Raw genomic sequence first — 144,179 nt, forward strand, 5'->3', positions numbered from 1 at the left:
CGCAAAAGGTATGTAGTCTTATTTTTTGACATGACCGTATGTTTGGATGATTCAGCTTCTTTCCATCATTTTAATATTCCAATGATACGTAGACTTAAGGTGATTCGATGAATGCCATATTTTGTGTCAGAACGGCATGCGATATACCGCGTCAATTGGTTCCATTTTTTTCAGCTACTCGTCATTTTTCTCCAATTTTGAGATCGCAATTCTGTTGTCAGGAGACTAAAGCACTCACTTACCAATTTTAACAAAGAAATTCAACGTAATAAAGGCATGGTTTTTTTAGAGATAAAACATCGCATTTGGTACCGATATCGAAACCGCACTCAAATGCGATATTTCCTCTCTAAAAAAACCACGCCTTTATTACGTTGAATTTCTTTGTTAAAATTGGTAAGTGAGTGCTTTAGTCTCCTGATAACAGAATTGCGATCTCAAAATTGGAGAAAAATGACGAGTAGCTGAGAAAATGGTACCAATTGATGCGGTATATCGCATGCCGTTCTGACACAAAATATGGCGTCCATCGAATCACCTTAACTTTTTTCTTCCACATTACTTTCCGTCGGCAGGGATACCATTATTAACCTCATTCAAATTCATTCCTTTTATATTCCATTTTATTCACCCATTTTCCTTGATTTACACGGTGTTTCCTGACATTTTTTAATTTTTCTTCTTTTTTTTCAATTTCCCCTGACAAATAATTTTCTCTCCCTGCTTCATTTTTCATGAGGCATTTTCGACGAATCTAAATCCTTGTATTTACTGTCCGTTGACTTTCCTCTTCTCTGTCAACTTAACCCCCCCCCCCCCCCCCACGAACGGACGTAACTCCATTTCAACGTTGCCAAATTTCTCCTCGCAAATCGCATATTAACAAGGAAAATTTTGGGCAGTTCTAACCGAAAATTTCACCGATTATTCCTCGGATTCAATGCGAAATTCAGACAAATTTGGACTGAAAATTGCTCAGGTACATTCTAGTAAAATAAATTAATTGTTTGAAACGATTTGGCAACCTTGGAATGGAGTTACTTTCCTTCGTCCGAACGACGACGAATTGGACCTGCCTCTCATGAAGGAGAAAATCACGGATGTTTTTAAGCATTTATTTTATGTAGCATTTCAGCCAAAAAATTAAGTATGACAGAAAATCTGCAACGTCACCAGCCGAGCCACGCGGTTTGGGTGTTTGTCGCCGTCGGCATGAGGTCAATACTCCATCAATTGAAATGTTTGCCCTTGCCCTCTCGCCCCTTCATAAACCGGTGCGGAATGAAGCATGCGACATATTGAGCTTCTGTGTGTGCTGTGGTATCACTCAAAATTGAAGGCACTTTTTCATTCGTGGAGCCTATCGTCGTGGCGTTGCGCTGAATGTCTGTCAGTCGTCATACCGGACTTTAACTTTACATGGATTTTCTCCCGCAAATTTTACGCGGTCATTGGAGAAAAGGTTTAGCTTAAGGCAGTTTTGCGCCCGTTTCCTACAAGGGGAGAGGAATAAATACGCCTGCCAAAATGCCTTCCGTAATATTCCAACGGCCTCTTGTTTTCTGAGTTGAATTTTCCAATTTGTTGAAACTTTCTTTCATGGTCGGTGCCACGATAAGGATCAGCAACTATTTCTCTCATTCAGCGAAAAACTAATTGCCTTTGGACATGTCAATAGACTGATTTAGTGGCTACGTCATTGTTCAATTGTAAACATACACGCAACCTTCACTGGAAAAAAATTCTCTTGGATCTAGTGTCCAGAGTCACGAAAAATTTGACAAGAAAATATACCGTTGATTCAATCGGATTTTTGCTTGAATCAAAAGGAAATCCGCTTAAATGAAGAGGCTGGCCCTTAATCAAGAGTAGTTCTTCTTGTCGAAAATTTTAAGAGTCTGCACTGAAAAAAATGATATAACGCGCTATACGAAACTGGTGTGGTAGGTACCCGTTTGAGGTGCTGTACGGAGCTGCCTAGTGGCGGCCACCAATTCGAATGGCGCGCGCCACGAAACTCGTTTGGTACAGCGCTGCGCGGTGCTGCGCCTCGCGGAATGTTTATGAATCTCAATCAGCCAGGCGGAACAAATACTAACATTCTCGGATCTCATTTAATAATGGAGATACGTGATTTTACACTTTGGCTAATAGAATATATGTCACATTTTTGAAGAAAAGATACAGTTTAAGATGCTTAATAGCAGATACTCACCTTCAGGCTTCACAATTTGAAAAATCCAGTAGTAAGATCTGACAGCAGTTGGGTACAAAGAATTTCAATGTAGGTAGATCCATAACGATGATAATTTCTGTGAACTGATTTTTTAGTAAAATGTCCAGTAGACTGACACATTTACTTTAAGAATCAGATTTCAAGAAAGGTAATGGTTTAAAAAAACCTATGTTCATGAGCACGGTGGATATGAAGGATGAATAAGGAAAACATAAGAAACACTGATTTTGAGTAATGCTAACTCTAACTCACAAGAGAAAAGCTGTCAACCTGATGTTTTACACTAGCCATTTAGCAATCATTGATCAAGAACTTTCGAGTAATAGGAAATCACAAAAATCACAGGGTACAGAATAGAAGCTGGTTGTAAGCGATTACTTGGAGCGTTAAAGTAGGTAATGAATATTGGTAAGGTAACCATGTAAAATGTTACTCAGGGGCACAAGATGGTGAGTAAGGGTGGTATTTTTCATCATTCAATCTAAAGCCAAGACCGACAGTTTCTATTTACAAATTAACGATTAATAGAGAGAGGAATAAGTATCCTTATTAGCCTTGAAACTGTTTAGCGCAGTCGCTCAGGAAATCCCAAATCATAGAAGAAAAGCGTTTAAAGAATTTCTCCGGTTGAGCACATATTTTGGTGCATTGATGTATCTCTCTGTAGTTCTAAGCACAAAACATTGAATTTTCATGGGTATAAGAGAGTTTTAGATGAAATAGGAAAATTATCAAGTAAATCATGGTACCCAGGCAATCTAGCGTATCATGCATCCATCAACATCTTGCCCTGGTATTTAACATTCTCAGAGGTGGACAAGGGAAAAAGCGAAGTAAAATTTCGTTTGAAAAGATTATAAAATGAAAACTTCTAGACAACTAGGAAATGGAAAAAGCACAAAGTAATCTTACTTTGAAAACAAACAATCAAAGAGATTAAGGTCTCGGTCGACATTGTGGGCAAGTGCACTTAGGAGCTAGAGTAGCTTCAAAACTTCACGGCATCACAAAACCAATTAGGTTCGAACATGTTCAAGATAAATATATCCTTGATTGTAATTATATTTAACGAATAAACATGCTAAAAACTACCGATATTATGTATTGTGAGGGATCTGAGTGATATGAACTTGGTAATGGCCGGAACTTCGGTTTGGTACGATCGCGGTTTTCCACACATAAGACACGATGTTAGGAAAAGTAATGTAACAAACTGTTGAATACTAGAGTAAACATGAGATAGGGTGAAATTAGAATTAAATGTTTAAAGTCAAAGAGATACAAGAAAGAATATTGGCATGTTTTGATGACGAGACAATCATCCAGACCAACAACAACCTGCCTTACTTACTGTTCATAGCAAAAACATCAATTATTAAAGATAGCAGCACTATCAACCCAAGAAGCGGGAAAATAGAATAATCATTTAAATTAAAGCGGGGACTTTTAAATTGACGCACCCGAAAAAGGGTCCGAAACCTTTGTAGTTGATACCTCAACGCAACGGCCATTTTTGTAACAGCTCGGAATGATTTGCCGTGGATGATGGTGTAAACGAGATGAATCGTGCCGCTTACCAAACTTGTTTGGTGCGCGGCATAAACCAGTACGTGACGTCAGTTTATAACTAAAAAATTCTGGTACGCCGCACTAGATTCTCGTTCTGCGCATCAAACTCTTTTTTCAGTGTGGATTCAAGATCCAAGAGACTTTTTTTTCCAGTGTTGCCTTTGATTCGCGTCGTTCGCGTCATGGTGGTCAAATGCACTTATGCGTTTCTTACGATCTAAATTTTGCCCTAAATGAGTCCTTAATTGATTTAGGGCCTAACAATGGCTAAATTGTAATGAATTAACGCAATTAACTCACGAAGAATTTGCACGTGGGGCTACATTAGGTCACATTCTTTCTGGTTTGAACCAATACTTTGATATTATCTATATCAAATGACGTAATAAAAAAATCAGTCATTCTGGCCATTCTAAGAAAGACTATTTTTAAGAAAATTCTCCCCATAAATATCATACAGGGGAGGGCCGGGAGGCATTCGGTTTATTTTATGGTGTCAAATATCACGCTCATAATCAGTTAGAACTCATGGCGCTTGTGATATTTCGAAATTTTGATCTATAGATTATGCAATGCAAACCTCAAAAGATCTAGATTTTGAGCAAATTCCGGCATTGATGGAAACAATTCTCCTCAAGATCCCTCCACGGGTGCAGAATGTTCACTAACTAACGACCAATCTGTCGTTCGCGAACTGCGTAGGCAGTGTGAAAATTGCGTAGGCTACAACCTTGGATAGTGGATTATATAAAATGTATTACTTTTTGATTAAAATGCGCTCCATTTTTGTGTGCACCTTCCAAACTTGTGTAGGCGCGCTGCCCTACGGATTTCCAAGTAGCGTGCGCATTTCGGAACTTACAATGGGCCAGTTGCGCTGGTGACAGAATCGTGTTTTAATGCTTGATTCTTGTAGATCAGCTAAAATTAAGATGATCTGCCCAAACAGCATCTTTCTACGTTGAATACTAACCGAGATAACTTCCTTTGAAAAGTCGGATTTTTGACGTCATCCACCGCGGTAGTGCATAACCATAGAGTGCTTAGAGTCGTAACGTAAGTAGGAAAGGTGGCGCCATGTTCTGCTCGACGAGTTCCGAGCCCGGTGTGCGGGGTCACTTTTTCGATACAAATTCGATCCAATATGGCGGTGTAGAATATGGCCGGGTCCCCGTGTATCGCAAACAATCGATTATGTATCGAAAAAGGGACCCAGCGCCGCACAGCGAATCTCGGAATTCGGGACCCGGAAAATGCTTAAAAGTGGCGCCAGCTCTCCCACTTGCATTACGACTCTATGCACTCTATGTGCATAACATGGTATGTACTAACGCAGTGGATGACGTTATCAGTCGAGTTTGCCAAGGCGCAATATTTAGTTAATATACAACGTAGAGAGTTGCTGTTTGGACAGATCTTATTATTTTTAGTTGATCTGCAAGGATAAAGCATAAAACAAGATTTTGTGACCAGCGCAACTGACCCATTCTGCCATGCTAAGGAAGAACGCCGTATGAACCTTCAGGCGTTGCCAAATTGTGTTTGAAAAACACGAATTCCCTGGTAAATAACTTGTGAATATTTTTCTTCCAATTTTTCAGAGAATTTTGTTCGAAGTTTGATCTTAAGTTCCTAAAAATTTCAAGGAAATCATAACTTTCCTCAAAAATGAACATTTTATCGACGGAAATTTGGCAACTCTCGAATGTTCATGAAAAACACGAATTCCCTGCACTGGAAAAAAAAACACATTGGATCTAGAGTCCAGACTCTTAAAAACATCGACAAGAAAAAATACTGTTGATTCAATCGGATTTTTGCTTAAATCAAGAACCAAGCCTCTTAATTTGAGCGGATTTCCTTTTGATTTAAGCAAATATCTGATTGAATCAAGAGTATTTTTTCTTGTCAATGTTTTCAAGAGTCTGGACTCTAGATCCAATGTGTTTTTTTTTCCAGTGTGGTAAATAACTTATGAATATTTTTCTTCCAATTTTTCAGAGAATTTTGTTCGCAATTTCACCTAAAGATTCTGAAAATTTGAAATAAAAATGTTCATAACTCTCCTCAAAAATAGACATTTTGTCGAAGGAAAGGCAACTCTCGAATGTTCATACGGCGTATTTCCTTAGCACGGCAGCATTGGTGCGAATCGCGAGTCAAGCAAGAGTCGAGACCTTTACTGGAGATCGGGTAGAGATCAAGAGATGTTTGAAGTATCCCATCAGTTTTGCAGGCACTTCCGGTGATCGTTTTTGGCGCAAACTCCAAAGTTTCCCAGAATTTTTTCAGGTTGATGAGATCCCTTTTCACAGATCCGGTCACAATAATGAAGCAACAAATCTTTCTAGCATATTAACAACAATGAAAAAAAAGTTTGGTCTCTTTTCCGCTGACTTAGACTTTTAACACAGAGTAGAAAAATCGGATTGGGCTATACGCGTGACGCAACTATTTCAGTGCCGTGGCGTGCTTTGCGATAAATCGAATTTTATGCCATTTAAACATATGGAAAAGGATCGATAAACAGGGTGTTCGCAGCGAACACCTTTATAATCGATTCTTTATCATAGGTTTAAAAAGCAAAACAATCCATACATCGCAATTCACGCCACGCCACTGAACCATTTCGATTTCCAAGTAGGTGTAATTGCGTGTCCACGCAATGAAGGAGAATTTTTTTTCCGCTGACTTAGAAACTTTAAGGCTGTGTCCGCACCGAAGATCGCCACAAAAATATCGAGGCAAAGAAGTTGGATGGGGCGAAACGCTTAACACGACTATTTCGACTTCCAAAGCGATAAAATTGCAAATCGACAAAATGAAGAACTCTTTCCGGCTGACTTACAATTAGAGACATCAACGCAGGAGCAGAAAATTTTGATAGGGCATTAGGGTAAAACGTGTGATACAACTATTTCGACTTCAAGAATGATAAAATTCCATATCGACAAAATGAAGAACTCTTTCCGGCCATATACGTAGGGGCAGAAAAGTTTGATAGGGCAGAACGCATGATATAAATATTTCGACTTCCAAGATGATTAAATTGCATATCGACAAAAGCAAGGAGAATTTGTTCTCGGCTGACGCCAAGACTTTAACGCAGGAGTAGAAAAGTTGGATGGGTCAAGAGCCAAGCCAAGAGCCAGACTCCGCCGCGCCGCACAGTGGATCGAGTCAATTAGAGAGGTCGGACATGAAATTTTTGACCAAAACTGCAATTTTTGGTGTTTATTTCGACACATTATACATTTCAAGGGGCATTTTCAGAAGCGAATTTCTCGAGGAAACCAATGGAGCCACTTTTTAGACCTGAAAGTTTTGTATAAACGGAGTTATACGCGGTTAAAGTTTCCAAATTTTGTCCGACCACTCCTATTGACTCGATCCACTGTGCGCCGTGCGTAGGTGAGATGACGCGATGCGTGTAGTATACCTACAGTTTTGCAGGCTCTCTCCGCGATCGTTTCTCGCGCAAATTTCAAAGTTTCAGAGTCAGAATTACGTACCGACCATACATAGAAACTTTTGTGTTTATTTTCCGCGATGCGTTTTAAACCTCAGGGACTTATCAGCCCTTCTAAGGCAGAGCTTACAGTCTCCATGAGGAACAGGCTTTTAGAGGAAATTATCTTTTAATTTTGGCCTGATCTCACGGCGGCGTCTTATACCCCGGCCCCATTTTCATTGTTCATCCCTATTTTTCACACGTTCATATTTTCAATTTTTCTTAGGTATGACTAGGGCATGTGAGAGACATATAAAGTTCCGCGTGGAGTAAGAATTCTAATTAAAATGGCGCCCGGTAAAAGCCTTTTTCCTCCTACAGGCTGTGATCAGTCTTATAACAGGTCCATTATTCATACCTCGTAAATGTCCGTGCATTTCCTCGAGATGGGAAAGGAGAGCTAACATGTTTGTTCAAGATTTTTTTCTAAGTATGTAAAACTAATCCAGAGGCATATTTCAAAGCCCAGGAATGTTTTTTTTTTTTTTTTTTTTTTTTTTTTTTTTTTTTTTTTTTTAAATTAACAAGTTAAGACCCACAATTTGTGCACAGATGAGCAATCATTGTGGTCAGTGTAAAATTCCATTTGTTTGAGTCTTAGCAAGTCAAAGCAGCACAGGTTTCAATCAATTGCGATTACATAGCAAAATTACTGCTATTAAATCGGAGTGTTGAATATGTTGTCCATTCTTTGTTTGAAGGGACTTCTCTTAGTCGCGATAAGTTGCACTTTTTTTGTATTTCGAATTGCCTAACGGCCTCACTCATGAAACTATTAGATCGTTTATGATGGGACTTTATGAACCAAACAATTTAAAAATAACACAATTTAAATGATAAAAAATTATAATTTTTTCCATTGACTTGTACCATTCTTTCAAATTTCCGTTGCTCTATGCTTCATGGGAACGATAATATTATATTTATGGCATTTTTATTTTGGATTTATCTAATAAAGCATTCATTTCTTTCTTTTACAGTCAATATTTTTTTGGTCTCCAACCTTCGTCAAGGCGGTGCGCAAAGACGGAAAATGTTCACCCTGCACCAGAACCGTTCCTGAATTTACAGATCATCACTTCATCACGGTAAAATCTCTCCAACTCCCTCCAACTCTCAGAATGAATGGCGAACGAACCGACTATTTGTCTATTCTCTCAATTTTTCGAAGTGAGCTTTTGTAGTATACCTTCAGGAGCACTGTGCCGGGTTATTTACAATGTTTATTGTTTTGCGCTGAAACACTCATTTTCTGACTGTTGCGTGGTTTTTATCGTCTCCTGAAAAAATGTCATTTTTCCGAGATGGGTCGTTTTCGAATTAAATTCTCTCTGATATTCTGTCTTAGTAGACCCGAAAAATTGGAGAACGGAATGTCTTGAAAGTAAGAAATTCCCAGATTTTGCAAAAGCGCATACTTTTTGAATTTAACGGCAGCATTTAGTTTTATTTTCTATCAAATGAAATGAATCGTGAGAGTAATATAGGCCACATTTTGGAGTTAGACTAATTGAGCTTGAAGGCTTCCATTTATGAACGTATCTCAATCAAAAGGAACTGTCTTCATCGTAACCTGGGCTCTGACACTCACAGTCGCACGAATTAAAGCATAGCGGGGCTCTTGTCACAATGGAAATATTTTCTTTTGATTCAAATATGTCCACCTATGAACGAGTCCGAGGAAAATTATAAAGACCTTCCTCAAAGTAACGTTAACCAATTCCCCGCAATGGCGGCGAAAGGGAGGGAAAAATTCAAATGTATTCAGCATCATACACCAAACAGGGTTACACAAATTGCATTGATGAAAAACTAAGCAGGTTGCATACCCTCCAAATTGCAGGGTATTTTTGGAACTTGCAAAAATCAAAATTAAGGCCTCAATTATTAAGTGAATGCAAACTTGAAAAAGAGGGATGAAAAGCAATAAACAGGTGAATCTCAAAAACTGATTAAATTGACCTCTTTTAAGTAAGGGGCTTGGAGGACACTTGCAAAAAGTGCTGTTTTTACTAGTTCAAGAAATACGTGTTTCATTGTTCAAAATTACATGGAGCCTTGTAGCGAATAGAAAGTTGAAACTCATTTTTTGATGCTGAAAAATTAGATTTTAGCAGTGAATTTTTCACAGGGTATATTTTGGAGACTAGTTTTAGTTGAAATCATTAATATTTTAATTTTTTCATGAATTGCACATTTCCCACTTATCTGCCACACCCGTTACAAAAATTCGTTTGATGGACTAGGGTTTACTATTTGAATATTGCGCTATTTAAAAGATCGACACGGGATTATTTTTTTTTCTGCCATAAAAAGCTTGATTTACTTTGAACGTTACATTTGATGACCGTCTAAATGCCGCGAACTTTTGGCTCCTGCATGGATTGCCCATTTCTTTACAACGCCGAGTGCTTGTCATGCATTTGCTAACATTTACCAGCTGCTTGAAAACCAATTTCAGAAGTTAATTACTATGGCTACTGGATTTCCTGGTGATCTTAATACTACATTATGCAATAAGGAACTACTATTTCTGGCTCATTCGTGAAAGCACCTATATGTATAGGGCAAGTCAAAGTGATCTTCCACTTGAAGAGGAGAAGAAGAGGAAAAAGAATAATAAGAGAAGGAGGAAAAAGAATACTAAGAGAGGTAAGAAAAAGAGATAAAAGAAGAGAGAGAAAAGAGAGAAGAGAGAGAAGAATAGGAAGAAAGAAAAGAGAAAGAAAACATGGAGGAAAGAGAAGAGGAAGAAGAACAGAGAGAAGCGAGACAAAAGAGAAGAAAGAAGATAGTAATAAGGAGACGGGAGAGAGTGAAGTAAAAGACTATGAAGAAAGGGTGGGGGGTCGAGAGAGGGGAGAAAGGGATAGAAAATAGGAGGAAGAGAAGAAGAGAAAGAGAAGAAAAAAAGGTGAAAGATAAAAAGAAGAGGAGGAAGAAGAATAAGAGAATAAAGAAGAGAGGAAAGAGGATGAGAAATGAGAGATGAGAAAAGAGAGATGAGGAAAGAGAGGTGAGGAAAGAGAGATTGAAGAATAATTCGAGGAAGAGGGAGAAAAAGAAGAAAAAGGTCCAAGAGAGGAAGAAGGGAAAGTAAAATCAGGAAAAGAAGAAGGGAAAAAACGGAAAGTGAAAGAAGGAGATGAACAAGAGTAAAAAAAAGAGGTGCAAAATGTACAGATTTAAGAGAATTGAACGGAAGCAGAGAGAAACGAGGAAGAACAAAAAAACAAGAAGAGGATGGAGAAAAAAGGACGATAAAGAGAAAGAGAGGCACGCCTTTCTGCGTGGGAACGCAACACTAGTGACACATGTGCGCCGTTTTAAAAATGAGCCTTTAATATTAATTCCTCATTGCAAAATATAATTTTACATAATTAGGAATAAAGTAATGTTATTAAAAAGATTTCAGTTTTTTAATTCCTGAGCGGCAAGGATATATCTATCAAACGACGACGGTGAACCTACTAGACCGCGTATCTCGTTTCGATCGTATACGAAGTCATCTAAATGGAGGGGGGTTATTGGTGAAAGAGGGATTATCAAAGTTTTCGTGAGTGTTCTACGTTTGGAAAATAAAGAAAATTTAAAATGAAAGGACCCCGCACGGTTCTTATGGAAAATTGCCCTCGGTCAAATGCGTTGAAACTTCAGTATGTTGTGCAGCATGTCATCATGAACAAAAGTTCCAATAGGCCAAACAAGATCCCATGTGCGGTTTTCGAGATATTCGCCGTTTTATGTGCGTAAACGGAGGTTTCGCGCGCTCCCGCCGGAGCCATACCATTGTGCGGCGCCGCTCGTGCCCTTCCCTCCCAGTCACTCTCCGCTGCCCCGCCGCCCATACCTTGGCTCCTCTATCGCTCCAACTCCGACGCTCACGAGGCTGCGCCCATCATTACCGCACCGCACCCGCACGCCGTCTTCTTACGCGGACTCTTCTTCGGCCATGTCGCCTCTTTTTCTCATCGATCCTTTCTCTAAGTCTTCAAAAACGTTTAAGAAGTCCATTTTTACTAAACATGATAATGCTAATAACACAAATAATACAAAAAGAGAGGAAAAACAAATGATAATCCATGCGAAAGTACGTAGGAGAGTTGGAATGCCTAAGAGACGTTTAAATAAAACAAACTTTTTTTTATTTTCTTCCCTCTTCCTTTCTTTCTTTTTTTCTTCATTTTTCTCGTGTGGAAGCAGTGAAGTAACTTCTGTTGGAAGATGATGTTGATGTTTTTTCTTTTTTTTTTTCTTTCATTCAATAATGACGTGGCGGAGGTTGAGGGTAATTAGTCGGCTGACGATGCTCAAGTAGGAATTAAGTTTGCTTTAGTCTTGACTTAGCTGAACCGCACCAATGGAGGAGGAGAGAGGGATCATTAATAACTGAACTCAAGGAAGAGAGATGTCCATTTAGGCGTAAATGGTCACATCTTAAGTCGCTCCAACTTGCAGCACCACCTTATCAGCCATCTTATTATATGCTGATCGTATCCTCTAATCAGATCGTACATCCAAGACAAACTCCATAGAGATGATGAAAAAGAGTTGCAGGTCGACCGTAACATTCATGCGCGTACGCGGCTTTTTGTGAGTACGAGTTTTCTCCAGGTTCCATAAAAAAGACATTAAAGATGCGGCTGGAAGACCATTGCAAGAAAATCCCTAAGTAACTTTCGAAGGTCGAGGGTTCTGATCGCCGATCGTAATCGTCATTATTGAAAGAAAGAAAAAAAAAAGAAAAAACATCAACATCATCTTCCAACAGAAGTTACTTTCACTGCTTCCACATGAGAAAAATGAAGAAAAAAAGAAAGAAAGGAAGAGGGAAGAAAATAAAAAAAAGTTTGTTTTATTTAACGTCTCTTAGGCATTCCAACTCTCCTACGTACTTTCGCATGGATTATCATTTGTTTTTCCTCTCTTTTTGTATTATTTGTGTTATTAGCATTATCATGTTTAGTAAAAAATGGACTTCTTAAACGTTTTTTGAAGACTTAGAGAAAGGATCGATGAGAAAAAGAGGCGACATGGCCGAAGAAGAGTCCGCGTAAGAAGACGGCGTGCGGGTGCGGTGCGGTAATGATGGGCGCAGCCTCGTGAGCGTCGGAGTTGGAGCGATAGAGGAGCCAAGGTATGGGCGGCGGGGCAGCGGAGAGTGACTGGGAGGGAAGGGCACGAGCGGCGCCGCACAATGGTATGGCTCCGGCGGGAGCGCGCGAAACCTCCGTTTACGCACATAAAACGGCGAATATCTCGAAAACCGCACATGGGATCTTGTTTGGCCTATTGGAACTTTTGTTCATGATGACATGCTGCACAACATACTGAAGTTTCAACGCATTTGACCGAGGGCAATTTTCCATAAGAACCGTGCGGGGTCCTTTGTCATATTATTATCTTCATTCTACATTCTATCGACAATCTCCACTTCGTTCCGCTTTTTTTAAATTAGTAATGATAGTTTCATCCTTGTTACATAATTTCCATAGCAATATATTATTATTTTCTTTTAAACAATTTTCGTTCTGGGGCTGCAATGCTCCTTTCTCGAACTTAAATTTAGAAATTTTGCAGCGCTTGGACGTCTCAAGATTTGCCATTGATTGTGCGTAGCCTCTTGCATCAAAAAACTTTATCAATTAAGTGAGATTTATTCTGCTAGAGAAGAGGAGGAAGGAAAAGAGATAGAAGAAAAGAGAAGAAAAAGAGGTAGAAAAAAAGAGAAGAAAAGAGAAGAAAAAGAGGTAGAAAAAAGAGAAGAAAAAGAGGTAAAAAGAGATGAGAGATAGGGGGAGAGATGAAAAGAGAGATGAAAAGAGAGATGAAAAGAGAGATGAAAAGAGAGATGAAAAGAGAGATGAAAAGAGAGATGAAAAGAGAGATGAAAAGAGAGATGAAAAGAGAGATGAAAAGAGAGAAGAAAAGAGAGAAGAAAAGAGAGAAGAAAAGAGAGAAGAAAAGAGAGAAGAAAGAGAGAAGAGAGAAGAAGAGCAGGAAGAAAAGAGAAAGAAGAGCAGGAAGTCACGAGAGAAAAAGAGAAAAGAAAGAAGAACAGGATGGAGAGAAAGAAGAAAAGAACAAAAATTCAATTAACTTTCGTACTTTACTTTTCAGTCCCTCCCCCTCCCAAATAAAGTGGTCTTAGGGATTTTAAATATTCTAGCGCCCAGTATTATTAGAACGGGGGGCGTACGCTACCGCAGCTTTTGGTTTGGGGTCGCAGTAGTGCTTGCACTTCCGTTGGACGGTCGGCAGCCATGGCATCCGTTGAAGGCCGACACCAATGACCCAGGACCCGGGTGCACGGGAAGGCCTGAGGGCGGTAGAGAAAACCCCTTCGGTAGATAAAACATGTCTGAGTTGGCAGGGGTCCATGATGGCGGGACGAATAATTAAAATCTCTTCCTCATCTCTGGTTTTTTTCTTTTAGTTTTTGTTAGGGAGTGGATGGGTATAGGTCTAATGAGTAGGTATGGGACTACTATCTTCTTAACTTTTCTTGATATTTCAAACGCACAATGCTCACGAAAATTCTATTCCCTCCTCTTTCACCAATAACTCCCATCCATTCATGTGACTTCATATGATTATCTTCATATCGTTTCTCTTCTTTTTAATTAGTAATGATAGTTGCACAATTGGTAGTTATTTTTCCTAGCAATAAATTAGAGCTCCTTATCCCTATCTTTTTCATCAATACGATTTTTGTTTTAGGGTTAAAATGCCCCTTTCTCTGGCATAAATTAATTATTAAAGAGAATAGAGGATGAATAAGGAAATAAGTGACTTGGGGGGGGGGGGAGGAATTCCGTTGTAGAGAGTGGAATTGAGACACTAAAAGTGCAGTAGAAATTTAATAAATAATATAATTTAATGTAATAATACAATTTAATAAAAATAGAGCTTGATGCCATTGAACAATATGGCAAACTGCCTACATGAATTATTGAATTCGCCCGGAGATTTTATAGAAACTATTTTTTGAATCAAAGGAAAATATACAGCAAGTTCAGCTGTACAATTTAGAGTTGCAATGTACGTCCAGTGCTCTTATTTACCTATGTCCTAGCCTGACTGCTCATCGGAGCAAGCTACGCTTTTTAGCATCTCAAAGGCAATATCAACTCCATTATGAATACTTGTGGGTAAGACATGATAGGGGATATACGGATAAGAAAGGACGGACTTTATTATCTAAAGTTATTTTCATTCGAAATTAATTTGATTTGCAACCATTACAACATGCAGCCCCTGATAATGTCACGTCGAATCCTACAGCAGATGGCGGTACCGTTTTTGCCAAAGTTAATGAGTCATCTTTAAACTAAAGCATTTGATTAAATTTAATCGGTGACTGTGCTTTATTTGAACTAGTATCTGAAGTTTATAAACATATCCATACCTCCCTTTTACTCCCTTGTACACATACTTTTTTACTTTACCGTATACAATTTTATTAAATTTCCAAATGCCAACATTTTTCTTTGCCAATTTAAATGGATGAGGTAATAAAAAGGGACTTTCCAAATTTAATATGTGTATGCAGATTTATAACTAATTGAAAAATTATTTAATGTAGCTCATATAAATTTTGAATCATTTGCATCTTGTTGGTATGAATTCGAACTAAAGTGGAAGTGATTACTTGGATGTAAGAGCCCTCACTAAGACACGAATAAAGAGACGAAAAGGAGACGAAAAGGAGACGAACAGGAGATGAGATGAAAAAGAGATGAAAAGGAGATGAAAAGGAGATGAAAAGGAGATGAAAAGGAGATGAAAAGGTGATGATAATGAGATGAAAAGGTATAGACATAGGGGAGATAGGTAGAGATAGGTGTGGAGATAGGTAAAGGGATAGATGATATAGAGATGAAAAGGAGATGAAAAGGAGATAAAAAGGAGATAAAAAGGAGATAAAAAGGAGATAAAAAGGAGATAAAAAGGAGGATGAAATGAAAATGAGATGATAATGAGATGGAAAGGTGATGATAATGAGATGGAAAGGTGATGATAATGAGATGGAAAGGTGATGATAATGAGATGAAAGGTGATGATATAGAGATGAAAAGGTGATGAGATGAAAAAGAGATAAAAAGGAGATGAGATGAAAAAGAGATGAAAAGGGGATGAAAAGGGGATGAAAAGGGGATGAAAAGGGATGAAAAGGGGATGAAAAGGGATGAGATGAAAATGAGATGAAAAGGAGATGAAAATGAGATGAAAATGAGATGAAAATGAGATGAAAATGAGATGAAAATGAGATGAAAATGAGATGAAATGAGATGATAATGAGATGAAAATGAGATGAAAATGAGATGATAATGAGATGATAATGAGATGAAAATGAGATGAAATGAAAATGAGATGAAATGATAATGAGATGAAATGATAATGAGATGAAATGATAATGAGATGAAATGATAATGAGATGAAATGATAATGAGATGAAATGATAATGAGATGAAATGATAATGAGATGAAATGATAATGAGATGAAATGATAATGAGATGAAATGATAATGAGATGAAATGATAATGAGATGAAATGAAAATGAGACGAGATGAAATGAAAATGAGATGAAAATGAGAGAGCGGAGGGTCTGGTGCCGGAGCCTCCTCGTGGTGGACCTGGGGCGGGTCTCCGACTCGTGCCAAACGCCGGCAAACCTGTTGTGATTCTGCACCCTCCCTCGCCTCAGGTTGTTAGCCCATATCTCTTCACACATCGTAACGAGCAATTTAGGATCAAGCGCATCCTTGGTACGTTATTACCTTGGTTGTTAGCCCATATCCCTAATACGCTCGGGCATGGATCAACCGCTTCCTTGGTGCCTGCTTCGCGCGCAGCAAGGCTGTTTACACCTTGGATGTTAGGCCATATCCATTGCAGCCTTGGATCAAGCGGAACCTTGGTACGTTATTACCTTGGTTTAGCCCATATCCCTGGCTTACGGAAGAGATCAAGCGGAACCTGAGGAACATGAGGGGAACGATGATCTTCAGAGGACCACTGATAGTAGTTAGGCCATATCCTTGAACCGCGAGGTGCAAGGATCAACCGGTACACAGTGGTCTGAAAATCCCGATCTGTGACCGACTTTGCGCGATTCGTCAGTGACCAAATGCAGGGGTGACCGATCGAAGCCTGGCAATCCTGTTCTGGTCAACCTCCGGTATCTGCCGATGCTTGCGCATTAAGTCTAAAGCCGTCATCCCCCCCGGGACACTTTAGACCAGGCAAAGTCGGAACCGGAGGGTCGGACGCCTCTCAAACGGGCTGGTGGTTGGGGCGATGTTGCAGATTGAAGTAGGTTTTGATGCAGGAGAGCCGAATACTTCACGAGAGTTCCGGGGCCTCGTGGCTCAGGGTATTCTGTTCTCCTGGGCCGAACAAGCCGGACAAAGTTTCAGCAATCTCTATCTCTGTAGAGAGTATCCAGCTACGAGTTTGTTGTCTCACTGCTGGATCGCACGGTGGTAGAGGAGTTCCCTGCATTCGGTCATTGGCGAATTGTTCACTGTTGTGAGTGAGGGTGCGCCCAGAACGCCGACCCAACTCTTCATGGCATGAGATCTTGAAGAGGTCACTGGTTATCCTTACTAAATCTCACTCGACTAAACCTCTGATCTCGTAGGAACTGAGTAGATCCGTTGTGCTTCGTTCGCGCGGGAGTCCGTGTGAAAAAAGCAGAACGGAGAAGAGATCTTAAGGAGGAAACTGGTCGGTCCGGACCGGCTATAGGGCATCCGATCTCGAGTGAAACAAAGGCATGAGCCCCATGCCTTTGTCTTTTAAAATTTCTTCTCAATTTCTTCAAAATTTCTTCAAAATTTTGAATTTCAAATTAACGTAATGCCATGGGAGTTGTAAGTTGGACGATGGAAGCGTTGCCGTCTGATGTCGGTTCCTCCTCGTGGTGGACGGTGGAAACGAGGGTTTTACCCTCGGCTAATCGCCGACAAAATAGGTGCTGGTTTTGGTAGTAATACCCAGGGGTCGATAGTATAGTCAAATTACAATGTCTCATGCCCCCCTTCCCAGCACCTTTCATGAATGAATAAAACACTAACTGATAGTTGTTGACCATTCTTTTGCATGAAAATGAAAAGTTTCACATACGATCTTCTCACTGCCGCTCCTCCCTTTTTTGTTTATCTCTCGCAGGCAAGTAATCGTGACGGACAAAAATTAGCTCATTTGTGCGAGTACTGAAGCGTGAAACTAGAAACAAGTCCATTGGACATTACTTAAAATTCCAACTTGATTCCTACTTTTTTTTCGTTGAATCCATGATTTAAAGTTCTGCAATTTTGGAGAAACACCAAGTTTTTTGGCAAACTTTCTCGAATATCCGATTTAAAAGACAAGAATTTGTATATTTTCCGTATCTCATTAGCTTGAGTTTCTATAATTTACTTTTTTATTCCAGAATAAATATATGCAAATGCCACGAAAAGACAAAAGCGAATATATACCAATCGATATTACAGATGAAAAATTTAGATTTGTTTGGAGTTAATCCAAAATGACTAAGCGTTTGATTAAAAAGCATTTCTATAGAAATAAGAAAAATAGAAGAGTTACTTTTCATCTGATCGTATCAATGATCTGTGACGAGAAACTCAATATTCATGTTTGCGTATTGGAGAAAATTATCCAATGCAAAAGTTATAGGTGCTTCAACTATTCTTGACATGACGAGGGCGATTTGTACTTGGAAAAGCCGACGAGATACTTTATCAACGCTTCTGACGCTGCACTTTTATGTACAGGTGATTAATGTTGTGTGCTTTATGTTTTCTTGTTATTAGATTATAAACATAGGCCTTTGGCTAATTGTAAGAATCTGAATTTTTTTAGTTCCAATTTGTATTTACTTTTATAATCTCGCCAAAAAAGAGTTGCACTTGGAAGTGCATAATTAAGTATCATGCTTACGATAAATGGTTGTCCACACCTCCAAAGTACATTTCGACGGTGAAACTACCAAACCACGTATCTCGTTTGCGGTGTTTAAAAATCTACGCTCGCATTTTATTTTTTGAAGTCGACCAAATCAATATCATTCCTTGAAATTTTCACAGAATTTTCTCCGCACAAAGAGGAAAAATCACAGAAATTTTCAAGACTAGACGTTAAGTAGTTTCTCATTTAAAAAATAAAGTATGACAGGAAGTCTGCGACGTCGCAAACCGAGATACGTGGTTTGGTAGTTTCACCGTCGATTTAGGGCGCGCAAATCTACGATGCATGTAGAGGATCAACATCAACGTCGTAATGTTCCGTTAGAAAAAATTCTAAAATTCTATTACCTAATCTTCCAGCACATCTTTAAGCCAACTTTGGTCCAGGGCCGGATTTACCTACTTGCCGCCCATGGGCCGCCTGTATTTTTCCGCCTCCTTCTCATTCGTTTTGAAACATCAATAGATCGTATTCGATAGTGGTTCGATGTATCGTAGGGTTCAAAACAATAGGACATAACCTCAATTAATAATTTTTAGATTTAATTTAAAAAAGTTGAAAATGAGAAAATTCCGCACAATTTCAGTTTTCATTGCCATTTGGTACTCGAGAGAATAAAAATTCGATCATAAAAGACCCATTACCTCAGATTTCTGAATTGACTTCTGAGGTTGTGTTTACATATATTGAACCAAATGAGAAAATAACACTAAGAAGTGGCCCGAATACTGTATGTAACAAAATGGAGAAATTGTGCTGGTTCCACACCATTTCGCGGGGAAAAACGAAGCCGAGAAGTTCCAAAAATTAAAATTAGAGTCAAAAATAAATTTCTTTAACTCTAATGAGTAACAGTACAAAACTGAGGGGGGGGGATTGATTAGCTCAGGCAGTTTGCATTGGATTATTAACTTGGAACTTCTCGGCTTCTCTCTTCTCCCTACTCTCTCTCGTAAACCATGGTTTTATAGACTTGACTGGAAACGCTCCCTTATTACGAATCTAATTAGACTTAGAATTGGTCATGGCCTTTACCCCACTCACTTGTTTAGAATTAACTTAACAACCTCTAATTTGTGTGAATGTGGTTCCATTGGAAACCTAGAACATATCCTTTTCCAATGTGATAAACTTAAAAATAGAAATATCCTTTTTTCTGAACTTATAAATAAATTTGAAATCTTCCCACCCTATTCAACCCTATATCTTCTTTCGGTCGGCGACCTCAATACCCTTAAATCCATAGCCCTTTTTCTAGATAAAAATGATATCCACCTCTAATCTACCAAATCTTCATTCTTACACTAATAATTTCCCTATACTTTTTTTTTCACTCCCACCAACCGTCTTACCCTCTGTTTTATTCAATCTACCTTTTGTCCAAACAAATCATTCTCTCTCACACATTCAATCCCTACCGTATGTTCACTTTGTTTGTTTTCCATTACCCAGTCTCTGGTCATAGGAAGTCGCTCTGCCGGGTATCAGAGCGTGAAAATGGTGAAGGGTTCTCACCCTCTCCCTACTCAACTCCTCTTTTTTATCAACCCCTCACCTTTTTCCATGTTTTTAGTTTTTTCTTTTTCACACCTCTAAAGTCGGTATCTAATCACCTGTAACCTACTCACTACACTATCACACTAGTCTAAAGTTGGCTGCAGGTGCTTAGACACAAAGCCATAAAACAACAGAATAAAAATAAAAAAAAAAACTTCTCGGCTTCGTTTTTTCCGCGAAATGGTGTGGACCCAGCACCATTTCTCCACCTTGTTACATATTGAACCAATCGATATCAATATAATCTCACCTGTGTGATTTATCGAATACGATCTATAAAAACCATCGAGTGAACGTGCCGGTGAGGGAGGGGTGTAAGAAACGCGTTTACTCGTGTTTGGCAAATCACTAACAAAAGTTCACGGAACTTTGCGCGAAAGTTCAGTTCCGTAAACCCATCCCTGTTTGTACAAGGCCTTCCATTTATAACGAACGGATAAATTATGAAAGAACAAACATAGGTGGTTAATAATTTTAACTTCCACCACCGCCGCGCCGCGCCGACCGCACTGCGTTGGGCGTAATGCGTGAAGTATTCATGCAGTCTTGTAGGCGCTATGCGTTTCAAGCCGACCGCCGTGCCGAGGGCTTCTCCTTTTCATCTCAGTCCTCGCCATCATTGACCTCTGCGCCGCTCCGCCCCGCGCCCCAGGTCAAATTGCGAGTTTGGTTTCTCTCTTAACTCGACTAATTAAAGGTGCTGCCTCTTGTATCACCGAGAGACGACAAAATCAGAAATTACCATACTATTACTCTCAAAAAATAAGAGATTTTGTCGCCTTTTCTCGTTGTAATAAATTTTCTGAATCCGATTTTTTTCTCTCTTTTTTTGATACCTACATTCAAAAAGATTGCAAATTTTTCCGCCCACTACATTTTACCGCCATGGGCCGCGGTCCATGCGGCCACCCCTTTAATCCGGCCCTGCTTTGGTCGTCAACTTGCGCGGTGGATTTGCTCGCCTTAAGAACCTCATCTACTCCGGAGTTGACTCCGGAGCATGGCCGGATTTACACATACGCTGCCTCGGGTGGTGGCAAATTTTGATTTAACTGATGGAAGATGTTGAACACAAGTGTGCGAATTGTTCTAAAGCCTCCGCATTTTTGAGCACCCGTTAGGTCTTTGCAAAAGGGTGAACATATTGCACTGATCAATATTTTGGTACCTACATACATTTTTCATCTACAGTCACTTTCTGCAACATGATCATCTCAACGAGTTCATTAAAATGCTACATTTTTGAACAGACTATTTCCACAGAAAGGTAAAATGGCATAAACAATTAGCATCTAGCTTAAAGATCGCAAATCAGGGGAGAATGTGTGCCAAAATCGCTCAGCTGCACAGGCAACAAAAACGACTGAAAACAAAAAAAAAATTTCTCAGCCCCCACAGTTCTATAGGCACGTGTATACAATTGGACGTATTTCTATCAAACAGAACTACGTGCTTTAAGAGATGAGCCCTGAGACCCATAAGAATACATGCATTACAGGGCTCACGTCATAATGCACATAGTTCCGTTTGACAGAAGTACGTCCAATTGAGTCGCAGCAGCAGGGTTGAGAACGATTTGCACCCTGTTTGAAAACATGTTGGCCCACAATAAAATATCAGAATGATACACCTCAAATTGGGGATAACGAATTGACAGTTTTGATGATAAAAATGACAAGATATGACTATGCAATGGTGGCAATCAATTTGTCTAGTTGTTATTAAGAACCTTGATTAAAAAATGTTGATACTAAGCCAACTTCAAACCGTTTTTACTTAGGGGTTCATTCAGATTAATGAGCGGAAAGTACATGGTGAGTTATAAGTAGAAGACTTGAGCTTCAGAAAAAAATCAAAATTTTGTTGAACAGCCTTGTCCCCACTATATATTTTGTGGAATTGATCTTCACTACAATGAGTTGCTTTAACAAATTTTATTTCAGTACAGTTTAAAAACAATGAAACAAAATTGATAAAGAAGCAAAGTACAAGAATCCTTATACTCTACACTAATTCAACTGATTGCGGAAATCAATTTTGAAGAAGTCACAATGAATTCCCATCAAATCAATTGCTTAAAAATGCAAGTGAACGCTTGCTCTAAAAAAAACTAGGCCATTTTACAGCCCATATACATAGGCTGTCCCAAAAAGAAGTGGACTGATGCTGTAATTTCCGAACTGATCATTGCAGCAATCTTTTCTTGGTCGCGTTTTAAACATCAACTCAATACCTATCGATTAAGACCAAGATCATCAAAATCGGTCAAAAATTGACCGAGTTATGACGTTTTCCGTGAGAGGAGTAACAATTCAGCCTACCGTTTTTTGAAGAAAAAATCATACCGAGAGTTACGCGTGTCAAGCTTCATCTCCATTGTAACTTCTCTCCCGTAATGTTTTCCTTCATCAGTGATACAATATGACTAAAAACCTGTTGGTAACAGTGTCTAGTCGGTGTCCGACTCATGCCGTAACCATAGCGACCAGGGAGGACCGGGGAGACTCGCGCAGAATTCGGCGACAACTTCGCCCGCCAGCGACAGTTTTCGAGTGCGCGCGTTCAGTGCAGTGGCAATTTGTTTGTGCCGTTTTCATTCGTTTTTTCGAGATTATGGAAAAGGACAGTGAAATTGTGAAAGAACAGACAATTTCACTGTCCTTTTCCATAATCCCGAAAAAACGAATGAAAACGGCACTAACAAATTGCCACTGCACTGAGCGCGCGCACTCGAAAACTGTCGCTGGCGGGCGAAATTGTCGCCGAATTCTGCGCGAGTCTCCCCGGTCCTCCCTGGTCGCTATGGTTACGGCTTGAGTCGGACACCGACTAGACACTGTTACCAACAGGTTTTTAGTCATATTGTATCACTGATGAAGGAAAGCATTACGGGAGAGAAATTACAATGGAGATGAAGCTTGACACGCGTAACTCTCGGTATGATTTTTTCTTCAAAAAACGGTAGGCTGAATTGTTACTCCTCTCACGGAAAACGTCATAACTCGGTCAATTTTCGACCGATTTTGATGATCTTGGTCTTAATCGATAGGTATTGAGTTGATCTTTAAAACGCAACCAAGAAAAGATCGCTGCGATGATCAGTTCGGAAATTACAGCATCAGTCCACTTCTTTTTGGGACAGCCCATACATATAAAAAACCGCCAACAAAAATATAACATTAGGTCTAAAATCTTTAGGATAGAATGGTTAACGATAAAGCAAGAATTCCCTAGAGATGAAACGAAACGGTAAAAAAATATTGAGAATCTTTCAGTTTATTCATTAGATGTTAAAGAAGATTTTCTTCAATACAGTGACAGTCTATACTATTTCGATGTACACTTACATTATATTAACAATGTAAGACAATACTTTTCAAGATACACTCAGCTTGTCCAAAAAGCTTGATTCGGACTTCATACGTGAATAAATTCACTTCAATCGAAAGAAGTGGCTCCAAAACGATTAAAACTATACATTGTTGATATACTGTAGGTTACAAAAAATTTTAAAGACACGCCAATGGTAGTTCAAAAAAATGACACAAGAACGGTATCAATTTTAAACTTCACTAGCCTTACACTGTTATGAATCTTAAACTTGAACAGCAGGGCCGGATTTTCCTACATGCCGCCCATGGGCCGCCTGTATTTTGCCGCCCCCTTCTCATTCGTTTTGAAAAATCAATAAAAACCATTAAGTGAACGTGCCATCGGGGGAGGAGTGCATAAGACGCGTTTACTCGTGTTGAACACATTCTTTGGGAAAGCCCTGTCAACACTACTAGCAAAAGGTCACGGAACTTTGCGCGAAAGTAAAGTTTCGTAAACCTATCTCCAATGGACAAGGCCTTGCATTCACAAGAAATGAACGAAAAAATTATGAAAGAACAAACACAAAATTTGGTTTAATGATTTTAACTTCCGCCGCCGCGCCGCATTTGGCGCAATGCGTGGAGTATTCACGCAGTCTTGTAGGCGCTATGCGTTTCACGCTGACCGCAATAACCCGCACATGTGTTTGATGCAATGCGTGAAGTATTCGTGCAGTCTTGTAGGCGCTAATATGTGTTACATGCCGATTGCCGCGCCGAGGGCTTCTCCTTTTCATCTCGAGTCTTCGTCATCATTTCAGCCTAAGTCGCGCCCTACCAGGCCAAATTGTGTGTTTGGTTTCTCTCTTAACTCGACTAATTAAAGGTGCTCTCTTGTATCACTGAAAGACGACAAAATTAGAAATTACTATACTCTCAGGAAATGAGAGATTTTGTAGCCTTTTCTCGTTTGTAATTTTTTTTATTCTAAAACCGATTTTTTTTATACCTACATTTAAAAAAATTGCAAAATTTGCCGCCCCCTAGATTTGCCGCCATGGGCCGCGGCCCATGTGGCCACCCCCTTGATCCGGCCCTGTTGAACAGTCCAATACTGTCATAAATTTCACACACCCTAATGGTGTTTCTAGTCATCAAATTCAGATGCCCCGACATAATCACCTATCATAAAATCCTTACATCTTTATGGTATCAGATGGCAAAATAAGCTTACTAGTTTTATACTACATATTCGTCATCATTCACATTATTAACTTAAGGGACTTGAGTCGTCTTGCCGTATCAGCAAAAATCAGCACTTAAATTTATTACTCTATATAAAGCTGCCTCACCGGCTCGGAATTTAAGCGAATACTACTTGTTGATTTCATAATTTAAAATGAGCTTTCAGAAGATCAGTCCAAGACTATAGAACCTGAACGGTTCATGGACATAGCCAAGGCTATGAAATTCAATTACGAAATGTTCAGCAATAACGATCTAAAAGATGATGAGACGTTAAAAAGCTGTGAAAAAAAACTCACCAAAACTAACTCAAATCGATTTAAATATTCACTTTATTTTCCTTCCTTCCTCCGAATTCCAGAGACGGATTGTTGGTCGGAAAGCACCAGTTAGACGGAAAAATCCCCCAATTCAACCAAGAAATCTCCATAATAGTGTGACTGATCCTAATATTTTTTCAAAGAACACAGTCTGTCAAACACCGTCCATGGCACCTGTCAGGCAAGCCTCATCCACAAAGCGTAAGTTGCGCAAAGCCCAGCCCAGAGCTCTTGCTAGACGGAATGTTGATCGGAAAGCACCAGTTAAGCGGAAAAATCCCCCAGCTCAACCAAGAAATCTCCAGCAACGCAGCAAGAAGAAAAAAGAGCGTCCAAAAAACTGGTTAAGATGGAGGTAAGGAAACTTCATGCATGATCCTGAGTCCATAAAGTTCACAGGCTGTGAAGAATTACCTGATGAAATTCTCAAGTTAGAATCACCAGTTCTTCTCTTATTTCTTTGATGAGACTCTGAAAAACTAATTGTTGCAGAAACCCTGAGATATTCAGTGCAGAAAAATCCCGACAAACCCTTCAGAATGTCAGTTCATGAACTAGAAAGGTATTTAGGTGTCTGTCTCATGATGGACCTTGTGCATTTACCTAGTGTGCGTGCGTATTGGGATCCGGATATCGATATGATGTTGTGCGCGAATGTATCTCCAAGAATAGATTTGAGGAAATCCATAAGTTTTATGATTTAAATTACTCAACTTTTGCCATTCCACCAGGCCATGATGGTCATGACCGCCTTCACAAAATCAGACCATTCATTGAGAAAAAAATTCCTATCCATTCCAAGAGAGGAATATCTCAGCATCGATGAACAGTTGTGTCCGTCAAAAGCTATGGCATTAATTAGACAGTATACACCATTAAAACCTAAGAAATGGGGTTACAAAGTGTACTCTCTTGCGAGCATGAGTGGGTTTGAGTATGATTTTGAAGTGTATACAGGCTTGGAAAATGACCCTAATCAACGTTTTCTGTATAATGGGCCAGATTTAAGAGCCAGTTCAAATACTGTAATTCGTTTGTGCAGAACAATTACTCCTCACGTATACCGCACACTGCTCTATGATAATTATTATACTTCACTACAGCTTGGGGTACACATATACCAGAAAGGTATACTAACTTTAGGAACAGTCGACAGGAATCGATTGCCAGGGTTAAAGTTACCTTTAAAACCAAATTTGAAGAAACTCAAAAGAGGCGAATCCAAGAAATGTGTGGCACAATCTGATGGGCTTCCCTTAACGTGCACACTGTGGATGGATAACAAGCCAGTTACCCTCCTCAGTACGTACATAGGTACCGAGCCAAAAACAACTGTAAAGAGTTACAATAGAAAGAACAAAGCCAGGGAAGAAGAACAATGTCCTCAAGCTAATATCCAATATAATAAGCACATGGGTGGAGTCCATCTGATTGATGCCCATCTTGCTCGCCATCGGATCAACGTAAAAAGTTTTAAAAAGTGATACATGAAGCTATTTTATCACTTCCTCAACACTACTGTTGTCAATTCATGGGTGCTTTACCGGCGAGTCTTAACAGCCAGCAAGGCAGCAAACCCTCCGAAACCAAAGACATTAGAGGAGTTTTGTAAAGACTTAGCCATCACTTTGTGCAGAATTGGCACAGAAGCCATCCCAAAACGCGGTAGATCATTGACACCTGGCCAAGCTGAACCAGCGAAAAAGAGACAAGGCCCTGCAGTTCTAGCTCCCCCAAAAGATGTGCGGCTAGACAAGATTACTTATTGGCCTTTAATGGAAGCAAAGCGTAGATTATTCCGTTTCCCTGGTTGCAAGCTGAAGACCAATTACAAGTGCTCTAAGGGCAACAAGAATCTGTGCATTGTGAAAGACAGAAGTTGCTTCTGCTCGTACCATTCTGCTTAGCTAAGAGGCAGAAGAAGCCTCGGTTGATTTTTTCTTTCCTGTAAATATGTTCTTTAGATTTCACAATTTATAAAAAATTAAAAGTGGTGCCAATTTAAAATTTAAAAATTTTTAGTAATTGCCGAAAATATGGTATTTTGCCCCGTGCGAGTACGTTTATTATTAAATTCACCATAAAATCAAGGGAAACTGCATCGATGCATCATACTGGATTATTAGTTATATTTTGACACATGGATGGCTGTCACATGCCGAAGGATTGGTGAGTCTTCCTCTCTTTTTCATTCCACTTCCCTTTCTTTTACTGCATGGATGGTTGTATGAGGAATAATCAAATTTTAGGCTCTCATATACTTAAATATTGTTGTTAGATTTTTTTCAGTATTTTTCCATGTTTTAGTAGGCCAAGATACACATGAAAAAAATTATTTTGTTAGGAAAGGAAAAATCATGCATCCAAGGGTTAATTTTCTGCTTGACTGCTTTCTTTTTCCTGTGTGTCTCATTTCCTAGCTGTCATCAATTTAAATAGTCAGCATTCGACGTTTATTTTTTATTTTTTTTTGGGGGAGTTTTGTGGCTTCTATTCCTTTGTTCAAATGATGTTTATTTAAATAGTCAAGTTTGATGATTGGTGTTTTAACCATTGAGCCGAGAGGACTGATGAGCCAATAAACGTTCAGTGCAGATATCTGCCGAATTTTGTCAAATGTACAATAAAAAGTAATGAGAACATGTAAATTTTGATATTATTACATGACATCGGACAACACTGCTTAAGACCATTCTGATCAAGCTCTAACTAAATTTTGAACTGATTTTTGCAGTTTTGTTGTTTCTTTATGCAATAGCTCCAGACCGAGAGTGCAGCTCAGAGTGCAGAGTAAAAGGCAGAGAGAATCCACTTTTCCTCTTATAAAAGTAACTCATATTGAGATCTCAAAAGAACCCTCATAGAGACCCTCGTAGGAATTATATCTTGTGGGTATCAGTCCGGATACACAAATATTGCATGAACCGTTCATGCAAGCCACAAGTGAGCAGCTTTTTCATACAATGATTCAGGACCCCAAATCTTGACACCCTAATTTTTTCCGAACAAGATGCCCCCACAGAAGGACTGTAGAGCATTTAGGACAACATCCCTCAACTGGAAGCATATGCTCATCGGAAGCTTCGTGCTCGAGAAACTTACTTGCTAGGCATACAATATGAGCATTGAGGTCACAGTCTGGATGCAAACATGTAATCTGAGACTCCTTCTCTACTTCATCGCCACACACGTCACAAGATAAGAGGGAGAATAGGTCTTCCTCTGAGCTACTTGTCTTCAACTGCTTTCGTACGATGGGTCCATTTGTAATGCACATGTGTAATGGAGGAGGACGATATACCTGAAAGTAAACATCAAATTATGACAAGACAAATTCATGGGAATGTTTTATAGCAAGTCATGGTGCTCACTTTTTGCTGTTTGATGCGTCAAATACCCACTCTAGAAAGCAAATAATGGTGACAACAATTTTTCCCTAACACTTTCGTCATTTTCCCTGACTGTGGCAACCCTGTAAAAACCCTAAACCCTAGGCTTGATGTTATAGCTATTATAACCATTTTTTTACATGAATGGATCCCTTAATAATCATGTCAAGAATTCAAAGCATTAAATTTTTTCCAAAATTGCTGTTGGCTACATTTCTATAGCTCTGAACTACAAATGTACGTATGTATCAATTTTCTTCCAACCAATAATTATCTCATTGGTTTTGAGAGTCAATATTGCAACTAATTTTTGAGGTATAAAACCAAATTTGTTGTGAAATTTAATACTCTATTTGAACTGTCTCTTGATGAAAAATAACTAGAGATTGGTGCAGTAGATTTTTAGGGGTGGGTGGGAGGCCGAATCTTGTTCATTTCATATCTAGAGAGGATTTGAGGCAATCCAGCTGAAAGAGGGTTATTCATATAGGCGAAAAATGTACCCAGCCCGGAATGTACGAAACTTTGTGAGCTGATAGTACTAGTTGAGAGAGGCTTATCCCTAGCTCCGTTTTTGCAGGAACCCCAGGGAAACAGCGTTGCCATTTTTTAAAGTCGTAACCTTCAAACACCCATAACTTTCACAGAAATGCAGTTACAGAGCTCGTATTTATACCAAAAGATGCAAAAAATTACGTTCTATCGACCAATGCCAAAGAAATTTTAATTTGACTCCATTGTTGCCACGTTTTGGCCATTTTTTTAATTTTCGTAATTATTTAAAATCACGTTACCGCCTAAAAAAGTGTTTGCGGTTGGTGGGGATTGAATAAAAACCTGTCGGAATTATTGTTCGTTCGATTCCGCATCCATCGATATATTATACTTTTCTGAGAGACTTAGGGAACACGAGTTATAGCGATTTGAAAATTCGGCAACACGCCCTATACCCCGATATTGACGCTCGTTTAGGTACGTTTCGCAACTCCGTGTTAAAGCAAAACGCCTAGAACAAACAAAATTCGAAAAGTCAGTTCATGTTTTGCGCTTTTTTGAAACTTTCACATGATTTTTAGGAATTCAAGGAGCGGCGGTGTTGCCGGTTTTCAATGAAAACCACCGCTGCCATCACAATTTAAAGTAGTACTCATTTAATCTCATCCAGCTACATTTGCTAACCTAAACTGACCATTTGCGACATGGTGTTGACAACATTGCCTAATTTCCGTGGGAATTCGCGTAGAGGCGGGGTTGCCAGTTTTCATGGAAACCGCCACCGCAATCACAAAAAAAATGTATTACTTATTTAATCACGTTCAGCCTTATTCTGTAGTTGGAATTGTTTATTTATCGAATCGATGGTTTCATCTATCTCTCTGCAACGGCAGTGGTGACCGACAGTACCGAGATATCGATATTGTATAGAGATCAAGAGCAATGGATCTAGGCCCCTCGCCAAAACTACTCATCGGACCGCTTGAGTGATTCGGTAGCTTTAAATTTCGATATCTCGTTACTGTCGGTCACCACTGCCGTTGCAGAGAGATAGATGAAACCATCGATTCGATAAATAAACAATTCCAACTACAGAATAAGGCTGAACGTGATTAAATAAGTAATACATTTTTTTTGTGATTGCGGTGGCGGTTTCCATGAAAACTGGCAACCCCGCCTCTACGCGAATTCCCACGGAAATTAGGCAATGTTGTCAACACCATGTCGCAAATGGTCAGTTTAGGTTAGCAAATGTAGCTGGATGAGATTAAATGAGTACTACTTTAAATTGTGATGGCAGCGGTGGTTTTCATTGAAAACCGGCAACACCGCCGCTCCTTGAATTCCTAAAAATCATGTGAAAGTTTCAAAAAAGCGCAAAACATGAACTGACTTTTCGAATTTTGTTTGTTCTAGGCGTTTTGCTTTAACACGGAGTTGCGAAACGTACCTAAACGAGCGTCAATATCGGGGTATAGGGCGTGTTGCCGAATTTTCAAATCGCTATAACTCGTGTTCCCTAAGTCTCTCAGAAAAGTATAATATATCGATGGATGCGGAATCGAACGAACAATAATTCCGACAGGTTTTTATTCAATCCCCACCAACCGCAAACACTTTTTTAGGCGGTAACGTGATTTTAAATAATTACGAAAATTAAAAAAATGGCCAAAACGTGGCAACAATGGAGTCAAATTAAAATTTCTTTGGCATTGGTCGATAGAACGTAATTTTTTGCATCTTTTGGTATAAATACGAGCTCTGTAACTGCATTTCTGTGAAAGTTATGGGTGTTTGAAGGTTACGACTTTAAAAAATGGCAACGCTGTTTCCCTGGGGTTCCTGCAAAAACGGAGCTAGGGATAAGCCTCTCTCAACTAGTACTATCAGCTCACAAAGTTTCGTACATTCCGGGCTGGGTACATTTTTCGCCTATATGAATAACCCTCTTTTTAGGGTTTGCAGTTCTTACCAAGAACTAGATCGGCTTTTATTGCAATCAGCGGAGCCAATTACAAAAAGCAACTTAGGAAGGGGAAAGCAGCAGTTCAAAATAGCAGAGGAGAGGAGGAAGGGGCATTCATCAATTCCTACTAATTTGGACCAACAATGGGTCTTATCAATAACATCTAGAAGCGGATACATTTCTGGGAGCAAACTATCTTGAGAAAGAGAACATGATTGGTACAAATCCTTTTTGATTTTCAAGAAGATTGAAATATTGGAACATAGTTTAAAATAAAAGCTATTCTTAGAAGAAAGTTTTAGAAATATCTCTACATATTCATATTCCTTCGAGATAAAAAATCACACTTTTGGACAGGGTAGCCTGCAGGTACTGAAGAAATGTTACCTGAAGAGATCGCTCAAAGTCTAAATTCAGCCATCGAATTGTTAGTGGTAGACGGTTCCAAGGACACGTGCTTAGCATCTCTGCAAGAACTTTCAAACGGAAATCATAGCATCTTTCACGGTTTGTTTTCTTTTTCAGATGTCGAAGCCTTCTGGAGCGATGAGGGTTTTGCCATGCCCATTCAAACTGAGAGAGAAAAAATTGACTTTAATGTTCATGATTGTCACAGAGTAAGCACAAAATATTAGTTTTATTTACCTACCTACAATTCAATTTAAATAATTGACACTGTGGATATATCCATAGTGATATTTTATCCTCTATGGGCAGATTACTAAAATAGAAATGTTTTTTCAATACAGCACTCCTGCAGATAAAGTCGTTCAGCATTGAAAGTTTTGAAAAAATTGAAGTTGAAAGAAAAAATTATGGGTCACTCAAGGTCCCATGAAAATAGAATAAAATTAATTTGTTACTTTCAAAAGTTTCAGTTGGTGTCAACTGTAACATTCCTTTGAAATTTTCTTTGAATGTTGCTGAATATGTAAAGAAAATTCACAGAAAATCCCCAGAAAAAACTGTTGACCTTACTTGAGTGACTTGATAACTATAGTTGATTTTAGTGTTAGTAGTAAGACCTGATTGCAAAAATCTATCTGTGCCTTAGAACTCTTTGCACCTGAGGATGCTTACAAAGTTTAAACTTTTTAGAAAGCACTAACAATAAGTAATTTAAACAGAGAACAAAAGATTTCCCTAAAGCAAGTTTCTGAGATTAATGCTTCTAGAACACTTGGGACGAAGAATAAAGAATAAAGATGAGTGATAACTGTTTCCACACACATTTTCTTCTTTCCAACAAATTATGGATTTCTAAATTTTGGATCTTGATTGCCAAGTAGATGAAGACTATCTGAGCAGAGCTACAGACTCAAAGTCCGAATTCTGATGGGTCATTGTCAGGATTTTCCACCATTTTTGTATCCCTATTTATAAACTTCCCTGTTAGTTCATTTAACCCTAGTCTGCCTGAGTGGGGTCAGATTGACCCCACGGGAGTTTCAACTCTTTGCCATTTCTCGTGGTATGCACGAAATTTTTTGTCCTTCACAAATAGCTCTACAAAAACATCTAGGAACACGATTTTGAAGGGAAAAAAAAAAAAAAAAAAATGTGCATGAGAGATCAAAAAATTCACGAGTACCCCTAGAAAGCCTGAGCGGGGTCAGATATCCTTATAACATATATTTTACCATTTAGCATCACAAAAGCTTACTTTGAAGGTGTATTCATTTTTCTCTTTTTAATTTTTTTCAGAAACTTATAAAACAAGCAAAATTTTTCAGATTTTTTTCGTTTTCAGTATTTAGTAGCCCTATGATTTTTTTTTCTCATGCTGAGAACAACATGGCAACATGTGTATGATAAAATGGTTGCATACCCTGCGCCGTGTTTTTTAAAACTTAGATATGCTTTATGGTTAAGGCCTGTAAGGTTAGTGCACTGATATTAACTAAAAACATGAAAAAAACATAGCTAACTAATTGATTTTCAGCTGGGGTCAAATTGACCCCGCTCAGGCTTTCTCGTTGGTTCAGAGGCTCAGGCAGACTAGGGTTAATCATTAAGGTTGGCTGTATTCTTCACTTTTTCTTCAAAATTCCATTTTTTTCAGTTATCTTCCAACCATTACCCTTTATTTAAGGTACAAGACTTGCAGCTGATAGCTTCATAGATTAAAGCCGGCCAATCACGAATAGTCTTGCTGTCTCACCACCCGTTACATCAGTGAGGCTATATAAGCGTTTGCTGCCTATTTTTCGAGATCTTTTCCACCCCAGACCTGCATATGCTCAGCGTCGCTCCCTCTAAAAGTTCAGACAGTTCGGGCAACTTTTTGCAATATTCTGTGATTCTGTGCACTGTTACTTTTCAATATAATCCAGTTCATTTTTGGTCTCCAATTTTTTTTATTTATTTATTTATTTATTATTTATTCTCTCTTTTGAGAAAAAAATTCCATTTTTTTCAGTTATCTTCCAACCATTACCCTTTATTTAAGGTACGAGACTTGCAGCTGATAGCTTCATAGATTAAAGCCGGCCAATCACAAATAGTCTTGCTGTCTCACCACCCGTTACATCAGTAAGGCTATACAAGCGTTTGCTGCCTATTTTTCGAGATCTTTTCCACCCCAGACCTGCATATACTCAGCGTCGCTCCCTCTAAAAGTTCAGACAGTTCGGGCAACTTTTTGCAATATTCTGTGATTCTGTGCACTGTTACTTTTCAATATAATCCAGTTCATTTTTGGTCTCCAATTTTTTTTATTTATTTATTTATTTATTCTCTCTTTTGAGCGTCACACATTTATTTTCTTTAATTTGATACATTTTAATGCCAAAACTTCATTACCATTCATATTAGTAACATGGTGCTGAAACCACACTGCATATTTGCAACAGTCATCTTTTGAAACCCTCCCCTCCCTTCTAATAAAAACCACATAAGATAGAGCAGTTTTCTTCAGTTATTTAAAAGATTCTAAAAGAAAAAATTATTGTGAAGAGAACCTGCACAGATTTTTCAAATCCTTAAAATTTATATACTTGACTTTATTTTAAGGGGTACATGATTTAATTTTAAATATTTACCCGCAGTGCAGAAATATTGTTTGGGAAGCCATGAATTATGAGGACCATCTCCCTGAAAAACAGAGTTATAGTATAAGCAAATAATAATGATGAAACAAGATAATTAAACTATTAAGTAAAACAATTTTTTTAACAAAATGTTTCTCAAGGTATGTGATAATTTTTAGAGAAATGTAAGCCTTGCTGTAGCAAGAAAGCCATTCGGTCTAAATTTTGTAATAAAGAACTATTATTTCGGAGCAATTCTGACTCAACCATAAAAGCACCTATCTGCATAAGGAAATAAATGATACATACGACCTTCCTAAACTGAGCCAAAAATAGTAGTTCCATAAGGTAAAATGAAGTTCATTTATCCACTCATGTCCTCAATTGAATTTTTTCAAGGAAAAAAATGGCCAGGTGACCTCCCTCCAGCCTACCTTTGCAGACTATCACTTTTTGGTTGTGGGTTGGAACCCAATTGTAGTAAATTGACAATAAGCTGAAAACTTTATGTGGATTATTTTTGTAAACACTGTCTGAAAAAAACAAAGAGCTATCTATATCTACCTTCATATTCTGGAATTGGGAGCTAAAAATACAATTTGACATGATGAAATATCCTTCCTTGAAATTAGATCATGAATTTATGTGATGCAGCGATTGATTCACTAAGTACTGCTATCATTCACAATCAGTCTTCAATTCGCCACCTTCCAAGTCATCACAATTGCCATTAGTACTTATGCACTGATGCCAAACTTCTGAAACTTTTTCAACTTTTTACAGCAAAACTAATGAGCGGAATCACTTGAAAATTGTTGCTAATTTTCCTTTTATCATCAAGATTCATCCTTGAGGTTTTAAAAAAGTATGTGAAAAAGTTTAAAAGAAAAAATGAAAACAATAATAAGATGTCTGCAAAATTGAGATGTTCGCAATATTAAGATGGCATCATAGCATCTAAGGGTACATGGCGCTTGTGATACTTTGGCTGGAGGGTGATGAACTTCCATCCACAAATTCCATGGAATACTTACTAGATAGGTATTGAATTTGGAATACCTAATATATAACATAAGTACATTAATGATCATCTAGTTTCTCCATGCAATAGGGTTCCTGTAGTGACAGAGGTTGAAAATTCTCAGGAAATCTCACCATGGGCCTCGATTGCTCGTCCTTTTGGCTCCACCAGCATGCGCTCCTGTATTATGTTGCTTGATTCTCCGATTAGGATCTACTGTGAATCCAATATAAGTTCTGCCTTTAAACTTGGGATTGGTGCAGTAAAGCAGATAAACTCCAAAAAACTCCTCAATTTCTTCGCAAGCCATCACTGCTAGGTTGCAAGCTTCTGTGAAACATTAAACAAGGTCAGTAAAAACGGTTGGGAGGCTAAAAGCTGAGAGGATGCCTCTGTACAGCAGTTAGGTATTGGGCATTGGCAAATTCGATTTGAATTGAAATAAGTAACTCCTGGAGGAGGTGAAATGACAACACAGAATGGAATAGAATACGTACTGCCAGTAGTAAGGGTGAGAAATGTGTAGGATCCTTCTTCAAAGTTGGCTTCATAACTGATTCATAGAATAGGTATTCGGTAGCTTTAATTTTCAGAGGTGCAAACAATGTGGAATCGTGGGTTTTGATAGGAAAGGGAGAAGTAAATTACGCAGTCTTCCAGGAAAGAACTCTCTCCATTTTGAAGTATTTTAAAGTTTATTTTTAATTAACAGCTGGCGTGTACGGTAGACGGTTGTGGTGATGTTCAACCGCCACATTCATCCATGAGGCAGCACTGCCCTACCGCTACCGTGACATCATTCTAAATAAATCCCAGTGCACTTGAGATGAGACAAGAAAATGCATCCTTTTGTTACTGAGCCATGAATAGATGTTGAAAGTGGATTTAGAAATGGACAAATAACTCACCATGCCACGGCGCAGAAAGGATTAATTTCTGCTGAGGATGGAGAAAGCTATGCAATAGGGTATGGTTGAAAGAAGAATTCAGAGATGGTACCGTTAGACAACAGCAATTTCTAACACGTGGTAAAATGACTAAAAATAATTGAATGGAACAATTTGGACAGTTCTTCGCATCACGTCAAGTCAATTCGGACAGGTATCCGAGTAATGTCCAGAACGCCGCACGCCGCTCTTTGACTTATCAACTTACTTATCAGTTATCAGTTTGAGTTTGTTTACATTTTAATGGAGGGGAAGGGGAGAGGACCTAACCTAACGAGAGAGGTATCCAAAGCTGGCCCAAAGAGAAGAGTAAATGACACATGGGTAGCAGAGGTGGCGGTGGTGGCAAGGTAATGCCGTGACGTAGAATCTACGGGGCCTATTAGCCAATGAAAATGAGGCAACAGCAAGGCGCAGACACTAATTCATGCCTTACATGGTCCAATATCGTCACGGATCCGGCGGTACCCATGGTGTGGCGTAGAATATACATTTCTTGATTTCTTCGCTCTCCGATCCGACAGAGTTTCTCGGAGTTTCTCCACTATCTTCGACTTTTCTCCATCGGCTGCGCTTTGCTGCATGTTTGTATAATAGAGTTCAAAAGTGTCTAATCATCATCTTTCATAATGGTAAGGAATTCTCTGTTCCCTTGAATTTTGTTTGATTATTTTCATATTAAAATCACTCTTCCTCCGTAGGTGCTTTCAGGGTTCATTGGTTACAGTTATCTTCAAAATCACAATTGAGGAAGTCATCCTTATTCTTACACACAACAGGGCTCTATCTTTGGGATCTCAATTTTTTGTGACCACTGACTATTAGAAGTCAACATTTATTTAACGTGGGTTCTGAAATTAGACCCTCAACCGTTTTATTTAATTTTTTATCTAGGTCTAATCAGGATGGACTGATAACAACAGAGCTGCTGTTTATTTTTCAGAGACGATACTCTCAAAGAGCTCCACAAGATTCGTAGAAAATTTTTCTAATCAAATGCGAGTAATGCACAAATATCGAATCACGTAGAACGTGCGTCCGGCTTGGTTTAGTACAGGCGGAGTGAGACAAGTCCCTCAATGATGGGCAGGCGAGGAATGGGAGAGAGCGTTTGTCCCAAGCACTCGAACAGACTGCAGAGAGGCAATGAAGAATTCATTCGCACGCTCGGCTGTGCACAAATATCTTGTTTAGAGTCCATTTTCACACCAAATTCCCAAGAAGAAAAGTTTTAGAACATACAATTGTACAACCGAATAGCATTGTTTAATTTTTCCGAACTAATTATTTACCGAGGAAAAAAGCCTCACAATTCGACAAAATTTCCCTTGTGCCGCTACTGTGTGGATGTGTGCAATTGGGACACACAAACTCATCGATGCAGGTCGGTGTCACCACTCATCAGCATGCGAATTTTTAAAAGTTTTCTCGTCTTCTGTAACACAGGATGCACGGTCTACATGATTCAATGTCTTTGGAGTAATGCTAAAAAATGGTCAATATTTGCAGAATTATTCGCTCTGAATGCCATCTTACACACTGAATATCTACATTAATTTGAAACATGTGCAAATGGTCTGCATTTCTGTTGGGTCTGTGATTTAGTTGGCGATCCAAAGTTGTGCCCGCCAAACTGACTGCACTGACTTTCTCGCTTAGAATATATGTATGTACGTTAGCATCAAAATTCTGCATTTTCTTCAAACTCTTGCGTTTTTTCTGAAAATGAAATTTTTCCACTCCTCATAATTGGTAAATGTTGGTAAGTACTGGACTGGAAAAAATTGTTAAATTTTAACGATTACAATGTACCCTAGAGGTACGTAGGTAATAGAAGTTTATCTAATTTTATGTTAGTCACCACTCTAAATATTATGGAATGGATCTGTGGTTAAGTGTATTATGGTATATTTCTGCTCAATGTAAGTTGGAGTTTTCCAAATTTGACTTATTTTGATTTTGTATTTTCAGTCAATTTTATCTTACAATGGTGGAGCCGTTGTGGCGATGAAAGGTAAAAACTGCGTTGCCATTGCCAGTGACAAGAAATTCGGAATACAACTTCAATTAATTTCAAAAGAGTTTCCTGTAAGTTTAACCATCATCTAACTCAGCTCTTTTACATTATTTCATTTTTCATTTTCGTGATAAATCTGAATTAAGTTTTTATACGGGACATATCCTCTCTCCTTCAAATAGCATCTTTAAAACCTGTTCTAAATTGCCCGGAGGTATTATTATTAGCATAGCTGCGGGCTTCATTAATAATAAAAGGAAACTTTTAACTCTTGAAGCTTTAAGATCGCAAATCAGAAATAAAAAATTTTCCAAAGCTCCACAATTATTGTCAATCTCTAGCTAAGTATAAACATTCAGATAATTCGGACACCCCTTTACATTATTGATAACCTATAAAAGTTATCCTTCCTCTGCTTTGAGAGAGAATGACGGTGTAATCCAAACGACGTCCCTTCTACTACAATACTAAATGTCTAGGTAGTTAGGAAAGTTCAGGAATTAAGTCAGAATTCTAAGTCGAGGGTAGCCAAATTAATCATCCAGCAGAATATGAAAATAAGCATCACATATCATGTTTCCTCATCCAAATTTTATGTAAAGCACTATTAGCTACGTTAATTGGAGCTTTAAAATACAGGTTGAACACGTATTTTTGCAATCCGAATCAAGAGATGTGTGTTGGAAACCCTCATATAAATATTGTCACAACACTAGTATTCAACTGGAAATGGGTTAATGTCTCTTTGGTTCTACATTTTCAACCGAGAGCTGAAACACTTTTAGTCTTTGAAGTTTCTGTGGAATCATCCTAGATTCTGAGAAAAATATTCACAAAATTTCAAGTTTCAGTGCTGCTTTGTTATCATTTTAAAAAATAATTCATTGGAGAAAATTACTTAGGCAACACCTGCTTGATTTCTGGCTGATTTCGATTAAATCCATCCACCTACAAAATGTTCTCCTGTTTTTCGTTAAGTCATATGAACTTGTTCATTTCCATTTTTTTATTGTTCACAGAAAATATTTGAGATGGGCCCACACTTATATGTTGGATTACCTGGACTAGCAACTGATACTCAGACTGTCCATGCAAGATTAAAGTTCCGTCAGAACTTATTCGAACTGAAAGAAGGCACAAGGATGTCACCGAAAGTTTTTAGCTCAATGGTCTCAAATATGCTATATGAGAAAAGGTGCGTTTTTGGTATTATGACTAATTTATTTGAAGCTGATGCTATCTTCTTAAAATTTTCTGTTGTGCCTTTTTTACGGAAATGGACTGATGGTTACAGGTTTTGGCTGTTTAAGACATGATCTTAAGTCTTTGAGTCATGAGTTTAAGTCTAATCTTTGAGACATGATTGAGTTTCTGTAAACAAAAATACATTTCATTACTCTCTTTTGAATAATAAAAAGTATAAAAATCCTCTTTGGTGCCAAAGTATTCCCTGTCCACCTGTTCGGGCCACACTCTAACTTCATAACATCGGGGCGGTTGTGCCCAGAGGTAGATAGATGAGATACGTCGTGAAGCAGTACCTAATTTGCGCCTGACTCTGCCACCATTACAGCTGTACTTACACATAACTGGACCCGAAAAATTGGCTTAATCATAGTTTTCCAGAAAGGGAGCACTTCTTCCAGAAATAGCCTTTACTTAGCCACACAAAACTTGATATTTTAGCTCCGAAAGTTGATTAATTGCGCTGAAACTCGGGGTTCATATACATTAGGATACAAATGATCCATTCCTGCAATTTCCAAAAAAGGGCACTCATTATGTGTATGTGCACTTTTTCTGGAAAACTTCTCATTTATGATGCTTGTTGATATTGTAGCATTGCTGTAGAAAAATTATGGCTCAAAATGTAAGGTAGGTTTGAAGATTTAGATTAATTCAAAGCAATTGATGTGTTTAACATCTCTTTTACGTAAAGAAATAGGTTGTAGCACTATCATTCAATAGTGATTGTCATACCCTCATCCTTTTGCTCTTTTGTTTCCAGGTTTGGCCCATACTTTGTAGAGCCCATAGTGGTAGGCTTAGAACCAGATACTTACGAACCGTTTATCTGCAACATGGATTTAATAGGCAATGTATGTTTCCCTGAAGACTTTGTTGTAGGAGGCACTTGTGAAGACCAGCTCTTCGGTACATGTGAAACAATGTGGGAGCCAGATCTAAGTCCTGATGATCTATTTGAAACGATATCTCAAGCCCTAATGAGCGCATTCAATCGAGATGCTGGTTCAGGCTGGGGTGCTGTCGTTTACATCATGTAAGTTTATGTCATTAAACTCTGCAATGTCTACAGCCCTTATAACGATTAACTTTTGCTATCTAAATATTATCATTAAGCCAGGCTATGCCAAAAAAGTTGAGGCTCTTTTAGAAAGCGACGGAAAATCCACTATCAGGATTCTTTTGAATTTACTTTCAATGCTACAGTAAAGACTCCTGATCTTTTGTGGCAGTCTCAAAGTGCGTAAACTTATCTTGCCTTGACTCGCAAAGCACAGCGCTCACGGTTACTTTCAGGAATATTGTAAACTCAGCCTTTCTTTAATTTATGACCTGAAAGGGGTTTTTTCTTGTTTTTTGCTTATGCCTGACACTCTGTTTTGAAGCAAAGAGAGAGGTCTGCTACATGCTGCACTGCCACGTTCAGGTTTTATTTTATTTTCAGGCTCCCTTTTGCTAGATTGATCATATCTACCTAGATTCATTTTGGCATAATCATTGAGTTCCCATTCCTGTCCCTCCCTAAATTCACCTTCAGCTGAAATTTCATGTTTGTCTTTGAAAAAAGCAGTAACTAACCCTTATTTTTTGTTTTCTTCTTTCCAGAGAAAAAGATAAGGTCACTACAAGACATCTGAAGACCCGTATGGATTAAGTGATCCAGAAATTACTTTCTCAATTTTTTTTTTTTTTTAACCTACCTTCAACAACATTTTTGTACAAATATCATTTTTGTTGAACATCTATTTTATAATTTTTTACATCATGCCTTTTTTGCAACCTATTCTCACTCAGATTTTTATCATTTTTTCCCTATAAATAAAATCATTCTGGTAAATTATAATATCGCTAGCTATTTTTATTGATTATATCCTTCTCTGTGCATTGTAAGCCTTCAAACGAATTAAGGGTTAGTCTTTTGAAAGATATCGAAGGAACTATTAATTTGAGCATTAAAGAAAAAAATCATTAAATTAGAAGTTTTATTTATAAGTGATAGAAATTTACATTACTCGGCAGAAGATACCTAACTTTCTTAATGAGATTTACTTTTATTTTTTTTCATTTCCATAAACAGTACAGCTACCCTTATTTACAATGATTTTAAGGGGGGAGGGCTGATTTCGAGGAGATTAAGCAAAAATTTTCTCCTCCCTGCGCTTTTTGGGAACTAAAACAGTTCCTGGTTTGTGTTGAGCATCAGGATGATTCAGCAACTCTGGCGGACATTGTGAGACTGGACTAGCTACGATGACTTGCTTTAGATCGTAGAACAGAGCTGAGTCGTCTTTTGTGAGGAATGAAACGGCTACACCAGTTTTGCCAGCACGCCCTGTACGCCCAATACGATGGGTGTAATCTACAACATAAAAAAAATTATGGATTTTATGATGTGTACAAGGAACAGCACTTACACAATTTTTTTTTTTCCATCATCATTTGTCAGATATCTAGAAAATTCCTAGGTATTTTATACAGGGTGATCCAAAAATTTATGTCGCATCACTGATGTAACTCCTAAGTTTTTTACCCCTCTTTAGGAAGACCCCTTTAAAATTTTGAGGGCATCCAAAAGTCATTTCCTTTGACTTGTGATTGCTCACAAAATTTCAAGTCTCTATCTCATTTTGTTCAAAATTTACATGGAGTGGTGCCTGCTGTGAGACTTAAAGATCACCTTAACTGCTTGGTTCTTTTTAAGATAACATATTTTTTTCATGTTGAAAATAATTAAGTTTGATGATATTAGAAAAAAATAAGAACAAAAATAGAGTTGAAAAAAAAAAATTGAGACCATGAAATGTGTTGAAGTGTTTTTAGAAGAATCGATGAAAGTTTATTTTCTTCTGGAACTAAAACATCCTCAAAATTCGCATTTCATTTGAGTAAAGTCCACCACTCACTGAGTGACTTGCACATCACAAGCACTGTTCAGTGACTACAAGTCATAGTAGATGCATATTCCAACACTGGGCACACCTCATAGAGGGGACTTGTAACGGGGCCAAATAAAACGGAAACCACGTAATTCCCAAACCCCGAAGAAAATCAAACAGTTGGATGGTGATAGGGTAAATTGTACATTCGACGTTGATGGACTCTTTCTTAAACTACTGATTACGTCAAACTGCTGGCAAATCAAATCTTAGGACGACGTTAGTGACTTTACGATGATAATAGCAACTTTAGGATAACAGCGACTTATGAATGACGTTAGCAACTTATGAATGATGTTAGCAACTTACAGACGATGTTATCAAGTTCAGGATGATGTTAGCGACTTCAGGATTATTTTAGGTTAGAAAGGTGGGTAAGGTAGGTTAAAAAAGGGTTTACAAGAAATAATTGAGAATCACCTTGACAAATTAAAAATCGAGTTGAAGATAAAAAAATGTATTGCATTTTGATTTGGAGTTAATAGGTTAAAAGAGCGCTAAATACAAAGAATGAGATTTGCCAGCAGTTTGACAGAGTGATGAACAATAGTTGGAGATCCATCAACGCGGAGTTTACAATGTATCCTATCACCATCCAACCGACTCCGATTCTCTTCGGGGTTTGTAATTTACCTGATTTGCAGTTTATACTATCTCACAAGTAACAAGCAGAATTTCCACAATCCATGCTTTCATCCGCAACAAAAAGCAACAGATAAAGGAAAACGTAACTGAAAGAGAATGTGCTCTTTTGAAATTAGACCAATTAATTGTGCTAATGCGAGAAAATTTTGATAACTGCTAAAGAGGGACCGGTATTGCTTGACCAAAAACTAAATATTGAATACTTGGAAAGCATGAGCATATGAGAACATTGACTGGGTCCTGTGAGTGGTGTGGGTTGGCTAATGGATATATTAGAGAGGAATCACCCCCTAATCTATTTTGATAAAAAAGGAGCAAAACGGGGAAGGCAAAAAGTCACCATATGATCAGAAAACATCTGTAGATAAAGCTTAGCATTTAATCTTCAACCTCAGGTTGTGACCGTTCCAAAATTTCCAAAAATGCTTTTTTACAAAAGAAAATTAATGCAGCTTTGTAACTTGAAGTATTAAAATACCTTCGATTGACTTGGCCATGTCGTAATTGATAACCATTGACACATCTTTGATATCAATACCACGTCCAGCAACATCAGTTGCCACCAGAATATCCTTAGCACCCGTCTTCAAAGAGCTGAGAGCATGCTCTCTCTGCTCCTGACCTTTTCCTCCGTGGAGTGTACAGGCATTGAACTGCAAAACACAAATGAAAACATGAAATTACTGGGAAGAGTTCACCAAGAACATCAGCGGTAAGTTTTATTTTGATACCAACTTTTGGATCATGCATGCTGGTAATAGGCTGCCTCTCTCAATAGAAGCTCGGGAACATCATATGTGGCTTTGCGATTTAGTCATTAATTTCAGGGTGGAATCTTGTAAGAAACAGAGATGGTGCCAGTGATGATCTTGTGATGAGTTGTGAGTACAAAACTGGCAAAACCTCGCAGTAGGAAGTAAAATAAGTTGAATTGATTCTTGAAACAATTGCACTGCTGGCAAAAATATTACTAGCCGGCTCATTGTTGAAATCGATAGACAAAGAGGACATAGGGAGTATGGAGCAATCCTATTGGTTGAAATAGTTGGTTCCTATAGACTAAGGGAGAAAATGATGGACTAACTGTAGGGTCTCTCGTGGGTTGCCGCTGTTTAGTCTATTTTCTACCTTTTCTGTCCATTGCAACCACCCACTTCCACAATGGGATCCCTCCATATCCCTTTTGTCTTCTTTGTTTTTCAATTTCAACAATCAGCTTGCAGGCATTTGTTTAAGCGGGTCTTGGCTAATTTTGAGAAATGCAAAAACGTACTAACTGTAAAATAATTTCTCTAACACAAAGTTTTTGGCTTCCTAAGTTGCGACAGAGAATTTTGCATAAAATCGGATTCCTATTTTTCAATTCCTCAAGCTGCGAGTGAACCAGTCAATGTTGAGACCTGGGTCTCTGAGGAGAATACAAAATGAACTTACTCCAAGCTTTTCCAGACCCTTAGCAAGGACATCAGCTCCTTTCTTCTGGTTGACGAAAATAATGACAGGAGGCTCAACACCTCTTTGAAGGATCTCCATTAGTTTTTTACGCTTGTCACTTTCGGTGACTAAGTATACAATTTGTTCTGTTCTCTCCGTTGGTTTACCAATGGAACCAATGTATACAACTGCAGGGCGTCGGAGGTATGTTCTTGCCAAGCGTTCTACAGCAGGAGGCATAGTTGCAGTAAACATCACAGTCTAAAACAAAACAATCCATTACACTAAGTTTCTTTTCAATGAGAATAGAAGCTAAAAAATTTTGAAAAACTTGCACTAATTGTATCTTTGTAAAAACAGTATTAGTGAAAAAATCATGACCCAAAAACTTTCCATCATAATATGAATGTGAGTCTTCAATAAAGCATACAAATTTACCAAATCAACCAGTCATGACGTACAAAATGTGGTCGTATTAATTTAAAATTTAGATAGGTGAAAATTGATGTATCCGCTTCAATAGAATAACATCATTCCCTTTGGTGCAAGTCCTAGTCAAATCAAATCATGCCTAGTGACAGGTATGTTTTTAACATATATCGACAGTGAAAAGTATGCTCATGAAAAGTATTCTCATGAAAAGTATCTCGGTTTGCAACTTTGCAGACTTCCTGTAATACTTGGTTTTTTAAAAAGAGAACCACTCAACATCAATTCTTAAAAATCTTCGTGAATTTCCTTCTCTGAGCAAAGCAAATTCTGAAAATATCAAGGAATGATGTTGATTTTTTTACTTAAAAATAATAAAATCACAGCACAGATTTTTAAACACTGCAAACAAGATACGTGGCTTTGGAGTTTCACCATTGATCTTTGCTTCAAAAATGTTGCAGAACATATTCTTGACGAAATTTATTACATAATATCTCTAATTAGATTAAAAAATTAAATTAGAGACGCATAGCAAGATACTCATGTCATTTTAAGTGAAGAAATAACCAAGGAGAAAGAATTATGAAGATAACTGACCTGTCGATATTTTTTCTTTGAGAAATAATTGGCTAAAAGTTTAGATTCATCTTCGGCATCTTCATTATCTGGTTTCAAATTTGTGACGGGCATGTATTCAAGAATTTTTTGAACATCTAAAACCAGACAGAGCAGCGATTAGAAATTTTTTCGATGACGAATAATTTATCACACACATAGCTTGAAAAAATTTAGGCGAGATTTAGATAACCAAGTCCAATTTACACTATTCAACTTTACATTCAGCAAAAGCGAACGAAAAGTTGAACGGAAAGTTAGACACAATGGAATTTTATTCAATTGCTGTTGCCTTATGATGTCATCAAGCAGAAGTAAGGCATCTTCTTCAGCTTTTGGTTCGCAAAGATCCCTCTGCAAATGTCGCTTGATAGATTTCATTACAAGTTGAACGAAAAGTTGAAGTTGACATCACTTTCAAGTTTCCATTTTAAGTTTCATCTTTTCATTGAAATGTTGTGTTCTCGTGTCAGTATCACATGATCCAACTTTTCATTGACAAAAGCCGAAGAGATTTTGGAATGAATAGTTGAACAGTGTGAACTGGGCTTTCATGAGAAGGGTCATTCATAACACAGAAAGTTGTTCATAGACAGGGAATGTGGTAAAGTACTATGAACTGCAGGGAAACTCTGTCAAACTGTGCCACACAGGCGAGAAAGGTGTAAATTTTACCAGCTTAAGTGGGGCTTAATTTTTAACTCACCTGGCTCAAAACCCATATCTATCATTCTGTCAGCTTCGTCTAATACAATATAGGTACACTGATTTAAAACTAAATAACGATTTTCTAGGACATCGATCAACCGTCCAGGAGTAGCTATGACAATCTGAAAAAAAGAGAAAGACTATTAAGAAAACATATTATGGGAACAATAATTTGCTATTGATGTTACATTTTTTGAGAATGAAACTCCCTTCCCACTCTTCATTTGCTTGCAATAATCAGTATTAATACTTGCTGTTCGAGAAATGGTGTGCGACTCGAAAAAGTAATAATGAATTCGAACACATAATGCTGAGCCCATGAGCATATTTAAGTTTTAGCACTACATCATTTATGTGACAAAGAGGAGATATTATGCACCTAGGCAAAGCAAGAAATCAGAACGATGTTGGAATAAATATTTACAGACAAATATGCTGATTTTACAGAGGATTCAAGAAAACACCCTCAGTATTGTACTGCCGTGCTCAGCAGATACCACAGACCGCTCCAGATTTAAGAAGTATTTACTGGACAAGGCAATGAGTCACTAAACCATGAACGGATTTTGACTTAGGTACGTATAAATTTTTCTGGGGTTAAAAGATGCGTAGATCTTGATACGTACATTAAAGACGCGAAAAATTGACTCGGAAACCGAAAATACGCGGTTCAAAAAGTGAGACTTTTCCGCAGATTTCAAACGCCCTGGTTCCGCTCCAAACCGAATGATGCCATCCGGTACCAATCAGAGGCAAGCAAGAGTTTCTACGACTTCTGTCAAAAATCTCCACCCCTCGTATATGAAAACAATAAGAAAGTCGAAACTATATTTTCAGAATCAACTAATCTAATCCCATTCATGTTATATGTGGTTAACAAGGAACAGTCCACATTGAAATACGTTTTATCATAGCAAACATGAGTGGAAAATCAGACGAGATAGCGATTCGACTACCGTACTTCACTGCCATCATTTTCCCGCCGTTCTGGCGCGTTTGAAATTCTTCGGAATCTTTAGACTTTTTAAAACCCGACTTGTCCAGGATTTTGGCTCCAAAAATGCACAAATGAATCACTACGTAATCTGTTCACCTAATGCTTTTAGAATATTAAATAAAAGAAACAAAGTTTAGTGACCCATTAAAACTTAAAAAGCCTGGGCATGTGCATTTTTCATTCTTTCAGGTTACATGCATTATACCCTATAAGAAGTATCTTGCAATAACAAATTATGTAGGTTTGAAAGATGCCTTGTTCTAGAGTAATTTGTCTGTGAAACTCGCAAAATCCAGAATTAGGAGCCGCGTTTCTTGTCTTGATCGGTAGTGTAGGTCTAAGTAATAGTATAGAAGATTGATATTAATGATAATAATAGTAAAAAACTTGAATGATAATTCACACAGTTTAACTTTTCATCTGACAAAAGCGGACAAAAATATGATGGAAGGTTTGAATGCAAGAAAATTTAATTCAATTACTGTTGCCAAAAGGCATTCGAGCATCTCTATTAGCTTCTAGTTAGTGAATATATAGCTTCGGCCTATGTTGTCTGGAAGATTTTGTTTCAACTTTCCATCAAATTAGTGGTGCCAACTGGATGAAAATTGAACAAAAAGTTGAAAGGAAGTCTCGTTCAATTTTCCATTCAACTCTTCTACCAATTGTTGCGTTCTCAAGTGAATATTGTTTGGTGACATATTGTATTGTGAAGTTTAACTTGACAAAAGCTGCAGAAAAGTTGAATAAAAAGTTGAACCAAGTGAATTTGGCTTAACAGATTGTTCAGGGAAATGGCTTAGAGGCCCATGCAATGAACGATTCTATGAAAGTAATCAATTGCTTACTTCACAACCTAGACGCAGTCTAAAACCTTGTTCTTCACGAGAAAGACCACCAACGACGACAACAGTCCTTATACCGAGGGGCTTGCCAAATTTATTGGTTTCTTCTTCAATCTGCTGTGCCAACTCTCGGGTAGGTGCTAAAATGATGGAATAAGGACCCTAAGGCAAATATTAAACAAACTGCATTTAGATAAATGTTAGTACATACTTGAAAGTACTAATTAATCTAGACAACTTTAACAGTACAAAGCGCGAGTAATTTTGTTTATTCTAACGATTGCAATTTTATTTACATCAATGTTCCGTTTGGAGGTTAACTGGGGAATACATTTTCCAAACATTCTTTCAAGCTTGATATTTTGTCAATAAAAATGATCCACCTTTTGGAGTTTTGATAAATTGGAGGTATTTATTTATTTCTTTTGTTAGAAAAATTTTGAGAAGAAAGGAGACCTATGAGGGGGGGGGGAGGGGGCAGTAATTTTTGTGTGCTGTAACTTGTTGGAGCAATTTCCTTCTAACAGATAGTCAAATTAAAGTATAATAAAAAAAAAAAAATTTACCTGATCAGCGTCTTCCAGTCTTTCTATTTTTGGTAAAGACTGAATCCACATTAGCAGAGGAATCAAGAAGGCCAAAGTTTTACCTGACCCAGTTTCTGCCACACCAATGATATCTCGGTTCTGTAAAAAAAGAGTAAGCAATCATTTCAAAGTGGGAGGGCTACACTACTTACATTACTAGTAGTAGCAGTAGTAGTAATATGAGTAGTAGTATAGTAGTAGTAGTAGTAGTAGTATTACTACTGGACCCCATGGGAAATCTCATTTTTACTTTCGGTGAATAGATAAAATAATAATACATATGTAGTTATTTCAAGAAGAATAACAAAATAACATACACTTTTTAGGGAAAATTTGAGGACAAATGTACGAAAATGTATATGTTGTTTTACAAACGAGAAGTGATTTTTATGACAGGGCAATAATGAAAGAAAAATTATAAAGACCTTTTCACCAGGAATACTTTTGGCCAAATTTTTCCTCCTGAAGAATCATCTAAACCAAATTACTACACAAATACTGCAAAAATTGAATTAAAATTTGAATAAGTAGACAGGGTGTCTACTAAAACAGGCTGGCCACTAATCAGTACTTTAGCAGTAGTTTTCAGTACATTTCCAAGAAATTCAGTACCTCCTTAACAGAAAAATTCAGTACTTTTTCAGTACCTCCAACAGACGAAATTCAAAAATTTTCAAAAATATGAATTCCCCGCTCAAATTGCTACAAAAATTCAAAAGACTCCGGACTTTCTTGCAAAATTTCTGCACTTTTTCAGTACTTCCAGACCGCCCTTGAAAAATCAGTACTACTTCCAGACTTGTGGACACCCTAATAGAGCAACCAAAGACCTCTAAATAGGCCCTCATTCAACCTTGAAAAAGGAAATGAACAAAAGTTTTTTTTTGCTTCCAAAATATTGGCGAATATACCTGTAAACCAATAGGAATGGCTTGTCTCTGGATTGGAGTGGGTTCTTTGTAACCGATTGTATTAATAATATCCAAGAGTTCAGACGGAATGCCGGATTCCTTCCAACTTCGAATCGGATCTGGAATTTTACCACCTAAAAACATAAAAGCAACAATCTCTTTGAAAACTTTGGAATTTTTAAAATTCTTGGTCATACTTGTGCAACAAAATTAAGATCTCTAGCTCTCCTCTGGCAAATCAGGAACATAATAGAGATTTATATACACTCTAATACAAAAAGCAATATGCAAAATGCAACACGTTCACTACGATGGTGCGGCTACGTTACCAGATGCTGTTCCTAAAACATAAGTACAAAGCTGATTTCCAATGGCCGATCATTAAAGTTTTAATGCACTCTAAGCAGGTTTTACAAAACTTAAAAGAATGATTCAATGGTGAATCAATTGATGATTTTTGAATTTGGAAGAATTTTTCACCACTCATTAGACATTAGTCATTTGCATTAGACATTATGATGAGGGTACAAGTTCTGCATAGGAAATCAAAAAATACATCCAAATAACCTTTAAGGAGAAGAAATGAAAATTTAAAATCAGATACTACTTGCCCCTTGGCAATGTCATGATAAGTTAATTTATGGGGTAAAATATACTCATAATTTGAGACTAAAAAATCACATTCTTAAAATTATTCGAAACGTTGAAAATAATTTTTTCTTCAAAGTGGTAATTGATTTTTGATCTGAGAGGTCAATAACTAATCATCAAGGGCCTAACCGAGTCAAATATTCTATATTCGTCTCTACTTTTAGGCTACTTTATGATAGAGGGATGCCATTTTACCCTGGGGGAGATTCTTGAATCTAATCCATGTCTTAGTTGGATATTAATTACATTGTAAATTTATATTCATGTTGACAGCCATGAATGAGTAAATTGTTAAGTTTCCTCTTTAAATGAACTATCTTATGTTAAGATTTGACTTTCACTGTGGCCTTTTGACTGATAGCGTGATAGGTATTTTTTTTACAATAAATAAATATAATAAGGCCTGACCTTTGATGGTGATATTGTAGTCCTCTCGAAAGATACGCCAATCTCTTTCTGTCATTTCAGTTTGTGCTTTCTCTGTCCAGTGTCTGTCGTCCCATTTCTGCTTGTCTTCTTTGCGCTTGACTTTTTTTAGACGAACTCTGTCAGGAAAACGATGAGAATTAACAGGGGAGCGATAAATATTCTTTGAGAGTTAGCTGTGAGACAGTTCTTTCCTCGAAAATCAAAGGAAGATAATGCTATCAATGAATATATATTTAGTCATAAGTTATTATCTAAATATGTTCCTCAAAGAATGATTACATATGTGATTTGAACTGAGCCTAGACTGGAATTAATTCAATTTCCCTCCATAATTCGTATTTTTCATTCTTCTGGTTGGTCTAAATATTTATACTGTGACTTCATATTTAAGTATTTTATGGAATTTTTCAAAATCAGAAAAACATTTCTGTAAATAAGATCTAAAAAAAATTGAGTTTCTTTCAATCTAATTCTTCCATAAATTATGGTCCCACCAGAAAAAGAGAGGACTAAAAACTGCCAGAAAACAATAATAAAACTGGTACTGTAATTTGCCCCATTGGTCTCGACAAATTGCAACTTTGTATTTTGCAAGATTTACGCTTACTATTATTTGATGTTCGAATACAGGGTGAAAAAACCACCGTTTTAGACTTTTGTTCAGTAATTCCTCTACTCACTGCTCGAGAACACCTCATCAAGTAAAAATCATCTCTAGATTGAAAAGGTTCTTTTACAACAGGTTCTTCAACAGATATGATGGACACAATTGACAAGAATCTAAGCGATAGAGGAGTCTATTACTTACTTTTCTTGCTCTTTTTCTGCTTCTGTTCTCCTCCTTTCCAACAAGTCACCATAAAATTTTGACTGATCTCGTTTCTGTGCTTTTATGTCTATGCCTGCTATATTACCGCGTCCATAAAATTGAACCTGGTAAAGACACATACAGACCACTTTATTGGAGATCCTCATTATATTCAATTTAATGACCATAAAAAATTGTCTCTTTCTTCTTGGACAAAAATACTCAAAACAAAATTCTGAAAAAATTGTGTGGAAATTATTGAGGCTTTTAGAGTACTACAAGAGAAACATTTGCTAAATTTATGTCTTTGAAAATGACAAAGAATTTTCGAATTTTGGAACACAGTTAATTTTCACAGAAATAATTTCTTGAAAATTCTTTTAAAAATCTATATCGAAAGAAAAAATACTGACACAAAGCCTGAAAACAATAAAATAGAAAGAAAAAACTGGCGCTCTAGGTTGGCATATATTTTCGTGATCTACGACTCGTGATCGGTGCTCTCCGCAAGGTCTTAGGTCTGGGTCCGACATCATAGGAGAATGCAATAGTGTATTTTCTTCGGAAAATACACTAAAAATACCTTGCGCTTAATCTTGATCAGAAACTTGATTAATCAGGCAAGTTATCATAGCTAGAGTTTCAACCTAAAAGGAGTAACAATACCTCAATAGGTCTGTTGCACACGGGAGATACAGTTGGCTGCACAGAAATTTACGTTTAAAATAGCACCAAAATCTTGTTGCACAAAAAAAGTCAAGAATATACTCTAAGGCGCACTATTAGCACAGTCCATATCACTTACTTCCAAAACTGCACCTGCTGGCACTTTTTTCTTAATGGACCACTAGACAAGGTACGAATTTAAGCATTCTGATATATGTTTCTTAACCAGAATTTCACATAGAACACGATTCACGCAACAAAAGTTACTGAAACTAACTCCTTACGAAGATATTAACGTTTTTATTTCACATTGGTTACGAGGAATTTGCACTGCCTGCTCACAAGAAACTCAAAGCTCTACGTGAGGCAAATCGCGCACTACAACGGTTTCAGCAAGCTTCTCAATCGAGCAATGTTCATTTCCCACCATGTGTTGTTCAAATTATTAGCAATTTGCTATAACTGAGCCAAAGCGTCAAGATTGAGGTTGCTAGATTTTTATATCGCAGAGACTGTCATGATAACGTTTAGCGCGCAATGTGAATCACGTAGAGCATTGAGTTTTCATGAGCGGGTGGTTTGAATTCACGCATCAAGAATCAACAAATATCTTCGTAAGGAGTTGATTTCGGTAATTTTCGTTGTGCGCAACGTATTCTACGTAAAATTTTGGCTGAGAAACATGTATCAGAATGCTGAATTTCATACCCTGTCTAGTGGTCCATTGTGGCGATTAGGTTTGCTCAGATAGAGATGTAAAAAAAACAATGAAAAGATAGGTCTCCGTATGATGCATAATCCTGCTCTGTTCCATAACTTAGCAGACCTACTGATTAACATGCCTCTAACCGACTAATCGACTGCTTCACCAAGATTTTGGATTGGTTGATAAAAAAACAGCATGGATTTCTTAAATACCTGGTGCCGCTCTTTGTACAAATTGTTGTAGTCAATTGAAGTATCTTCGTTTGCATCCCAATCAAAAACAAACTTCCGATCATTCAGTCTCCGGACTCGTCGCTTCTTCTTCACAAGGCCAAGGTAACGTTCTTTGATTGCCTCACTTTCTCTTTCTTTATCTTTAGAGACCTCCTTGTCTTCTACATTTTCTCTCTGCCTCCTTAACATGAAAACACACACAATATTAGAATTACGACAAACATTTGAGTGACATTGCAACTTACACCAATGCCTATGTTTGAAATCATTTACCTTTCAAAAGAACTTGTAACTCAGAGTAATAAATTTACAAGTAGAAAAATTAATAATGTAGGTATCTGAGCTATCAATAGGTAACTCTATGTATTTGGTTTCAAAAATCGATAATTCTTTTTTTTGCCACCTCATGCTAAATATGGGGGTGAAAAGTATTGTAACTCAAAATTGCATTCTGTTGCAGGTTTACTGATTTTTGTACAGACCTACATTTAAATATTTTATTTAATTGTGCATTTTGTTCTGTCACAATGGCGTGAGAGCTGTTACATGGAGGTGATAACACTGAAATATTCTCGAGGTTTCTTTAGAACGATTTGATGCTGTGACAAATCTTCCAAAATCTGCCCTTCAAGAAAAGGCCTTCTAGTTTCTCTGACTGAGGAACAAATTATTAACATTACGCACCAAGAATCTTGGAGGTTATTTGAGCACAAATATTTTACAAGAAAACCTTACTTCAAGATGAGTTATACACTTACTCAGAGCTGAGAGAATTAACTGAATAAAAAAATCATGATATTACATTCACCTTGTGTCGTCTCGTCTTGTTTCACTGGTATGAGCTTCTCGTGTGAATTGCAAACGTTTCTTCCTTTCTTCTTCCATTCGTTTACGCATTTCTTCAACTTCCTGCTCTCGTTTTCTCATAGCTTCTTTTGCGCGCTCTTCTTTAGTTAAAAATTTTGGCTGGACAAATAATAATAATAATAATAATCCAATTTTAAGGATTTGAATCATTGTAACGTAATTTTCTTTCATAGATCCCCCATAGATCTACGTTGAGATTTTCTTTTTAGATTTCCTTCCAACAATTTACTTTTCTAATCTGTGTCATAGCAATTCAACTACATGATGTCAATTACAACCAAGCAATAGATGAAAATATAGTATCTTGCGAGACCTTGCCTAAACTCACAAGAGATTATGTATTTTGTGAGACCTTGCCTGTTGATGCTTGAGTTCCCATTTATGCTAGTCCTTGCTTTTTATTAACTTGGCTGTTATCAATCATCAAAGTTTACGCTTGTCTTAGCTAAAAATAAATATATATTTCTTCTAAGATGTAGTTTCTGCTTTATTCTTTCATTTCTTCATCTCTCATCTTTGCTAAGGGTTTTTTGATTGTGCACTGAAGAAGATCCTTGTCCTATGGGTTGAAACGTCTGCCTTTGTTATCATTTTCTGGTGAGTTTGTATTTTCATCATTGCTTGTTTGCAATTAACATCATGTAGTTAAATAGCTAAATACACTGAATTTTAGGCTTTTACTTCGATTTTTACATTATCATTTTGACTATAATAGCTTGGCCAGCCAAATTTAGCATAAAATGCGTTGATACCTTGTTTGTGAGTTTATTGTTGCATTAATCATGTTCTACTTGAAACTTTAAAGAGGAAAAACAAATCAGAATGCATAAATTTGTGCCTTGTCTAGAGATCCATTGAGGCCTACACAACATGGTAAAAATGTTTGAGATAAGGGATGATGATGAAGGACGAAAACAATGAGGGATTTAACTTTTTTTTTTTTTTTAAAATTTCACTCACTTTGCTGCGAGCTTCCTCCTCGGCTTTTTTCTTTGCGAGAAGCTCCTCCAAAGAGAGAGGTTCTTTCTTCGGCTTAGCTTCTGATCCATTATCTTCCTCTTCTTCTTTAATTTCTTTCTTAGTTGCTCCTTTATCTGACCCTTCACTGAAACAACAAAATTTAAGAATTTGACAAATAGCATACTAGTGAGACTACAATAAAAAAAAAAGTTCCACTGAAAAAAACAACAAGAGAGATTGAAATAACATTGGAGGTAGGTTTTAAGAATAACAAGACGGACGAGATGAACAAAAATGACTGTTGATAATAACCTAAGAGTTCAAATCAAATTATTAATTGGACCCTGTTAAAGGGAAAGAAACCAAGCCACATCAGCGATTGCCAAATTTAATTGGGCAATTTAATTTTTTACTTGAAAACAGTTGTGCGGATTTTTGTGCAAGTTTCAGTGAATTTTCTGCATAGTATGAGGCAATTTCCTCAAAATTTACAAAGGAATCCGCACAAACGTTCTCTTGTAAAAAATTAAATTACCCAGTTAAATTTGGTAATAGCTAATGTGGCTTAGTTCCTTTCTTCTAAATGCGGTCCAATTAAGAGCAATTTTCAGAATTCTTCGAGATTCTTGAGAAATTCAGAAGAACACAATTATTGCTTCTCCAAGGTTCTGACAATGATCATGGAAAAGTATTATACAGGCTTGCCTTAAAATTGCTTATTTCTTGATATGCAGTCATTAAACGACCAAGTGAAAGAAAATGCCTGGGGATGCTCTTATTTTAGTTTTTCAGAATGAAATAACTACTAAAAGTTCATTCAGTTCAGTGGGCAACTGAAATTTTCAGTTGCATCAGTAAGAGATAGCATAGTCCGCCTCCTGTGGTGTAGTGGTTGTAGAGCTGGCTCTATGACCGAGAGATCCTGGGTTCCATTTCCAGTAACGTGACCTGAGTTTGATGGTCTCTGTCTCGGGCAATGGTCACCTGGAACTGGGGTAATAAGCGTGAGATTTGCCAATACAGGGTGTCCCAGGATTAAGTACGGATATTGAAGGAGCTGATTCTTTGGATCAAGAAAAGGCGTTTTTGGGGTATAACTTTTTTTCCAAAACGCTTTCCCTGGGGGCTCCATTATCCTCCTACTATACCCTATTCGTCCCTCTTATTTCAAAAACAATGAGTCATAAAGAAAAAACGCATGATACTTTTCTCAATATTTTTCAATGCTGAATCTAATTCAAAATCAATTTTTCTTGCTAGAGACATTAATTATGACCACATATAGGTTGGAATTCCCCCCTCAAAATGAGTTTTCTCATTATTGGAGGTCGAAAATGAAAAGAGCGCTAAAAATTACCAATTTTCATTAATATTGGTTGAAGAAGATATCTATAACCAAAAGCTAAGAAAATTTTTTCTTCTTATTCCATCTGTAATTCTAGGAAACAAATTATCATATGTGACACACCAGAAGTGACTTCTGGTGTGCCGCAGGGTTCTCACCTTGGGCCGATTTTGTTTTTGATTTAATTAATGATCTGGCATCAGGCTTGAATTTTTTGAATGCTTTGCTATATGCTGATGACTTTAAAGCATATGGAATTGTCAAGTCTGTGAATGATGCTATGCTATTTCAGGCGGAGCTGGATTATCTTTCTGAGTGGTCCAGGTTGAATGGCTTAGAGTTTAATCTGGGCAAATGCAAAGTTCGGTCCTTTTCAAGGTGTCGTTCTCCGCTGTGTTTTGATTATTCTCTCTGCCATTCTCCGCTTGAGAGGGTTGGTACCATCAGGGATCTGGGTGTAATTTTCAGTTCTAATTTCAGTTTTTCCGAGCATGTAGACTATGTTGTTAACAAAGCTTTCAGGATGTTGGGTTTTATTAAAAGAGTGGCTGGCAAGTTTCAAATTTCTACTATTTTGCATCTTCATCGTACTTTGGTTCTTCCGCATTTAACTTTTGCATCAGTGGTTTGGTCCCCCTATACTCAGTGTGATATCGTTAAGTTGGAGTTGCCTCAGCATCATTTACTTCGATTTTCATCTTTTAAATTGGGATATCCCATGTCTATTTATGAGCATGATTATAATGAAATTTCTAACCGTCTTTCTGTTTTTTTCTGTTGTGTCTTTTTATAAATATTTTGATTTGGTTTTCAGTTTTAAGCTAGTGAATGGGCTTTTATTCTCTCCTGGGTTACTCGGTCGTTTTAAATTGAGGGAGGTTGCTTATTCTTTGCGGGGTGGTAGGCGATTCATGGAAGGCCATTCCTTCTCTCCTGGTTGCAGGATGGTTAGGTACTGGAATGATCTTCCAGTGGATCTGCAGGAATGTCTGGAGTTGATGCGTTTTAAGTTTTTAGCTAGAGGTTGGGCTTTGGAAACTTATTAGTCAATTTTTATTAGTTATTCTTATTAGTTACTTTTTTGTAAATATTCTGCTATATTCTTGTAATATTGTAATGTAGAGTACATAAAATTGTTGCCATGTTGGATTGTTTAATTGTCTTGTGTATCTTGGGTTCTTTGCCCGTACATTGTATAATAAATAAATAAATAAATAAATAAACATTGTCACAGTGTCAAAAAGACGATTTTTTTCTCCAACTTACAAGAAAAAAAGTTATACCTCAAAAACGTCTTTTTTGACCCAAAGAATCGACTCCTTCAATGTTCGTAAACCTGTGGACTGTTTGAAACTTGGTAAAAAAATAACAAAAAAAAACTAACAAATAGTTTTTACACCAATGATTGTTGTAAGTTAAAATGCAAAGGGAAAAGTTAGGAGAAAACAGGTATATTGCATGTGAACTAACCTTTTTACAGAATCTTTTATCTGTCGCTCCTTACTAGAGCTACGAGGTCTTTTCCTGTGTTCACGGTCTCTGTCACGATCTCTCTCCCTCTCTCTGTCCCTACCATAATCTCTTTCTCTATCTCTTTCTCTGTCATAATCTCTATCACGATCTCTTTCCCTTTCTCGTTCTCTGTCCCTGTCTTTTTCCCTTTCTCTGTCACGGTAAAGATCTTTTTCGCGTTCCCTGCCTCGATACTTATCCCTATCTTTCTCTCGTTCACGTTCTTTCCGCAAGCGATCTCTTTCACGTTCCTCTCTTTCTTCACTTCTTCGGCCCATGATGGCACCTAGAACATGACACAATAGTAAATTAAAGAGTAAAATAAGAATAAATATGACATCAGGTGTAGTTGATCAGTTTCTTTCTGTTAGAAAAGTTCAGTGAGGATTTACAAAGGATAAAAAGAAAAGAGATTTATACGATGTAGACTAGAGTTGAACAAAGGGAAACAATTTTACTGCAGACAGGTAAATATGGGAAGAAATTTAATATACTAGAGATGATAACAGGAGGAAGGATCCCATTCCTGAGGCAGCCACTGCTGCAAGATACTAGCTCTAAGGACTGTTGTACGCAACTTTAAGATGTCTTTGTCAAAACTTTTGAGCTCTGCTACCCCCTCTACTCTGATCACCTGGTCTTCGTGCAAGATAATGCTTAGGCCTCAAAATTTGAACTCAGTAGACTGATTTTGTGGCTAAAGCATTCTATGCACATCACTTTTTGATCAGTTCCAATGTGAACAGATATACAACCTCAGTGTGTTTACATCAGGGCCATTAACCGCATTTAGATGTTCCTCACATTTTAAATCACTTGCATTTGAGTTGTCATTTGCTGACTCATGGTATATATATGGCACGCCTGTAATAAGTAGGCACAATAAACACTCAACTCAGGTTACAGACTTGAGGTTATTTTTACAATCTTGTTGGAACCCTTGGACATTAATTCTAGAACGCGTGACTTGAGAAGATCTGTGAGCGCATGGAAAAAGGACTTCGCAGACCACTTCAACGGTGTAAGTCGGCAATCACATAACTCGGTTTGCGACATTGCATATATCCTGTCATATATTATTGTCTGAACAGAAAACTACTCAACAGCAATTCTTTATAACTGTTGTGATTTTTCTTCTATGGGCAAAGAAAATTCTGCATAAACTTCAAGGAATGATGCCAATTTATTCTCCTTTAGAAAAATAAAATGGAGGCGGAGATTTTCAAGCACCACAAACGAGATATGTGATTGCGGACTTGCGCCGCCGACTTGCTATCAGCACCATTGAATCACGGCAATCAATAGGATGATCTGTCAAGTTATTGGTTACCTTAAGTATATAAAGTTCTAAAATACTCAAAGCGTCATAGAATTAAACGGTCTAAAGAGTAAGAGCTACGAAAACTTTATAATATCTGAAAAAACCGTGTCAATAATTGGTCTGTTGTACAGTTACCTGCAGAACCTGAGAAAAGAAACTAAATTTAAGAGGTTTGATAAGGAATATCAATGTCAAATTTAATGAGTGTCACACCAACCTTGTTGGAACAAATTCACAACATATCACAAGGAAATTAAAGGAAATTTAATGATTTAGACGACTGATAACTGAGAAAACGCTATGGAACGTCTCCGATATAACCTCAACAATGAGCTAACTCCAAATAATAACAAATGAACATAACCTAACCTGGCCGTCTTGCCGCCCGGCGCACGTGAATTTCAATTTCATGTGTGAGTGAATGATGTGATTACTACTTATTTTACAATAATTATTCTATCACTATATCCAAGAGTAGTTTAACTCCATGTTTAACTCTAATCATCAGTGAATCTAGTGAATACAGTGTTCTGTGAATGAAGGTTTTAAGCTTATTTGCTGGTACACTGTCTAAAGTGGTTCATGGTGCTAATTCGCCTTTACGAAACTTTAGCTCATCGGTCATGGCAAAGAGTAAATTTGAGTATGTAAAAGGCTTTGAAGAAGACAGGAAATGCTTACCAAATTGTTGGATAGTTGTACGCATAGACGGAAGAAGTTTTACACGATTTTCTGATGTTCACAAATTTGAAAAGCCAAATGATCGTAGAGCATTGGAACTAATGACTCGTGCAGCCTCGTATGTTATGGAGGAATTAAAGGAAATAAGTCTCGCTTTCGGCACTAGTGATGAATACAGTTTCATTTTCCGGAAAGATGCGCAGCTGTACAACAGGCGACGGGATAAGATAATGTCCACTGTAAACAGCCTCTTTTCCTCTGCTTTTGTTTTTCATTGGACTAGCTTTTTTGGTTTTGTGAAATTATTATATCCACCTGCATTTGATGCTAGAGTAGTATTATATCCAACTGATGCTAATTTACGCGACTACCTAAGTTGGAGGCAAGCTGATGTTCATATCAACAATTTGTACAACACAGCATTCTGGACCTTAGTAAAGAAAGGGAACCTCACCCCACAACAAGTAAGTTTGACTGAATCTCCCTTGACTTTTCATCACTTATTAGGTGCGTTGTCGAAGTAAACTTTCCATTTGCGTTGGGTTGCTCAACGCTAACGGATATCATGTGACCGTTGATTTACCCGTTGGGAAACACGTTGTCGGTCATCTCTGTTGACTGAAAACTGTTTTTTTTTAGTGTGACACCGCGTGCACAATTACATTTAGAGGTTAGCTCAACGCTCTCAACCACCTCCTGAGACCGATGACTCGTTGACTTCCGTTTGGTAAACAGTCCAGGACATTGGGCACTCCAAATGGAGTCAATCAATGCCGAGCGTTTGGAATAGGGTAATTCCGCTGCCCAACGGTCCCAAACAGTTTACATCGACAACGCAGCTATTTTACCTGTATTTTTAAGGATTACTTGTTTCCAAATAGGAGCATAAGACGCTTTGTAATGTTCGCGTGAGGACTTTTCTGACCAAACAGCTTATACCCATGTTAATGTTGCTAAGATTGTATGTACATTCAAGGGCTTTTTTTTCCGAACCTCAGAGGATCGCTACGGAACGCATCTTTCCTTATCCTGTTCCACCGCCACATTCCAGCCCGTTTCATCTGTTCCAGTGGAACGCTTGGATCGCTCCTCTGAGGTGGGTTGAGGCTGGTTGAACCAGCCTGAACCGCAAAGATCCCGATTCATTGCATTCCACGGATAAAAAAAAAAGCCCTTCAACTGTCTAGTCAGTAGAGAGCTGTAGGCTTTGTCCTGAAATTTGCCTCAAATTTTCTTTCCATTTTTCTGAATATTTAGGTATGCAGAGATTCATAATGTGAGGAATTTCGGACACGGGACAATTGTGAGTAAAAACTAGGAAAAGTTGCATAATCTAGCGACATTGACATGAGTGTAAACTTTCTGGTTGTAAAGGCACTCTTATTTTCTTTTGGCCTGAAGATGAGGCATTGCCTTGTCAATTTGTTTAACATCAATAAAATATTAAATTTTGGCAGCAAAAAACGTAGGAAAAGTATCTTGCTCTTTAAGTATCTCTCCTTTAAAACAAGACGTCTTGTTGCAGGTGTTTTTTTTTTTTTTGCAAAGGTAGAACCATGTATGAAATGCAGGAGCCTATGTTTAATTCATGCTAATTTAGCAGGTATGATGTGATCTAGTTACCAATGCTAATTTTTGAAATTGAAATGTCCACTTAATGTCTTTTTTATCATCTTTTGCAGGCTCAAGAACGCTTGAAAAACACCTTAGCATCTCACAAAAACGAAATTCTCTTCAAGGAATTTGACATTAATTACAACAATGAACCTCCACTTTTCCGAAAAGGTACTACATTGGTGCGAAAATTAGTGCAGACTCCTCCTGACAATAAATTGAAACAGTTCATTATCCCCCTCAATGTGGATATCATTGGAGAAGAATTTTGGAAAGAGAACCCAGAGATCATAGGTATGAAATCAATCCAAATTTATTCCAAGAAAGGCGATGAAGTAGGTTATATGGTATCCAGCAAGCTACCTACCACCCATGAAAACATCGAGCCTACCGTCCCACAGAACCAAGAGCCATCGAGTGCATGAAGTTGCAAATAAGTAATTTTCTCTAGTTCAGAGTTCTTCTTTTACCTTAAAGGAAAGGGACTTATGATACAAGGTATTGGTATTTCATGATAATTTAAGATTTCTATCATTGTATCATGCTCATAGGAATAATAATTGAATGAAGACATGGGAAGAAGCGGAGGCTCTAAAACTCACTGTACATCCTAGACGTTATGAAGAACAGATATCCAAGCAAATGAGTTTTAACACTTCCTCCATTTTCACATGGCTCCATTAGATTCTGTCTCCCTGCTGATCATTCATCAACAGTGAAACTACTACATTTCTTGGTTTGTGACGTTGCAGATTTCCTGCTGCACCTCACTTTTCAAGTGGAAAACTATTTAAAGTCATTTCTTGAAAACTTCCATGATTTTTTTGGCTGTTTGAAGAAAACTCTGTGCAACTTCGAGGAATGATATTGATTTGCTCTGGCCTTCAGAAAAATAAAATGGGAGTGGAGATTTTTAAACACCGCAAACTGAAGTACCTGTAAAGCGAGAGTGTAAACAGGTGTGAAAATTCAAAAATCCACTAGGCCGTCACTGATGTCTCCACCAATGAAATTAGGGCCGAAAAAGGCAGCCAACTTATTCAAATTATCCAAAACGATTTATTATTACAATTGGTGTGATCCATTGTTTATGAAGCACGTATTTGACTCAATTCTTTGATAAATTGACTCATTTTTGGGAAGAACGCTCTTTTTTGAACATTCCTGGCCATCTTTGTTTGATATTAGAATCTGAAGATTGGTAAGGCAATTTTGTGTGCGAGAAAGTTGGCTGCACATTTGGGCCCTAAGCTCTTCATGAAACGAGCTGTTCATACTCTGGCTAAACAGGCATTCTAATGTGAACAAGTTATGTGGTCTGGTAGTTTCGCCATTGTTATGTTACTTACTCCTTCACAAATAAATCACAAAGTAAGTAAGGTAAAATAATTAGATTAAGTTCAATTTTTCGAAGAAAGGGAAGCATTTTCACATTATGCCTTTCAGGAAGTCTGTCCTTTGGCTAGATCTTCGAAAACAGTTTAAAAGCTGTGGTTTTGAAGTTTTGGTGTCCTCTTGGCACTTAGAGAAATCTAGCAACTTTAGTGAGTTAGAGATTTTAGATTCTAAAGGATCCTCATTCACCAAGGATAAAGTCTGAATGATCCATTCTTAGCCTAAAGTAAGTCTATTTGAGGTTTCTATGAACTACCTGTGCGATTATTAGAAAGGCCTTTTTCATATTTAATTTACTGAAATATTTTGTGAGGGTCTGTCAAGATCCCCTACTTATGAAGCTAATGAAACTGAGTGAGGATGCCATCATATCTGTTGCTCAATTTATTTAATTTTGCAAAATCGAGAGATAACCTCTAGAATATTTTTAAAACTCAAATTAAAGCTAGCTTTTTGTGTGTATAATCTTAATTAATGTGGCTGGGGAGGATGATGACATCAGCAATGTTTTATTGTTTTACATTTTACCAGCAGTTTCATGAAAACTTATGAATTGGAAAGATCCAATGTTGACTTTCCTTCATATTTTGATATCACTGGAGATAGGACTTATCCTCTGGGTTTCTATTGGCTATGGCCTTGATCATGCTCAGTGGATAATTTTTTCCCGTCACTCATCATCACCTTCTGACCAAAGTATTTCAAGCAACATTTGAACTTCGACGCTATGTCTCCAGACATCTTAGTACTGTTTTAATATTGCCTTAAAACTTTTGCACATACTTTCATGAAAGTTCAGGGATTAATGTTGATAACCAAATAAATATCAGGCAAACTTGTTTTTAAAATTTCATTAAAATTGCTGTTCACAAGTTTTTGCTAAAAAAATTGGAAAAAGTTTAAGAAATTTGGCAACATAATTCCGAAGCACAAATGATGCTTGTGATGCTTTGGCAAGAAGGTGACGATATGTGATTGTAAGCACAGTTTGCTGATATTGTAAGAAAGTGAATATTTTCCGAAATTTTCTTATACACAGCTTAGAATTGTGCTTTATGTAATAAGACTATACAAAGTGTCACTATACTGTTTTCAAAACAGTTGATTGTTAATTTCAATGATTTTTCGTAAAGCGATATCTTTAATGAAGTCATTTATCAGTGTCAGAACAGTTAGAATCTTCAGTGTCTTTCAGTCAAATTTTGTACCTATTTTGATGAATAGAATTATTTTGGTGAAAAAAATCATTGTACAAGAACTCTTTTTTCTCTCTCTATCTGCAAGAAAAATAATTATTTTTCTATAATGGTTTCCTCACTTAATTAAAGTGTCCTTTTTAAACTTAAACACCAAATTCTGAAGAATTGCCGCAGAATGTAGAAAAGCACCCAAAAAATACAGATTCAGAGATCTTCATTTTTACACCTAAGTACTCAAGGAAGAGGTCGGTCCAATAAAATGAATGAAATGGAATCTCTCAGCAGTTCAGAGGGCTGATTTTTAACTTCTTCAGCTTGTTAGATAGCTGAGAACAACACAGAAACATCCTCTTTTCATTGATAGTTTTGAAGGAATAAGACCCTGAACTTACTTTTTGGAACAACCCTTCTTGTAATGTTAATATTTTATATAAGAGAATAAAGTAATAGAATTGTTTGAAGAGAGCATTGAGCTCCTGGTTTATTGAACTTAAGGGTTTTCTTATAAAGATAAAAACTATACAATTAATCACTTAATAATGAATAAAACAACAGGCGCTATTCTTGAATCGCAGAGGTAACAAACCGTGATTAACAACTTACCCTAGATTACTGGTACAGGAACTCGTGAACAGTTTTTTCATTTGGACAGAGTTCTTAATAACACATGAATATATGTTTAAGGCTCATAAATTATCTGATTATAATTGCTCCTAAATATACATGTAAGAAAGTTTCCGACTGAACTGAATCAAATTTTTATGAAAAATCAACATTTTGGAGTACATATTACATATGATTATGACAGAGGTGACTACTAAATGTTTTGATAGAATAACAGTTAATTTTCAGGGGGTGCAATTATTCAAAAATTATTCTAAGTTCACCTAACTAGAAACTTGTTTGTTTAATCTGCATTTAAAAGCCTCGATTAGTTTCAAAAAGTTGAGTTTTTAAATAGTTTGTTTCAATGAATTCTAAACTTGAAGTCGTGCATTTTCCATGCAGTGATTCGTGTTTCACCTTGATGCCTAGGTACTTAGGATTCAAGACGATTTTAACATCAATCCCCCCCCCCCCCCCCCCAATTTACAAGAAGGGTAGAATCATAATCAATCAATTTAATGTGAATTGAGAAAATGCAGAACATGGTGCGCACATTCCATTACTGTTTTAAAAACTTCTTTGAAGGATTACCTTTGCGAGACATGGTAATTGCACTTAGGCGGGACAAATTCATCAGATAATTGATTATGAGAAATTTCTATAAAATCGGTTTTTATTGCATAAAATTATCTTGTAGACTTCATGCAAAAACAATACTTGGTAAGGGGAGCTACTGATGAATAAATGCTTTTGCCCATAGCAAGATATGCTAAATATACTTCATTAATTTGTGTTAAGACACAATAAGTGTTTTACAATACCTTTAAAAAAAAAATCGAAACATTGTGAAGACAGTAGATGGATTTATAAAGTACAAAAAACACTCAGCACTTCCTCTAAATAATTGTTACTGAACTTTCAAAAATTTTCTCAGCTGTCACTTGATAACCGTTCTAGCAGAGGCGCAAAAACTTGAGCAACTTACATACTTTGAAAGATCACTGATTTGTCTCACAGAATCTGGTTGATGAAGGTACTTCAACGCAAAGGCTAAAAATACATAAGTATAGTACTGTCACATTTATTTACAAAAAATAAATGAGAAATTAATCAGTGGAAAACCATTGCTACTTCATCATTGCATTCTACACAAGCTGCTCAAAAAAATTGTTGCAATTCTATTTTTGTTTCATACTTGGGAAAAAGTCTGAGTTTTCAACTATTAATGAGGTGTCTGCCAAAGTATCATAAAAGGAGGGGAAGGAGCACATGAAGAGAGGGATTGTCTCAAAATTTTCGGGCTTTAGACCAGGTGGAGTAGCGTATCGATCAAAGCAGAATGAAAATGGAAAAATTTGGCCCAGCCTGCTACTGTGGCATAATGGTGGTCAGCCGACCAGTAATTCAACTTTTCATAGCTTTGAATTAGCTAATCAAAGGAATAAAACATATTAGAACAATTGAGCAAAAACAGATTTCTGAAAAATTGTAATTGTGAGAGACCCACCTTTTATTCAATTAAAAATACTTAAAGGGAATATAGAGCTCACACTAAATAAGTTGTCACTATGAAACTGAATTCCACAGAAACACATCAAGTTTGGACCAAGGAAAAGAGGTTCGATGTTTCATTCCTTCATAAGACTAATGTCAAGAGCAAAGTTTCATGACTTATTTTCACTTTCAAAACACTTTTTCTTGACTCTGAATTGTTGACAGGAAAAAATTCACGACTAGTTGAATTCAAAACTAATCTCAACTGCTATTAAGACTGTTTCAAAAAGGCGACTTGGTGTGTTCCTGTTCAAATCGTTGAAATTTTAGAATATTTTAAAGGATTAGCTGTCCACAGCCCAGACCAGAGAGCAAATACAAGACTCAAGATGGTGAGTTTTCTACCTTTCTACCTGGTCAAGGCCAATCACAGCCTTCAGTAACACCCCTTTTTAGGTCCAGTGAACTAACTACCTATTGAGAGACTTAAGTCCCTTCATCACACACACAAAAAAAGAAATGGAATAGAAATTCACATATAAACAGTAGAAAATTACACAAGTAAATAAATTACAAATCCTATTAAAAAAGTAATGTCAAAGTATGTGCTATGCTCCCATAATTAGTGACAAAACTGTTAGCACCTGTAGGGTGGTTCAAAATTAGTAGAAAAACCTTTTCTTAAAATATTTTGTGCAAATAGTCTTATTGTCTTCCCAATGATCTTCAGATGACTCGTGGTGGAAATTTTTAGCTTTCAAATTGGTTTCAAATATTGTAAATATCTAGAGGAACTACTGTTGTTAATAAAAAACGGTTTCAATTAAAATTTTGGAGCAAATTGGATAGCAAGTCGTGAAACAACTCTCCCTACTTAATAATGAATCATGTAAGGATCCTCTCCTCTACAAGGCTTTTTCCCAAGTTGCATTTTTTCAGATAAAAATGCATTTGAAGTCGCAAGAAAATGCTCCAGGTACAATTTTAGAGTTTTAAATGAAAAGTTATTCTCTTTTTCCAAACTTTGAGATACCGAGAAGATTCCCGTTTTGGAAAAATTCTACAGAATTCATCGGTCAAAATGTTGCTGTAAAATTGATATGAAAGTTACAATAAAATTATGAGAGAACTTTAAGATCTGATCCTTTAAAGAAAAGTTTTTTCTATCTATTTTGAAACGCCAAATTCAATTACACCCTTTTCAGTTGCCACACAATTAGGATAGCTTCATTATCCTAAAATTTAGCACATTCAATGTTTTACCCGTTTAACCCAAATGTATTTCTTATAACTTAGAATGCCCAGTAGCTTGAGGGCAGGCAGGTATTACCTGGAAAAGGTAATCGATCCTGAACCTCTCCTGTAAAAAATAGGGTAGTCTCTAGGTTTCAGTAATAAGTGGTTGCGGTCTCCCCAAAAATTTCTGCGCTCAAATCTATGATCAAAAGGTAGTCCACGGTCAGGCATATGAATGTCTTGTTCCACCATTTGTGCATCTAATTCGAGCATCTGCAAACAAGAATATTTATTTATTTATTTATTTATTACATTTTGATACACGGAGCCGTGAGGCTATAGTATAGGTCAATTCATGTACAATAAGTAAAGTTTTTTTTAATCAACTAAAAAGTATTAAATTTCTAAGATAACAATCCGAAAGCACAGAATATTGTTTACAAATTTCGAGAGAGGGCTAGAATTATCTCTGTAGTACCAAGAGAAGCAGAGTCAGCTATTCAACCAGGAGGGTGGACTGGGTCATACCATTCAGCAATTCATCGATACTATAGTAAGCATTTTTTAGGAGGTGTTCCAAGAGCTTACTTAGAAAATATTGAACACGGCCTTCACGAAAAAGAGATTTTAGTTCCCAAGGCAAGGCATTAAATAATTGGATAGAAGAATACTTTACGCTTCGCATTGTTGAAGTCAGCCTGATCTTTGAATTTTTTATGCTCTTAAATCTGCTATTATAAGAGTGGGAAGGACAGAGATACAGAGAATACAAAAACCAAGGTGAAGATCAGAATTTTGCATCATCCAAAAATGTGTTCAATGGGGATCTAAAAAATTTGTAATCCAAAATCAAAAGAAAACCCTGCCTGAATGCTCAATGCTGATATATTTTGCCCACAGCTCTGATGCAAGTGTATAGAGCGCATCAGGTTGATACACATTGAGCTAGAGGGTCTACGGTTCGTGATACCTAGAGACAAGAGACCCTCCACTGGCCTCTTGGCAACAGGTGGAAACTTTTACTTTCAGAGATTCAAGAATTCCTTATGGACAATTATAAGGGAGCAACAGTCATCACTCTTACTTTGGCTGTTGACCTACCAGACCTACATACATGGGGGATGATGAGCTTCAGGTGACGTCATGAGCCAAACAAGTTTCTAAAACTTTGGCTTGTTTGTAAAAGGAAACTACCAACACGTTCTGAACCGTCAATCATGTAGGTAGGTCAGTAGAATGCTGAAGTAAAAAGCTTCATCTCCGTTTCCTACATTGCAGACTTTGTCTCGTACTTTACTTTTGTTTGGAAAAATAGTCAATGTAGGCAATTTCTGGAAAACATACTCGGTTGTGCTCTTGTGAGGAGAATTTTACGTAAGCAGAATTTTCTGTGTAAATTTTATGCTATAAACTTAGCTTGTTTCTCTTCGAAAGATGAGGTAGAAGCAAAAATTCTGAAATACTGCAATGGAGCTACACAGTTTGGCACTTTAGCCATCAATACCTCTAATTTAAGTTTTTTTGGCATTTTGTTCCCTTTCCCCATTAACAGTTACATAAAAAGCTAGGTGTACCCTCAAGGTTGCACAACTACTGAAGCTTTCAGCAGTTTCATAGAAAGTCTGTGAGAACAAACCTGCATTGGGATGTTTCTGTAATCTGGAGGGCCTCTATCCAACAAAATGTGTTGGTCAAGGTTGTTGCGCCTGTTCCTTCTATCTTGTATGATATTCTGTTTCACCATTTTGACCGGTCTACCAGTAACAGGAATGGGAGGGGGAGGCACACGCGCAATAATCGGATTTGGTAGAGGTGGTGGCTCCATCTCCTCCTTATTCACCGTGGGAAGGTGGTTAGGAACAAGGTACCCCACATCCTCTTCTTTCTTATGACAAATCTGTATTGACTTCATTCCAATAATTTCTGGATTCTCCTTCCAAAAAGGCTCTCCGATTATGTCTACAGTCAGTGGGAAGATGAATTCTTTCAATGAGCCATCGGGAGGAGTTGCGACTAGTTTCCTGACTAGTGTGGTTCCCTTCCGGAATAAAGGTGGCTCCAAGTTGTAGTTGATATCTAATTCATTCATGAGGATCTCAGTTTTTTGTGTTATAGATGTGTTTTTGATTCTTTCTTCTGCCTGTAATGAAAGAGAAAAAAGGATGAATGATAAGTATGATAGGATGAAATGATTAGAGTGTACACAAGGTAAACTTAATTGTGTTTTATTCTTATTTGGTTGCTCAAGAATCTACTTTTAAGAGTAGCTGAGCAGGACATTTTTGACCATATAGCTATCAAGGTGACGTAGACAATGCTCATTGGCGCAGCTAGAAAAATTTAGAAGGGGAAGCCACATTCACTCCTGAAGAGAGTCCACTGGTATTGAGCAGCTACAGACGATCGCAATTTCTCGGGAGGGGTGGGGGGTCTTCTTGCTCTGTTTGTGACGAAATGAGGCAGCACAGTCAAGAATGTTTCGAAAATTCCATTTTTCAAGATGTTAAGATCATTTTCAGGGATGAAAAATTTAGATTTTATTGAGGAGGAACGTCATCTTCCTTCTTCATATCATGAGAGGGGGTCAAATAGTCAATTTGGTGAAAATGGAAGGTCAGCAATTGACCGAAACATTAAAATTGCAAGTTTCAAATTGCTTTTACTTAAGTATGAATACAAAAAAACTGCTGAAGTACCGCTCATTTTCTTCTTGGTCTCTCTATGGTAGCTGATAAATGTGCCCTAAGACACTTTGTTTCTTAGGTTACTTTGTAAAGTGTATTGGTCACAAAGAGATTTAAAATTCACAGTCAAACACTGAACAACTGGGCATTTCAGAATGTCAACTACAAGCCTATCATCTTGCTAAAGTGAATTCAATAAATGGACTGTGTTAGTTAAGACTTACTTGGTGAAAATTATATTTCTTCTTCAAGACAAGGGCCCAAATAGTGGTGCTGTATAAGTTCGATAAATGCACGTCTGCTTGTCGCCAGCTGAGGTAGTCTCGCAAATTTTTGTCGGTGGGAAATAATATTATCCTGGCATCAAATGAAGGTGGATACAGCATTTTGGAAAATGGAAAAAAACTATTCCAATGGTAGACAAAAGATGTGGAGAATAGGCTGTTGACAATCGAGAGGATTTTGTCATGCCTTCTATTATACAGTTGTGCATCCTTGCGGAACACAAAACTGTATTCATCACAGGCGCCATAGGCTATTGTAATTTCTCGCAGGTCTTCCATCACACTGGATGCAGCCCTTGTCATTAATTCTAATGCTCGCTTATCATTAGGTTTTTCAAATCCATGCAGTTCAGCAAACCTTTGAAAATTTCTACCATTGATACGGACGACGATCCAAGAGTTTGGCAGGCACTTAACATGCTCTTCAAAACTTCTAACATATTCAAACTTGCCTTTTGACATTGTGCCTGACAGAGATGTTCAAAAACAGAAATCTCGTGCAAAAGTTACTTTTCCTTTCGAAGAGAACTTTAAGCTGTCACTTAACTAAGTGAATGCCCAAACATTTTCTGCAGGACTGTCATTTCAGAATGGAGTAATTGCAAACGCTTGAGAACATACTGAACTGTTTCCTCACCAGTTTGAACATAATTTCACACATAAATTATGGTGGTTGCACATTGATAACGATTAATATGAGTCAGCAACCTAAGGAGGTCAAATCAGTGGAATTATCACAAATAATACAGAGAAAATCTTCTTACACTTGGAAAAGTTCGTACCTTTAAATTTACAAAAACATGGGGTGTGCAAGTGTAAGTATCCCTATCCTATCTTATCACAGGCTGTCTTGTCGGCTGCATACTACAGCATTAGCTTGAAGAAATGTCTACAATAAAGTCTGAGAATTGGTCAATAGCAGTGTATTATGAATAAAAATTTAGTTGCAGTAAAGGGACGATATTTAATGCGACTGAATCACATCACCGAGGAAGAATCAAATTTTCAGTCTCACAACTTCACTACTTCAGAACCTAACCTAACTGAACTGAAACGTAAACAAAACATATCGAAACCATTCCCGAAAATAACCATTAAACAGCAACAAAACAACATAACCTGCAAAATTTTTATTCATCATCGCAATCGGAATTCTGCAAACTGATTACTTTCCTCTCTTTCGGTTGTGATTTTCCACTTTTTCAACAAATTCGAAATTTCACTATTATATCTCTTTCATTTCCGACTATTCATATCGAATTTTGTGTTCGAAGTTCCCTAAAACACCCATTACGCTCCAAATGTTGATTAGTCTGTTACCCTCTTCCTTCTGAAAAAACTACTGTTATTGCGTTTTTCAAGTTTTCAATGTCAATCCTAGTTATTTCTTTATCCCTAATTTCTCTCGTCACCCAACTGTGAAATAATGGATCAGCAATCAAACAGGTACCAGTACTCTCGTTTACTTCTAAAATTACCGTGTCATTTTCAAGCGCCTCGAGTATTGATAAGATTTGATACCTGAACTTTGGTCTATGAGCATATCTGTACTTACTTATTATCATCCGTTGTTTCTTAGGTTTGAAAACTGTCAGGGGCAAAGTTTAAGTTGTAAAACAACTATGATCAATAGATTACAAGACGAGAGTTTAATAAGTGAGGAAGTTCAATTGTCTTCCAGGACAAAATGCGGCCTCTCCAAATTTTGATCTGAAAAACCTAAATTTTATCAACTTTTAGTCACTAATCAAGTGGAAATTTTCTGCATTACGAGCTGATGTTCACCGAGATTATTGATAGCAGGTCTGTTGCCGTACTGATTTTGCCAGAGGGTAACTGTCTCATGGAAGTTCCACCAATGCTCGATGATGAACTCACTTTTTATTCCCACAGTTTCAAATCCTTCTGATTTCTCAGTATCTTTTTACCTAAGAAAATCCTCTAAATTCTACTGAAATTCTTAACTTAACCCATCCCTCATTTCTCATTATCTGTCTTTCCCAATTAAACAATGTCTGACAAATAAAGTGAGAGTGTTTTACATCGATAAGAGTTTTGTAGTAAACTGCACAATTATAAATTCTTATGTAACCTTTAGGCATTAAGGGAAAATGTCAAAAGTATCAGGAAAAAATTGTCAAGTCATCTTTTTTGCTTTTTAAGTAAAATGGGTTTGATGTTTCAAACAACAAATTTTGCGTGGAAACTATCTCTATTAATGTATTGTTAACAATCTGGCATATCTTCAATTGGACGTATTTCTATCAAACGGAACTATGTACATTAAGACATGAGCCCTGGGACCCATAAGAATATTTGAATAACAGGGCTCACGTCATTATGCACATAGTTCCGTTTGACAGAAATACGTCCAATTGTCAGGGAATTATACAGATATACATCCAAGAAATGTCAGGGCTTTTCATTTTCCAAATTTAATGGCAACCCTGGAACAAAAATCAGCTACTTACTTAACCCAAATTTTTTGCTTTTCCAGGTTTGGATCAAATTTAGAAGATAACACCATACCTGACAATGATGGTAAAGAGCTCAATGGAAACAATGTGAAACGTATGAACCCTCAAGACAAACGTACAAAACGAGGAAACAAAAAATCTGCGAGACACTATGATGGAAATTTTGTTGACATCAACAACATGTCGCAGTTCACACCTAGTCATTGGACAATGAACCACCCGCACCCACAAAGGCAGCATCTCTACCCAGCCATGTCTGATCCAAGTGTTTGCAGTTACCAGATTCCAATTAGTTTTCCTATGGAGTCAGTGTCATTTCCTTGCTACCCTGTCTACCAATCACCGGTTATACCTGAGATGCGGAAACAGTCCCATTCATCTCCTAGACGGCTTCCTTCTCAATCGCGAATCATTAATAACACCCATTTACGCCAGTCTGAAAATTACACCAGTCTCCCACCTGTTCCTCCTCCGGAAGCCCCAGAAGATCATCAGCGCCGATTCAGTGACCCTGGTAAGTATTTATGTGCCATTTCAACGTAAATAGAATTAATAGGCATCGTTTACCTTTTTAACATTAGAGGCGCGTTGTTAAAGTAAACTTGTCCGATTTCGTCTGGTTTTTTTGTTTGCAAATGCAACATAATCCTTGCGCTTTAGTCCCGTCCCCCTTCCGTCCCTACAACTGTTCCCAGGCAACCATTATTTGAGACCATCTAACTCAGGTCGCCTGGCCGGGAATCAAACCCGGGACTTCCCGATCTCATAGCTTTTGCTACAGCCACTACACCATAGGAGACCAACAACCCAATTATATTATATATTTTAATTTATCCTCTGAAAGCACAAAGTGAATTAAGCGCCTAAGAATTTTTCTGAGTTTTTTAAACCCCAAATAGCAAAGAAACCTGCTTCGAAATGGCCAAAACTGAGGCCAGTTTGAACCAATATTTTTAGCTAGCTCTGATGATGTAGCCGGGGGAGAGAAATAGCATTTACTAATTAACTGAATTTAGCATCGTCTTACTACGTCAACTTGACTGTCAAATTTTGATCAATCGGATCTTAATTAGCTTTTTCTCCATTGGAAATTAATTTTTAAACTTTTAATGGAATTTCAGGTTTTTTTTCCACAAATTTTACATGGGAATAACAATTCTTTAATTCTGTAAAAATTCCTTGCCACTGCCCCATCGGATGAAGGAATATTTCTTTAATAAAAGAACAACTTAATTTGGGGAAAAGGCTGCAAATAAAGAACAAAGAATAAACAAAACCCGGAACGTTTCAAAATCGTTACAATTTCATTGTCAACCGGAAAATAAATTAAAAACAAAAACAAGCCGTCGCTACGCTGTTATTGCGAGACCGAGACTCAATATTTTCGAGAATATTTCTTTCTTTTACCCAATTAACTATCTTACGCAACTTTATTTACTCTTGAGCCACTTGACCACAGGTAAGTTTCACCTGTTGTTCATGGAATACATATTTAATGCTCAAGATGGAAAGGAGACTGGGGTCAAGAAGACTGTTGCACCCTTTTTGTTTTTTTACTTAATAAAGACTTCTGTCACGAAAGTGTTATATGTCGGGGGAGGGGGGTGTTGAAAAATCTGAAATTTTATGGGTGGCCTTTAAACAGTCAGTCTCACTGACCTTCACCCTTCAAACTGAATCTTGCATCCATTTTCTCTGCTCTTATTTTTTCTAGAAGAAAAGAAGTAATCAGTAGTGTGGCATCCTTGTAATTAAGGGATGCGTTAGGTACATCTTCTACCTTTATTGCCCTGAATACCTTAATAATTCAAATGATAAGTTGCGTAAAGTTTCAAAATTTGATGTTCGATTTTCTATTCAGGTCTTGGAAACGTCGATGACTCAGACTTAGAATCATCAACGTGCGGTTCTGATGACTCAGTCCCTCTCAGCAATTCCAAACTGATGGATCAGCTAACGGCAGTAAATAATCAAGTCCAACGGTTGAGTACGCAGCTTTTTCAGACGCAAAGCGAACTGGATGAATTGAAGTTAGACATGGTTTCAGTGAAAAATTCGCTCGCTTCCAAATATGAACAGCCTGGCTTGTTATCTGGTAAAATTTTATTCTTGTAAATTTTCCATTACTCAATATTATTTGATTGAAGATGTCAAAACATAACCATCCACATCCTGACCTAGATGACAACTGTACGTATTCATGCCTAAAAGACTGATTTTCATGAATTAAATCAGTAGGAGCCATTTAACCTGCAAATCCTGTGCACACAGCTCTTTTCTTTTCACTCAATTTCACACAGTTCTTTTTGGCATAAATATGTCCAATTGGCCTCATGTAACTCAAAATGCAGTGTTTTCCACCATACTTAATATAATGTCAATAGTCTACATTTTGATCTTGAAATTGGAAAATTTTAAGTATGAGTTTTTTGCATGACCTTTGTATAACTAAGTATTACTTGAATAATTGTTTTTAATGAGAAAATTGTCATTTGTCACAAATGAAAAATTAACACCTTTAATAATTCGAGTACCCATATAATCTTTTTCAAAGTAATTTCTCCTAATGTTGATACATTTTGGCTGCAGTGGTGTGGCGTGCTTTGCGATATATCGATTGATCTGCTATTTAAATCTAGGGAAAGAATCGATAATCAGGGTGTTTGCAACAAACACCTTAATAATCGATTCCTTACCACAGCCTCAAATAGGGAAATATCGATAATGGACCATTCAAGCCACGCTACTGTTTGGCGGAACCCATCTTGATTGCAAAAACCTTTTTTGGGCCCCTTCAGTTTTTTGAGCTCTGCTAAGTTTAAATTGTAAAATAAATAAATAATTTTTATTGGTATGTATAGCCACTAATAGGGGCTCTGGCTCAAATAGAGTTGCACAAGTTAAAACATAATTAATTTGCATATAATTAACATGAGAGTTTACACAGGGTCCAACAGAAAATACATAGGTTGTCCCAAAAGTACTGCACGTTTTTTTTTTTTTTTGGACGAACAGTAGTAGATATCAAAATGCGGTTTGTGTAGTCTTAAAGACCGGCTAATTACCGATAAAACAAGACAAATCCGAGCTCTTTAAGTCAAAAAATGACCAAGTTACAGTGTTTTGAAAATGACTTGTAGAAGGGACCCCTACAGGATTTTCAGCTTCTTTTCTGGAAAAAAAACAAAGAGTTGATTGTTTTTTTTTTTTTTTGGACGAACGGTAGTAGATATCAAAATGCGGTTTGTGTAATCTTAAAGACCGAGCAATTACCAATAAAACAAGACAAATCCGAGCTCTCTAAGTCAAAAAATGACCAAGTTACAGTGTTTTGAAAATGACTTGTAGAGGTGACCCCTTCAGGATTTTTAGCTTCTTTTCTGGAAAAAACGAAGATTTGATTAATCAAAAATTCTACAGAGAAATCGTCGGATCGAATGAAGTTGGCAACATGGTATCAGCCCAGACCTTGCACCCTGCGATTTTTGGTTATTCCCTACGTTGAAAAAGGGCTTAAGAGGCAGGAAGTTTAACTCCATCAACAAGATAAAAAGAGCTGTTGAAACTTTCTTAAAGAACATCAGGCAGGAGGAATTCGAAAAAACATGTTTAAGGAAGTTGGAAGAACGGTTGCGGCGCTGTGTGGCAAGTGATAGAAGGTATTTTGAGAAGGAAACTAGTGTCCAGTGGTCCAGTGAAGAAGAGTAAATGCTATTAATCTTGGTAAGATTCTGCAAAATTGATTTAATAAAACCACTTGAATCCTTGATTCTTTGTTTTTTTTCCAGAAAAGAAGCTGAAAATCCTGTAGGGGTCCCTTCTACAAGTCATTTTCAAAACACTGTAACTTGGTCATTTTTTGACTTAGAGAGCTCGGATTTGTCTTGTTTTATTGGTAATTGCTCGGTCTTTAAGACTACACAAACCGCATTTTGATACCTGCTACCGTTCGTCCAAAAAAAAAAAAAAAAAAAACGTGCAGTACTTTTGGGACAACCTATGTATACCATAGTATGCCTTGTCTCCTGGTTATAACTTAAGTTGTTTTAAAAATATGTTTGGGGAGCCCTCTGTGAAATTATTCTCATTCCCTTCCTTAGTGAGTTGAAAAGAGGTACAGCTTTATTTGTCATCAGGTTTCCCTCCTTGAATGAAACTTATTCACTGCTCATAAAATTGTGGCTGGTTGAAAAGCCTTGATTTTAGGACTTCTTTTTCCTAGGAAGAGCTCTTGATTGGATACACTCATTTCATCATGGTAAAACACCGTCGAAAACAAAATCTCTGGGTACACCTATTTCTCAGTGCTCACTTTCTGTCAATTTTTTTTCCAGAGATGATTGGTGAAATCAAAAAAGCTGCTGAAATCAGAGAAAAAGCATTTCTTTCTCAAATATCTAGTTTTATCTCTTCAGTGAATTTAAAGGTAAGTGAATTATTAAGGAATTTTGGGAATCGCTATGATTTAATAATTAAAATACTGTAAAGTAATAGATCTGCCCATCACAACAATGGTCCATTAGATAGTGTAGAAATGAAAGTACCCTGCGGAGGGCTTGTTTCCTTGTGAAAGTTTAATGCAAAACATGTAAGACTTCTTAGAAATCTCCAAAATCAACTGTAAAGTGAGAAATAGTATAGTATAGTATAGTCTACTCACATTCAATGTAAACATCTTAATAATGCATAGGAAGACCAAAATCAGACCGTTGAAGAAGAGCCTATAGCAAAATTTCCTAAGGTGTCTCATAAAAAATCCTTCCTCCCCCTTATGCATATTACCTAAAATAACTCTTTTCTTGTGAAACACATCCAAATTTGTTCAGGATACAACTGAATTTAGTAGATTTTGGTTTTTTAGGCTGTTGGAAGTTTGAGTTTGTCGAAGTCTAAGTCTGCAAAATGCCAATTTTTTAATTACCAGTCGAATTTGGACATTCTCAATACATTTGCTCTAACTGTACTCTCCATGAACTGTGATGAGATTCTAGTGTTGTAATGCTTCATTTCTAACCTCGTCTGGTGGTCCACTACAGGGAGGACAAATCTCTATATTTTGCCAGTTAGCTTTCTGCCCTTTCAATTTTTCTGAATTTTACTATCAGTTCATTTCTGTGCCCGGTAAATAATGAAGGGCAGCTGCCCTAAAAGGAAAGGGCTAGGCGTCAATAAAGTGCGACCAAGTTTTTTTTCAGGACTCAAGTTGAAGAATGGAAAGTTATATTTTAGGCTTGGGATGTTTAAAGGAAGGTTGCCAAAAATACTAAGAAGAATTTCATCGGGAGAATAGCATTAACAAAGCGAAAGAAGTGATTTCATAATAAGAAGTATTAGGAACAAAAGCTTCTTCAAATCGTCTTTTGATGAGGGAAGAGAGAAATTAGAGACCTTGAGAGGGGGCTGGAGACCCCTTCAGTTGATGAGCACTTAGCTTTGTCAATATTAACTTGCCTCGTGATGGATTAAGATAATTCCCCATTATTTTTCGTGGACGCAAACATCAGGTATAATGCTTATGAGAGACAATCTTTCACTTAATTCTTTTAATTATATTTCTGCACTTTGTTCTGTGAGGTTTCTCATACTAGAGCTTATGGTTGTCTGTGATCGAGTCAATAAGACTATTCCATTTTCAACACTTTAAATAATAGAGAACTCTAAATATCACTTTCTGACTCATAATTTCTTTGGTGAGTGAGAGAGTGAACTCAAGAGAAGTAGGTAGAGGGGATGGGTAAAACATTTTGAAGGTCCAGTATATTTATGAGTAATTTTCCCTCTGGCATTGGAGGTTAAAGTCATTTTCCTATCCAGGAATACTGAATTAAAGAAGAAAAATTAATGTTCTTTATAGAGCACCATTGATGATTGTTTATATATTCAATCATATGCATTTACATTGCTTTTTTATTTATATTTGAAGTTAGTAAAAATTCTGTCAGTATTGGCAATTAAGAATTCATAAGAGCCATTATTTGGGACTTTTAATCAAGATTTATCTCAACAATTGATTATATCATTAAGAGAAAAAGATGCCTGCTTCAAAATACGTTTGAAACTTTTGATTTTGACACGTTACAAATACTTTTAGTCCCAAAAATGATGACCTAATCACCTAAGCCACAAACTTATCATTTATACATATGGGTGACCTAAGTGTGAAACAACGTATTTTCATGTGTGGTGTTACAGACCTGTTATACTTCATTTTCTTTTCGCGAATCCTCGAAAACTTCCTTGATTTTGCTTCTCTGCCAGCAGAATACTCTGTAAAAATTTCAAACCATAAAGTTAGCTTTTTTCTCTTTAAAAAAATAAAAGTAAGAATGGAAATTTCGAAACACCCCAATAGAGATATGTGGTTTCTTACTTAGACCATCAATATAAGTTATTCATATGATTTTGTGGTCTTGCTAAAAGTTAGCAATGATTTTTATAAAGAATATCCAATTACAGAATCAATCTAACTACAGACCCTTCATTTTCTGTAACACCGAGAATGGTTTTTGCTCAACTCTATTCAATTATGGCGATTTGAACATGGAAAAATGAGCTTTTCCCCTTTTGTATCAAGTTATTTAGGCAAAATTTGTTTAAAATTTTCCAGAAATTTGAAACTAGTTGTCATGAGGAGAGCGTCAATGTTTCTGAGAAAGGAGATCAACCAACAGTGACCTCCTCTGAGTTCGAGATGTAAGTACATGTTTCTCTCTCACTAAATAACCTTTAATTTCTCTCATAACTTGGCAACTATGCTTTTTTAGACTTATTCATCAGCCGAGAACTTTCACAGGTCATTAAAATTTTTAATGCAGTGCATATCATGTCATTAATTAATTTTTGAAAGAGCACCTGCTCATTAACTTTCACTTTGTCAATTGTTAATTTCATCAGTGGATTGGTATTTCTTAAAATTTTCCTTACCAATTGTAGCTTCATGAGCAATTTTGTTTTATTTTCCGGTTATTTATAGTCGACAATCTTTGATGGTTTTATCTTATATTATTGCATTAAAATCCAAGTTTTATTGTTTTTCGAGTGTTCTCTGTGATTTTTAACTTGTATCATCGCCGTTCTTGAAAATTCACTATTTTCAACAAACAAATTTTCAAGGCACCTTAGATCATCATTACCTCCTCAGCAGTTGCCAAAATCGTGATACTGACATGAAACTAATTGTCAATTGAGGAAATCTTCATAAAATGTCTGTATGAAAGTAAAAGTTCATCAATTTCCCTGTAAGGTTGGCACAATACTAACTTGAAATAGAAAACCGAATATCAACAGATGTCCTCGTAATATATGTGTTTTTCTTTTTTCGGTTCTTTTTTTCTCTTTATTCTCTATATTCTCTTTTTCATGCTATGTTTATCCATGTCATGCTTTTTTATGTCTTATGTTTTTTTGCCTCTTTGATGGGACATAGATATTTATTTTTCCTATCATATTTCTTGTATCTCTGTATTTTTAAAGCAATTACAGCTTTTTTCATGTGTGTACTTTCATGTTATGTCCTTGATACTTTCAGTGACTCATCAAGGAAAATTTTAGAGGTAGAGAAAAAGTGCGTTCAACTGGAACAAGCCCTTAGTGATGCAATATCCGCAAAAATAAAAGCTGAAAATGAAGCTGAAAGGTAAGTCATTTATATTTCTTTTCACCTTACTACTTTAATCTAAGTAATGCGCTCCTCTCCATGTGTTTTCAAGGAAGAAATTAACAAAGTTGTACTTATTCTTGATCCATTAAGTTTGTAGCTTAAGATTTTTAAAATCGTCTTGATTTATTTAAAAGTACATAACCTCATAAATGTGTGTTTGAATCAAGAGGTACTGTTATTCGACTTGATTATATTTGCAGTATTCCAACTTCATTCCATAATTTTCGGACCCATTCAGCCAAGAAGCCTAATTTTTAGGTGTCCTCTCCAATTCTTTAGGACTCATAGATTGTGGATATTATATGTAGCACTAGAATTTGCAAGGAGCTACAGAAACTAGCTACATACACTACTGTTCTAGATTTGTTCATGTTAGAAATGTTTGGCAAACACCCCTTATTTCTACGCACCACAGTTTTATTCTTAGGCACATTTGTTGCATGGTGCCCAGTAGAGGAGAAGAAGGCGCCACAGGTGAAATCAAAATATAGTTCATTCGCCAGTGTAGAGCATTTTTTATCGCCACTATCATTTTCAGAAACCTCTCCACAGTTTACGACCTTTTTGTGAACCAGTCCCCATAGTTGAAGTAAAGGAAAAGGTCCAGGTGTCCTCGACTCTCACATAGGACTGATTCGTACCGTGACCCTGCACTTTCTGCAGACTTGTGTTAATCTATTATCAAGTACATAAGTTATTGCAGTTTTTTAGCCAACGTGCGTAGAAAGTTCAGCTTAAAGCTGATATCTCATTACAGAGGGAAGAAGCTCACACTCAAGCACAATTTTCCCCCAAAGAGATACGCTGTTTGGAGCAACAATAGTTACGTCCATTCTTGAAGGCAACTGCAGACGCGTTTCGGCCTTGTTGGGCTAATCCTCAGTGCAGTGTAGCGAGCTTGGTAGCAGAACATTCAGGTGGCTGCACTGCACTGAGGATTGGCCCAACAAGGCCGAAACGCATCTGCAGTTGCCTTTCTGAATGGATGTAACTAGTGCTGCTCCACACAGCGTATCTCTTTGAGGGAAAATTGTGCTTGAGTGTGAGCTTTTTCCCTCTGTATTGAGGTATCAGCTTTAAGCTGAACTTTTTACGCACGTTGGCTAAAAAACTCCAACATCCCATCTTACGACCCGTGCGTTTACCGCAATCAGTTTGTGTGTACATTAGATACTGTCAAAAATTTCCAAGGCAAACTATGTCTGCAATGTTTATTGTTCAAGAAAGGAAGAATTGCGAGTTAAGGAAACCGCCATTTTTTAAATTTCGCAAGATTTTGGACTTTCTGTACAATTCTAAGTATGACCTGTCATAACTGACAATGGAGGGGTATCATTAAGGGCCTCCCCCCCCCCCCCTGACGGACTTTCTGGGTCTCACCTAGACATCTGGAAATGTATGCAGGTTTCCCAAGTTGACTCAATTTAGTTTACGGAAATAATCATGATTTGGTCGATAGGCCACTGGGTGTGTGCTAAACGGTTGCCTGAACATACGTCTGCAGGCGTATTTTTAGCGAAAAACTATCTGTGTTTTCCTCTCCCTCTGAGCTTTTTTGCCACGAGTGCATCGTTTAACTAAAAAGAGTTTTGATAGTTATCAAGTAGGTTTTAGGAACTTTTAACCTGGTTGGTTTTAGTTAGATGATGCGGCCATAGTTAAAAAAAAACTCTTTCAAAACGACTTTTCGGGAATCCGCAAAAATCTGTGTGGAAACCACGTCTCTCCAACTGTATTGCAGCTACGTATATTATCGAGGGTACTTATCCACGCTTTGTTTAAACTCTTATAAGGAGATTTTCCTTTAATGTAACCCCAAAAAAAAACCTTAACTAGTAATTCTTTAAGATTTTTGCGGGATGTCCTTAAAGTCGATTTTTGAAAAAGCTTTTTTTTAACTATGAGGCATCATCAACTAAAACCCACAAACAGGGTTAAAATGTGTCCTAAAACCTACTTGATAACATATCAAAGGCTTTTTAGGTTAGACAATGCGCTTGGTGTCAAAAAGCCTCAGAGTGAGAGAACAACACACATTTTCGTCAAAAGCCTGCAGAGTTATGTTCAGGCAAACCGTTAGCAACACCCAGAGGCCCATGGCCAACTCATGATTATTTCCGTAACTACATTGAGTCAACTTGGGAAGCCCGCATAAATTTCCAGATTCTAGGTGGGACCAAGAAAGGTCCTCTAGGGGGGACCGAAAAAGGCCCTTATCGATACCCCTCCTTTGGGTACCACTCAAAATCTCCAGCACTACTCGAGACCAAAATTTTGTAGCACATGAATACACACGTACAGGTGTTGAAATAGATGTAAAGGTTGCCACAGTCAGGGAAAACTGGGGAATGCCTGTGAATATGACAAGGGGTAACATTCTTATGTCACCTTCATTTGCTCTCTAAAATGGGTTTGACGTTTGTAACAACAGATTTTGTATGAAAGCTATTCCAAATTATGTCTTCTGAACCATTTGGCACACCTTCAATTTTCAGGGAATTTCTGTAGAATGTTACAGGGGAATCAGTAAAATGTCAGGGAATTTTATTTTTTAAATTCTGAGGTAACCCTGAGATTTCATGTAAACGTTTAGGCCTGGATACACGCTCAAATTTCCATCAATTTCCGTTCGAATGGCATCATCTACCATCAGATTTTTGCGGTCTGCAAAAATTTGACCTCCATTTTTGTCATCACTTTGATCGGAAATCGACGGAAATTTGAGCGCGTAACCAGGCCTTTTTGTCTCTCCCTCTTGCACATACATTTATTTATCAGTGAATAAAAAAGTTTCTTTGGTTTGACAACGATAGCTGAGGTCGTAAGGTTTCTGCACCTTGCTATTTTTAAAGCACATTCTCACACTCTGAAGAATGTAACTTTCAAGACAACATCCTAACAGTGCAAGGGAAAACCATTACAAATTTCCTTAAGTCGTTTTCCTGCTTTAAGCTATGAATTTGCCTTTAAACCATTTCATTTTTCTTAACTCATTTTCTTTCAGCCTGTGACTAATGATTTTGAATCACAACTTGTAGAATATTAAAAAGTTGCCCTGATAACTTAGTTTCATGGTTTTGTTTGATTTTAGATGGAAAACCAAGCTAATATCACAAAAAGATAAATCATCATCGCAGGAAACTGCGTCTTCAGAGATAGACAATGATGAGAAACTTATCGAGGATTTATCGAAAGTCAACCTGAGCACTCCAAAAGAAACCCAGTGCATTTTGCCCTCTTCAAAAGGGGATAGCTGTTCCTTCCCAGACTCGCATACTAGGAGGAAAAAAGAAGACTTCACCAAAACTCACCCTGATTCGACTGAGAGACTGGATTCATCACCATCAACCAGAATTTTAAACAGTAAAAATTACTCAAGATTATTATCGTCAGGACTTGAAATTTTGGATCAGCTCGATGACCACGCTCTTGGACCAGTCACTGATTTATAGCCTAATCTGATCAACCTCGTTTTTCTCACCTAAGTCAACTTCTCTACTACTAATCAAACTTAAGAATTTTAAACTTATTTGTTCGCTGAAATAAGGCATATCATATTTTCAGATTTAGTTGTAGTCTTATCATTGACTCGTTGATCGTTAGCGAGTAATTTGCTCTTTCATCATAAAGTAACCTGCTACTCGGAAAATTCTGCCATCTATGACTCTTGCATTTTTGCTTCAAGGAGGCCAGTCATGAAAGATGAAGATAATATTGACAAATCATTTAGATCGTAACAGTTTTTTTCGTTTAACTTTTCTTGCACAGATTGTATGAAAACAATTTACATAATCTTTTTGAAATGATTCAAGATGGTTATCTGCTTTTGTCGTTTTCTTATCAAGTTGTTATTTTTGCCAAGCTTGTGGTTTTACAAACACTCAATGGAGAAAGCGCTTTGCCACTTTGAATTCACTCTCCTCTCGTAATTCTTTCAATTCATTAATGATAACTAATTTCAAATGATTTTTGCACCCATATTTTAAAAATAATTTCCCACTATCACACTGTATTGTATACATTTTATTTTCCCCTTTCCTTCATCAGCAAAAGACAAGTTACTAATGTTTAATTAAATTCGTGCTTGAAATTTTATTAAAATAATTTCAGTGAAATTTTCCTCCTCAGAACCTCAGTTATAGATGCTAGTAATCTTCCCCAACCCCCCTCCCCTTCATGTTTTTAAATAAATAAAGTTGTTTTATTTTAGCTTCTTTTTGGAGATGAGGTTAAGTTATGTACAATTAACATGTGCGAAACACCAGAAGTCTCACAATCTTTTTTAGAAGTTACATAATAAGTGTGACTAATTAAAATTACATTTAAATTACATTTGAAATTGAGGCGAAGTTTGCATAGAACATAGTACCATTATTTCCTTTAATAATTTACTCTGGTTTTTGATTCCCATCATTGCTAACTTCAAACTTTCAGAACCTTTCATACAACCCTTAGTAAATTTAAGTAAATGATTTGTTCTTTCTAACCAAGCAAAAAATTGTTAAGCAATCATTGGTACGATCTATAAGTCGGGTATTATGGAGCTGTTGGCCTGAATAACAAGCTCTTAAATGCATCTAACTTGCACTTTCTTTTTGCATGGTCAAATTTGACTGACTTTTAACGCCAAATTATTTTGTCATCATGCAAATACCAAAGGTAAAAATTGATATTAGGTGTGTAAGATCCAACTATGTATCTCTTCAACTTCTCTCTACCATGCTTATCAACTGAAAGTGCAGACTTATTGCCGAAAATTGTTCAGGAGGGACTCAAACTCTGAAATAGTATGATGAATGTTACGTCAAGATCATTTTCATTTTTAACAAGGTTAAGATATTGATATTATCAAACAAGTGCCTTTTTATGGAATGTTGAGTGGTTTTCTGAACAAATGTTAAGCCTCAATTCAGACACACCACAAACAGTAGTCATTTGTGTTTACTTTTTTCCATTGGCTTGAAAAATTATTAAAATGGAGTTCTAGCTCAAATTTTTTTCCTAATTTTTTTGATATTTATTCAACACTTGAAGCGGCTTACTTATTTGTAGGCCATCAAAACATTTTCATTTTTGAAGCAATAAGAGTGAAAAATTAGTACTTCTCATTTTATAAATTGGTCTTGATTTTGTAGTTGTTATTTTCACATACTTTGTCAAGTAATTTGTACAATTAATATCCAAGATTACATGCATTTTCATAACTAATGAGTCAAAACTTGATGCCTCAAAAAAGTTGTCTTAAACTTATGGAATGTTACGAGCTTTTACTGTCATTTTCTTGAGCTTTTAGTGTCATTATGGTTGAAGATTTTATCTTACGAGTCTAGTATATTTCTTTGTATTTGGAAATGTCTGTAATTCTTTCCACCTTTATGAACAGCTTCTCATGAGATAACTGTAAAATTTATTTTCTCTAACATCTAGTGTACAAATTAGCAATTTTGACCTCTCACTTTGTAGAAGAGTGACTATTTATTCAGTGTATTTCAGATTTGTGGTTGTTTTTTTCAATCAATTTAGTCCTCAGTCCTGTAATGCAAAAGATCATCTCAGCAGCTCATTCTTGCACTGCATTTTAAAATTCAAATGTAACACAATGTAAAGCAAAAATTGATGACCACAAAATTTAGGTATGATTATTAAATAGAATGAACCAAAATTAAGAACATTGCAATTGAAAAGAACTGTTGTGAACCTATCTAAAAATTCAAATTCAATCAGAATAGTCTACTTGACATGTTTTGAATCTTGAATGTAATTTTTCCTCTTACAGGTAGGTCACTTTGAAGATGGAACCTGAAGGATTTGAGATACACCGCGCATGTTATTTTAACTGACTTCAGTCCTCTAAAATGGTTTCGCTCAATTCATTTTGTATTTGTTATATTTACCATAAGTAATATTGGGTTGTTGCTGCCTTTATTAAGTATGTGGAAAACAAGTAAAAAAAAACCAGAAAGTCTTGCGTCTCATCTATGAGAATGAAGATACCTCTCTTCGAATTTTTCGGCTGAAATATGTACTTTTGAATAAAGTACCCATTACTGTCTCTCAAGAGTAAGATGATCAAAGATTGTTATAAAAGTAACCAAACAAATACTGTGCCATGAAAATTTGCTCAAGAGAAGGATATTTTTTTAAAAATCATAATAGTCGTTACCAAATACTAACATTATAAGGTATATCAAGGGGTTTTTTGCTGAAAGTTTCACAAAAATGCTACCTATTCTCAAAGAAAAGCATTTAATCATTTCACTGCTTCATCTCAGAAGTTGGACCAAAATAAATTCAAACTAAGGCTTGCCTTACACAAATAGATGACCTTTCAATCATTCGTATTGGTGCATTCTGATATAAAGATCTTCCACTTCCAAAGGTCAATTTTGTCTTAAAATGATAAAGGAAAATAATTTTCAATTTCGGAGCAAATGAAAGAGTTTTAATTTATGTGCCCCTCTGTAAAAGATCTTCGCCCTTTGCTATGAGCACTATCAAAATGGTGGAACTAAATTAACATTCCTCAAGTATCAATGAAACATTATCCATATTGTATAAGAATTTTCATTTTCATCAGAGAATTCGTTCTAAATGCAATGATAATTATTGGAAAATTCATTCTAGAACATTAGGCGTATTTTTAATGCATTATACAGAAATCTATCTCAAGATCAATGTATCTTTTCATTATAACATAAACATCTCAAATCTCGGGTAAAAAAAAGTCATTAAATAAAAGGCAACAAAACAAAAGAGGGAAAAAAACTTCATTGCCCAAAGTTATTGTGAAAGTCTGGCACTTTTTAATTTTCCCCAAAAATTGTCAAATATTAATAAGTCAATGCTAAACATCCTTCGCTGCTTGTTGCCCCTATTTTAATACATGAAGTGTTGTTACCAGGCAGTGCTGGAAAACTAGAACTTTCCTCCATTTAAACCCATGTAAAATATCAAAATTTTATCGCACCAACTGGCAATTCTGAATGGGGGCATAAATTAAAGCTAAGAGTATAAACAATTCATTGGTATGATTGTTGTTTTCCCTTTTTGAATAAATCACAAAAAAGGGAATTAAAATGTGATGGACCTCTGGATGTTTCACTGTATAGACTTTGTAACTTTTTTCTGTAATATCATGTGTAATTCATAATTTTTGCACTTATATATTACTTTAATGATCTCATTTTTGCTACTCTAAACATAATTAATGGCAATGTAAGCTTCTTCAACTAAGAACCATATTCATAATTGATTCTTAAACTAAGAAGTTTTCTGCACCTGCGAGGCATACATTGAGTTACGTACATTGAAACAAATTCTCATTGTGAAATACAAAAATTACGTTTAAAAATTACAAAAATCCCAATTTTCAAAAATTACACCAAGGCATGTATTGAAAAGCTCTTAAACAGTTACTTCATGGATATATGTTATTACTCAATAGAGGAGGCTCTCATAAGACTAAAAATAAGCCTTAATTTTCTATCATAGTGTATGGTCTGTTTGGTACTGTTACACTCCTTTAATGTTTTCCTGTTATCTTTCGTATGTTTTTAGCTGTACTAATGTGACTCATGCGACTGCTTTGTGCATCAATAAATAAATAAAGTAAAATAAAACAAATTTAGGAGAGCTCTAAGTTTGAGGGAATTCTGAGAATGTGGCCGTTACCTCTAGCTGCTTCAGTCCACAGTGTATCAATTCTGGTGAGGAATAAAAGCAAATTTCTCATGAATCTAAAATTCCTCAGTTTTATTCAGATTCAAGCATTTAGTCGTTTTATTCAGGTACCTGCTCTGCTATTTGAGCATCTCATTTTTCTTTTCGAGGAGTTAGAAGAGGAGTAATTGCTATCAAAAAGTATGAAAACAAATCTTAAAATGTGAGAAGTTCACAGTACGTGCGAGTTTTATAAATACCATAGACCTTGTTTTAAATTCTAACTACATACATACGTACCAGTTTTAAATTTTATTGAGTGCGGCTACCCTGCTTAATTTGAATTATCTCTATTTCACTGTTGAAGTGCACTTAAATCATGTTGTCGTGTCTTGATAGTTTTATGAATATTTTGTTAATGTTTGTTCGATTAATTTTCTCTCCAGAGTTATTCGTATTGTACATAATATGTATTTAGTTTGAAGGTTATGTAATTGACTCCTAGTGAATTTTGATTAGGAAAATTCTTGCAGAATGTGTTTGTCTCTAGTCTTTAAAAAGATATATTCTGCTAGAAAAAGAAGAAAAAAATTATTAAGCCCCTACTTCATTAAATTTTTAAACTTTGCTGTCAAAGAAACGTCTTTAAAATCTCATGATCAATTCGACTCTTGTAGATTGTGTCCTTACATATAGGGGGAAAATGAAGAAGCAATGACTTCTGGTTTTCGTTCAAAAGAACAATGTTTAACCTTTCGTCGATTTGTCAAATGTACTGCTCTTGTGTCTTGTTATCAAGCACTCAAACTTCATTTTGGCTCAAATCTATAAAAGATGAAGCTTCGTTGTAAAATGTTTAATTTTTTTTTTCTTTTGAGTGTGAAGCTTGCGGCAAGCACATATTCATAAGAGTGTTAAGCCTCAATGGTGGTATAATTTCAGGATAGTGTACTTGTAGTACATTTTGATTCACACCATAAAACTTTCTCTTTGCTCAACAACATAATAACTGTTGCCTTACTTATGTATTAGAGCAATAAAATTGCAGGACTCAGTCGATTCAGTAATTGATTCAGTGCTTTTTCAAATTGTAACCATGTTAGCATTATTTATCGAAGTACTTACCCTGTACTTTTTCATCCTTTTTTTGCAATTCAAAAAAAAATGTAATTTGATTTTCCCAGTAAACTACTAATAGCAGCAGATTTTTTTTTTTTTGTATTGTGTGCTAGGTTGAATTCATATCAAAATTATAAGAAAAAATCCTCTTTCCCATCTTAAAACAATTAAGTCCAGTCACGATTGTGTCTTAATTTTTGTACCAGTTTTACTGCTTTTTTATTCATTAATTAAAATATTTAGAGCTTGCTGGTTACTAGGTCCACTAAACTTTAGGGGGATTTTTGGAATCTGAAATCTTTGGATTTAGAGAAAACTTCAGGTTAAACGCGGTTTTTCAATGACCTCTGAAAAGTTTAAAATGTGCCTACACCTAAAATATTAAGGGAAAAAATAATTTTATGCTCCATTTCTCACTTATCGTTGAAAAATGTATTTTTTCCAGCCTCAAGTCATCAATTTGTTCTCAATTTTTCAGGATCGTTCTTGCATTATCGTAAAATTTACCGAAGAACTCAGAATGACATGTTTAAGTTCCTTTTTTGCATGAAAAACCATCTATAGCATCTTCTTTTCAAGTCATCTCCGTTATCTTGTTCTGGTTTTTAAATTACATTTTTTTTTATTTTGGTCTCTTAAATCATTGAGGTTGTTTCTTAGAATCAATAGATCACTATATCAAGGGTCAATGAGCAACAGTTTAAAGAAAAAAAAAATTGTCCTTTATACTGCAGTTGTGTACAAAGTTCCTAAGAAAGGTTTTTTCTCTTTTTTTCCCTCCAAATTTTGTTTTCCCCTACTCCGAATGCCTTTTCAACATTCCTACTTTTGTAAAAAAAAAACAAAAAAAACTCACAGTTCTTATGTATTCAGTAGAATACCATTCATTATTTCGTGCTCCGATCGAATTTTTTGTGTTTTGTCATCATAATGTTAAGTACTTAGCAAAACGTTTTAAGCATGTGAGATATCATTGGTATAAATGGCCTTTTTCCTCCAACACTCTAGACCCCACCTGAAAATTCATAACTGTGCTAATGATTTAAATAAATTTACTTAGTTTGTGAAGTCGCGGCGTGATTATTTTCTCCCAATAGCTCTGCCAAGAGTGAACATTTCAAGTCAAATTTTTCTCTACCTAATTGAAAATCTAGATGTTGAAACTTCTTATCGCTGTTTCAAGTCCAAAAATATTAATCAACATATTTGTAACATCGCAAATTTTCATTCTCAGTCTAATTTTATATGAAGAATTTTATATGAAAAACCAATCATTAAATGCTCCTCAAAAAGTTTAAGTATACAGGGTGATGAAAAAGACCTCCACCATTCTTATAGCTCCCAGAGGCCTTGCATATTTTCAGGGTGATTCCCTTAAAAATTTAGGGGGTCCCAATAGCCGTACACGGAGGAAAATTTCGGGGTCAAAATCGAAAATTTTCCGATCGGGGTGTATAATGAAGCTGGTCCCCCGTAAAATGGCCCGGTGAGGCCGATTTTCTGGTCTAAAATGCTCCATGAGTTCACTGGGGTCCAAAACTGAGATTCAGAGAGTGAATCCTAGAAAACGGCCAAAAACACTTGTTTCTATGCTTTGAAGGTTCGGCGAGTCTCGGGACCAGGCGCAATCGAGTTTACGCCTCCAACTTTATAAGATGCACCACTAATTTTAAAAAAAATTCCTGTCCAAAATGGAGAAGTAGGTATCGATAGCAGGGGTTTCCACGCCGACCAACGACCGCACTGTGTTTGGCGCAATGCGTGAAGTATTCCTACAGTCTTGTAGGCGCTGATGAGCGTTTCGCGCCGACTGGCGATAGCATTGTGTTTGGCGCAATGCGTGAAGTATTCCTGCCGTCTTGTAGGCGCTTATGTGCGTATGGACTAAAATTTCAGGGTCAAATCAAAAGTTCCGTAATTAGAAGTGAAATGCATCTGACCTCATGACGCGCTGAGTCTGATTTTCTGGTCTAAATGCGTCGAAAGTTTTTCGGATATTACCTACAACTGGCGATTAAGAGAGTGACTTTTCGAAAACGGTCAAAAACACTCGTTTCTCCGCTAAGGAAGCTCTAGCTAGTCTCGGGGTTAGAGGCTCAATCGATTCCTCAAATTACGTAAGATGAGTAATTTTCTCGAAATACTTTTCCCCGTCCAAAATCGAGAAAAAATGCGCTAACTGACGAACTGAGTCGATTACGGCACTTTGTCACAGTCGGTGCGATACGGACATCCATCAACAGGCTCGGACTGGCCATAAGGCCAATCTGCCATTGGCAGATACGCCCCCTTGGCGCGCCAAAAACGCGCCCCTCTGACAGATAGCAAAATAAGAAGAGAAAAAAAATTACGACCGAGAATATATCGACGGTGAAAGTCGGCAATCACATAACTCGTTTGCGGTGTCTGAAAATCTCCGCCTCTACGTCATTTTCTTAAAGGCGAACAAATTGACATTATTTCTTGAAGTTTTTGCAGAATTTTCTTCGCATTGAGAAGAAAAATCATGACAGTTTTAAAGAATTGCCGTTGAGTAGTTTTGCCATTTAAAAAATAAAGTATGACAGGAAGTCTACAACGTCGCAAACCGAGTTATGTGATTGCCGACTTGCACCGTCGATATGCGGAAAATTTCTTAAATGAACGGAAGAAGAGAGAGTTAGGAGTGAAGAGAGGTGATTTTACGCATAGTGGTGAAGAGGTCCAAGAACTACTTGCTGAAGCGTAAACACTTTACTGTGAAAATGTGACCTTTTTGTTGACATACTGGCGCTTTATCATCCCCCTCCTTCATTCTCTGTGTGTAACTCCCGTAGAAACGATAGCTAGTTCGATTTTTAGACATACTCATACTTTAGAGACCTCATGAGAGACCTTTCAACATATTTCTTCCTTTTCAAAATGACTATTGATTTGGACATATCATAGAATATCTCGGGCAAACTTAACCTTAATTTATTTCGAAATTCAAAAGTAAGAGACATCTAAAGTGTAAACACGATACAACTATTCTCGCAAGATGGATGTCCACATTGCATATGAAGAATGTAAGACGCGATGGCGTGAGTCGTGAAGTCGCAATGCTCTGCTCTAGTTTAAAGCACCATTACGAATAAGACAAACGGAAACAAACACAATATGGAAATAAAGCGAGGGAAAGGATGCGTGTTAACGACGGCGCAGAGCTACAACTATTCGTACTTGATGGACGTCCGTGCCGCATCTGAAAAATTGAAGGCGCGATGACGCGAAGGTTGAGTTCTCAATGCTCTGCTATATGCTGCCAATGAGGTGTCGCTCAAACTCGGGAGAAAAGTTAAGAAAGAGGCCCGAACACATCTCTCCTACCTTCGGCTGTGTTATTCACGCAGTGCATGAAGCACCATTACGAATAAGACAAACGGAAACAAACACAATATGGAAATAAAGCGAGGGAAAGGATGCGCGTCAACGACGGCGCAGAGATACAACTATTCATACTTGATGGACGTCCGTGCTGCATCTGAAAAATTGAAGGCGTGATGACGCGAAGCGTGAGTTCTCAATGCTCTGCTATGCTGCCAATGAGGTGTCGCTCAAATTCGGGAGAAAAGTTAAAAAAGAGGCCCGAATACGTCTTTCTTGTCGTCGGCTGTGTTGATACTCGTTCTATCTTCTTTTTCCAGGTTATTGCCTGATTCTTTTTTAGGATGGATTTTTTGACCCACGTCTTAAGCTCGAGTAAACCGCAGCACTGACACGGTTCTTGTGAAAATAATGGTGCTTGGATGCGTCCAGCCGTTTTATTTTTTTTTTTTTTTTGTTTTCTTTAATTTCAGAAGTCTGTCGGTTACTTCAATACGTTCAATTTTACAATGTTTACTCTGTACGATTAATAAACTTTGAACCTGAAAATAGCGTAAACTTGTGCTGCTTTGCCAAAATTTTCTGAACCCCTCTCCACGAAGGGATGCCCCATCAGGAAATATCACATTACGCCCCTTTAACCAGCCAAGGGTCTACGCCCTCAGATGCAAGCCAGTCCGACCCTGTCCATCAAGTTTAAAAAAATGCATCAAGTCCCCGTACCCGCCGACCAACGCGTTTGTCGATCGAATCAACTACAGGTATTATGCGTAGAAGGTCAAAACGCCTTCAATTTTTTGAACGCAATACGGACATCCGTCGAGGTTGTATAGTTGTATCAAGGCGCCGTAGCAAACGCGTCCCATTGTTTATCGTTACATACGAATATAAGTTGAGAGAGGCCAGTCATACTGCCTTCAATTTCATACATACATATTTTTGGGCAAAATGAGAGACGACGATTCTCCTTTTGCGACGTTGCAGACTTCCTTAGAAATTTTATTTTATTTTAGGCGGTATATGTATGAAAGCCAACAAATGCATTTCAACGCATCGGCCTGTTCCCCACTCATGCAACTAATGCAACTTATACTTTCAAAGTTTCGATCGCTTTCAGCACTATCTAGGTATTATTACTTCAAAATGACTTCAATTTTAGGCATCTAAGTGATTTCTCTAATAGACCATGTTGACAAACAATGGAAATGCATTTTCGAACATGACTGATATGAGCCGAGCCCTAGCCGGTGGGTACTTCTAGTGTAGCGGATATGGCTGGGATCCTTATATACCTAAGGGGGAATCCCGAGGGATGGGCTCCTTGGATGCCAAGGGGAGTAGCCCCTGGGGGTTGGACTTCTTGGATACCAGGTGGCACACCCCCCGGGGGGTCGGGCCTCTTGGATGCCAGGGGGGGCAGCCCCTTGGGATTGGGCTTCTTGTAGTCAGGTGGGGCAGCCCCCGGGAGGTTGGGCTCCTTGGATGCCAAGGAGGGCAGCAACTGGGGGTTCGGCTTCTTGGATGCCAGGTGGGACAGCCCCCAGGGGGTTGGGCTTCTTGGATACCAGGTGGCACACCCCCCGGGGGGTCGGGCTTCTTGGATGGGCGGCAGTACCTGGCGGTTGGGCCTCTTGAATGCCAGGTGGCACAGCCCTTGGGGGATTGGTCTCCTTGGATGCCAAGGGGAGAAGCCTCCGCGGGGTGGGGCTTCCTGGAATCTGTGGGGGGCAGCCCCGAGGGGTTGGGCTGCTTGGATGCCAGGTGGAACATCCCGGGGTGGGCTCCTGGATCGGTGGCAGCCCGAGGGTTGGGCTCTTGGATGCCAGGGGACTTGGGCATCTTGGCTGTCAGGTGGGGTAGCCCCCGAGGGGCTGAGCTTCTTGGATGCTGGATGGGGCAGCTCCCGGGGGTTGGGCGCCTTGGATGCCAAGGGGTGCATTTCGCAAGGGGTTGGGTTTCTTGGATACCAGATGACGCACCCCTCGGGGGGTTGGGCTCCTTAGATGTCAGGTGGGGCAGCCCCCGAGGGGTTGGGCTTCTTGGATGCCAGGCGGAGCACCCCTTGGGGTTGGGTTTCTTAGATGTCAGCTGGAGCACCCCCGGAGGTATTGTTCTCTAGGAAAACACGTATGACATTGCTGTAATTAGTGTAATTCGTACTCTGTCGCCTGGGTCTATGATTTGCCTTCCATTGGCCGGCTAGGCAATATGACTGTCGTGACGCACGAATAGTGGTATCAGAATTTCCCATTAAGATTACATAGTGGATTGAAGGCGCTCTTCTCTATCGTATCTGAGTGGCCCCGTACAACGATGGTGACCAGAGATGTTCAGAATTTTGCAGTCTTCAATCGAGCCAGTCAGTCACATGAGGTCATTTACATGCAGAGTAGGTATTTAAGGTCAATAATTAATTAGATTATAGCATCTCGACCCACGAATACTGCTCTGAGTTGGTTGTAGGGCGTTGATGCAACTATTCGTGTCCCGCGGATGTGCGTGGCGCATTTTTAAAAATTGAAGGCACTTCCGTGTTTCTCATCTCATCAGGAATGCATGATAGTTGTCGTTAGTTGTAGCACTCGCATAACTTTTCGCATTCATCCGGCGATTAACTCTTCAGGTACTCGCACTTTTCGTGATTTACAATTTACAATCACAAATACGGACTCGTCAGGAAAAATGTATTTACTTCCAAAAACCTACGCAAATCTATTGCATAAATAATTAATCGACAGCCATCAGACTGTTCGTAGCTCTGCTTAATGATTTATTAAATAGTTAAAGAAATAATTAAAGTCAATTTTGTTTAAAATGTTCGGAGAAGGCCTCTAAGGAGCTCTTGCAAATCCTGGATTTTCTCGATTTCGCACATACCCACAAAAAAGCCCGCTCACGCCTACGCTGCTAAGGAAGAACGCCGTATGAACATTCGAGAGTTGCCAAATTTTCCATGATAAAGCATGTATTATTGACAACATTCGTGCATATTTTTCTTTGAACTTTTCAGATATTTTAGATTAAATTGCGTACCTACAAAATTGTCTGAAAATTTTGGAAAATAATATTCGCAATTTCCCCTTTAAATTCGGTTTTCATCGGAGGAAACTTGGCAACGTCTGATGGCTCATACGACGTTCTTCCTTAGCACGGCAGTATGGCTGTGGGACCCTCCCCGCATCATCGAGCAGGATTTTCGCCGGAGAGCGAAATGTATTTGTAGGTCTAATGATGAGAGAGCATTTAATCCGGTATGCGTTTTATATTTTAATTTTTTATTTTCACCCGTCGCCCAGCGTTCCCTGGAGGCTGGGAGTGGATGTTCGGACAAGTGTTGATACAGCAAACCAAAGCAATTGGGAATCGTTGCCGTCAAATATTGATACTCAACCGCCACGTTGTCGAGCCTTGAAATTCCGCGGATTTCAAACCCGATCAAAAGCGGAGAACGGTCAGTTTCCGCCTCGCAACTTGGCAACGACGCTCGGCTGAGGGCTGACCAATTACCGTCATTCAGTGCGATTTAATTTTTAAACAAAGCTCCAACAAACAAATCTACGGCCCGCGAAATAATGGATGAGTTCATCTCGACGTTGACGTTTCGCCGGTGTTTATTCTATGGGATCCACTCGGAAGTTGGGAAATTAGGCGACCTTCCTTGATTCCCAGGTCCAGCCGTTGTTGATATTGCCGGATTCATGAGCCTCCATCGGAACCGGTATGAAATATCTGGATTTTTACTAAAAAATTGGCACGGGGACATGTCCACCGGTGGTTTGTGCGTTTACCTACACTCCTCGCCCAGATCAAATCCGCTTAAACACTCGCCATCATTTTTAAAGCGCTACTCCGACGTGCTAAGAAAAAACGCCGTATAAGCATTTGAGTGTTGCCAAATTTACTCTGAAGAAAATTTATTCCTGAAGTTATGCACATTTTTCTTTGACATTTTGGGACGCCCGAGATCAAATTACGAACACAATTCTCTGAAAATTCAGAAAAAAATACTTACAAATTTTCCCGAAAATTTGTGATTTTTCGAAAGAAGTTTGGCAACGCCAAAAGCCTCATACGACGTTTTTCCTCAGCACAGCAGTACAGTGAAAACAACTCCTCCGCCGTCCTCCTTCATTTTGCTATTTTATTCCCTCTTTGAGTATTTATTAACTGTCGAAAGTGAGTAGAATGGTGCTAGTAGAGCGGCTGCAAAATAATACAGCAGGATGATTATTGAAATTGTTAGACACAGCGATAGACAAAGAAAACAAAGGGAAAATGGAGCGATCCTATTGGTGGAAGTGGATGGTTGTGATGAGTACCTAAAGGAGATAGGTATAGGTATAAGTAATAGACTATCTAACGGAAAACGACAACCCCCTAGAGACCCTACCTAGTTAGTTAATCATTTTCCTCCTTCTAGTTTTTAAAAATCACCCGTTTCAACGAAGGATCGCTCTAATACTCCTTTGTCGTCTTTGTCTGTAGTTTTTTCTGTCGATTTTAATGACCGGCTCGCAGACCAGAAAAGATAAATACCAATTTACATATTATTTTATCCGCTGAAGCAGAATATCCTAAAAGGTCGAATTCAGAAACTTAGAGGACAAGGCGCATGGGAGCAGTTTTTGAAAAAATTAAGATATTAATGATTTCAAGTAAAACTAGTCTGAGTGGATATTCTGTGAAGAATTCGCTCCCGAATTCTAATTTTTAAGCATCGAACATGAATTTGAATGGCATATATTTTCGTGATCTACGACCCGTGATCGGTGCTCTTCACAAGGTCTCGGGTCTGGGTCCGACATCATGGGAGAATGCAATAGTGTATTTTCTTCGGAAAATACACTAAAAGTCAGTATATACCTTCTTTCCGCCATAAGGACCTATGTAGTTTCGAAACTTCAAACACGTATTTCTCGAGATAGCAAAAACTCTGCATTGATGCGCCTCGTCCTCCAAGCTCCTCAATCAAGATGCACAATAACGACCTCTCGAGCTTGGTTGCAGAACATTCAGGAGGCTGCACTGCACTGAGGATTGGCCCAACAAGGCCGAAACGCGTCTGCAGTTGCCTTTCTGAATGGACGTAACTAGTGTTGCTCCAAACAGCGTATCTCTTTAAGGGAAAATTGCGCTTGTGTGTGAGCCTTTTCCTTCTGTAATGAGATATCAGCTTTAAGCTGAACTTTTAACCCACGTTGGCTAAAAAACTCCAACATTCCAAGATGCACAATGCTTTTGATACAAATATTTTAACTTTGGCGTGAGCTGTGAAGTATCACACGAGACTGAAGGCGTTTTTGACTGGTGACAGCAGTTTGTAGCAGCTCGCAGCGACGCGTGCCACGTAAGCGAATTGAAGAAACCTGTCTCTACCCGTCATTTCTTTGAAGGCTTCGGTCAGGATCTTCAAGACGACACTTCATGAATGTTCGATGATCGATTGAAAAATTTTATGAGTTAGTATCAAGATAAGCACTGACATTCATCGTATTTTAACTCCGGCGTGTGTGGTGGTAAAGTATCACACAAAACTGAAGGCGTTTTCGACTGGTGACAAAATCTCATGGTCCGTTCCTCCGGCTCACAGTGCGGCATCCTTATGGACGATACTGACAAAAATCGGTAAAAGATACCTAACTTTAAATAATGAAGATAGTATAGCACCGACGTAGGAAAACCCTTTAGCACTATCAAAGTAAAAAAAATGTTATACCTACCTCGGGGTTTTTTTGCGTATTTTTCGAGAAAAGTTCATTTGAGGTCGGCAACCTCGAATATTAGTTCTATGTTAACAATGTAGAAGCAACGTGAAACACTCAAACTTCAAATACTCTATAGCCGCAAAAAGCCGCAAGATCTTTTTGGTAGAATTGAAGTTGGATACCTGAGGATTAAGAAAATGTCAACCACCCAGAGCATTTTGCGTTTCAAGCGAGAAATCTTCATTTGAAGTTGACGTCTTTTTCCCGTGTATATCTTACGGACCAATGATTCTCGACCCATCTCTCGCCCACAAGCTACCCAAATTTGAAGTAATTTCGAGCGAAAAATTTGGAAATGAACCATCATTGTGAGTCAGTAATATCTTTAAGATGTTGAACTCCAAAAAAAATATTCAGATGTCGAGTTGTGAATTTTTGATTTTTGTCAACAGAGGGCCGCACCGTGCAGCCGTTGAAAATGTCCATCATGATGGCCTATAGTTTTTCAGACTTCCGCCTTTTTCGCGTGACGAATTCTAAAGATTATTGATTATCTTGACTTCCGAAAAAGACGAAAGTCCGAATATCGTCCCTGAGCCATGACAGTCATTATGGACATTGGAAGCCGGAACTCATGAATTTTTGGATTTTGGCCCCTTTAAAAAAACGATTCGTATATATTTGACGAAAATTTTAATTTATATTCATGTGTCTTCCTCCATCAAGTCACTGTGCCGTAAGCTGCCATGATTCGAAGCAGGTCTTGTGGCGTTACATCGCATTCGCAAGTTCATTATTAAAAAATGACTACCGAATGAATCGACGACATTTGTTAGGTTTCAAGATTTTCAGATTTAATCGTAGTGGGATTCATAAGAATTTGATAAGGATTTTCCTGATGCACAACATTATATGAAGCAAGGCACGTTGTGAATATCGTCATCCTCGCACATGGAGAATTTGCCCTACCTTCCCCCGGTCAATGAATTGAGGAGGTTAAAAGAGCACAGTGTGTGTACGTGGAATCACACAAATACCGTACTGAATAGAATTATATATATTTATTTATTTTTTAAATTTAGTGTCACAATGGACCACTAGACAAGGTACGAATTTAAGCGATCTGATACATGTTTCTTAACCAGAATTTCACGTGGAAAACGATTCACACAACGAAAATTACGGAAACCAACTCCTAACGAAGATATTAACGTTTTTATTTCACATTGGTTACGAGGAATTTGAACTGCCCGCTCACAAGAAACTCAAAACTCTACGTGAGTCAAATCGCCCACTACAACGGTTTCAGCAAGCTTCTCAATCGAGCAATGTTCATTTCCCATCATGTGTTGTTCAAACTATTAGCAATTTGCTATAGCTGAGCCAAAGCGTCAAGATTGAGGTTGCCGGATTTTTATACCGCAGAGACTGTCATGATAACGTTTAGCGCGCGATGTGAATCACGTAGAGCATTGAGTTTTCATGAGCGGGTGGTTTGAATTCACGCATTAAGAATCATTAAATATCTTCGTAAGGAGTTAATTTCGGTAATTTTCGTTGTGTGCATCGTGTTCTACGTAAAATTTTGGTTAAGAAACATGTATCAGAATGCTAAAATTCGTACCTTATCTAGAGGTCCATTTTGGAAGTTTAAAACGACACGCATGGTTCAGAGAAAAACACGAGGAGTCTTTAAGAAAGTAAATGAATTACGAAAAATTGTAGGCGCCCCTGCGAATAGCGCCCCGCGCGGGTGGGTATTTTATGTGCCCCTCATGAAGGGCGTGGTGTGCTTTGCGATGAATCGATTGATGCGCCATTCAAACACATGAAAAAAGATCGATTATCAGGGCGTTCGCAACGAATACCATAATAATCAATTCTTTACCATAGCTTTAAATGGTATAATCTCGATAGTCGATTATCACGTCTCGCCACGGGCCTCTCTCAAGCAGCTGAAACCAAATGTATGGTTTCATGAGGAAGGTGAAAAAGTGAATGAGACACATATTTGAATCGAAGAGACAATGCCACACATTTTTGGTCATGTCAAAATTGTCTTCCATAATGCTGAATTTCCTAGATAACGAAATAAGTAAGATCGCTGAACGGCGAAAATAATAGTTCTGTTCACAGGGCTCCTGCACTTCCTTTATTACAGCTACAGAAGTTTCCGATATGAGGACAGAATACTCGGAGGGTATGGATTCGATCGACATGAATCGATCGAAAAATGAAAACGTGAATCGATCGACATGAATCGATCGACACCGATTCGATCGACAAATTGTTAAAAAACCGGGGTCGATTCGATCGACATGAATCGATCGAAAAATGAAAACGTGAATCGATCGACATGAATCGATCGACACCGATTCGATCGACAGTTAATTCAAAAACACCCGGATCGATTCGATCGACATGATGGATCGAAAAATCAAAACGTGAATCGATCGACGTGAATCGATCGACACCGATTCGATCGACAAAATTCGATCGACTCACGGATTTGTCGATCCATTCACGGGTTTGTCGATCGATTCACGGGTTTGTCGATCGATTCACGGGTTTGTCGATCGATTCACGGGTTTGTCGATCCATTCACGGGTTTGTCGATCCATTCACGGGTTTGTCGATCGACTCACGGGTTTGTCGATCGACTCACGGGTTTGTTGATCGATTCACGGGTTTGTCGATCCATTCACGGGCTTGTCGATCGATTCACGGGGTTTGTCGATCCATTCACGGGGTTTGTCGATCCATTCACGGTTGTCGATCGAATCGGTGTCGATCGATTCACGTCGATCGATTCACGTTTTCATTTTTCGATCGATTCATGTCGATCGAATCCATACCCTCCGAATACTCTGTGCTCACGACCGAAGCTCTGTTCTCCCAGCAGAAAAGTTCTGTAAGTTTAACAAAGAAAGTGCAGGAGCCCTGTGAACAGAAGGTTCTGTTACAAGCACCGAATATTTTTTTAGGAAACCCACGATCAGGCAAACTGAACGATTTGGTAACACTGCGAGTTTGTATGCGGATCTCCTGATGTGTTTATCATGCAGTAACATCCCGTTGTAATCGAGAAAATTCGGGTCATAAAATCGAAGTAACATGATTGATTCTCTGCGGCCTCCGGGGTAAATCAGAGCGCTGGACACGGGAGCGTTGCAGATTTTTGCGAAAAAGTCTGCCTTTTCTGCCAGGGTCTTCGTGGAAATGTTCCGAAAATTTCAGAGGCATCGACAACGGCGGGCGTGATGGCTGCCTCCGCAATGACATTTTGTTGAATTAGCTTTCCATTTGGAATACCTGTTGTGCAAACACAGCTTTGTTCGACTATGTAGCTGATACTGAAAAGTGTTTCCTAATTCTCCTTCATCAGGGCGCACCCTTTTTGATCCCGTGATTTCTATGATGTACGGGGTCGTGAATGCACTACATACAGAGGCCTAATGCGTTTTGCCTCTCCCACGTGTAACATTTTGGAAGTAACTTGGTTCCTCTATTTCCAAAGCTCAACATTCATCGGCTTTGGCATACGACGTATGTCTGATAGTCAATCAGGATTATTGAAAATTAAGGTTTCGAGATTTTTAAACGAAGGGAGAGTACCGTAACACAGACAGTCCAGGTGGCGTGGCGTGCTTTGCGGTATATCAATTGATCTGTCCTTCAAACCTATGGAAAATGGATCGATATAAATAGGATGTTTGCAACGAACACCTTAATAATCGATTCTTTACCACCGCTTTAAATGGGGGAATATCGAAAATCGATCATTTACGCTTCGCCACTGATAGGCACTACTCTCCGACGACCTCAAAAATGAAGTTTTGAAATAAGAAAAAAATAGGTCTAGGTAAAGGTGTCTAATTGAAAATTTGGATCGGACAAGTTGTATCAGAGGAAATTTGGTAGCTTCTAATGAAGTTGGGCTGATACTTGTTCATAAGATTCAATTTTAAAGGAATATAAACTGAACAATAAACACGTGGAAAGTTTGTAAGTATTGATTTTCTTTTAAAAGGAGGGGCGCCGATAAGAGCCACTTTTGGGCTCATCCTGGCTGAATTTCCTCGACTTAACGATATCAAGGTCTATATTTAACAGAATGCATCATGATTCGGTCACATCCGATTTCTTTTCGGGTCTAATACTGGCCTAAACATGTGTTTGAGGTCCGTCTTGTGGCCAAAATGAGGACTTTTCGTCTCTTAGTTGGAAACCCGCAAAACCCAAATCTTTCGCCAGAAGTGGCCTTCAGATCCAATACCCATGTCTAGGCCAGTATTAGGCCCGAACAGAGACCAAAAATGGTCAAATCATGATGAGGCCAAATCTAGACCTTCCAATACCCGAAAAATCGTCTAGTTGAGGAAATTTAGGGTGGGCCTAAAAACGTCCCTTATCGATGCCTCTTCTTTAGCATGAGCCGTCTGCTTTTCCTAGAAAGTTTACGTGTGGAATCCGAGAGTTGCCCAAATTTTTTTCCCACGGGAAATAAATATGAATATTTCGAGGGGAAAGTTTCGGGTGGCTCCATGACCTCGCGTAGCATAGGCAGCTCCCCCAAATGTTTGGTGCTCACAAATGAGTCCTACACTCGTAGCAGACACGGGTTTACTCATATAGGATTTTCCGGAACACTCCATTGACAACATAGGTAACGACAAAAGTATTCAATGCTATTCTCAATACGTGAAGTTGCCTCAGTGAGCCTATTGTGGGACTACAATCATTAGAAACCCAAAGCATTGTTGCATAATTCCATGGTGAACATGAATCCGCCGATAACCGGAAGTAAATTTGAAACGAAGTGGTAAACACACTAAAACGGAACAACAGATATTATGACCAAATTTTGACAGGATAGTGCAAAGCCCGTTAAGTTTAGAATCCACATACTAACACACCCCGCGCGAATAAAGTCACACCACAGCTTTTCACGTACCTCACACATAACTTAATTAGCGTTCAATTCCAACGGTAGGCTTCCACCACCATCAACGAACCATCAAGACGTATTAAACATACGACCTACAACCAAATCAGAAGTTGGTTCCGAAAGCGTGAAAAATTCAACGCCCCAGATCCAGGTTGTTCTGGGCCGGGAAGTCAAGTAGACATACCTTGCTAACCAACGTGAGTTCAGTACATGTCAAATAGTAGCCCATCCATCAAGTGTCGTGTGGATAACAGAGCACAGATATCAAGCCCCCCGTAAGCGATAGAACTATATTTCCAGAACACAGACTATCTCAAAATAATAATAAAACATCAATTATCGGGAGCCCTCAGTATCAGCCCTCTTTCAGGAAATCAACATAGCGGCAATCGGTAATAAGCCGGAAAGCGGGATCTATACCGAACCAAAAGCGAATAGAATAAAGTACACACACTGCCGTCTTTCCCCGGGCGCAACACCCAGAAACCACCAACCCCAAGACGCAAAAAAAACCACCAGCAAACACAAAAAAGAACCACACTAAAAGACATACAGACTACTGCACCATCCTTCGAAAAAGCAGACCTGATTATTGACTAACTAACATTACCTAGACACCGAACATCTCAGCGAGACCACGAACTCGCAGAGAACTATCAACGCCGATAAAGAGCTCAAAAGCCAGCAAAACTGTACGACATAAAAGGAAAAATAAATATTTGTTTGTACAACTAGTCGGTGGTCGCCTCAATAGGTGCAACAAACACCAACGCCACCGAGTACATCAGGTTACTGCTTTGAATCCGACATGGAGTAATCAGGATATAGACAACGCACCTCTAGAGCGGTTGGCCGGGATTACTGTACATCAGAGGTGGCTGGCAGCAGATACAGACCAGGACACACCTAACTACAAGCAGAACGACACAATAAGGAAATCGCGTTCAGAGAAACAAACAAACGAAACAAACTCACTATAGGAGTATATTGAAGATAATAAGAAACGGGGATCAAAAAATATCCAAACCACCTCGGAATCAAGTAAAAATTCGGCCGCGTAAACAGGGAATCTACGCGAACTCACTACCCACCTCGCATTCATGATTTCGTTCTTTGTCCGCACGGCCAAAAGGCGCGATCGCAATCCAGAAATAATCCCCAACAGACACATGCCCTTACCTATGATTAACAATGACAAGGAATAGCACCTATAAGATCATCTCGTTCAGCCAGCCCGACATGTACCGGATTAAGCTGGACTCGCCAACACCACATAGCTACCTCCGCTCGTGTACCATGCCTAACTTGAGAGAAAGGTCCCACATGAATAGAATATCAAGGTCAATGTCTCCATCGCGTAGCCCCCTAACACCCAAACCTGCGCACCGCCGACCGTTGCAGCCGGACAGACCCAACGAAACGCTCGCCATCACCCCCGCATCTTCAAATTGCCGGATAGGATCCAGCATCTCTCTACTCCCCGGGATCACGACCGGCCCAGCGGACCTTCGGCTCCCCCCACACGCACCCGTCACCTTCGCCCCACATTCAACAGCGAGAACCTGCAACCACCCCCCGCACCACGCCCTGCCCTTCCGTTGGCCTACCAGCCTCCCCCCCCTGAGCTACCCCGCACCAGCCAACAAGCCCCCCCACGACGACTGCCCCTCCTCGCCATACGTCCCGCTGCCATCCCCCGGCCTCATCCCACCCAAACCGCGACCCAAACCCCTGCGCTACCCCCATCTCTAGCCGTGCCACCAACCCCCACGTCCCAACAGACTTACCCCCTCGCACGAGGGACGCCCACGTGAGGTCTCACCGCTCCCCTCATACCTCCAACCCAGCCCCTCCTATCATCCCCGCACCGCTCAAGCCGCCCTGGCCTCCGATCCCCCCGCCCTTCCCCGCACCTGCTCAAACCCCCCACGCATATTACCGCTCCAACCCATCAACTCACCCCCGACCCCACAGCAAGGCGCCCCATTGACCGCCAGAACCTCCACTCCACATTACACCATCCCCCTACGCGCGCGCGCTAGACCCCCACAGACACTTCGCATCGCCCATCGGCCTCGCACCGTTACATCCCGCAGCTCCGCCCTAGATAGCCCACCTTCGTCCACCATACCCCACCACTCGATCCCCTGCAGCCCGACTCCAGCACCACGTCCACCCACCGGCGCCTCCCACCCATCCACTAAACCCCCCGCTTCTCCCGCTAGATCAACGCCTCTATCCGCTAGTTCCCTACGCCACCGAACTACCCCCCCCCCTCATCACTCCACCCCTAACCTATCCAGCCCCCAAATCCCACCTCAGCCCGCAGGTTCAGCCGGAACGCGCTCCACCCACCCCACGCTTGCCGCGAACCCCCTCGCCCACCGCACCCACCGCGTGCCCACTCCACGACCAGACTCCTACGAAGTGACACCCCGCCCACATCAACTCCCCTAGACCCCACAGTCCGAGTCCCACACCCCGCACGGGCCCCCCCCCCACGCATATCGTCACCCACCCATCCGCCCCACCCCGGCTCACCCCCATTGAATCGGCCCCAACCGCCCTCCCCCCCCATAGGTGCCAGCCCCGCCCCTCACACCTTAGCCCAGATTGCCCCACACCCTACCGCCTCCCAGACAAGCCCTTCGGACACCTCGCCTCATTCGTCCCATTGCCCACCTCAACCAATTCAATTCTGTCTTCATACACGCGCTCACCTCCACCAGCATCAACCCCTCATGCTGCTCTCTATCCCACAGAATAGCGCGTGGAGCTCCCCCAAGCTATTGGCTGGCCATTGGACCTAGGCCCGCCCACTAATATCCTCCCGCGCAACCCCCTGCACCCACCCCCGATGCGCACCCCCAACGAAAACGGATCCCCGCTCAGCCACCTGGTCCCAGTCCTCCCGCCAACGCCGCACCACCACTCCGAACCAGGCCCCCCCGCCCACATCCACCCAGCTGGGGCACCACCCCCGCACCACAACCAACCGCCCACACCTCAACGCCCCCTCAATCCAAGCACCCATCAATCCCATATCGCCCAGAGACCGGCGCAAGCACACACACGCACCGACCCCCTCCTCCACACAACCCCTGCCCCCTCGCGTCCCCACCCACGGCGAGACACTGACCCACCCCCTACTGCACCCATCATCCCCTAACACCCCAGGACCACCACCGCTCGGCTCGCCCCCCCCACCACCAATTATGATTTTCCAACCCACTTCATCACGACACAGCGCAAACCCGGCAGCAGTCTAGCCCAGCTTACGGCTCCCCCTAGGAAGTCAGCAGGCGCCCACTTCCCCCCCCCCCTCCCCACTCACTCTCCTCCCCCGCCACCTTCATACCACCCCCCACTCAATCCCGCGCCGGCGCGCCCACGCCCCAAGGTATTTTTTCTTGAAATTTTCAGATCACTAAAATTGAATTGTGAACAAAATTGTTTGACAAATTTGAAGAAAAATATTCACAATTTTCTTAGTTGATTCGTTTTTTAATTGAAAGAAATATGGCAACATCTTAAGGCTCATACGGTTTTTTCCCATAGCACGGCAGTGTACCCTCCCTTAAAATGCCCGCCTCCTCAAAGAAAAAAAAAACAAAAACAAAAAAAAGCACGCTATCCGACCAATTCCAATTCCGGGAAACTTCGTCGGTGACGTCAGAAAAAGCACGGCGCCTCGTCAATTTGAACAGAGTTCCCACATATACGTTCCTACTACTTTAAAAACGCGGGCAACGGAAAAATACAAAAAAAAAAAAATCGGTGGTTGTATTTCCCTGGTGCGTGAAAAAAGCGGCGATCACGCTCTCGTGGGGAAAGCGGCCAGGGAAAAACGAAATCCGGCCGCGCAAAACGCAGCCAGGCGCTATTTATTCTCCAACAGCGGGTATTTTTACACTCGGGTCGGCGCTCGTGAGGGGGGCGGGGGGAGGTGTTCTCCAGTACCCGGAGTGAATAAGGGGGGGGGGGGGGTTGGGGCGCGTGAAATGGAACACGTATTTTCGGAGCAGTGGCGTGGCGTCAATGATCGATTATCGATAATTCCCCATTTGAATCCGTGGTAAAGAATCGATTATTAAGGTGTTGGCTGCGAACACCCTGTGAATCGATCCTTTTCCACGGGTTCAAATGACAGATCAATCGATATATCGGAAAGCACGCTTCGGAGCTGGAACCCGGAGCGCCCGGTGCGCGTACAATCTACAGTGCAAACATCGCCGATTATTCGGAGCGATTACTATCGCCTGCCCTGGCGCCAGCTTTCGTCATCGAAATACCTTGGAAGCCCCGAATTTTGTGGTTGTAGTCGAAAAACCCGTGTGTCGAGCGTGTAGTTTCTAACTGGGTGTCATTCATGAACAGGGATATCTTGCCCCTGTTCATATTAAGTGTTTTGAATGAAGGGTTGTGTGCAACAGTCCAGTACAGGCTGATAATTGGAATGTATCCACAAATCCATAGACAAATAAGACATAGGGAGAATGAAGCAATCTTATTGGTTGAGAAGGGTGGCTCTTACAGACTAAGGAAGAAATTAATCGACTACCTATAGGGTTTCTCGTGGGCTGTCGTTAGTTAGTCTATTATACCTACCTCCTTTTTCCATTGCAAACACCTGCTCGCTCCACCAATGAATAAATGGATAAATAAATAAATAATAAATAAATAATAATAATATAAATAAAAATAAATAATGATAAATAAAAAACGAATAGAAAAATAAATAAATGCATAGCTTCAAAATTGGACGAAGTAGAAATTCTAGCTATAATGAACCACATGGGTGAATAAAAGCTGTAATAGATCAAATAAAATAGGTTCAGAAACATTCGGATGACTTTGAATGAGACAAAAAAAATGTACAGAATTCATTAGCCTCTACCGCAAAAGAACCAGAATTTTAAAGCTGAGGCATATGTGGAAATTAAATCACAGAAACTTAAAACGATGTAGGTGCTTACTTACTTAATTTCGCGAAGTAAGCTACTAATTGTTTATAAATGTCCAAAAATATTAGTAGTGCGGGACACAAGAGTGGTTTTTTGCAGAATTGTGTATTTAATCACAATGCTGTGCGCCATAAAAGTTTTAATAACTTCAAAAAGAGTCTAAAGTTGTGGGTAAACTAGGAGAATTTTGATAAATCTGGGTGATTGTTTTTAAAATTGATGATTTGAACCTTGTACGCATTTCCAAACCATGTAGAATTCTTAATTTTTTTTTTTTTTTTTTTTTTTTTTTTCTATAAATTTCAATGGGAGTAAACCTCAGATACCCAAGACTTTTCTAAATGTAAAGAGTCAAGTCAGACCAAATTGACCCGTATTTGAATAGATTGATTTGATGGGTTTGAACGTGTTATTTGTATGTTTTGGAGGGTAAAAAACACTTTTCTGTGAAATTTTTACCCTTGTGTTAACATACAGGGGCTTTATCGCCCCCCCTTCTCTCTCTCTTTCATATGTAGCTCCTTCAGAAAACATATTCGAGTCAATTTGTATACGTGCGCCCTTTAAAGCGCTTGAAAGAACTTTAAAAATATGACTTATGAGGGTTTAAGGGCAGTGAGAACCGGAGACAAATGGAAAGAGCAATAAACAAGATTTATTGAAACAATCACACAGAGATTGGGACGACCGATTGGAACACTGAGAGAGGGTGGCTGAGAAGTAAGGGGGCACGGTAGGTTGTATTTTTGGGTGTAAAAATATATGCTGTATTCCTAAAAATTGCCTTTTTTCCTCCGCTTTAATTTCTAGTTGAGACAATTCGTAAGCTTTCCATTCCTTATCCCAATCTATGGGTACAAAAATTTCATTATCATCAGGCTCTAGCGCTGGTTTCAAAGCAGGTTTACAAATAGGAATCATAATTAATTTTTTGTAAAGGAGAGAAGAAAATGAAAGAAAAATACATAATTTTATGGTAAAAATAACTTATAACTAAAGGTTTTGTAGCAGGAACTGCGTCAGTTAGGCCAAGAGTACGACGAAATTCATTGCACAGGCGGAGAACGTGAAAAATGGAACAAAACTCGAGTCACAGGTGATGTGTGTTGGCGTGTTGGTGATCACCACTGCGGCAACGGCTGGCTGCAAGAGCGCGGCTAGTTTGCGGCAGAAAAAGATCGGCTGCGGCACACGAGAAAGGGTGCGTTTTAAAAAAAAACGCGCTAGAGCGTCGACCGAAAATTGAGGTAGGACACGATAGGCTCGAAAACCGGACTGCGCTACTTATGAGGGTTTGAGGGCAGTGAGAACCGGAGACAAATGGAAGGAGCAATAAACAAGGTTTATTGAAACAATCACACAGGGATTGGGACGACCGGCAGGAACACTGAGAAGGGTGGCTGAGGCGATAGACGAATGCCTAGCCGTAGCTCCGAGCTTTTATAGTCGGACGAAATACGAGGGCGTCGCAGGAGGCGAGCACGCGCAGGACCAAAAAGGGACAGGTCTGCAGAATCTTGGCGACTTGCCTGAAAGTCGAGTGCAAGGCTGACAGAAACGCTGAGAGTCACAAGTCGAGAAGCGGTGTGGCGTAAGGTGCGGTGGCGTTTGCGGACGTGCCGTTTGCGGATTCTAAGAATCCGGTGGCGTTTGCGGATTCTTATATTCTGATTGTGGCGATTGCGGAAAGGCGGAACAGGGCCGGTGGAAATTGCGGACAAGAGAATTGCGGCGGTGGCGGTTGCGGACGGAGGGGTGGGCACTTAACTATGCTGCCCCCACCCCTGCGCTGTATATTAAAGAAAAAAATTACCGGAGAGGCTTTAAAATTATTTATAAAAATATAATTGAAAAGATGCGAAGTAGCTGGGTTTTATGTAATATTTTGTCATTTAAAATGACAATAACAAACTCAACAAAAACTTCGAAATCATAAGTTCAAAACTGCTGACGCCGCAAGTTTGAATAATCACATCAAACACAGTGCGGTCGGCGCGCACGGCGCACAGTAGCGCCTTACAAGACCGCAGGATACTTCATGCATTGCGCGTACAGCACGGTGCGCACACATAGCATAGCGCCATACAAGTCTGCAGGATACTTCATACATTGCGCGTATACCACGGTGCGCGCTCAAGTCGTTGAAAAATTGTATTTTCTTGGTGTCGAACCTACCCCGAAGTACCCAATTTCCGAAGAAAGCACACCGCCAGGCTCTGGATTCCTTTCCGTGGATGAAAAAAAAAATATATTAGTATTAAACATTAGTATTATATTACTTTAAAAACATATGAGTAGTGAACATACGGTAAATTTTTAAAAAAGGCATATCAGAAATCAAGAAACTAAAAAATCGTCAGTTTCAGTCCATGTTTAGGATTCAAAACATGTTGTAAATTCTAGTCCAAAATTACTGAAAGTAAAAAAATTACATATGAAAAATGAAAACACATAGGTACATAGGTACAAACTGCCGTGCTAAGGAAAAATGCCGTATGAACATTCGAGAGTTGCCAAATTTCCTTCGATACAATGTTTATTTTTTAGAAAAGTTATGAATATTTTTCTATGAAATTTTCAGGTAATGTGTATTAAAGTGCGAACAAAATTCTATGAAAAATTGGAAGAAAAATATTCATAAGTTCTTGATTTCTGATATGCATGTTTTAAAAATTTACTGCGTGGTTCATGACTCATATGTTTTATCATATCTAATTATACTATAAGCTCCAAGACCTCCTAATTTTGCGAAACTGGTGACGCTTAGTTCCAGCGTTCTACCGGGCCGATTTTCATGATTTTTGCGGCTATCGACGGGCAATTGTCTCTAGATAAGCCAACTCTTTTCAGATTTTCAAAATATGGCCCAGGTTTTTTTATATTACGTGGTAAAGTTGCGAATTCTCCCATTTAAACAATGTAAATTTATACTTTTTGTCATAGTTCGTTTGAGCGTTCTACCGGGCCGATTTCCATGATTTTTGCGTAAATCGACAGGTAATAGGCCCTAGATGAGCCCGCTGTAATCAGATTTTGGAAAAAGGACCCAGGTTTTTTTAAAATCACGTTATAAAAGTGAGTGAGTTTACAGAATGCTCCGGTACTGCTACCGCTATGCGCGGGAGGATGCGCAGTGGTCGAGGAGGTTGCGCAGTAGCTGTGTAGCCTGCGCATCAGCTCTACACTTATCTACACAAGATTCGCACCTAGTCCACGTCGAGCGGTGGTCGAGTCGTCTAAGACGTCGAATGCGTCCATTTTGAACTCGGTGTGGGTTCGATCCCCGACCCACGAAAGTCTTAATGATTACCTGTGACTATCATTGTGCATTGTTTTACTGCAATATTTCATCAAGCAGTCATTCCAAAACGCGTCCTTTTAATTTTAAAGTAATTTTAAGTAATGTTTAAAATTAAAGTATACCTCATATCGTAATTTTTTAGGGGAAAAATAAAACTAACACTGATAGGAGGGTAAAAATAGGGCCGCGAAGCGGCCCATTGATGGCGCGGAGCGCCTTCAGGGGGTTGGGCCGCGTAGCGGCCAGGGGGCGTAGCCCCCTACGTACTAATACTAATGTTTAATACAAATATTTTTTTTCATTACACGAGAAAGGAATCCAGAGCCTCTCTCGGTAATTTTTTCTTTAATATTCAGCGAGGGGTGGGGGGGGCAGCATAATTAAGTGCCTTACCCCTCCGTCGAGCCAATCGCCCACCGGCCGAAATTCTCTTGTCCGCAATTTCCACGTGGCCCTCCTGTTCCGCCTTTCCGGCAATCGCCACCATCAGAATAAGAGAATCCGCAAACGCCACCGCACCGTGGCGTAAATAGCTCATAGCTAGAACAAAGAGGAGAATATGTAACTTATGTTTTTCTTTTCAAAATGACATTAATTTGGACACATCATACCATATTTTGAGCAAACTTAACCTTGACTTTATCTTAAATTTCAAAAATGAGAGACCCCTGAACGTGATACAACTATTCACACTGGATGAATGTCCATATTGCGTGAGAAAAAATTAAGGCGCAATATTGTGAATCGTGAGGCGCGAACTCGCAATGCTCCACTCTATGCTGTCAGTTTCGGGAGAAACGTTAAGAAACGAAGCTGGATTACGTCTTCTCTATCTTCGGCTATGTGTTACTCACGTAACCCTTGAAGAACCACTACAAATGAGACAATATGAAACCAAACACAATGTACGGAAATAGAGCAAGGGGAAGGATGCGGGTTGACGACGGCGCAGAGATACAACTATTCGTGCTTGATGGATGTCCGTGCTGCATCTGCAAAATTGAAGGCGCGATGACGCTAGGCGTAATCTAGCAATGCTCCGCTATGTGCTACCGATGCGGTTTCGCTCAAAGTTGGAAGAAAAGGTAAAAAAGAGGCCCAAATACATCTCCGGCTGTGTTGATACTCAATTTTTTCTTTCTTCCTTTTCAGGTTCATATCTGATTCTTTCTTAGGATGGATTTGCAGACCCAAATCTAAAGCTTGCGTGAACCGGCCCCATACCTTCCGTGGAGCTTGTTTTTTTTTTTAGCAAGTCTCGGGTCGATTTGACCCGGTCTCGGCAACTAAGGATTAATGAAAATATCATTAAAATGACTGCACCGAGGCCATTCAGTCAGTGCATTTCAATAACATTTAGTTATATTATCACGCAAAATAACGGACACAGAATATGCTACGAGAGGAACGGAGATGGATTTTTGGAGAAAGTTGGTAGGAATTTCTGGAAGTGATGGAATGATAGAGTGTGTCAGATCATGGAAGTCGAGAATAAAATCGTGTTCGACGTCAGACCAAACAGCTTGTCTGCAGGTGCGGTCATGTTATTAGGATGACGGAAGAGAGGCTGCCAAAAAATGCACTTAATTGGTTTCCTCCTGGGAGGAGGCGAAGGGGACGCCTAGTGAAAGGGTGGTGGCAGGGGGTTTTAAATGAAATGAGGGAGTGCCAACTCTCTGACGGATTATGGGAGGACCGAGTTTTGTGGCGGTTCGGCGTCGCAGAGAGGCAGAGAGCCCTATGGATGCGACTCTAATGTATGTAGCTCGCAAATTAGGCTCCAATCGTTTGGTCACGTCCAAAAACATTCTCATTATTATGATTTGCTTACCTAGTTATACGGCCAATCGTGTGGTATTTTCGGGAAAATTATTTTTGAATCCAGTACAATTGGCAGCAAGTGTGGCTGGTAATAACCGTGAACAGTAGGCAATAAACCCCCTGTCAATCATCAAAAACCAAAGTAAAACGCCGCCATTTTTGGGTCCTGAGGCCTGAGGCCTCCATTGGACGTCATGTCCATACTCTCTCTATACTCTCTCTATACTCTCGCAATATTCTCTCTATACTCTCTCTATACCCTCTCTATCAGCCTGTCTCAGTTCAGGGTCAGTAGACTCAGGTCCATTCGATAACCAGGTAATTTCTGGGATTATCCGATATGGCGACGGTTGGAGCTTTTGCAAGTGTGAGGGCTTTACGATTTAAGTGCTTCTTCTTACGTAAAATTTTGCGAGTAACACGCGATGACGCCATTGGTTTTTTCTGAAATCAACTTCAAAGCTCAAAAAAAGCTCTCAAAGTTGAGGCCATAATGGAGGAGATATCCCACACTGCCATGAAAGACCACCCCTATATCAAGACATACTCTCCATGCCAAGATAGGGGGCAAATACATCAGCAGAGTTACCGTTTTTATCAGTTTTGGAGTTCCCAAGCAAACTGCCAACCCTGTAAATTTATTTGCTCTCTATCTTTGCATAGAGAGTTTGTCTTGATATAAAGGTGGACTCTCAGGGTAGCGTGGGATATCCCTTCGATTGCGGCCTCAACTTTGGAAGGTTTTTTAAAGCTTTGTAGTTGACTTTAGAAAAAAAACTAGTGGCACCATCGTGTTTCTTGCAAAATTTTCCACAGGAATCAGTCCTTAAATTGCCAATTCCTGACACATGCAAGAGCTCCATTCTCCCGATTGGCCACCATCTCGTGAGTCGCAAAGATTATCGCACTCAACTTTGCTGACGGACTGACCTGGGTCTATCGACCTGGGCCTGAATCACGTCCACCCTGCTTAGGTGAAGCTCCAGCGAAAGCGCGATCGCGAACGAAGTTAAAAATGTTAGTTTAGCCGAGGCCAAGTGGACTCAGCGCGACAGCATGTTTGGACGTGTTTCTGCCAAACGGAACTACATGCAATAAGACATGATCCCTGAAACCCATACGAATATATGCATAACAGAGCTCACGTCATAATGCACATAGTTCCGTTCGGTAGAAATACGCCCGTTTGTGGATAGGCCGCAATCCCTGTGGGCCGGCCACAGTACCGCGACCACCCTTGTCTCCTTGTTGCGCCACCGCTTGTACCCCCACCCCCTACTCCTACCCCCTACACCCACCCCTTTCCCCCTACCCCTCCCCCACCCGCAGAAGTATCCACGCACGCCGAGTCTGACCAAGCGGAAAGTTTTTTTTTTCGAATTTCCACGTTTCCACCGCAGTTACCCAACCCGGCGGAATCGAGCCCCCCCCCCCCCCCCCCCTCAACCCTTTTCATGGATCGCAAATGTGGTGCATGGATGGGGGTTATCTGTTCTCTCCCGTGGACCGAGGGTGACTCCCTTTCGAAAACCGTTTGTACTCGACAATACCTGCACCTGCACTCGCATTGGAGCTAGCGAATTTGTGACATTCTTAATTCAGGGAAGCATTATTAACTTAACACACAATAACTTAATCCTTTTCGCCCCTTCCTCTATTTAAGAATATCTCAAATAAAATTGGAGTGAGTGAAATTGTATCACAATCGATGGCTTAAGTCGGAAACAACGTAACCTCCTTTGCACTACACACGGAAAAAAATTAGGTAGTCGACACAATCAGCGACTAGTTAAAAATGCGTCAGCTACCGTGCGGTGGTCACGATAACTACCTCAGTGGAGGTCACAACTAACCCGGTAGTTACATTAACAACCAAGATGTAACTACCGGGGTAGTTGTGACCTCCACTGCAGTAGTTATCGTAACTACCGCACGGTAGCTGGCGCATTTTTAACTAGCCGCTGGTAGCGTCGACTACCCTATTTTTTTCCGTGCAGCATCTCCAATTTTTACGTGCCTATACTTAAGTTTATGAACGAAAACCAACGGAAGTAACTTCAAATGTTCCGTATACATATATTTCTAAATACACGACGAAAATTGACAGAAATTTTCGACAGTTCCTGCTTTTGCATAGGAGCTCGTGAATTTGTGACATTCTTAATTCAAGGAGGCAGTAACACATATTCACTTAATCCTTATCGCCTCTTTTTTAATTCAGGAATATTTCTGATAAATTTGAAAATCAGTGAAATTGTATCATGGTCGAAAGCTTAAGTCGGAAACGGTGCATCAACCTCATTAGCACTGAAACATCTTCGATACATCCTTTTTCTTTTTCTTCTTTCTTTAAAAAAGAAAAAAAACTATCGAAAATTTCTTAAAATTTTCCGCACACACATATTTCTTAACTATCGACGAAAATTGACAGGAAGTTTAAAAAAATATATTGGTCATTATATAACGCGAAAATTTTAATGACTATAGCAAACCGCTGCGTAAATCACGTATTTGCCGCGATATTACAGTCATTGTCGTGTAATTTAGGTTGTTTTCCAGAAAACTTTGAAGAATAAAATTCGTGCACTTCGCACAAAACAGAGATTGTGAGTGGGGAATTTATATTGATGTAAGTAATCCCCTGAAAATATCACGTGAATCTCGCGATATTGAGATGGAACTTGCGCAATTTCTCACATTTTCACACGCGGAATCAAGCGAGCAACTATTCGAACTCCGGGGTGGGTATGTGCAGGTATCGCGCGAAATTGAAGGAGAATCTTACTTTTCGTTTATCTGGAGTTACTGATGTTTTGCTCGCATCGATTAAAGTCTAGTATTTGCTGATATATTAAGGTGAAAATAAGATGGAGAAATGGTGCTGGGTCCACACCATTTCGTGGGGAAAACAAAGCCAAGAAATTCCAAAAATTAAGTTTTAAACATTTTTATTTTTGACTCTGATTTTAATTTTTGGAATTTCTTGACTTTGTTTTACCCGCGAAATGGTGTGGAGCCAGCACCATTACTCGACCTTGTTACATACAGTTCGGGCTACTTCTTAGTGTTGTTTTCTCATTAAGGTGAAAATTAAGTGATCTTTTGAGACCTTTATCAACCATTTGCGCCTGCGCCGTGATATTAAGGAGAATTATGCTTAATTTTTAATGACTTTACTGAACCGCTAGGTCAATCGCATAGTTCCTGTGATATTACAGTCATTATCGTGTAATCAGGCCCGCCACATCCCATCTCGGGCCCTGGTACCAGTTTTAAGGTCCGGGCCCCAAGCACGGAGGGGGGAGGGGTCCGAGGGGCATCCCCCGCGAAATTTTAGAATTTATAGGACTATTCGGACGCATTTTGAAGCTTCCATAAATAATTTTTCCATCAATTTCTGCGGAATAATTATGTTTTTTTTTCTTCTACTTTCAGCACAAAATACTTGCGAATTGTTGCATTCAAAACATCTGGAACATTTTTATTTTTTTCTTGGGGGGGCATATGATACTATTTTCAGCTCTATGAGGGCCAGGCCCCCCTGGACTCCCCCTTCGTTTGTCTGTGGCAAGGGAGTTGAGCCATGAGCCATTGAAGTCGAGAATGCCCAGACTGGAGACTCTTAGCATCTGACGTCGGAAGAAAATGAAACGTAGTTACTAAAAATATCCCTCTGTACTAAAAATCTTGGAAATAGATAGAAATTTTCCAGGAAGTATACTTCTTTGAAAATTTAAGAAGAAATCTACAGTGCCCGAGTATGTTTCTGAAAATCTATTCACCTTTTGCGAAATGTTTAGGGTTAATGTTTCACTTTTTCTTACGAAACAAGGGTTGCATGTGAATTCGCAGTGGTTTTTCACGGGTAACACGGGCCCCGGTACCAGGGACCCAGTATCCCCCCCCCCCTTGAGGCGGGCCTGCGTGTAATTTCTCGTTTTTTCTCTCTTTTTTTTCCAGAAAGTGCTGAAGAAATCGCGAATTTCACGTGAAACCGTGATGGAAAGCGCATATTTTCTTTTAATGTAAGTGATTCGCTGGAAGTATCGCACTATTTTCGCGATATGGAAATGGAACTCGCGGAACTTCTCAGTTTTTCACCCGCGGAAGCAAGCGAGCAACTATTCGAACTCCGGAGTGAGTATATGGTATCACGCAAAATTGAAGGAGAATCTTAGCTTTTTGCTTATCTGGAGTTTCTGACGTTTATGAAAGTTATTCTCACGTCCATGTAAAAGTCGCATATTTTCCGCTATATTAAGGTGAACATTTTGTGATCTTAATCAACCGGTGGAAAATGTGTGTTTGTGCCGTGATTTTGAGGTGAATAATATATTTAAGATATAATTAATTATTATTTATTATTATTTAATATATTTTTAAGAAAGTCAAATATGATGAACTCGTGGCGTCACTTTTGGATTAAGTATTCTCTCCATTAGGCCATCAGTATATGATGAAGATCCGAAAAAATTTTCGCAAATTGCAACAAAGTAATGCATTTTCTCTTCCGGAAGGTAGTCAATTGCTTATAACTTTTTGTTCATGGTATCCAACCCCTTAAAACTAATGGAAGATTGCTTAAAGACTCGTAATATTACCGCAACAAGCTGCAAGAACTATACCGGACGTTGGTAATCAGGCACCAGTTGTCGTGGTGACTGTAACATCCGTATCTGGTTATCTGGTAAATATTGATAGTCAAAAAGGTTTAAGTGCCAGGAATAAAAATACGAAAAACGCCAGAAATTCTCCTTCAAACAGAAATTCACGGAAAAAACATCTTATAGCGCTGAGTCTTTACGCACATTAGGTAAATTAGCGCTAACTACAGGCAGTAGTGCTGAGCCCTACAGCTTTAGGGTCCAGCCCTACAGGTTGCAAGGCAGCCCGCTCAGCCCTCTTGCGTGCACTGAAAAAAATAGTTCTGTTCACAGGGCTCCTGCACTTCTTTTGTCACAGTCACAGAGGCTTCCGTTATGAGGACAGAGTACTCTGTTCCCACGACCGAAGTTCTGTTCTCACAACAGAAAAATTCTGTAAGTGTAACAAAGAAACTGCAGGAGCCCTGTGAACAGAAGGATCTGTCGTCAGTACTATCTATTTTTTTCTGTGTGCAGTTGGTGCAACAATTGCATGGAATGTTCGCTAATATGCGTGATGTAGCGCCCAGTGGCGAGGCGTGAATGATCGATCATCACTCAAAAAAATAGGGTAGTCGACACAACCAGCGGCTGGTTAAAAATGCGCTACCTAGGTACCGTGCGGTAGTTACGATAGGTCCATGGTCCATGGTTGTTGATGTAACTACCGGGTTAGTTGTGACCTCCACCGCGGTCGTTATCGGAACTGCCGCACGGTAGCTGGCGCATTTTTAACCAGCCGCTGGTTGTGTCGACTACCCTATTTTTTTCGTGATCGATATTTTCCAATAAGAAGCTGTGGTGAAGAATCTATTATTAAGGTGTTCCCTCCGAACAATCTGTTTGGCGATCCTTTCTCATAGGTTTAAATGGTAGATTCATCGATACATCGCGAAACATGCACTCCCCCGGCAGCGCCCCGTGCAAAGAACGGGTAAACTGCCGCACAGTGGATCGAGTCAATAGGAGAGGTCGGACGAAATTCGGAAACTTTAAACGCTTATAACTCCGTTTACACACGACTTTGATGTTCTGAAAGTGGCTCCGTTGGTTTCCTCATGAAATTTTCTGCTTTGAGCACCCCCTGAAATTTAAAATGTGACGAAATAAACATCAACATTTGCAGTTTTTGTCAAAAATTTAATGTCCGACCATTCAAATTGACTCGATCCACTGTGCGCCAGTCAATGTAACACTGAAAAAAAAACTCCGGCCGTGGGAGCCGCAATTACGGGCTATATAGACATATCGTCCGTTCCAGGCTCAAAGGCCGAAAATTCCGGCTGCTGGAGCCGTAGCTTCGATTGCTCCGGGTTCAGAGGCCGAAGCTACAGCTCCAGCTCCGCAGCCGGAATTTTCGGCCTTTGAGCCCGGAATGGACGGTATATCTATATAGCCCGTAATTGCGGCCCCGCACGAGTTTTTTTTTCAGTGAACTAAACTTCCAATTTTTGGCATCTGAGCGTTTTTTATTATGAACGATTGACTTAGCCTCAAGCCTCAATTCTCAGTCTGTAGTAAAACACTCGGTTTTTGAAATCTCCTCGGGCAGCCCCGCTATTAGGGGGTGACAACAACTCGTCGCACGATTCAAACGAACGAGATGAATTGCAAAATTCGGAAATATAAACTCGAGTCGCACTGAGAGTAAACAGATGTGATTCCTGTGTGATCCCTTTCCCCTTTTTTCAAACACGAAGTCAAACCGCAAGCCGAGACCGGGCGAGCTCAAGGGTGGAAACAAGAGGAGACGGAGTGTCAATATTTTGAAAGGCTGCATGCTCAGGGATCGGAAGAAAGTGTTAGGTAGGCGACGATAGCTCACCTGAACTCGACCACCCACGTCGTGGAGGCCTGGAGCCGCAGCTTCAGTAGACACCAGCGGCGTGGCGTGCTTCGCGATAACTCGATCGATCTGCCATTTAATCCTATGGAAAAGGATCGATAAACAGGGTGCTCGCAACGAACACCTTCATAATCGATTCGTTACCATAGCTTCAAATAGGGAAATATCGATAATCGATCATTCGCGCCCCGCCTCAAACGGGGACTCCCTGTTCATCTTACAAGAGCGTTAAAAAGGGAGTAAAGAAAATATTAACCTCATCAGCGTAATCTTGGTTCCGAAACGGTTATGGCGCGTCGATCGTTTACCTTTGAGCTGATCCGACAGTCCACGTCATAACCGCACCTGCGGGTCAATAGACATAAAGACGGAACACTCGTGTCTAAGTGCAAGATGCACGGGGGACAAGTGGAGCCACCTTGGCGCTTTTCGTTTTGTGTGAGTGTGTAAATTAGCGCGAGAATCTATGCGCGGCCTACGGAAATTTGAATCAAGGTGGTCTCTCGGTTCAGCTTAATTCATGTTCATGACTCAATATTAAAATACTTAATTTGATCAGTAAGTTACCGATAAGTTTACCTCTAAGTTCCTATAGTGTATATCTAGGAGACCTATAATAGCACCGACATCCTCAATTTAGCATGTAAAAGGAGACCTAGGGGGCTCCTGGGTCCCATTCAACATCATGTTGTTGGCAATGACAATTTTTTAGACGTGACCGAACAATGGAGATGTTGTAGTGCGTATGTGCGGGATTTGCGATTTGACTGTTGATTCTTATGTAAAGTTCGCGAGAAACACGATGGTGCCACTGGTTTTCTCTGAAATCATCTCCCAAGCTCAAAAAAAGCTCTCAAAGTGAGGCCAAATGGAGGGGATATCCCACGCTATCCTGAGAGTCCACCTCTACATCAAGACAAACTCTCCATGCAAAGATAGGGAGCAAATACATTGACAGGGCTGCCACTTTATTTGGGGACTCTAAAACTGAAAACACGACAACCCTGCTAATGTATTGATATGTCCGTATCTTCGCATGGAGAGTTTGTCTTGATGTAGAGGTGGACTCTCAGGATAGCGTGGGATATCCCTCCATTTTGGCCTCAACTTGAGAGCTTTTTTTGAGCTTGGGAGATGATTTCAGAGAGAACCAGTGGCACCATCGTGTTTCTCGCAAACTTTTACATAAGAATCAATGGTCAAATCGCAAATCCCTCACACATGCAACATCTCCATCGGAGCGTAATTTTGCGAGATTGAACATGAATTCTTATTGAAAGTCACCGACTGAATGGCCTCTCTCGGATCCGTTGCTGAATCCTGAGTTTTTGGCAAGCAAGGTGCAGTTTTTTTTAAATAATAATTTCATTAACCCCTAGATTCTAAAGCCGGATCAAATTGACCCGAGGCTTGCTTGAAACACGTGCTTCGTGGGTTGTAAGGGGCCGACACATACAATCTTTAGATGTAGACCTGCAAGTACATCCTAAACAAAGAATCAGGCATTGAATTGGAAAAAAAATCTAGGATAAACACGGCCAAAAATAGGAGGGACGTATTCAGGCCTCGTTTTTTAAATTTTTCTCACGAATTCGAGCGACCTTTTTTCGGCGCCATAGAAAGGAGCATTGCGAGTTCACGCCTCTCCTCATCGCCTTCATTTTTGCAGATGCAACATGGACATCCAGCATGCACGAATAGTTGTATCTCTGCGCCGTCATCGACGCGCCTCTTTTCCCTTGCTCTATTTCCGTACTGTGTTGGTTTCCGTTTGCCTTATTTGTATTTGTAGTGGTGCTTCCAAGGCTCCGAGCGACACAGTCGTAAATAAGAGAGACATAATCCAGCCTCGTTTTTTAACGTTTTCTCCCAAATCAGGGCGACACCTCATTGGAAGCATGGAGCGGAGCATTGCGAGTTCACGCATCGCGCCTTCAATTTTACAGACGCAACATGGACGCCCATCAAGCACGAATAGTTGTATCTCTGCGCCGTCCTCAACGCGCATTGCCCATATTCTGTTAGTTTCTTTGCTCTTACTTTCTCTTCTCCCGTGTACATGTGAATTTTCCGCATTTTTCATCGTCGTAAGTCTTTTTCTCTTCTTATTTTTCTACTTTTCAGGACGCCACGCCACGCCATGCGGTCTTCTGCATGCCAAGGAGGCGTTTCTGCCAATGGCATATAGAAGATAAAAGTGCAAAGGTGCATATCTCGGAAAACGCGATTTTCCAGGAGAGTAAAAAAACTGTCTACATTTCTCCTTATTGTCAGTAGGAGGATAATAATTCTTGAGTATAGCAAGAATAAAATGCTTTTTCAGACTCCATCAGCATTTTGAATAGTATCTCGAACTGTTAGAAAATACAGTAGAAATGCCGAGATTTGCGTTTTCGGCACTAAGAATTGACGCTTTATCACAAGATACGCATTTTTGCAATTGGTGTTTTAAACCTGTTGTTAGCGGATTTGGACCATTTAAAGCCTGAAAAAAGAGAATCAAGCTTACAATTTATTATCAGAAGCTTTAGATTGATCTCATATGGCCAGATCAAGCATTATTATGATTGAAAAATGACATTTGATCACGAGATACGCTTCTCTGCAATTAGCGTTTTGAGCCTGCTCGTGATCAGTAAGATCAAAAATAGAGTACTTACATAAAACTTGTTTAGAAGCTTGATTCAATACGATAGATGAAGAATTGTATGACTCGATTGATTCAAATACATCTGACCATTGTGATGAACTGTCAGTTCAGGATTGCTTTGGCCCAGAGAGTGAATAAAGGACATGAATGCCGCGCGCCGCTAGTAATAGGCATCTATGAAGAAATGACACTGGAGAGCCCTGGATAAGCATTTAGCAACTTTTCGAAACCAGCGAGTTCCTGAAAATAAGTAAAAACACAGGAAAGCTGATCAGGTGATGTATGCTGTTGGCGGGGAACGCTGAGGAGCGCGCGTTGCGCGTAAGGCGCGCCGAGTCAAATGATCGGGCCAGAACGGAATACGCATTCCTGGACTTCAGCCTGAGATACGCGAAAAAAGTTCTACGGTTTTAGGTAACATCCAAATTTTTTTCGATTATAGCCTCTTGCTGGCAAATAGACGACATCTTTAACAACACGTTTATGCAGCCAACTCAAAAATGTAAAAAAAAAATTGAGATACGCACTTCTGCACTTTCACCATCGATATGAATTTCTGTAGTTTCGCGTCAATGTATTCTCTTATTCGAGTGCTATACCTGACAAGTCTCGTGGATTTTGAAAAAGTGAGAAAAATCGGAACGCCTTCAATTTTTCAATGGGCAACACACACATTCGTGGAACACGAATTGTTGCATCAAAGTGCCGCAATCAACTCAGTTCGTCAGTTAGCGCATTTTTTCTCGATTTTGGACGAGGAAAAAAATTTCGAGAAAATTACTCATCTTGCGTAGAATCGATTGGGCCTTTAAAATCGAGACTCACCAGAGCTTCCTTAGCGGAGAAACGAGTGTTTTTGACCGTTCTCGAAAAGTCACTCTCTTAATCGCCAGTTGTAAGATCCAAAAAACTTCCGACGCATTAGGACCAGAAAATCAGACTCAGTGCGTCATCTTACATGGGGCCAGATGCATTTCACTCCTAATTACGGAATTTTCTATTCGATCCTGAAATTTTAGTCCATACGCACATTAGCGCCTACAAGACGGTAGGAATACTTCACGCATTGCGCCAAACACAATGCAAAAATCGAGATACGCAACTCCGCACTTTTACCATCGATATTGGGCCAATGACCGGTCCAGGCCTAGTTATTATCTTAGTTTTGAATTAATATGAGCTTTTTAAGTGCTTAAATGTGTCCTACGAGAGATTTCAAAGATGAAAAATATATCAGAATGCTGATATTCGTACCTTGTCCAAAGATCCATCTCGAACGGTTTTCTATCAGGCAGATTATTGATATCGTCGGTGTACCGAGTATCAGGGCGCAAAATCGCGAACTCCTTCAAAGCCAAATAACGCAACACACCGGCAGGATTATCCCGGATCCGTCGAGCAACCAGGGCTCTCACTAATTATTATTAAGTCTTTAACTTACCGGCAAATTAAAACTAATATCATGTTTGATGTCAAATATTAAATTTGATTAATACGATACAGCGCCGCGCCCGTGCGGGCGGGCGGTGGGAGGGGAGGGAGGAACTGAGGGGGGGGGGGGCGTAATGCCTTGTTAATATGTTAGCCGTTCTTTAAGCTTCCTCCCGCTTTTCTCAACGTGTGTGCTTTTCATTTTGAGCGAGCAAACTCTCCTGGGCAAATATTTGATCTCGTGTCTCTCTCTCTCCTCCCGCACTCGCGCGACTGCTCTCTCGCTCTCTCCCCGCCCCCCTCCCCACTTCATCTCGTTACCGGGACACGGTTGCCGCTTTGAACGTTAAACCACTACTTTCTTAAACCCTCTCCCGCCCCGCTGAAGAACGCCGTATGAACCTTCAGGAGTTGTTAAATTTCCCACCGGTTAAATACGAATTTTCAGGGAAACTCGTGAATATTTTGTCGCCGATTTTTCACTGAATGTTGCACGCGATTTAATCTGAAGTGTCTGAAAATTTAGAGATAAAATACACATAAATAATCTCAAAAATAAATATGTATTCAGAAGACGTTTGGCAACATCCGAGTTATCATACGGCGTTTACCCTAAGCGCGGCAGTAAATGCGTGCTTTTTGCTAGGATTCTGACAACACCTCCTCAGGCTCCTAACGTTTCGATCGATAGACAAATGCTATTAAACGCATCTTGTCTATATCAAAAAGCAAGTCGTGTGGTATGCATATCCTTGGGGGTGGCATTATTCAATCTCTGGGTGTATCTTCCATCTCTTCATCTGTCTCTTCGCTCCCCCCCCCCGCCCTCTCCCCCCCCTTTCTCTCTTTTGTCGTGTTCGGGGAAGCGTGTTTTCGTCTACTTCATAAATTAAACAAGAAATTGAAGTGGCGCTATTTGCCGAGAACTCGCGCGGCATGATTTTAATATCGTCCTCGCGATTTTTCAACCGGAGTCACCTGTGTGATTCGCTCTCGAGTATGATGCGACTTCGGTGCGCTTTTCCCGATACGCGATGTTCCTGCGCCCCGGAGTATCGCCACCTTCCGGCCGAAGTATCACAAGCGCCATGCGCGGTTTCAAAATTTCCGCCGCCATTTTGTTTTTTTACGGAAAAATTGTACAACGCGGCTGTCCGAGAATTTCACTGGATTTTCTTTACGCCCGCACTGAAAAGAAAATCTCGGTGTATTTACTAAAAAAGGGTAAAATTACCAAGGATTCAGGGTTCTATTTGATCCCAGTTTTTTCTTGGTAAAATTACTATTTATGGAATTGGTAATTGTACCGAGAAATCTCGGTAAAATTATTGAACTTTCTCGGTAATTTTACTGGACCTTGGTAAAAACGCCAATATTTTTTATCCACTGTGGTAGAATTACCGAGATAAAATGGCAAAGTTACCGGGAATTGATTACCAATAAAAGTGGTATTCTTACCTGAAAAAAACAGTAAAAATACCGGTTTTTAGGTAAGCTTACTAGTCTGTCTTGGTAAAATTACCAATAATTGGTGAAAAAAAGTGAGATGGTAAAGGTGCCAACGGACCTTGGTAAAAACGCCGAGAATTTTTTTTCAGTGCACTTTCTGGCCGAAGTATCACAAGCGCCATGCAACGTTTAAAAATTTCCGCCGCCATTTTATTTTTTTACGGAAAAATTGTACTACGAGGCTGTCCGAGAATTTCACTGAATTTTCTTTACGCCCGGTTAGCCCGATCGAGATACGCGGTATTACAGTTTCATGAGGGTAAAATTTAATAAAGTTGGGTGCTTGTCTGTCGGTCTTACATAGAGAACTGATCGGCGATCGACTAATCGGAAACTATACCCTCCGCGCAATGCAAATGCAAGGAAACACGCCGTATGCAAATTCGACGATTGCCAGATTTCTCGTGATAAAATATTATTTTTGAGGAAATTTGTGAAATATTTAGTTGAAATTTTCAGATACTCTAGATTGCGAATAAAATACCCGGACAAATCTGAAGAAAAAAATTCACAAATTTCCCTAAAAATTCACGAATTTCACTTAAAATTCACACTTTATCAAGAGAAATTTGACAATGCCTAAGAGCTTCTACGATGTTCTTCCTCAGCACGGCAGTACAGGCGACCCTAAGTTTCACCCTTGGAATTAATCTAATGAAATGATTAAAGTACACAGACTCTGATGGCACAGGTATTTTTGTACGTAGCATGCACGTAACGTAAGAATTCTTATTGTTTTCATTGAGTAGTTACTAATGGGTGCCTCTTTTCGAGTCATGTTCGCAGCTCTCGATACTATACCCGTGCTGAGGAAGAACGCCGTATGAACATTCCAGACTTGCCAAATTTCCTTCGATGAAATGTTTGTTTTTGAAGTGAAGAATGACGGCTCAAAAAATGGTGAAAAAACAACAACAGGCCTAAAGGTTGAAAGTGAATTTTACCGAGGGACCAATTGAAGAAATGATAGGAAAGAAAGAAAAGATGGAATAGGATATGAGGTATTGAAGCGAGACAAGTGAAGAGCCGCAGCGACCCCCCAATTTGCCTTGGCTCGGAAAATGAGAGTGAGAAGAGAAAGATTTGAGGTGACTGCAAAATTGATTTAATGATCTGGAAGAGATCCTGCTTGGAGTTTTTATTTTTACCAGACTCAGAGTGAATCGGCTACTATCCTTGGATAGGAAACCTGAAGGGTTACCAGGCGTATAGTACACCGGCTTCTGCAGTGAGCAGGAAAACCAGAAGGGTTTGAATATTGAGAGCTGTGTGCTATTGCACTTATTATTAATTCCAGATTCCGAAGAATTGGCTTCTCCAAATTGGAGGTGGTATACAAACTGTATGAGTCCGAAATAGAGATGACTTGAATGTGAATAATTTTGAATGCTTGAAAAGATGAATTTGCTTCGTTCTGTGTAATGATGACCGCTAATGCTTGACCTTGGTGCCAATATAACGGGAAACTGAACTTCGGTCTTGATCCAAAAAACGCCAATTTCTTGCTGAGCTCCTTAGGATGTTTCTTCAGCTGCTTGCTTGGCTTGATTTGACTTGATCCTTGTTGAGAGCTTGAGAGTGAGGTGCTTCTTGGTCGACTGCTGCATTCAGAGTGAATTAATTAGCGATTTGCGGGTATATTTATATGCAGATTTCCTTTGTGTGCGAATGCGGGAAACCAACTTGCTTGTGATTGGTCGGTTGGCGAAGCAAGAGTGAATTGGGCGGGAAAGCTGCCGCTGGCCGCTGAATTTGTATTGCGCGGGCTCTGTTGTGGCGAAGTTCAAATCTCGTGCGCCGCGGTGACTTGTGATTGGCTGCGGCGGATACTGCGCTTGCGCGCTGACTCGTCATTGGCGGCGGCGCTTGCGTGCTGCTGAACAAAGGATCTCATTACTGCGCGGTTGAAAGTTGACGTCTAGTGCAGAGTTGTTCGCCCGATCACCAAGGTTAAGCTACATTGATCGTAATGCTTGAAATGGAGACCGTTTGGGAACATCGCAATTTTACATCATTTTACACGTTTTAATTTTGTGAATTGGTCTGATATGAGTTGAGAATGCTGAGAAATTGATTTCTAGAATTTATTATAATTATTATTATTTTTTATAAAGGGGAAATCAGACATACTCCCCCCGTTGAACGAGCACGCGTTCAACAGAGAAGTGTTTTAAAAAATTTGTTAGTTTAGAAGCTCATATTTGGTTCTTGTCTGAACTTATGGGGAGGCGGCAAAGCTTGGAAACCGGGCGCCGTAAAGTCCCCGTGGTGGTCTTGACATCGACGACGCGTGTGACGTCATCAGGGCCCGGAAAGCACTTGGTGATTCGTCCTAACCTCCATTGCTGAGGAGGTAAATTATTGTCTTGAATAATGACGAGATCATCAATTTTTATTGGATCAGTTTCTTGAGTCCATTTTGATCGCTGCCTCAAACAGTTGATGTACTCATTTTTCCATGTTTGCCAAAAATGTTGACTGGCTTTGTTTATCAAGCCCCATCTATCCACACGATTAGAAGGAGTTTCTGTTAGATTTTCTTCGGGTAAGGCGTTGAGTGGGCGACCAACAAGAAAATGACCTGGGGTCAAGGCGTCCATATCTGAGGGATCTGTTGATAGCGGGCAGAGCGGCCTAGAGTTCATTATTGCCTCCACTCGAGTCACGAGTGTAGTCATTTCCTCGAAGGTGAAAATTTGAGTACCCATGATTCTTTTGAGATGATGTTTTGCGGATTTTATCCCTGCTTCATGTAGTCCACCAAAATTTGGCGCGGAAGCGGGCTGAAAATGCCAATTGATTTCCTTTTTGCTTAGATTTTCCGCAATGCTTGTTTCATTAGTTTTTAAGAATGCATATAGCTCTTTTAAAGAGTTATTCATTCCTACGAAGTTGGTACCGTTATCAGAGAACATATTTTTGCATAATCCTCTGCGAGAGACAAATCGAGCTAATGCGCCTTCAAAGGCCTTTGTAGTCAATTCGCTTACAAATTCCAGGTGTACTGCTTTAGTAGCCATACAAATAAATAGGGCTAGATACCCCTTCGTTTGCCTTGCATTTCTGAGCTTGTTTTCTTTGACTTGGAATGGTCCGCCGTAGTCACACGCTGTATTGAGAAACGGATATGCTGCCTGAACCCTCCATTTTGGTAAATCGCCCATAAGTGGCTGCGTGAATTTTGGTCTGACTTTAAAGCACTGGATGCACTTTTGAAGTTTAGATCTGACTACAGCACGCCCATTAATTATCCAAAATCGCTGATTGATTGCTGCTAAAGTTGAGCTGGGACCGCCGTGAAGTGTCATATCGTGATAATAGTCGATTACCAGTTGAGTGAAATGATGATTTTTAGGCAATAAAATGGGAAATTTGAAGTCGTAGCTCATGTCTGAGTGCCTGAGTCGACCACCGACTCGCAATAATCCCTGTTCATCTAAAAAAGGACGAAGTTTGCATAAAGAGGCCGGGCTCTCTTTTTTCTCGCTCAGTGTTCTGATCTCTGCTTTAAATTCTTTGCCTTGAATAATTTTTATCCACCAGTGCCGGGCTTCTTGTAGCTCCGCACTGGAAATCTGTCCAGTTCTTTTCTGGGTAGGATGCCGGGTATTATGGATAAATCTCAACATCCAAACGGTGGTTCTGAGCAGAGGAACAAATCCTGAAAATGATTTTAAGAAAGTTTCCTCCCATGATTCTTGTTTATTTTGTACCAGCGTGACGATGTCCGGTAGTTTGTCGATGATTTCTGCTTTGCTTTCTGGGTCAAATGGACTCAACTTCGGCCATTTTTCTTCTGGCTCTTGCAACCATTTTGGTCCATGCCACCATAAACTGTTGTCGGCCAATCTGTCTGGCATGCAGCCTCGGCTGGCCAGATCGCTCGGATTATCTTCAGACTTGACATGCCCCCAATGTTGAGGTGTTAATACTTCTAAAATTCGAGTAACTCGATTAGCGACGAATACTTTGAGCCGGTAGGGAGGAGTTTGGAGCCATGATAAGACGACTGTGGAGTCTGAATAGGCGAACACCTTCCTGATTGGATGAGCCATTGAACATATGTAGTGAGCAGCATCTAGTAGCTCTGTTAATAGCGCCGCCCCCTGCAACTCCAGCCTGGGGATGCTCATCGGTTTGAGCGGTGCCACCTTAGTTTTCGCCATTAAAAGGCTGGTTTTGACCTCACCGGAGCTGCTTTCGACCCTCAGATACACATTGCCGCTGTATCCTAATTTACTGGCGTCGCTAAAACCGACAAGATCAAATTTTACTCCATCGATCAGAGACACATGACGCGGAATACGGATCTCGGAAATTTTGATGAGTTCTTCGGTGTACTTTTTCCACTGTGCTTGAAGCTCGAGGGGCACCGCCTCGTCCCAATCTATGCCTAATAACCACAGTTGTTGAAGAAATTGCTTGCCTTTTAGCATAATTGGTGATATCAGGCCAAGTGGATCAAAGATTTGGGCGACAACTGAGGCGATACCTCTTTTTGTGTACACCGGTGTGATTTTCTCAACCTTGAATGAGAATATATCGCTGCTTGGCTGCCATTGTAATCCGAGAAGCGATTCGGAACTGTCTGCATCTGAAAATTCTACTGGAGTTTTGAGATTGGACTCCGGCAAGTCCTCCAATATTTCTGGGTCATTGCTTGACCACTTTTTCAGCTCCATGTTGCATTCACCGGCGCATTCGATTATTTCATCTCTTGCGTGTTTTTCCATGAAAAGTTCCTCAGCTAAGAGGTCATTTGGACTTTTGACTGGCCTTGACGGGGGTTCCTCTATCTCCCAATGTCGTCGAAGGCAAGTTTCAATTGGTTCTGAATTGATGGACAGCAAAGCAGTGATTGGTGCTGATTCTGAGGTTGTCACTGCTGCTATGCGTGTTGCGTCATGCGGGGCGCTAAATTTGCCCGTCATAACCCATCCATAAATGCTGCTTAGCGCTATTGGCCAATTTTCATCGAGAATGATTTTTCTGCCATCATAAATGTGAGGATACAGGTCGGCTCCAATAAGTAGATCTACTGGGCCTGGTTTCATCCACTCTGGATCCGCCAAAAACAATGTCCTGAGAGGTTTGCTCATTGTGTTGGGAAGACTTATATTTGGCAGATCGGTGGTGATTTTTGTCATTATTGTTGCTGTTGATGTGAACACTGGCTGCGATTCAATGCGAGACTTGATCTCACATTCCACAGTACCATGAATATCATTGACTGCTTGATTGCCTAACCCTGAAATTGGAGGCGCTTCTTTGTGGATTTTTAGACCCAATTTGTTTGCACAGCGCTTAGTTATAAATGTAGACATGGCAGCACTGTCGATGAGTCCTCTGACAGGTTGATAACCACCAAATGAATCTTTGACTAGAACTAGAGCAGTTCCTAGAATGCATGCGTATTCCTTTGGTTTTGAGTTGGAAACCATAGCTGTCTTGGGAGGTTTTGATGAATCTTGATTTGACGTGTCTTCTAAGTGTAGAAGTGAATTATGCCTTTTATGACATGTTTTGCAGGTGTATTGGTTCTTACAAACCGAACTGGAGTGATTGAATTTCATGCAGTTGAAACACAGGTTTTTCTCTTTGACGAATGATCGGCGTTCAGGGATTGATTTAGCTAAAAATGATTCGCAAAAATAAATGGGATGGTCTTGAGTGCAGCATGGACATTTTTGTTGAGACGAGCTCTGTTTCGGCTTAACCCCGCCCAACACGGAAATATTTTAAAAATATTGCTGAAATATTGTCAAAAACATTTTAACAATATTTTAACAATATCGAAATAATATTGCTGCAATAGTTTGTTGTCCGCCCCCCTGACAATATTGCAGCAATATTGTCAAGGTAATATTGATAATATATTTTAAAAATATTTACTTGCGATGAGGTTATCATATTCCATATCCGTGTGCGCGCACTCTAGGAGACGTCTTTGGTACTAATTTTCTTTCTAATGTACACATGCGTCCAGGTTGTGGATCGTAGAGTTGTTACTGACCTTAAAATCCGCGCCGTCCTAGTCGGGATTAGAACCCACGCCTCGGGGTGGAGTTGATATCCGAAGTCCAGTACTTTACCACCAGACCAGCCAGGCTTGATGTAGATGGGCCCGTAAATTCAATCTCTTAACTATCGCAGGCCTCTGAGTCCGTAATATGTTTGTTTATTGACGGATTCTTATAATATTTTACCAGAATTTATTATTTATTATTTATTTATTATTTTTTATTTCATCCTGTAATTTGTGTTTCAAATTCTTTATTAATTGTACTCAACATATTCCTATTCATGTATTACAAATTTTCGTTTTTTTTAACTCTCTCTCATTTTTTTCTTTACCAAATTACTGTTTTTTATAATTGCGTCTTTTTCCAGTTTTAATTATTTGAGCTTTTTCCTAGTTTGAATTTATGTCGATGTATTTATGTTATGTTATTTATTTTTTTCCCTTCTTTTTGTCTTTTCTTCCCCCCCCCCCCTTTCTTTTTTCTAGCGATTGATTTTAGTAAGTTCCGCAAAATAATTGGTAAACAGAGCAAAACCATACGCTAATTTGGCAAACATTTTGAAAATCTAGCAAAAATTTTAGCCATAATAGCATAAACTAGTAATGTTAATTTCGCAAAAGTATAGTGCCATTTTCGCACAATAAAATTACCACTTTTGCAAATTGTTTTGTCGTTCTCGCCACGAGGGTGGGCATTTTAGCAAAAAAAGCAAATTGCAGAAATCGCAAACCATTTTTTGCCATTTTAGCAATTAATTTTTAAATATTACAAAAATATTTATAAAATATTTTTAACATAATATTAAACAAATATTTTTAAACTAATATTTCTAAAATAATTTTAAAATATTTTGTAAATATATTTTACAAACTGTTTTAAAAGTAATTACATAAATATATTTTGTAAATATATTTAAAACATTTTTATAAATATATTGTTACAATATTGTCATGAAATATTTTAGCAATATTGTCAACATATTTCTGCAGTGTATTTAAGGAAATATTTACATGACAATATTGTTTCAATATTGACAATATTGCTGCAATATTGCTGCAATATTTCGTGTTGGGCGGGACTGAGGCCGTGAGCGTCTGCTTTGATGGTGGTTGCTTGTGTTTCGGCTTAGTTGACTTGGCTGCCGAACCATCTAATTGAAGGCACTCTTTTTCGAGGAAATCCACTAGGCTATCGATGGTGGGATATTTCGTTTCCGTGCCTCGAAAATCATCAAACCGTTTTCGAAAGTAATTATTTAACTTTTGTACCATGACTGCAGTGAGCATTGAAGAGTACTCGGACAGTTTGTGATCGAGGCCCTCCAATGCCTGGGTGTGCTCCCTGTATTTTGTCAGAAGTGCAGGAATTTGCTGGACATCCTTCACTTCTGGCAAGTCAAGCAACCCGTTGAAGTGATGAAAAATATGCCTTCTTTCACATTGAAAGCGCTGACATAATATTTCCCAAGCCACATCATAATTTGAGTCGGTGATGTCTAACCCTTTTACCAAGTCCAGTGCCTCGCCCTTCAATGACGTGAGAAGGTACTGGAACTTTTTAACTTTCGCTAACTCATTTACATTATGGACAGAGACCATGAATAAATTATAAAAACTTCTCCAATCCTCTAATTTTCCAGTGAATTGAGGTAATTCAAGTTTTGGAAGTCTAACATTTGAGGATGAATGACTTTTAACATGAGTACTATGATTATTGGATACCTCAATTTTCGATGTTTTAGGAGTGAGCGAAAGAAAACGGACTTCGGCTGCAAGTATTGTCTCGTCAAATTCTACCTGCGCCTGTTCGATGTCTATTTTGGAATTAATAGGTAAATCAGAATTGAGACCTATTAATTCTGCTTGAATTAGATCGAATTTATCCTGGAACCCTGACAATCGATCAAACAAAGGTTTAAATTGCTCAGAATTTTCATCTGAAAGCTCATCATTGAATGTTTTTTCTATGGCCTTAACCCTAGAAAAAACTATATCTCGTTTTTTCTGAAGTGAGTCTGCTAATTTTTCACTTTCATTTACCTCAGGAGAATGAAGATTGCGTCGTTTCACCATTATGAATTAATTCTGGACTGTAAATATGCAAGTTATAATCCGGCCCGAGGGACCAAAAAATGAAGAGTGACGGCTCAAAAAATGATGAAAAAACAACAACAGACCTAAAGGTTGAAAGTGAATTTTACCGAGGGACCAATTGAAGAAATGATAGGAAAGAAAGAAAAGATGGAATAGGATATGAGGTATTGAAGCGAGACAAGTGAAGAGCCGCAGCGACCCCCCAATTTGCCTTGGCTCGGAAAATGAGAGTGAGAAGAGAAAGATTTGAGGTGACTGCAAAATTGATTTAATGATCTGGAAGAGATCCTGCTTGGAGTTTTTATTTTTACCAGACTCAGAGTGAATCGGCTACTATCCTTGGATAGGAAACCTGAAGGGTTACCAGGCGTATAGTACACCGGCTTCTGCAGTGAGCAGGAAAACCAGAAGGGTTTGAATATTGAGAGCTGTGTGCTATTGCACTTATTATTAATTCCAGATTCCGAAGAATTGGCTTCTCCAAATTGGAGGTGGTATACAAACTGTATGAGTCCGAAATAGAGATGACTTGAATGTGAATAATTTTGAATGCTTGAAAAGATGAATTTGCTTCGTTCTGTGTAATGATGACCGCTAATGCTTGACCTTGGTGCCAATATAACGGGAAACTGAACTTCGGTCTTGATCCAAAAAACGCCAATTTCTTGCTGAGCTCCTTAAGGTGTTTCTTCAGCTGCTTGCTTGGCTTGATTTGACTTGATCCTTGTTGAGAGCTTGAGAGTGAGGTGCTTCTTGGTCGACTGCTGCATTCAGAGTGAATTAATTAGCGATTTGCGGGTATATTTATATGCAGATTTCCTTTGTGTGCGAATGCGGGAAACCAACTTGCTTGTGATTGGTCGGTTGGCGAAGCAAGAGTGAATTGGGCGGGAAAGCTGCCGCTGGCCGCTGAATTTGCATTGCGCGGGCTCTGTTGTGGCGAAGTTCAAATCTCGTGCGCCGCGGTGACTTGTGATTGGCTGCGGCGGATACTGCGATTGCGCGCTGACTCGTCATTGGCGGCGGCGCTTGCGTGCTGCTGAACAAAGGATCTCATTACTGCGCGGTTGAAAGTTGACGTCTAGTGCAGAGTTGTTCGCCCGATCACCAAGGTTAAGCTACATTGATCGTAATGCTTGAAATGGAGACCGTTTGGGAACATCGCAATTTTACATCATTTTACACGTTTTAATTTTGTGAATTGGTCTGATATGAGTTGAGAATGCTGAGAAATTGATTTCTAGAATTTATTATAATTATTATTATTTTTTATAAAGGGGAAATCAGACATGAAGAAAATTATGGATATTTTTCCTTGAAATTTTTAGGAACTTTAGATCAAAATATGAACAAAATTCTCTGAAAAATTGGAAGAAAAATATTCATAAGTTTACCAGGAGAATCTTGTTTCATCAAAGGAAATTCGGCAACGCCTGAAGGTTCATACGGCGTTCTTCCTTAGCACGGCGGTATAGGTGAGGCGTGAGAGGAAGAGGGCGGCAGCTGCGTGCTCCATGGTTTCGGTATAGAAATGTGGTGCGTGTTTGCACAGATGCGAAGCTCAACGAGCTCGTTGCGACTGCGGCTACGGTACACGCGTAACCTCTAAACTGCCGTGTTAAGGAAGAACGCCGTAAGAACATTCGAGAGTTGCCAAATCGCTCCAGATAAAACATCTGTTTTTGAGAAAGATTGTGCGTATTTTTTCATGAAACTTTCAGACGCATTGTAGACAAAATTGCGAACAAAATTGTCTGAAAAAATTGAAGGAAAACATTCAAAATTTTCCCGGTAAATTAGGTCTTTATTGAAGGAAATGTGGCAACGTCTGGAGGTTCATACGGCGTTCTTTCTTAGCACGGCAGTAAAGGTCTAACGTACTCCAAGTCAACGCTGTAAGTACGCAACCACGTATCTCGGTTTCCGACATTGCAGACTCGTTGTCATTCTTCATTTTAAGTGGAAATCTACTAAATGCTAATTCTTAGAAACTGTCGTGATTTTAATTCTCTACGCGAAGGAACTGCTCCGAAAACTTCAATGAATGATGTCGACTTTCTCTCTTTTAAAAAATGAAATAGGAGTGGAGATTTTCAAAAACTGCAAACTAGATAAGTGGTTGCGGACTCACACTTTCCAAGTATAGCTTACTTCATAAGTCACAATTGGACGTATTTCTGCCAAACGGGACTATGTGCATAAAGACATGAGCCCTGAAGCTCATGAGAATATATGCATAACACGGCTCATGTCATAATGCACATAGTTGGGTGATTTCACGATAAGAGGAATAGTCGTGTCGCCGTGGGTTATGAACGATATAGGGCAAAACGATTGAAAACCAAATGAATAAATCAATAGGAATGATGTCCCTGAACCTATCCACGCTAAAAAATATGATAAATTATTATCATATTTCATAATATGAGACTTTAAAGGCCGAAAATGTCCGGTCGGTTACGCGTCGCCAACCCCGATTTTGAAGCAAAAGAGCAATTTGCGGTAACAAATCAGTACTGATCATGAACTCTTTGGCAATATTTGCTGAAAAGAGACTCTAATGTTCAAGAAAATTGCCAGTTTGAACTGAAATGTTTATTATTGAGCGAGAAAAGTCATTGGAAAGAGGTGTCGCCACATTTGGCAACAAATTTTTGCAGTTGTATTGAGTGCGGTGTTTATCTCGCCAGACGGAGTCAGGAGTTTCAAAATTGCCATCAAATTGTTCGCTGAAGTCTTCTCGACAAAACCATTACTGATAAGTCAGTTTTTTTTACAATGAAAACTTTAATTATTATGAAAACCAGTGATTTTTAGGTGTGTAGCACTAATTCCTCACTACGCAAAAACCTCAATTTAATATTATTAAACTAAAAGGAAGTCTCCAAAGTTTAGAAAACTTTTAAGGCAGCATCAATTCCACCTCATAACTCAAGAATTGCCAAGTTTCATCTTTTGTATCATCTTTTATCTCACATTTTCAAGTGTCGGTTACGCTGCGTCTGTTACGTAACCGACACAATATGGCAGGGCCGCCATGTTTGCGTGGACCTCCAGCAGTCCCGCGAGAAGCGCTGATACCTGATTCAATGGCTTGTTTATCAATCACTTTAACTTTGCACTGAATCAAAAAAGAGCGTGCCAAAGCTGGAAAAAGGAGGTTCAATACCTTTAAAATGAGGTAATGAAATCCTGTTAAAATTGGTGCACTTTTATTTTTAAGGTATTTCACATTTTAACTATTCCTGTTATCGTGAAATCACCCGGCGGGGCGATTATTGAAATGATATCGACTGTATGTCAGCGCTTTGTCGTGTCGCGGCATCGACTAATAATAAGCCATTTTAGTCGATGGCGCGACACGACAAAGCGCTGACATACAGTCGATATCATTTCAATAATCGCCCCGCAGTTCCGTTTGACAGAAATACGTCCAATTCGTCGTTTCCCGCGCGGAGGAATGTAACTTCGTTCCAAGGTTGCAAATTTGACTGAAACGCAATTCAATTTTTTACCAGAATATACCTACCTGTGCAATTTCGGTCCAACATTTTTCTGATTTTTGCGCAAAAACAGAGAAAAAATCGGTGAAATATTCAGTAAGAAATGCCCTATAGATTTCGTTGGTGAACATGCAATTTGCGTGGGGAGATTTGGCAACATTGAAATGTGGTTACGTTCTTTCGCACGGGAACGACGAATTTGGGTATGCGTTCTTCTTGTGAATGTTATAAAGCACACAGCCATGGAGCGAAGCCAGCTTTCGTTGCTACAACTTTGACCTCTGAGTAAACTGCGAATGAGACAGCCTTTTCATCTTCACATTCATTTTTCTTCCCTTTTCCTGTCATTTATAGACATAGAGACTCCAAAGTATTGATCCATTTTACAGTTGCAGACTGCCTTGTCATGAGAAGCAGAGTTGTGTAATCATTACTAGACACCATGTAACTGACAAGATTCTTGTTCTCATGACGAGATGGCCTAGTATGGATGACGAGGATCCTTGTAATGGTGATATGGCATGTTTTTCAAACTTAAGTAAATACAATTAAATTAGGGACTAAATACAACCTTAAGAATGATAAACGCAGGGCCCTAACTTATAAATTGAGGACTTCTTCAGTAAAAGCGCGTAGGAGGCTTTCAAGACTACTGTGCAGCGCAGTTCTTGATTTGGAAGTGATGTATCCGAAAGCTCTTCCATACATCTGCCCCTAATGTATATGCTGCCAGGTACGTTTGAATATAGTACCCCGGGGATAAATAATAGTTTTTTTCCCCATGAAAAGTTCCCATATATTCAATGATGCAAGATGTTTTGACTGTCAACTTTACTACGGTTGATCAAAAGAAGGAAATGAAGACACAGTTGTAGTGGTTTACTTTGATCTTACCATTTTCAACTGCCCATAAAAATTGGTTCCGCCTTACTTGCCGCGAAGAGTACCATTAAAAACGATTTCTATGTTTTGCGTGTTTTTTTGCGGGAGCGATGCGGAACTAATCTCTGTTTACCTTGAGATGTGATTAGGTTTAACGCAACCCCTTTACTTCAAGTCCCTTTCCTAGGACTAAATTAAAAAGGGTAAAAAGTGTTAAAGCCGGAAGTAAATCACAGAGCAATTTGAATATGAACTGAGCGTCTCGAATGTTCTCGGAAAAGAATGGAAAACTCGCTTCTGACAGCAACTCGGGGGCTATTTACAGTTTAACGTCCTTACATAGTAGTAAGTGCCGTGGCGTGGTGCTAATTATTTTTGGAATTGTAAGTTAGCTGTCCTGTGTTCTCTGTAATTTTTCTTCATTCCAACTCCTTCCAAAACTGTATGGCATATGTGCATGTCCTTTTTATAGGTGTTCACCCAAGCCAGAATTATTGAAATATGATTTCTTAAACTCTTGATGAATGAGAGAGAAGGAGATGGAAGAAAGGAAAATGAAACAAGAGAATAAAGGGAAGAAAAAACAAAAGAAAAAGAAGAAGAACAGAGGAGGGAAAAGTCGCTTCTCCTATTTCTTAAAAGAAAATAGCAAGAAGATAAAGAAAAGAAGGTGAAGGAGAAAGAAGGATACGAGAGGACGGATCAGAAAAAGAAGAAGATAGTGAGAAGAGAGGGAAAAAAGCGAAGAAGAAGGTATGAGAAAGATGGACGAAAGAAGAAGTAGACGAGGCATAGGAAAAAAGGAAAGACAATTAAAGAAAATGGAGAGAAAAAAGATGAGGAAAAGGGAAAGAATAAAAATACATCAAAAATGAGAACGAAGGAAGTAAAAGGACGATGAAACGAGAATGAAGAAAAGACAAAGAGATGGAATCGTGGTATCATCGTGATATTCCAAGCTCACTCATAACACATAAAAAAATAGCTCTTTACTGAACGGGAAAAGATTACATTAACGCAATGTCTGTTCGCCTTCAATTATTAGTGCAGGCAACATGCGCTCCCGCGTGATCGAATAGTGGTATCATGCCCCTTAAACCAGCTCAACGGTCCCTCTCTGCCAATCTGCGTCTTGCTCAAAAGCGTGCTTCGCGTGCCTATGCCGCCGGGCCAGCAACTTCCATCCCCTCCCCCTTCGCTGTGGACCTTGCTTAGGAAAAACGTCATATGAGCACTCGAATATTTGCAAATTTCCTCGGTGGAAAATATTATATAAAAAAAAAAAATATTCACAAATTTTCCTGAAAAATCGTGATTCGTCAAAGATAATTGGACCGCGTTTAACAGAAAGGAACCAAGCCACATCAGCTATTGCCAAATTTAAGGGGGCAATTTAATTTTTTACGAGAGAATGTTTGTGCAAAGTCCTTTGAAAATTTTAAGGAATTTGCCTCGTACTATGGAGAAAATTCACTGAAATGTGCACTAAAATCCGCACAACCGTTTTTATGGGCAAAATTAAATTGCCTGATTGAATTTGGCAATAGCTGATGTGGCTTGGTTCCTTTCTGTTTAACGAGGTCCAATTTGACAACGTCCGAAGGCTAACAAGGGCTCTTCCTTGATCGGGGGCACTAAATTATTGCACACGGATGTCACCGAGGTGGGCGAAGGGAAGCAAGGCCGAGGGAGGCGGTGAATGCGGAAGTAGGTGGACGGTGGGCCGCGTGGTTTACGGGCAATTAGATACCTGGTCACGTGGTCAAATCATAATTTGCCCCCCCCCCCCCCATTCACGGCTGTCCCCCTGGCGGCCGGGGGTGCGCTAACCAGGGTGGATGGCGTGGCGGAGCGTCCTCTTGTTTTACCAACACGACGCACGTGCCGCGAGGCAGGCGCCCTCTCCAATTCCAGCTAATTATTACCGGTAACCTGCCAGCGTAGTGGTAGCATTATCAGTATCGAGGCGTGAATGGTCGATCATCGATATTTCACCGTTTGAAGCTATGGTAAAGGATCGATCGTTTAGGTGTTCGTTGCGGACACCCTGTCTATCGATCCTTTTCCATAGGTTTAAATAGGAGGATCAATCGATTTATCGCAAAGAACGCCACGCCTTTGGTCATATTTATTTCACGCGTCCGCTCGTCACTGACCGATGGCCGATGCGCGGAATATCAATATTCGCGGTCGTCGATAATGAGCCAGCATTTTTTTAAAAAAAAGAATGAGCTACAGAGGATCATTAAACATTTTGTCGTTTGTTTTTTGTTGTTTACGCTGTTTTTAGCCGTGCGGATGAGGCAGTGGGTTGACATTACCGTTTAAAAGTTTTTGAAAATAATCTCTGTCTATAGGCGAATTTCCGGGAGTGGATTTCGCCTATCTCCAACCAGATCTACACTATCGAAAGGGTGCAAACCAAAGGATAAAAACGCTTCGTTACAGTCAAGAACTAAATTCAGTTGCTTGATGAATTATTGGCCAACGTTTTCATCCATATAATTTTCGACCCACCTCCTGAGGTGGGTGAGAATTTTGAATATGGTAGTGATTGCTAAATGCCGAAATTGCCGAACTACTAACTACTTACTACTACTGAACTACTACTACTACTACTACTACTACTACTACTACTACTACTACCACCACTACTACTACTACTACACCACTACTACTACTACTACACACTACTACTACTACTACTACTACTACTACTACTACTACTACTACTACTACTACTACTACTCCTACTACTATTACTACTACTACTAACTAACCCCACCACTACTTACCACTACTCACTAATGCCGATTGTGGTATACAGGCGCACCGTCGCACATTTTAGAATGAGCCTTTGGAAAAGAACGGATGTGAAATGTTTGAGTAAAACTTCAAATATTGATGGTTATTTCGTAATTTAATAAATTATAAAGGGCGTATCTTTAATAAGATTTACAAGAAACCCAATGAAATCACTTGTAAACTTTACACGCTGTATTAATGAAGGTATGACCTTTTAAAGTTTACCTATTTTGTCCGACTTCTCTGACTGATTCGCTCCATTGTACATATACATCGTACGGAGGGAATTTAGATTAGTTCTGAACGGGGACTGGCAGTTTGTCAAAAACTCAACCGAATCCAGTCGCGAAAATTCGCCTAATGAGAACAAATAATTATTTTGTCCAAAATTAGGTGAAAAATCAGAATTTCAATCTGAGCGAGAATGTTTGAAACTTGGCCTCGACATTTGACGAAATCCCGGATTTGATTATTTGCCTGCGACCTTTTCAAATGAGCAAAGTACATCTCTATTTGAGGAGCACCCTGTATCCATGCGAGCAAAGCCCGCTCATGTATTAGGCAGGCCGGTCAAAGCGAACGGTTGACCTCATCGCATCAGTTGCGTGCGCATGGAGGGGTATACGACGTTCGGACTGCCTCTTCGCCTTCAAAGCCGCAGTCCCACGCACCCCGATTTCTCCACCATTTTAATTCTTAATTTCTGCGGTTTCGTTTCATCCGTTCAGCCTGTTATAACGCAACGAGACGTCTAATAAATTTACCCACGATAACCTGATATGACCGGTGATCATTCTTAAAAGTCGGCAATATTGTTTTTCCTCCATGTAAATGTATGTAAAACAATTGGGAGAGTATGGATTCGATCGGCATGAATCGATTGAAAAATGAAAACGTGAATCGATGTCATGAATCGATTGAAAAATGAAAACGTGAATCTATCGACATGAATTGATTGAAAAATGAAAACGTGAATCGATCGACATGAATCAATCGACATCGATTCGAGCGACATTTAATTTAAAAACACCCGTGTCGATTCGAGCGACCATGAATGGATCGAAAAATAAAAACGTGAATCGATCGACATGAATCAATCGACATCGATTCCATCGACAAAATTCGATCGATTCACGGGCTTGTCGATGAATTCACGGGTTTGTCGATCCATTCACGGGTTTGTCGATTCATTCACGACTTTTGTCGATCCATTCACGGGTTTGTCGATCGACTCACGGCTTTTGTCGATCCATTCACGGGCTTGTCGCTGGACTCATGGGTTTGTCGATCGATTCACGGGTTTGTCAATCGATTCACAGGTTTGTCGATCGATCCACGGTTGTCGATCGAATCGGTTTCGATCGATTCACGTCGATCGATTCACATTTCCATTTCTCGATCCATTCATATCGATCGAATTGACATGGGTGTTTTTAAATTAACTGTCGATCGATTCACGTTTTCGTTTTTCGATCGATTCACGTCGATCGAATCGACACCGGTTTTTTAATAATTTGTCGATCGAATCGGTGTCGATCGATTCATGTCAATCGATTCATGTCGATCGAATCCATACCCTCCAAACAATTGATTCGAATGGAGGAACAATCTTGTTGCCAACTTTCAAGAATCGGTTTGATATGAACGTACGTTACAAAACTGCTACAAGCAACGATTACTGGTCCCGAAAGCTGCTCACATTGCCTATAATGAGACATTGAAGGCGAACTGGTGCTAGCAAGTCAGAAAAAATGAGACTGAAGTAGTATATTGTTACAGCCATGAGTAAACAGAATGAACTTGGCGGAAATGCTGCGAGAAACTATTACTGCTCCTATAAGTCGCTCACTTTGCCTATTGAGGTGTTGAAGGCGAACTGATCGGGACGAGTGAGAAATAATGTGAAAGGAGTATTAATGCTTTAACGCCACAACTAAAGCAGGGGATTTTAAATTTAGATCATTAAGGACTCACAATTGATACATTCAGTGATATTATCGTATCGGGGTTCTAAAAGGCCTCAAAAGCGCAAGGAGACTCCCAAGAACTCTCAGAGGAGACAAGATTCATGATAATAAAATACACAAACTCCTCCAATAGATATCTACTTCAACAGTATGTTGAAGAGTAGAGGATGGTTGCTGGCCTACCTCAAAAATTGAAGGAGAAATAGGAATGTGTATAACCTCCACACACCTTTTGTGACCATTTCGCCTCCTCTAATAAATTATCAGTCAAAGAACGCTACTGAACCAGTATATTGAAACACGACCTTCCGCATTAGCCTCACCGCTGCGCCGACCCCAAAAGCCCGGGCGAATAAGTAATATGTACTTACATGTAGAGGGTTTATCTGTAATCTGCTTATTTGGCCGGCATGCGGTTTTGCGCGCTCTTCCGGCGCTGTGTCCCAAAGTTTTATCTTGTGGCATCAAATGAGGTGAGGGCTCCGTTATTTACTTCGCCCTTTCGACCTTTATTACTCCACCCGCGGCCTTTATAGGCGGTTGCTTCGTGGTCACCGTAACCCTCATCGCAGCTCACTTGTCTCTGTGTTTTGTGGGCCAGTTCGATAAACTCACTGTCTCAAATGCCATGATTTCGGTGAACCGGTGGCATTGGCGGATACAGCAAATTGGCAACATTGGTTTTTCTCCATTTAAATATATGGAAATGTATCGATTCCTGGAGAGGCCAGGTGCTCCGACTAGAATCGATTATTTTCATAGGTTTAAATGGAGGGAGTCCGGTGTTACCAAATTGCTGGATCCGTTTCTGATCGGCGGTCAGTAAAGGTCATGACGCGAAAAATTAATTATTCACATATTTCTCTTACAAACAGTTGATTCGAGTTTTCACTAAGTTTTTAAACACGGAGAAAAAGAGTCAATGGTCGAGACCTAATATTCAGGTGAAATGGTTATTCCTCATTAATTAAAGCCGAAACTCAAATCCTACCCTATCATATAAAATCATAAGAAATAACGTGCATAACGCATGCTTCGGAGATTAGACCGCGAAGCGGCCAGAGGGCAGTGGCGTGGCGTACTTTGCGATATATCGATTGTTATGTCATTTAAACCTATGGAAAAGGATCGATAATCAGGGTGTTCGCAGCGAACACCTTGGTAATCGATTCTTTACCCTAGGTTTAAATGGCAGAACAGCGATATATGGAGTAGCCTCTTAGTGTATTAGAATTCTGTCACGACGAGTGTCAATCCAGCCACAAATCGAGGTGAGGGTCCAGCCCCAATTCATTAAAATTGGTAATGTTATTCAAAAACTTATGTCTGGACTCCAAAAAATGAGGATACAATCACAATTCGTCGCTTCTCCGACAGAAGGGCGTATCTGTAATTCCACATGAGCCCCGGGAAGCATAGAGTTATACGGAGAGCAGGGCTCACAAGAAAAGCGAGGTACAACCTCACGTCCGAGGAGCGACGAATTAGCCCTGGTTCATTTTTTCCGAAAACAAAACAGCAAGATAAGACAAAGCTGCAAAAGGGATCTTGGTAAAAATTCGCGATAGGAGCTGCGTTTCAAAATACCATAGAAGTTCTTATAGCCGACTGAAAAAGGCGATAGAAAATCATATAGCTAGCTGTAGAAAGTGGAAAAAATCATACGGCCGGGCTACACGAAGCGATAAAAAATTATACAGCCGGGCTATAGTTCTTATCGCCGGGCTTTACACTTTATCGCCTGGCTGTTGCTTTTTCGCCATCGGCTATAAAAGGCTATAAGAAATTGTGTAGAAATTCGTGTGCTTTGTAAATCCTTAAGTTTGTACGGAATCACCTTAATATTTACAAAACGCACATTATATTTTCCTTTACTACATATTTTTTTTTCATCAATTAAAATGAGAATAATTCATACAGAGTGTGCAAACATTTCAAAGTCATGCGTTGAAAAACGCTGACTCCACGAGATTAAATATTAGAACCTAACACAAAACGGAGCGGCAGCGCACTGGCGCCTACAAACCTAACAGGGATACTTCACGCATTGCGCAATGCGTGAAGTATCCCTGTTAGGTTTGTAGGCGCCAATGCGCGTTTCGCGCTGGCTGCCCGCCCGCCGCGCCGCGCCGCAGCGTACCAACGCTTGAAGCAACTATTTCACACCAGAATACTTTTGCACAGTATTGTT

At 39.2% G+C, this 144,179-nt stretch overlaps 6 protein-coding genes across 9 annotated transcripts; 3 read left to right on the forward strand and 3 right to left on the reverse strand.

Annotated features, from left to right (window-relative positions):
* Positions 1-26,929: 26,929 nt before the first annotated feature.
* Positions 26,930-35,797, reverse strand: slx1 (structure-specific endonuclease subunit SLX1). 2 transcript variants are annotated; one of them, XM_019050082.2, is made up of 5 exons: positions 35,536-35,797; positions 34,762-34,957; positions 33,619-33,670; positions 30,965-31,150; positions 26,930-28,028 (listed from the first exon to the last, which is right to left on the reverse strand). In XM_019050082.2, exons 2-5 carry the CDS (start codon positions 34,935-34,937, stop codon positions 27,696-27,698), a joined length of 747 nt encoding a protein of 248 aa, XP_018905627.1. In that variant the 5' UTR covers positions 34,938-34,957; positions 35,536-35,797; the 3' UTR covers positions 26,930-27,695. The 2 variants fall into 2 exon arrangements, with proteins under 2 accessions (XP_018905627.1, XP_018905628.1); XM_019050083.2 differs by lacking the exon at positions 35,536-35,797 and adding an exon at positions 35,125-35,479.
* Positions 35,798-36,057: 260 nt separating this feature from the next.
* Prosbeta3 (proteasome subunit beta type-3) lies at positions 36,058-40,679 on the forward strand. Its single transcript, XM_019050086.2, has 5 exons — positions 36,058-36,206; positions 37,546-37,662; positions 38,611-38,786; positions 39,600-39,872; positions 40,442-40,679. Exons 1-5 carry the CDS (start codon positions 36,204-36,206, stop codon positions 40,488-40,490), a joined length of 618 nt encoding a protein of 205 aa, XP_018905631.1. The 5' UTR covers positions 36,058-36,203; the 3' UTR covers positions 40,491-40,679.
* A 125-nt stretch (positions 40,680-40,804) lies between these two features.
* LOC109036126 (probable ATP-dependent RNA helicase DDX23) lies at positions 40,805-58,803 on the reverse strand. Of its 2 annotated transcripts, none has more exons than XM_019050085.2 (15): positions 58,662-58,803; positions 57,082-57,409; positions 54,267-54,411; positions 53,248-53,405; positions 52,419-52,620; positions 50,835-50,959; positions 50,006-50,142; positions 48,947-49,080; positions 48,015-48,134; positions 47,452-47,610; positions 45,605-45,728; positions 44,881-44,996; positions 43,852-44,112; positions 42,896-43,070; positions 40,805-41,195 (listed from the first exon to the last, which is right to left on the reverse strand). In XM_019050085.2, the coding sequence occupies exons 2-15, from the start codon at positions 57,399-57,401 to the stop codon at positions 40,969-40,971; spliced, it is 2,403 nt and encodes an 800-aa protein (XP_018905630.2). In that variant the 5' UTR covers positions 57,402-57,409; positions 58,662-58,803; the 3' UTR covers positions 40,805-40,968. The 2 variants fall into 2 exon arrangements, with proteins under 2 accessions (XP_018905630.2, XP_072162262.1); XM_072306161.1 differs by lacking the exon at positions 58,662-58,803 and adding an exon at positions 58,580-58,604.
* Positions 58,804-58,834: 31 nt separating this feature from the next.
* LOC109036128 (probable tRNA(His) guanylyltransferase) lies at positions 58,835-61,770 on the forward strand. The gene is made up of 2 exons (XM_019050087.2): positions 58,835-59,589; positions 60,808-61,770. Exons 1-2 carry the CDS (start codon positions 58,981-58,983, stop codon positions 61,162-61,164), a joined length of 966 nt encoding a protein of 321 aa, XP_018905632.2. The 5' UTR covers positions 58,835-58,980; the 3' UTR covers positions 61,165-61,770.
* A 1,876-nt stretch (positions 61,771-63,646) lies between these two features.
* On the reverse strand, positions 63,647-70,668 carry LOC109036130 (probable tRNA(His) guanylyltransferase). The gene is made up of 3 exons (XM_019050091.2): positions 69,578-70,668; positions 68,306-68,809; positions 63,647-66,942 (listed from the first exon to the last, which is right to left on the reverse strand). Exons 1-3 carry the CDS (start codon positions 70,097-70,099, stop codon positions 66,760-66,762), a joined length of 1,209 nt encoding a protein of 402 aa, XP_018905636.1. The 5' UTR covers positions 70,100-70,668; the 3' UTR covers positions 63,647-66,759.
* Positions 70,669-70,776: 108 nt separating this feature from the next.
* On the forward strand, positions 70,777-89,620 carry LOC109036129 (uncharacterized). 2 transcript variants are annotated; one of them, XM_019050089.2, is made up of 7 exons: positions 70,777-71,083; positions 72,135-72,628; positions 73,976-74,209; positions 76,449-76,540; positions 78,722-78,807; positions 79,643-79,750; positions 82,866-89,620. In XM_019050089.2, the coding sequence occupies exons 1-7, from the start codon at positions 71,064-71,066 to the stop codon at positions 83,224-83,226; spliced, it is 1,395 nt and encodes a 464-aa protein (XP_018905634.2). In that variant the 5' UTR covers positions 70,777-71,063; the 3' UTR covers positions 83,227-89,620. The 2 variants fall into 2 exon arrangements, with proteins under 2 accessions (XP_018905634.2, XP_018905633.2); XM_019050088.2 differs by lacking the exon at positions 70,777-71,083 and adding an exon at positions 71,260-71,440.
* Positions 89,621-144,179: the final 54,559 nt, after the last annotated feature.

The sequence above is a fragment of the Bemisia tabaci genome, chromosome 1 (assembly GCF_918797505.1).
Source record: "Bemisia tabaci chromosome 1, PGI_BMITA_v3".
Taxonomy (NCBI): domain Eukaryota; kingdom Metazoa; phylum Arthropoda; class Insecta; order Hemiptera; family Aleyrodidae; genus Bemisia; species Bemisia tabaci.

Coding starts and splice junctions, on each gene's coding strand:
- slx1 (XM_019050082.2), bottom strand. CDS start 34,937: ATGGCTTGCGAAGAAATTGAGGAGTTTTTTGGAGTTTATCTGCTTTAC. Junction 33,671..34,761: donor ACGAGCAATCGAGGCCCATG/GTGAGATTTCCT, acceptor TCTGTTTTTCAG/GGAGATGGTCCTCATAATTC. Junction 28,029..30,964: donor ACTTTGAGCGATCTCTTCAG/GTAACATTTCTT, acceptor GTTTACTTTCAG/GTATATCGTCCTCCTCCATT.
- Prosbeta3 (XM_019050086.2), top strand. Junction 37,663..38,610: donor TAATTTCAAAAGAGTTTCCT/GTAAGTTTAACC, acceptor TATTGTTCACAG/AAAATATTTGAGATGGGCCC. Junction 39,873..40,441: donor GGTGCTGTCGTTTACATCAT/GTAAGTTTATGT, acceptor TCTTCTTTCCAG/AGAAAAAGATAAGGTCACTA.
- LOC109036126 (XM_019050085.2), bottom strand. CDS start 57,401: ATGGGCCGAAGAAGTGAAGAAAGAGAGGAACGTGAAAGAGATCGCTTG. Junction 50,143..50,834: donor GCAGAAAAAGAGCAAGAAAA/GTAAGTAATAGA, acceptor TTTTCCTGACAG/AGTTCGTCTAAAAAAAGTCA. Junction 49,081..50,005: donor CTACAATATCACCATCAAAG/GTCAGGCCTTAT, acceptor TTATGTTTTTAG/GTGGTAAAATTCCAGATCCG.
- LOC109036128 (XM_019050087.2), top strand. CDS start 58,981: ATGAAGGTTTTAAGCTTATTTGCTGGTACACTGTCTAAAGTGGTTCAT. Junction 59,590..60,807: donor GGAACCTCACCCCACAACAA/GTAAGTTTGACT, acceptor CATCTTTTGCAG/GCTCAAGAACGCTTGAAAAA.
- LOC109036130 (XM_019050091.2), bottom strand. CDS start 70,099: ATGTCAAAAGGCAAGTTTGAATATGTTAGAAGTTTTGAAGAGCATGTT. Junction 68,810..69,577: donor AGAAATATAATTTTCACCAA/GTAAGTCTTAAC, acceptor CTTTCATTACAG/GCAGAAGAAAGAATCAAAAA. Junction 66,943..68,305: donor ACAGAAACATCCCAATGCAG/GTTTGTTCTCAC, acceptor TCTTGTTTGCAG/ATGCTCGAATTAGATGCACA.
- LOC109036129 (XM_019050088.2), top strand. CDS start 71,415: ATGTTCACCGAGATTATTGATAGCAG. Junction 74,210..76,448: donor ACAGCCTGGCTTGTTATCTG/GTAAAATTTTAT, acceptor TTTTTTTTCCAG/AGATGATTGGTGAAATCAAA. Junction 79,751..82,865: donor GCTGAAAATGAAGCTGAAAG/GTAAGTCATTTA, acceptor GTTTGATTTTAG/ATGGAAAACCAAGCTAATAT.